This window comes from Spea bombifrons, chromosome 7 (genome assembly GCF_027358695.1).
Source record: "Spea bombifrons isolate aSpeBom1 chromosome 7, aSpeBom1.2.pri, whole genome shotgun sequence".
NCBI lineage: Eukaryota > Metazoa > Chordata > Amphibia > Anura > Pelobatidae > Spea > Spea bombifrons.
In genome coordinates, this window is record NC_071093.1 from 45,336,093 (window position 1) to 45,440,330 (window position 104,238).

A 104,238-nucleotide genomic window follows, 5' to 3' on the forward strand; every position below is an offset into this window, starting at 1 on the left:
TCTTTATAATTTTATGTATAGCTGTTTCAGATTCATATTCTAGCTTCTTTTTATGATTGTATCTGTTGTTCCGGAGTCTGGAATCCTCATAAATAAATACATTTCAGACCCGATGGGGTATCTTTCTTCAGAGGCTTCTCAGTTCTCGTAAGCATCTCATACATAATACAAGAATTAACATTTTCTCTTTTGAATTCTATAAGTGATTTGGCAAATTCTTAATATTTGCTAAAACTATCACAGCAGTTGGAAAAAAAATACCAAGTTAACGGGTTGTTTATGGGCGCTGCTATCCTTTTTAAGTTAAAGTATCATGGTGAGTAGGGAGAATTAAGAGAGAGAAATGGGAGCAGATAGAGGAGAGAGCAACGAAAAGAGGGAAGAAAACTAGGAGAAAGAAGAGAGGATGGAGAGGAAAAAAGGGAAGAAAGACACGGAGAAGAAAAAGAAAAAAAGAGAAAGAAATAAACAAAAAAGAGACAAAACAGAAAATAAAGAAATGAAACAAATGAGAAAAGTAGATAATGGAGAAAAGAGGACAAAAATGAAAAAGATAAAAAGGAAGGGGGCAAAAGGAGGAAAGGGAGATGAGAAACAGATATAGAAAGGAAGAGAGAAGAGGGAAAAGAGACAAGAGAGCTATAGAAAGGGATAGAGACAATAGGAGAGAGGAGAGAGATGAGTGCTTGCAGCAGCGTAATTACTTGACCAAAGGTTGCCCAGACAGCTGCATTACAGAAGATGGACCAACTTGGCCACCAACCCGCCATTTCCCGACACACAAAGAGTTAAATCAGAGATCTTTCTTCTGAGGCTATCCAGGTGGCCCCGATCTCGCTCCACGAAAGAAAAGCTCAAGACCGTTCTACCTGAGTTAGGATGATGACTCCATATATATATATATAATGCTTATTATATCCCCAGTACACAACCAGTGACAATTATACACCGAGGGATCGGCCACAGAGAAAAGCGGGATCTCAGAGGTCTTATAAATGAACCGGGGGGCCAAACATTAAAACATTCCAGCACTCAGGGCCTGAGCACCAGTGGACTCGGAGATCGTTCCATCCACCTTTTCATTAGAACAAATCAAAGCGTGTTTACCGGGTGTCCGCGAAGCAATCATTTCTGACGCCCTACTTTAGAAGACCTTAAATCGGGGGCCAGAGGATGGCCGTCCGACCGGCTCTCGAGTCCATAAGCGAGGGGATCGTCCTCTTGGCCCCCCGGTGTCCCGGTGTACATTGGGCCAGCTACAAAAGGGATATCGTGCGGTCTCCCCAAAAGGCCAACGTATTCCATGCCGCCTCCATAGACTGCATTAAGAAGCGCTGTGCGACACAATGTTACCGACGTAGATGGAAGCGCAAGATCAAAACCAATTAATCAACTAAATAATCGGAATAATCGAATGTCGAAGCCCCTCTATAATGTGTGTTAATTACTCTATTTATGTGTTCTTATGTTAACGCATTTGTAGTTTCCTTACGGGATTCTTGCACAAAGGATTTAACCCCCGCAATTCACGGAGCCTCCTCTGCAAACCGGTCGCTCCTTTTTTGCATATTTTGTTTTCCCCAAAAAAGTTTAATTTTTGCCTTGTTCTGGGTTGTGGGTGCAGTTAATATTTTGGCCACTGGGTGGCACCAAATTACATAGAATCCAATGATCAAAACGAGTTGTTTTGACTGGATGGTAACCAGATGGATGAGAAAGGGTTAAACAGGTTAGATGGTTCCAAAAGTTGTTGTTATTATTATTATTCTTATTATTATCAGAATATAATTATGAAAAAATGATGAATAATTCATATGGTGCCATCATATTCTGTAGTGCTGTACAATGTACACAAATTGTATTTACAAAATTAAATAACCAGAAACATCTTCTCTTCCTGCACTCAGCAATCACCTCCCCGATGGCAGCTCCTCTGGGTGCTCTTTTTTTTTTAATTTTTGGGGCCTGTCAGGTCCTGACGCTGACTAATGAAAGTCTATAGAGGAACGGACTTCATTAGCATTGCCATAAAGCATCAGCGTGTTGTGGTAATTGAGCCGGAATTGGGGTTTGTGATGCTGAACTCCTGGACTTCTTCCCAAAGAGAATGTCCTATTTTATGAATTTTTGTATAAAAATAACAAGATATCGGCACTTTTCGTGTCTGGTCGTCACACCTGCGGCCAACGCGCGGCAGATCAGACTTTCGATCCTCCCAATGAGCTCAGAGCTTATTATCCTCGTTCAATCATTCATTTTGCGTCCTCGTTGAGGAGATCATTCTCACCTTTTACTGGGTTTTCATTTCTTTTTCTCGTTGTCGGACGCGCCGAGTCTCACCTGCTCAGCTTTACTGGGTGTTATTGACCCCCCCCATGAACCAGTAACTGCCCCAAGGGGACGGGCAGCAGCTGCAACCAGCAAAAGTTACACATTTTAATTGGCCAGATTGTGGAGTGATTATTGGAGAATAAACAATTAACAGCCCAGAATATCATATATTGTTTGTCTTCTAAAACCAGGAGGTCAGAGGCTGAGATGGAACGGAAGGAAGTTTTACTTTACTGAGAGGGTGGTAGATAAGTGGAACAGCCTCCCAGCAGAGTTGGTAGAGGGTAATACAGTGAGGGGATTAAACATGCATGGGACAGACATACGGCTCCTGAATCTAAGACGAGACCAACGACTGATTAAGGTTTGAGTTTTTACAGCGGGAGGAACGGGCGACTAGACGGGGGCCGGATGAAACTTGGTCAGAAACATTGTTACCAATTAAAAAGTTTAGCGTAGTAAGAAAGATGGAGTATTGCTATACAGCCGCCAGCTGGGACCTTTAAACTAATTAAACGGTAATTAAAGTGTTTTCTGATGGAATGAATACAGTGATTAATAGCCACGCAGCTGAGGGGCCACATCTGGGACCACGCGTTGGGTCAAACCCCGCAAGAGACAATTCCCAGCTACGAGAATCAATTGTGTTAGAATGCATGTGTGTTATTATTGGGGGTTAGTGTTTGTGTTATTATTGGGGGTTAGTGTTTGTGTGTGTGTTAGTGTATGGTGTTAGTGTGTGAGTGTAGATATTTGGTGTTGGTGTGAGTGTATGCATGCTAGTGTATGGAGTTACACTTATACCCGATGCCCCTCGCTCCTCCCCCAATGCCCTCTCTTTCCTCCTCCCCCGATGCCCCCTCTCTCCCCCCTGATGCCCCTCTTTTCTAGGAGGTCAGAATGTTTGCTAGGTATGAGGGGATCGCAGGGTTCTACAGCCCTAAAAGCCCCGATAATGTGTATAGAAACAGCAGGGAACGGCTTTATAAATTAAACGGGGGAAATAAATCCCATTATTCTTCTTCTAAACGCCCCACCCAGTTATACATATTACCCCACCTTCAGCCACACCCCCTAAAAGTGCCCCCGCTTTTGGTCTTTTCACATGTCGCCAGCCGCGTTTCGCTCAGTCACGGGAATCATCACGCGCCGCTTCGTCTCCCGTCACAGGTTGCCAATGATTACACGTATGTTTGTTTAAGTGTCGGAAAGCGGTTAACTCTCTCATCGCTGCCTACACCGCCTTTCCGGCAAGCAAAGGGTTAAAACACGACACCCAACGCGACAACATTGCATTAAAAAAGAGATCAGAGAACGGACAAAAAGCGCGTAAAAAAAACGAGCCACGGCTGATCGGGGAATGTATCGCGCATGAATGTATCGGATTATAATCCGGGGGGGCGTCCCGCTCAGAATACAGAATAAAGTGAATTCAGACATCTTTAGAGCGTCAGGCGGGGCGGGGGAGGGTGGGGGGTCCTGGGTTTTAGTGTCACTTTGTCAATTTATCGGTCCCCCTGATGGACGGAGGGGAGGACGGAGCGAGACCCCCCCCCAGAAGCCATGTGTGCGAGAGGAGCGAAGTACCAGTCCGCACACAAAGAGAGGGGCCGGTGAGCGAGACACACCCACAACGGCACCGAACAAGAGACACGCGGCGAGACAGCGGGACGCACGGAAAGGACCACAAAAAAGAGACGCACAGGGCCAGGAAGAGACAGCTACACCCATCGTCAGCATCACGTCCCTCTTGTACAAATACTGACACGAGCTTCCTAGCAGCGGAGAGAGGGGAGGGCCCCGATAACCACGGCAACGGCATAAAGACAGATAGCGAAAGGAGAAGAGAAAAGACAGAGGGAAGGAGAGAGAAGGAGGGAGGACCGACGCCGCCGCCGCACATGTAGCCGAGAGGAGACGCTCCGCCAGCAGCCGCAGGTAAGGGACGCCGGGACATCCAGACTCGCCTCACCTACCAGTGGCGGTGGCAATGCTGGCAGATTGCAAGCTCTTTGGAACAGAGAACTTTAGTGAGAGAGTGGGTGAACTGAGAGAGCGAAGTAGAGAGAGAGAGAGAGAGCGTGATAAAGATATGGAAAGATAGAGACAGGCAAAGTGAGTGAGGAAGACATCGAGAGTCGTGAGAGATTGGAGAGGCGGAGGCCAGCAGAGAAAGAAAGAGAGGCAGAGACATAGAGAGAGCATCAGAGACAGAGAGAGAAAAAGAGACAGAGAGAGAGAGCGAGAAAAGGGAGTAAGACTGAGATAGAGAGATGCTGGAAGAGACAGCAAAAGACAGAGAGAGACAGCAAGAGACAAACAGAGAAGAAGGGAAAGAGATTCTGGGAGAGACAGAGAGAGAGGAACTGAGAGACAGTATGAGGCAAAGAAAGTGAGAGAGACACCAGAGGAGAGACAGTTAGAGACAGATAGAGATAAACAGCAGGAGACAGAGCGAGATCTAGCTAGAGACAGACAGAAACAGAGAGAGATGCTGTGAGAGACAAAAAGAGACATAAATAGAAAGAGAAGCTAGGAGAGCCAGCATGAGACAGAAACGAAGAGAGACACAGAGAGAGACAGCAAGAGAGAGACAGCAAGAGAGAGACAGCAAGAGAGAGACAGCAAGAGAGAGACAGCAAGAGAGAGAGACAGCAAGAGAGAGACAGCAAGAGAGAGACAGCAAGAGAGAGACAGCAAGAGAGAGAGAGCAAGAGAGAGATAGCAAGAGAGAGACAGCAAGAGAGAGAGAGACAGCAAGAGAGAGAGACAGCAAGAGAGAGAGAGCAAGAGAGAGATAGCAAGAGAGAGACAGCAAGAGAGAGAGAGCAAGAGAGAGAGAGAGAGAGACAGCAAGAGAGGGAGACAGCAAGAGAGAGAGACAGCAAGAGAGAGAGAGAGAGAGACAGCAAGAGAAAGAGACAGGAAGAGAGAGAGAGACAGCAAGAGAGAGAGACAGCAAGAGAGGGAGACAGCAAGAGAGAGAGAGAGAGAGACAGCAAGAGAGAGAGGAAAAAAGAGAGCCAACAGAAGAGCCTGACAGAAACAGATGCCAGGCGAGACGGTCACTTTCTGTGCACATGCGCGGCGCTCTCACAAGATACTGGAATTTATCATCTGCCGGCTAATTTTATAACGATTCAAGTTATTTATAAATAATCATCTGTTCAGCAACGCAGCCCGACACACAAACACGCATCACACAACATATCAACACACACAAACACGCATCACACAACATATCAACACACACGTCATACAATATACCACGCATCACACAACATATCAACACACACGTCATACAATATACCACGCATCACACAACATATCAACACACACATCACACAACATATCAACACACACAAACACGCATCACACAACATTTCAACACACACAAACACGCATCACACAACATATCAACACACACAAACACACATCACACAACATATCAACACACACATCACACAACATAACACGCATCACACAACATATCAACACACACATCACACAACCTCACACAACATATCAACACACACATCACACAACATAACACGAATCACACAACATATCAACACACACATCACACAATAAACCATGCATCACACAACATATCAACACACACATCACACAACATAACACGCATCACACAACATATCAACACACACATCACACAACATAACACGCATCACACAACATATCAACACACACGTCACACAATATAACACGCATCACACAACATATCAACACACACAACTATACAACATACAACTTCACACAACATAACACGCAGCACACAACTCTACAACACACAACCTCACACAACATAACACACATTACACAACATATGAGCGCACACAGCTAAACAACATAAACCTCACACAGCACAACACAAACTCAGATAACATAACATAAAATAAATGTGGACGTCTACACAACATATAACCCTTACTACACACACAATTACTACACACGCACAGTATAACACAGGTCCACACAGCTATACAACATGTGTAATTCACGAGTAAACACAGTAACCCACATGATACAACCCGCAGAACAAAACATTTCCACAGACGTGTTTTCACACACGCTAACACAATGAACCTCTACTGGCATTAATGTATGTGGACACGCGTGTACCCGATCAGACACGCATTAAATCCCAATCACGCACAGGACATGTATGTCATGTGTAACCACGTGTAGCCGCGTGAGGGTGGAATCTGCCCAAGCTGACGTTACTGGAACCGCAGAGAGCGACGCTCCAAAGAACCTCAACACCATCCGTCCACAGGGGAGGTTCCGGGGGCCGGTCACTGCATTCTACTCCGGAACATGCCCCCCCGCGAGACCCCCGCATTCGCCTTTCTCTGCGCAGGACTCTTAGTCCAGATTGTACACTTTTATAATGTTCTAGATCAGGGGGTTCCGACTCCGCTCCTCAAGAACCTGCGATGTGGAAGGCTTCTCAGCGCACCTTCACAGGCACCCAGGTGGGCTCTTAGGACGGGGGGGGGTCTATTTGTCCGGATAAGCACCTGCGCAGACATGACTAGATATCAAAAGCATGGGGTGCTGAGGGTCCTTGGTGGCCGCTGGGGGTCCCTGATGGACCCCAGATGTATGATGAAGCGTCGCCATACAGCGAGGGACCTTCTGGTGATCACAATGCATGTGGCGGAGACCACCAAGTCGGAGCCATGCGCGGCTTCACCATTACACAGGGGCCTTCGGACGCAACCAACAGCCGGACCCCCACTTTGCCGAAGGCTTTATAATAAATCCTAGTTATGGATAATCCCGAGGGTTAGGATTTGTGCGCCTATCGACCATTTTCACCGTATAATCCCCAGGAATGGGGGGCAAATATCATGAAAAAGCCGGACATGCTGGGAATTCTCCTAGCGCAACAATTATTTTTAAAAATAGAAGCATGTGTCATACGTGTCACGCACATGTAATATCTGCTTCAAACAAAAATTCCGGCAATTACCAATTCTCCGAGAATTCTAACAAAAAAAGAAAGAAAACGGCGATTTTTCATCTTCCAAAGCGTTATTAGAGCGCGCTGCTTAGTCGTTTCACCCCTATGTGACGCCGGATATATAAATAAATATACACAATTTGCATAGATTTATAAATTACTCTAAAAATAAATGTATAATTAAAGAAAATAATAATAATAAATTCCTGGCGCGTTGGCCATAAAATCCCTCATTGTAAAAAACCTTATTGTCAAATAATTGGAACAAAATGTATAAATAAAAACATTTTATATAAATGAATTGCCAAAAAAGGTAATTTCTTCTTAATTAACAAAAGGTGGGAGATTATAAAATGATATCATCATAAAATACATTTTTTTTTGTTCTCGGGAGCGAAACTGATTTTTTTTTTTGTCCTGAAGAAAATATTAAAATTAAATTAAAATTCATTTTATTCTTCTATAAAATAAGAAAGGACTTTGCTTCGGAATAGGAATATTCCGAAGCATTCCAAAGCATATTTTTATGTATGTTTATTGAAAAATTCTATAAAATAAGAAAAAACTTCGTTTCGGAATAGGAATTCATCTAAAAATTCGCTATAATATTTTATTTTATTATTTTTTTTTCATTTAATATATTTTTATGTATTTTTCTTGAAAAATTCTATAAAATAAGAAAATACTTTGTTTCAGAATAAGAATTCATCTAAAAATTTGCTATAATATTTTTTTAATTAGTTTTTTTTTAATTTAATATATTTTTATGTATTTTTCACATATTAATAAAAAATAAATAAAATAAAGATTAGGTAAAATTATGGTCGAGGACGCGTCTCCACGGTTCTATCGCTGTTACGTTTGCGATTACCGAGTCCGGAATGGGCAGATATGACGGAGCGCGGGGTTTGTAACGCGAGTCGTTTCTACGGACACAAGGAGTAAATATACCCCATCGAGTGATATCGCCATGGGAACAGCTCTCTAGGATCCGGCTCCCCGTCTTCACTCGTATATCGTCTTGTAAACCGGCCGAGTTACTTAGTAACTGTACCCCCTGCCGCCCCCAAGGGGACCTCGATGGACCTTTGAGGACAGCAGATCCTACAGAGTTGTCCTGCGTTGGCGGGCAATTGGAGTTTAGGAGACCAAAGTCTGGTAGGTCATTTTAACAAAGACGCCCCAGCCAAAAATATCGATCGTCTAAAAAAAGTAAAGACAATCAGTGCGAGTTATAGCGAGGAAGTTCCATTCGCTGATAATATATCCGACCGACCCCCCCCCCCTCAATTCCAGCGTGTTATAATTAGCTCCTGGTCCCAAGCTTCAAGAAACCAGAGATGAGCAGAGCAGATTTCCACGTCTCTCGTGTAAACAAGTAGGTATCCGGCGGTCCGCGGCGGCCCTCTCGCTTCCTGGAGAAGAGATCGAGCGCCTGCCCTTCTCTCGGCGAGAAAGGGTTAATAGACACGGAGCGGCGGTCAGCGTAGACAGGGTGGGATTTGCAGAAAAGGGTATCTACGTTGTTGGGTGGACGGGTAGAGCGTAAGACGTTCCCGAAGTGGGGCCAAGAGCTAGATTTTGGAGAATTCAAAATGTAAGAAAAATTAGAATTTTGAAAAAAAATGAGTTTATTTTTTTAAGGATCGGTAAATTTAAGGAGGGTAAGTGAAGGCAATTTACTTAAAGAACGATTCGATCGCCCAGACTCGGGGGATTAACCCGGTTTGGAGTTTGACCTTAATGGACCTTCATTTTTTTGCAGCCTGGATACACAATTTACTGTTTTTTGGTGTTTTAGGATATTAGCTGTTTTCGGTCTGTTCTGTGATTGTCGGTTATTGTTACATTTATACAAACGTTATCTTCTCACCATTTTTGGTGAGTCTGTGGTTTCTGGATGTCACAAGCCACATCTTTGACCCTTCGACCCTCTCCTGTTATTAAGCAGTCCTTCTATGGGATTAAGACCGAGGCATTCTCTTGTTGGCTGGAACTCATGAATATGCATTGTATCGAGCTACGCGAGACAAGGTTATGGGATTCATCTTTTGGAGATAATCAAGTGGTTTAGTAAAAACATCCTCAAAATGGACTAAAGAGAAAAAAGTACCAACATTTCCTCTCTTTTAAGATTCCGCCGCTCCTTGGTGTTGTTTTTTGGGTTACGATCCAGGTTTTTGGATACTATAAACGTTCTCATTCCTTTCTCTTCTAGACTCTACTTAGGACAAGTCTCATCATCCATCATCGAGGTCTCTTCAGAAACCAGTTCCAGGTCACGAGATCAGCATGTTGGTGAAGGAATACCGGATCTGCATGCCCCTGACCACAGAGGAGGTAAGCGTCATGCGCGGACACAGCTGCCTATGGGCGCTCTAATCAGATTATTGATTATCGAGGCGATATGGAGTCGCGTATTAATGAGGCATCTGATGAGCGTGTAGCTGGTCATACCTTGGGCTTTGGCTCGTCATTAGTGCTGATGATAGATAGAAGCCCGATCGGTTTGGCCCTTGGGGGCCGGGTTGAGTTTTGGAAACAGGCTGAGTCGGTCATTTTTTCTCCCAAAAGAGGAAAGGCTTATCCGTGTTTGGGGCAGAAACACTTCTTTACCCCATGGCTGTTGCCCAACATCTTGGGTATCAGGTCCATTGGAGTCCCCTTTGTAAAGTTGCTTCAAACTGCCCCCGGGGTATCTTTAATGTCACTCGGGATCCGGGGCAGACCCCCTGCTAGAGGGAATTTTGGACAACGGCTTCCTTTGCGGAAAAAACAGCCATTGTTGAAAAATCCATTTTCTCCCTCCAAAAAAAACCCCCAAAAAGCCCAAAATATTAAAATCCTGAAGTTTCATCCAATTTTGTTTGTTACGAAGCGCGTTTGGCATTACTACGGTTCCGCCACAAACGCCGCATTTACTGAGATCAAAGCAGAACGATCTCTCCTGGCAACCGCAGAAAACACACATTTTTTTTTCCTTTTCACACCCAGCGTATCGCTACGCACCGATCGCCGCGCTCACAGCTCCAGCTTCTCGTTAAAGAAAACGAGATATTTTTAGAAAAGCTCGGCTTCGGAGGAGATTGAGTTGTTTATGTAGTTGCAGCTCGGGGAGAAAAAAAAAACAAAGGCAATTTTGTCTTGTCGTTCGGATGAGACCGCCGTTAGGAGACATCTATAGGGGAGACGGTCTGCGGCTGCGAGGGGACAGGACACATTATTCTGGTTTGTGGCAAATTTACGCATAAATTATCCCATGAAGCCATTTTACTGTACTGAGCGGGAGGTAGATAAGGGGAACAGCCTCCCAGCAGAGGTGGTAGAGGCTACTACAGTGAGGAAATTTAAGTTTGGACCTGAAGATGTACATCTCAAACTATGAGTTATGGAGGGCTAAACGTAAAGCGGGAAGGACCGAGGTGCTAACCTTGGGCAGTTGTAACTGCGGACATTTTTAAAGACCCCCGTAAAAAGTTTCTTATTAAGTATTTGTTACCGTTCGTTATAAGGCAATGTTACTGTGCGTCCCCAGCTATGATGGGGTTAATCTTTTATGTTGGAGGGGGTATTAAGGTTGGTGACAGAATGACAAGTCTCCCTGTTTCCCTTAGTAACCCTGACACATCAGCGACGGTTAAGTGCAAATTACCATTAACAGGTAACTTGTGGGGCGGGTGGGGGGGGGTGTGTTAACCTTTCAGGTACCAGAAGTATTGCTTAAGCTACACCCAATTGAAGGGTTAATGGTAGTGAGTATGGTTTTAATGAGTAGAGTCCTTTTATCCAGAGACATTAAAGGCAGACACATCAAGCTGCTATAATGTTACAATAACTGTTACTTTCCGATAAAATCGTTCTATGGAGTCATGAACCGGGTTATGCTCGCTGCCCCTCCCCCCCGCCGGTGCATTCACCAGGTATTGGTGGTGGGGGGTATTAAGCTGGAAACCTGTCCATACTCATCAGCATCACAATGATACAACTTGGCCCGTGGGGGCATCGGAGCACGAAGATTACGAGCTCCTCTCCACCCGGCCCTTTTCTGTCTTTCCCACCTGCTGACGGAGGGTTGGGGTTTGGGGGTCTCCTTCTTACTGATTGGTTTAGGCCATCTTGACCAAATAGTTCGTTGGCCGGGTTGTCCAAGAAGGAGAAGGGATATAAAGTGTAAGAAATGAAGACAGAACGGTCTATTAGATGGCGAGGAATCTCACGGTTTTTGTTCATTTCCCGCTTGGGTTCTTGGACTTTCCCATCCAGTCGCTGACTCTCCGTTCCCCTCTTATGTTTTCCCGAGCGCCTGTGCGATGCTTAAACCCTTCCTCTCGCACGTCTCCCCGACATCGCTCCGGTGCGGTCCCCGCGGGGTCAGGCTGGGGCTTTTAAAGACGACCTGATACATTTATTAAAGGCAAGGTCAGCTGTGAAACCTCGACGTCCATTCTCATCTCAGGCGGCACCCACTTATTCCACCTCTGAAGGAAGCATTGATGCGGAGAATCCAGAATCGAGTTCCGCAGGTCACAGCGGTCCCTAAAACCAAAATCCACGTCAACCGGCCGATAGGGAGACTCTACCATCCAGAAGAACGTCATCACCATCACACTTCTAAAGAGGTCAGGCCGGGCTCTTCAGCTAGAGCTTTCATCTTTCATCGGTGAGTCTGAGGGTTCCGCGTCGCCCGGATGAACCTGGAAGCCGGTGAGACCAAAGCGGACCCCCTATGGCATGTTAGGTTTTTGGGACTAAACCCCTAGGCGACGTAGGCTACTGCCACAAAATGCCACCCGTGTCCTCCATTAGCGTGAGGGTAAGTGAGGGTTCATGGGCATTATTTGGCATCCTTTCTGGAAAGCTCATAGAAAGCTGAAAGGTCATCACCCAAAGCGACGGCGTTAGATCGCGAGTGCTTTTCACACCGCCGCGGGGGAGGGGGCCGCTGGCAGGTCCCGAGCCGCTCCGCTCAAGGTGTTAATGGGATAATGTATCGGATTCGGGAATGAATAATAACTTTATTTAAGTATTTTATTCTCCAGGGGCTGGAAAGCTCTTCGCGAGTCCAAAACACGACACTATATTTAAAGCGAGGAAAGGAGGCGCCTCGTAGAAAATAAAGAGGGCCGGCTAACGGCAAACGCGGACTCGCTCGACACCCGCGGCCGACGGGTTATTTCTGGCTTTTGATGCACCCGACACAATAAATGCTAAAATGAGGAATTAAAAATAACCGTATCTCGCAGCATCCATTCACCCTTTCAGTGCCGCTAACCCCCCCCCAATAGCTACCCCTTATCACCCTCCCAGGCTCTCGCCTTGGGTATTAAGGTTTGTTTTCTGGCCCTGTGGGCTACAATAGTGTGCTTTAAATGCAGTTTTTGGCCCCCATCCAGCTGTGATTGCTGTACAGTCCCTTGAGTCTCGGCGTTTTTATACCAGACCGTTTGCTGCCAACATCTTCTGTTCTCCATACACCGCATGTTCTGATCTGGTCTGATTTGGACCAGGGCTGGGCTGGACACCCGGCCATCGGCGTCCCCTGCACTGCTGTATCCGGCCGACATCCACGTCATCTGGCGGTCGCTGACCTTAAAGTGCCAGCGCAGTCCGGCCCATGTGACCAACGTCACTCCACAGCTCGATTCTGCAGCAGCACCGCTTAGTAAACGCTGCCCAGTCCCAGCAACGTTCTCCGAGATGGAACCCGGCTTTGTAATTATTAATGATGATCATCAAAATTAAATAAGCGCAGGCCTTCTGCCATCAGACAGCTTCCTGGGCAAGGCCACTAATAGCCAAACGCGACGTCGGATCGAAGCCTAATGTCGTGGCACAGGAAGGGAGTCATTTGCCGGCCCTCGCGTTGGAGAATCTGGACGGACAGAATCTAAAGCGGCACCAGCTGCTCCGACAAGACATTAAATCAGAGATGGAGAGCGGGGGGGGGGCAGGGTCACCATGGTGGACTTTTCCATTTCGAGAACGAATAGAGAGAATTTGGGACAAATTTAAAAAAATATATATTTTCAAGAACTTTTGGGAAAAAAACATCTTCTGAGCTGAATAAGAAACCAAATATAACGCAGGAAACATCATTTCTGCCGTGAAACAATTCTTTAATCAAGTTGTTACCTCAATTGTTGCCCGTTCTCATGTGATACAAGATGATGGGCAGGGATTGGCTGAAAGCCATTGTTGCCATAGCAGAAGGTTAATGCTGTGCCCCATCTAGTCGCCGTCTCTGTAAAGACTCAAACCTTAATCAGTCGTTGGTCTCGTCTTAGATTCAGGAGCTGTATGTCTATCCCATGCATGTTTAATCCCCTCACTGTATTACCCTCTACCACCTCTGATGGGAGGCTGTTCCACTTATCTACCACCCTCTGGGTAAAGTAAAACTTTCTTACATTCCATTGCTTAGTAAATCTCTGCACATATAAACGTATGGAGGGAGATCAAATATAGACAAAGGAGCAGGAAAAAGACAGCGAGATATCTTTTTAAAGAAACGGTAAATAAGACAGAGACGTTTATGTGGTTGCCATAGAAACATTTTGATGGCAGATAAAAAAAAAAAAATGTTCGTCCCATCTCATCGGTCCATCTGCTTCAAAAATATCATGTGCTTTATGATCGCCGCATTTATTTCCAAACGGCCCTAAGCTCTGTTATTATTATTTTTCCTGCTTGCTTTGTTTTTTGGCAATTCCACCAGAAGGCTGATCCATGCGCAAACCACCTTTTTTGTGAAAAAAGTGCAGAATTGTTATAGAAGTAAAAGACATGGGAAGGGTGGTTAGAACTTGTATGAGAGGGTGGGGGTGAATGGAGGGGATATACCCCTATCTGCAAACTCTTAACCCTTTAATAGCTCATCCTAAGGAGTCTATTGCAGAGACTCGCTAATGGCGGCAGCCGAATGGTCCTAATAACGGTCTCTATGGAAACATTGACTGGTCAGGAGGTAAAGATATTCTGAACGAAGCCACCTGTATTCAAGGAGGGATTTCAGCTGTGGTATAGCAGAGAGACAAGCACTGATCGGGATGCTCAGATATCATTAAGTCAGAGGAGAATGTCGGCTCCAGACTGTGTGACCCGAAAATCTGCCCCTTCACCCCGAGACCGGGGTAAAAACCCTGAGAATCTGCCCCTCCACCCCGAGACCAGGGTAAAAACCCTGAGAATCTGCCCCTCCACCCCGGAGACCGGGCTGAACCCCCACAGTTTATGCCTATGAGGTCCAAACTGGTTCCTGATTCATTTTATTCCATGCGTTCGGTAGAAGTTGGTCAGCCTCACATCACGAGAATTCAGAAAGACATCATAAATATAAAAAAGGGGTTTTTTTCACTTTTTTTGAGTATCCACTAGAGATTTTTTTTACACTAAAAGTCACGCATTTCCTGCGCCTTTTACTGCCCATAAACTCTAACCTGGCCGCAGAGCAGGCGATATGACGAGGGGCGCTCCGCCAGCCAGCGGGTTAACGCACCTTTATCTTCACAACCACACGAGACAGGAAGTAGACCCGCAGCTGACTTCCTGTCCCTGCCGTCGCCCTGGAAACAACCAGCGTCACGGAATCTTCCATATTGAACCATAAACCACAACCCGATCCAGGGGGGCCCATCTAACCCCCCCGAGACCCTGCGAAATATTAACCCTTAACGAGACACACGTTAGCCCATGTGAGATTAAACAGCGCCCGTACTATTTACCCCAAGACCCGGAGACTGGGGTAAAAACCCTGAGAATCTGCCCATTCGCCTTCAGACCCTGATATTGGGGTAATTTTATGGTTGACACAATTAAGTGTATCTTTAAATAATGAGAAGTCAAGGTTTCCATGACGACCGCTATTAGCGATTGGGTAACACAATTGGCGCGTCACTACATAGAATCTTCATGACGGGCTATTAAAGGGTTAATATTCCAAAGGTCTCAGGGGCCACGGATTTAGAAAGTTGCCGGGTGTGACTGTCGGCCATGTTTGATTCAGTGTAGCTATGGCAACTGGGCCCCCCCGACATTGGGTAGGGCGCGGTGCCCCCCTCTCCTCTGTGGTCTGAGGCCAGTGGGGACGAGGGGTCAACTGGGGGCGAGAACCAAACACCCTAAATCTTCATTCATAAGGGGGGGTGGCTGCCAGCGGCTCCACTAAAGTAGTGCCTGGAATTCTGTGTATCCCTGCCCAAAAATGAGACACCTGTGCTCAAGTAGGGATGTCCAAAATGTGTGGCTTGTTGTTCTGCCCCCCCCCGTGTTAGAGTATGTGTCAGAATCCACCGTCTTTAATGAAGGCGTCAGAAGACGCGGAGGCGGAACGCGTTGGTCACCCCTCATAAGGGGTTAAATGTAATTAAACGTCTCTTCTATTTCGGGCCATAATATTCCTCCGCAGGGTAAGCAGATAACGAGCGGATTCGCCGCGCTGCCGCTAATTCGCCTGTTTGCAGACCTTCTGCCTCGGCTGTAACGCGATCCCGTTAATCGCGATCACATGATCGGAATCTCATCTGATGGCGTGAAACATTTTCCTTTTTATTTTATTCTTTTGCCGCTTTAACCCTTTCAGGCGCCCCCCCCAAAGCTTTGCCACCCCTGCTCGCCGCCGGCGGTTAAGCGGTTAACCTTTTGTCATTCAGCGAGATTATTGGAAGGCGAGGTCACGATTTTCCCCGGGGTAATTAAGGAAATGTTAATGACATCGGGCTCCGCCGAGCGGTTATGATGCGATTTCGTGGTCGGCCTCAAAATGAAAAATTCCGTATTTTTTTTTAATTTATGCGTCCGATCCAGCGATCTGCGTCTCCGCGGCAGGACATGTTTTATTCCGAATTCATCCAAGTTTAAAATTCCCCATACATATGTATCATCTCATATACTCGGCCGACGGAACTTCACACAATGGAAATATTTTGAGCCGAATGGAGAGCTAGAGGGGCGTATTATCCCGAAGAGCTTACAATCTAACCAAAGTCTGCTGAGATGGGGGGGGGTCAACAACCCCTATGATGCTCAGTCCAGCCCCTCTGGCCCTTTCACATTAACCTTTACCACATTACATAGAAACATAGACTCCGCTGGCAGATCGGCCCCATCCGGCCCCCGTCTAGTCGCCCGTTTCTCCTGCTGTAAAGACTCAACCCTTAATCAGTCGTTGGTCTCGTCTTAGGTCCAGGAGCCGTATGCCTATCCCATGCGTGTTTACATCCCCATGAAATACGGGCGACTAGATGGGGGCCGAATGGGGCCGATCTGTCAGAAAAATTCTATGTAGACCCCGATCTCAGTATTCGCAGTCCGTGACCCGTGCATGCGCGGATCCCAGTAGTAGGACCTAGGTGAGGTCAATCAGAGGTCATTCCGGACTGCTGGGGTCGATTCTTCGACCTTAAGTACTTTGTTACTATGTTGAACGCGATGCTCTTTAAAGGTTCCGGTCAGTAGAACGTTAGCGTCACTTAGTTTTTTTTTACACCCTCGGACCAAAACTAAATGCCCCCGGGGGCCGCCTGACTCCCCCCCCCCCCGGAGCTCCTCTCTCCGTTCCCTTCGTGTCACTTTGTGACACTTATTGACTGGTGAAAGCCACCGCTGACGCCATCCTTCCATCCTGCGCGTGAGGGACTCATCCCACATCTCAGGGACCATCAGACGTGGAAAACGAGCAATCGACGCCGCGCCAGGCCCTTAGGGGCCGCACTCCGGGGACCCGGCCGGAAGTCACCACGCGTTTGGGGAAGGGGCCGCGGAACGATGACTAACAGAGCTTCCACTTAACTAAAGAACAGTAAGAGCTCAGAGGGACGTTTCCATCAACAATCATTCATCAGCCTTCACTTCACTTAGTAAATCACCCGCAGCGTCAGATGATATTCCGGCAGCAAGAAAAATAATTGCCCCCGGGGGCAAACGCGATGCTCTTCTCACTCCCAAAATATGGAGAATTGCTGATTATTTTTAGATTATTTATAAAATGCCGGCGTACCGAGCATGCGCGGCGTGACTAATGCCATCCGCCGCTCCGTTTCTAAGGGTTTTTGGCCTCCGATGTGCGGTTTTTTTTTTTCTGTGATTTTTGAGGATTTTCATGAGAAACGAAGCTCACTCATTAACCCCTAAGCCTTCCGACCTCATTGTACCTGTTTTCAACTCTCATCACCATCAGCATAATTAATCTAAAGGTTGTTGGAGGCATGTTTAAAATTCCTCACTGTATTAGCCTCTACCACTTCTGCTGGGAGGTTGTTCCACTTATCTACCACCCTCTCAGTTAAGAAAAGCTTCCTTCAATTCCATCTCAGCCTCTGAGCGTTTCCTGGTATGACAACTCCCATGAGGCTCAGGCAGCCAAATAAAAAGCATGGCCTGGGGGGGATCATGAGAGCTGCAGTCCTACAACATCCGAAGATGTTTACTTACTGACGCCTGCCAACTGGGCGGCCATAGAGGCAGCAATGGCTGGGGATGATGAGAGTTGTAGTCCCACAGCAGAGAGAAGAAGGAAAGTGTCGTAAGGGAGGTATATCAAGAAATAGAGCATGGAGGGTACCGCGGTGATGGTGTCGCCATGGTAACGGTAGGTGATGGACGCTTTCCCCCGCTCTGTCGCTACAAACGATCCGAGCGCTAATTGTGTGAGCTGCAGGTAACCGCGAAGCCTCCAGCTCGTTACTCCGGAGTGGGGGCCGGTGACCGGGTCACCATTCACGCAGGCACCACGTCACTGGGCGGCAAGACGGGGATCGTTAACCCTCTCCACCGCCCATCAGCAGCACAGCTCCGTGCTACCGACAACCGCCAACACCCAAGGGTTAACATCCACCTAAGAGAGGCTGGGAGTGATGGGGTTTTTATTCCAACACATGCTTGAGCTCCACAAGTCAGGGCTTACAATCAAACAGAAGCAAACTGGGGCAAATGTGGGGCAGTTACCATGGAAACCATGGGAAGGCTGGTGCTAATCGTTGCGTCGTGGCATTATTACACTAATTTTTTGTTGTGTTTTCTGTCTGCCAATCAGCGTTATCGTTCTGGAGATATTGAAAGGAAGGGACTATTTTACCCCAAGGAAGCTGAGATGGGTGGCAGCCTGTGGCAGAGTCAGCATTACCTGAATATCTGATTCATTTCCTGCCCTGAAGTTCTCTCACTTCACGCACGTTTTTATTTATTCCTCCCCATAACAGTACAGGATTGGCCAGCTGTACACCATCAGCAAGCACAGCCACCAGGAGAGCGACCGCGGGGAGGGAGTGGAGGTCATGGAGAACCGAGCGCACCACGACCCCGTCCACGGCGACGGCCAGTACACGGAGAAGCGAGTGCACCTCTCCAGGTAGGCGGAACCACGTCCTGCCAACGCGTGAAACGGCCCGAAGGGGCAATTTTATCATAGGAGCGTGGTTAGAGGCGTGAATGGGGCGGGGCCTTATCAAGGCTTTCCATGGTTTTCATGGAAACCCTGTCCAGGGTAGCTGGATCATGGGCCAGTTGGGGGGATCCTCTAATCTCCACTGACCGTCCCTGGGATCTGTAAAATCAATGGACCCATCATAACTCCCATGTGACCACCTGACAGCGCTTTCTATTTGGGGAAGGCAAGCCGATGGCTCCACCCACTTATGAGGGCCAATGAGCATCCAGACATGAAAACATGAAAAATACCTTAATCAGTCGTCGGTCTCGTCTTAGATTCAGGAGCCGTATGTCTATACCATGCGTGTTTAATACCCTCACTGTATTACCCTCTACCACTTCTGCTGGGAGGCTGTTCCCTTTATCTACCACCCTCTCAGTGATGTAAAACTAGATATTATATAACGTCTCGCATTATCTAAAAGGTTGACAAGCAATTCTGTAATTTTACGCCAATTACATTCCCAGTCAACATTCTAATCCTCTCCTCCAGCACCCGCGGGGTTAGGTTTCCATTTATATTTCCAAGTAAGAAAAAAACATAAGATCGATGAAAAATTATTTAAAGAAAACATCCCCCCATCGCTAAAAATAGAAAAAAATATTCCTCGAGCCCCCCCCGGGGTGATACATCTCGTTAATATATTGATCTATATACAGGATAGAGGTCAGACAAGCATTAACCCCCCCCCATATACCCCTGCCCCCACGGGCCGCGCGTGCCAGGGGAGATTAATATCCAGGTATCGCACACGTAGGGGGAGGCGTAGGCTGGAGGGGGAGGGGGGGTCGCTGACAACGTACAGAAGCTATTTATAGCTCCTTCCATCTCACACGACCGGCTCTCTGTCTATTAATAGTAACAGTAAGTGGGTCCCTGCTGACAGCCCATCCTGCGCATGAAACGCATCGGCCCCTCGCTCCGTGTCAGCACCCAGGGGCCCGGCGGGAGCTGAGCCGCCGCAGATTTATTAGAGGAACACGAAGAGGACGGAAGTCATCAATAAAACCGAAATCAAAAAATGACACAAATACCGGCATCTGTTCTGTATATATATCCAAAATATATATATAATATATATACAGTATATACATAAATATACACACACACACTATATATATTTATAATAATAATAATATAATATATAATATATATATATATATAATAATAATATACATACAGTATATAGATAAATATACACACACACACACACTATATATATTTATAATAATAATAATAATAATAATAATATATATATAATAATAATAATAATATATATAATATATATACAGTATATACATAAATATATACACACACACTATATATATTTATAATAATAATAATAATAATAATATAATATATATATAATAATAATAATAATAATATATATAATATAGATACAGTATATACATAAATATACACACACACTATATATATTTATAATAATAATAATATAATATATAATATATATATATATATATAACAATAATAATAATAATAATAATATATATAATAAAGATACAGTATATACATAAATATACACACACACACTATATATATTTAAAATAATAATAATAATATAATATATAACATATATATATATATAATAATAATATATATAATATACATACAGTATATACATAAATATACACACACACACTATATATATTTATATATATATATACACACACCCCAGCATCTGCTCTTTGGAGATATATATATATATATATATATATGCACTATGTATATATACTGCGCTCTCCTTTACATATCCCCGTCTCTCTATTGATCGGTAGCCAAATGGCTTATTGATTGGCGCCGAGACGCTTAACACAGCTCAGAGATTGTTGTGGTCGTGGCCTGTTTTATGCAAAATTATGCTAATATTTAAATACACAATTTAGACAAAACACATCTAACAATACAACAATAAATTTGATTCAGGAATACAGTTAAATTATGTAAAGACGAATACCAACAGATGTTATGATATATAATGATATACTTTATTAATACCTCTAACGGTAAAAACAATATATCGAAAAAGGTTACCATAACAAAGTTACAGACAGTCAACAATTATATTCTAATAACATTGTAATAACGTATGTACTTAACTTCAGAGAGTATCAGCATATCAAATGGCTCCTTTGGTGCTCAGTTTCCAAAATGGCTCTAGATACCAGGATCATATAGAAGACTTTAAAGGATTCTTTCAGTAGTAGTTTTCTAATTCTTAGTTACAATAATAGGCACTAAACTAGTCCTAGCTTCTTGGCGCTTAACTAGCCCAAGATGGAAGAGCAGCTTTCTATTTCATACTTTTCACTGGCAAACTTTCACAGCTCCCTTAGCTTCTGCCATGCTGCTTCCTTCTTGTCCTTCCAGTCTCCTCTGCTCCTCCCCCGTTTTCCTGGAGTTCCTGATATCCCATTGTTCCTGGTATAGCCCACATGGCTTTTCATGTAGGTAGCCATTATCTATGGTCTTACATAAACAATAGATGTACACATCACTCACTCTCTAGTGCTACCTGCTGGTAGAGGTAATGCACTTCTTAAACAATAGAAGTATAAACAATAGAACTAATTGATATTGTAATATATGCCACAGTTAGGGGAGTGGTTTATCCAAAGGGAGATACAGATGTTGCGTCTGTGACGTGAATCACTAATAATGGACGACGCAATCCATGTCCACAACATTCCACCTCTTGATTCACATCATATAGCAAGGATACATAAATGTATCTCTCCAGAAAATAATCCCCCCACTATGGCACTCATTTCACAGATATCTTGTACATACAAACATATAAAAACATAACAGTTATAATAACTCTAAATGTTATTCCCAAAAGATTGTCCAACTGAATCTTTCCCTCGTGTGACACTCCTCTTGATCTTGATCCTGTCAAGACAGCAATTCCAATAAAATCCCTGGAAGTAGAACTCCATGCTCCCATCTGCGTGAAGTGTCTTATCCCCAATAGAAAGCCAGGATCTCTTAAAAAGGACACCAATCTGATAAAGAGAAAATAAGACACGGTGAAGCATCACACTTATCATTGCACTACAAATCATGCACAACAGTACATTTGCTGCCTTCCTGACTAAAGCCTAGTCCTCCATTAATATCATCTTCCTAGAACAGCATTATCCCTCGGTCATCCTTATACTACCAGGGCCGATTTGGATATCCAAACGGATTTCTAATCCAACTCAGTTCCTGGGGTTCTGAAAACAATACAACCCCCTTCCACAAAGCAAACATCAATGTTTCATTTCTTTACATCAACCCCTCATGTTTCATACTCTGACATCCTCTTCAACCCAAATTCCCACACTATAATATTTTGTAGTCAGTACTTTACTACAGAATAATGGTTGCAAACCCTTTCCCACTCTCTATCACTACTTGGGACAGTACTCGAATGAGCTCTCCTAAAAACTCTTTGCACCACTCTACCATCCTAGTAGCTTTAGGTGGTAGGCAAGGGACCACTATATGCTTAGTGGTAATTGGATAATACAAAAGTCCATATATGCAAACGTTCATCTCTTTTGGTTCTTTCTTGAATTCTTTTAACAGTCTCTTCTTGCTGGATCCACAACAAGCCACAACTCTTCTGGCAATTCAATCCACCTCTAGGTCTTCAGTCTCCACAGCTGAACTGCCTAATCTGCCCATCTTTTTTTCTTTGGGGCTACTTTGTGCGGTCACCCTCTTCATGAGGAATCAACTACTCATTCTCTTTCTCTGAGTGAGTTTACATTTTCTGTGACCCATTAACAAGTGTGTAGCTGCAGGAGTATGGAATTACAATGTACTCTGTGACTGGCAATCTTGCTCGATGTTTCTTCTTTGTATCTTCATAATCCACCACTGTTAATTGTTCTTGCATTATGCTCAAATATACTCAGTCCACTGTGTCTTGATGCACTACCTGTATGTATACAATTTCTTCTTCCAGGCAGAGCCAACTTGTTTGTTCACTACTGGTGCAATGAGAATTAAAGAGAGAGCATTCGCTTATTCAATCCCAGCCTGCCACGTGTCTGCCTGTTTACATATACATTCATCTGCATTGACTTACTCTGAACCGCAGCACTCACTAATGGTGCTGCTGCATCCACATCCAGATCGTCAGCAGTCAACCCAGAGTCATCCAACTTTTAAAACAGGCAAGACAAACGTGTTAATAGAGCTGTCAGCTGGTCGAATATCTACCTCTTTTCTGTCCTCCAGGCTGTCGGTTCTGCACATGGCAAACCGGCATGGCTGAGGAAGAAACATTTACAGGTTTTACATGTTCCCTTAAGTGGTTTTTACTAGGGACGCACGAAAACAAACACTCCTCACTAATAGTTTCCTTACTGTCCCGTTTCATATGATTAACCCCTGACTTCTGACTTGCAAATTTGGAAAGAGTTAAAACACCTGCAGGGACTTCAATTGTCAAAGGGCTGTCCTGCAACACCTCTTTAGTTCCTGCCCCCCTTATCCATACCCCATTCTGTTTCCTTGCCTTATCCCTCCCCCCAGCAACCTGTTGGTACTGATCTCTAGTGGATACTGTTGCCACATGTAGCACTGGAAGCGCACCATCTTGTAATAATGGGGAGGTCATGGCCCTGTTAATCGTCCTGACATCTTTATCAATAGGTAGGGGTGGCTCTTCTAAATGTACATTGGTATGTATGTTTAAATGTGGAGAAGTCTTTGTCAGTGACCCGCTAATACTACAAGGGTTGTAAGCAACTTTGTGTGCCTGCCTAAGCCTTCTCACTACCGATTTCCACTTTTTAAACATCTCTGCGGTAGGAATACCATTTATCTCTTCTCTGGGTATACCATTCTGTAACAAGTCATGCCACATTTGCCTTCTAGTCATCCTACTCGGATTCCCATCCGACTTTTGCGCTGAAAACTTCACTCTAGACTTTTCTGCTATATAAACACTCTTAGTCTCTTTGGTTTCCATGTTTAACTCTTCTATCTCAGCAAATAGGGTGGTTACATGGTGTATTTTTCTATTGTTTCCCATTCCATAAAGCAAAGATAGCAGGGGAACTTTTAGATCTGGCGGTGCAGTCTTTAGAAGCTTTGACCGCATGCTAGCTGTAAAATCCTCCATATCAGGGCCTTCCCAATTACCCTTGTTCAATCCTGCAACACAACCCATAATCCTTACATGATTTATGGCATCTTTAATTGTTACCCATGGGGTCGATGGCTCAATATCTGAGTGTGATGGATAAACTTGTAATAAAGCATGGCGAACCATGTCTACCAATGAAAAGTTCCCCCTAATCTCTCTCACCCTCCGTAATGCCTGCATGAGCTGCAGATTCAGTGTCAGCTGCCCCATTCTTATGGCTTCTCTTGCACTCAACAGCACACTGTCAGCTCCTCCATCCCACATGCGTACTAACCACTCGCCCACATTTTCACCCACTTGCTGTTTATGTGTCTTAGCCAGCTCCATGAGCTCCATATGTGTGTAACTCTTTACCACTTCCTTCATCTCATCAGGTGCACCATTTCTCCAACCATGCTCCCTGTCTTGATCGAAGTGTATTCTCCTTTTCTGCTGCTGTATAATGATAGGACAGGCCTGTCGCCGGTCCAGTTCATTATCATCTTCAGAAAAGGACACATACGTATCATCGGATGACCGGAGAGTCTCTGCAGCATCCCATGTGGGATCTGCAACCATTGCTCGCACCTTACTTACAGGCTCTAGTTTTCTACATCTCTGCTCTTCTAGAGCAGCCACATGGCACGCATTACTACGCATACATTCTTTGGTCATAACTAAGGAATCTTTGACTTCCTGCAACTCTGTCTTCAATGCCTCATTTCTCTGCACCTCTCGGCTAAGGGCCTGCACAACTATCCAGCCAGTGGTGGCAGCGGCTTTCCGCTCTTTCTTGGAGTAAACTCCTAGGTCTAAACGTAATGCCTGCGCACCAAGTTCAGTACCAGCATCAGGATAGACTGGAGCTGCATATTTTATCAGTTCCTCAGCAATGGCTTTCCAACTACCAAATTCTGCCCATACAGGAATTGTTCCATATTTTGATCTTTCTTGCCCTGCTACAGCTGCTTTCTGTTTGAACATCTTTACACACTATTACAAGCGAGTTCTATGCACTAGACTCTGTACTGTAATATAGGGGTTATGCACTAGAGTTTAAATACAGAAACACATGGCTTTAGAGCACTAGAGCGTAAACATACAAATCTGTAACTTTATGCGATAAATGCACAGTAAATACACAGTATTCTCATTAATAATCTTGACTGTATCCTGCCGACTACGCCAATTGTTGTGGTCGTGGCCTGTTTTATGCAAAATTATGCTAATATTTAAATACACAATTTAGACAAAACACATCTAACAATACAACAATAAATTTGATTCAGGAATACAGTTAAATTATGTAAAGACGAATACCAACAGATGTTATGATATATAATGATATACTTTATTAATACCTCTAACGGTAAAAACAATATATCGAAAAAGGTTACCATAACAAAGTTACAGACAGTCAACAATTATATTCTAATAACATTGTAATAACGTATGTACTTAACTTCAGAGAGTATCAGCATATCAAATGGCTCCTTTGGTGCTCAGTTTCCAAAATGGCTCTAGATACCAGGATCATATAGAAGACTTTAAAGGATTCTTTCAGTAGTAGTTTTCTAATTCTTAGTTACAATAATAGGCACTAAACTAGTCCTAGCTTCTTGGCGCTTAACTAGCCCAAGATGGAAGAGCAGCTTTCTATTTCATACTTTTCACTGGCAAACTTTCACAGCTCCCTTAGCTTCTGCCATGCTGCTTCCTTCTTGTCCTTCCAGTCTCCTCTGCTCCTCCCCCGTTTTCCTGGAGTTCCTGATATCCCATTGTTCCTGGTATAGCCCACATGGCTTTTCATGTAGGTAGCCATTATCTATGGTCTTACATAAACAATAGATGTACACATCACTCACTCTCTAGTGCTACCTGCTGGTAGAGGTAATGCACTTCTTAAACAATAGAAGTATAAACAATAGAACTAATTGATATTGTAATATATGCCACAGTTAGGGGAGTGGTTTATCCAAAGGGAGATACAGATGTTGCGTCTGTGACGTGAATCACTAATAATGGACGACGCAATCCATGTCCACAACAGAGATCAAATCCGTTCCTTTCCTTACCAATAATATATATATTTTTTAACCACATGTGTGCTCTGCTGCAATGATGACTATTCATTATAATTAGCCAATCAGAGAACACACACATTTTCGGGGGGTATGAAGATGTAATAAGTGCTCTTTATTTTATAAAATTTTATTTTTGAGGGAGATTTTTTTTTTAAATGATTCTATAATTTATTTTTTTATTAAAAATAAATTGTTTTCTAATTGCAACTAAAATATACATATATTATTTGGTGAGCATTTTTGTGGTTTTCCGGTTACCTGCCCCGCAGACACTCTGCAGTATAATAGTGCAGGCGGAATGGCTTGAAAGGGTTAATCTGAGATCATCTAATCTGCCCCTCTCTCCTAGCAAACTACCCAGCTGGGCACGCGCTGTGGTCCCTCGTATATTCTACGTGTGCGAGAAGGCTTGGAATTACTACCCCTACACCGTCACAGGTACCCCTACCCCACCTCGGACTGAGTAACCCTATACAACCCTATACCTTACTGAGTAACCCTATACAGAGACAGACAACCCTATGCCTCACGGGTGACCCTATACTGTGCCAGGTGCCCTATATACCTTACTGAGTAACCCTATACAGAGACAAATGTATACCTCACGGGTTACCCTATTCTGTGCCAGGTACCCTATAGCTTACTCAGTAACCCTATACAGAGACAGACAACCCTATACCTCACGGGTTACCCCTATACTGTGCCAGGTGCCCGATACCTTACTGATATAACCTATACAGTGACAAACATTATGGGGTTACCCTATACTGTGCCAGGTACCCTATATATCTTACTGAGTTACCCTATACAGTGACAAATGTATACCTCACGGGTTACCCTATTCTGTTCCAGGTACCCTATAGCTTACTCAGTAACCCTATACAGAGACAGACAACCCTATACCTCACGGGTTACCCCTATACTGTGCCAGGTGCCCGATACCTTACAGATATGACCTATACAGTGACAACGTATACCTTAGTTGTTTGCTCTATACAGTGGAGAGTCTTTTACATTATTACTTTTCTCACCCCTTTTTTCTTTTTCCTCCCCATTCTCTCTCATCCTCTCTCCCCGTGTCGTCTCGCTCGCTCTGCTGGGGATTGCCCCCCGATGGCTGCAGAATACACAGTAAGTCTGCCGTTACCCGCATTGTGTTATTAGACGGGGACCCCCGGTGCGCCCCCATGTGTAATATTCACCAGCAGCCAGGCGTGTAATAAGTCAAAAACTATAATAACAACATTTGCCCCGAGCTCTATGCTGCACCCTGGTGGGCTTCCTTCTTCGGCGCCCCGGCTCATGTTCCGGGGGTATTAATAGGTTTGTGTTTTCCTCTTCAGTGTTCTTTCCTTCCAAAATTTTCCATCCACATCGAGACAAAATATTCCGACGACTGCGGGGACGACGACAGCGTAAGTGGGCTTATTATTAGTCTCGGAGAGCCAAATGTGATACATGATATAGATATATATATACACACAGTGTATATATATATATGTGGCTCTGATGACCTTTATTTCCTATTGTAACCCCCCCCTTCAGATATTTAAGACAGACTCCAAAGAAGACGATCCGCACGAGGTTTCATTTCTGGACATCGCGTTCGATGAGATCCCAGACAGATATTACAAGAGCATGGAGGTGAGAAGTCCCTTCCTCCATAGACTTTCATTAGCCGGAGAGTCCGACTGGGCGATTAAGACTGAGCCATTCTATTGTTTCCCAGTATGATGAAGAATGATGCATCACAAAACCTTCTCTTACTTTTTTTTCCTCCCCATCCTAGGACCTCCGGCACTTTGCCTCCAGTAAAACAGGACGAGGCCCCCTGCAGGAGGGCTGGAGGTGTCACACGCGGCCGGTTATGTGCTCCTATAAACTGGTCAATGTCAAGTTCGAAGTTTGGGGTCTTCAGACACGAGTGGAGCATTTTGTACACAAGGTGAGATTAATGTCCTCTCTTCAATGGGCTGAGTGTTTGTGGACATCAAGGTGTGTCCAGTGAGGAGAAATCTTAGAACAAGAGGCCAAGGTGGTAGATAAGTGGAACAGCCTCCCAGCAGAAGCGGTAGAGGCTAATGATTAAGGCTGGAGTCTTTACAGTAGGAGAAACGGGTATTCTTCTTTCTTTCCTCCTGTCCTTCTTCAGGTCATCCGCGACTTGCTTCTCGTCGGGCACCGCCAGGCCTTCGCGTGGGTGGACGAGTGGTACGGTAAGTCGCGATAACACCTTCGGTACTCTGGAGGAAGGACCCGGGGAGATGGGATTTAAAGTCCCGTGGAACCCGGGACAGCTGGTTTGTATTCCTGACTCTTTTGTTTCCCGGTCGCAGGAATGACGATGGCCGAGGTGCGGGAATACGAGAAGGAAACGCAGGCGGCCACCAACAAGAAGATCGGACCAGTAACTCCCACCATCACCATCAGCACAGACGTGCAATGCCCGGCCATCCGCAGCGCTCCCGCCACCCCTATCACCGGCGAGCCGCCAGAATTCCTCACCCTTCCCAAAGACCGACCGCGCAAGACGTCGGCCCCCGACACCCTCACCCTCCCGGAACTGAGAGAGAGAGCCAACGGCCCCTCCAATCCCCCCCCTCCATCCAACGCAGACAGCTGAAAGCGAGATACAACGCCACCGCCGCGGCTCCCACCCACACGCCAAAGGAAGCGGCGCCCCGAAAGGCAAAACCTGCAAAACTTTATCGACACTGACAAGGCCCGAAGCCTTGGAACGCCCATTCACCTCTCGACCATTGGCCTCTTTCGCATGCGTTGACGGGCAGCTGCGGACACGTCGCCGTTTGACACGAGGGGCCGCGTTCCTAATGTAGCAGACAACGGAATAAGGTCGTTAATGAATCGCTGCCCGCAAGTCATGTGATCACGCGGGACGCGGCGGGTCATTCTTACAGAAGGACATAAAACGAGCTGGCGTGAAATGTGAATAATTCTTAGAATTCCGCTTCGATCCACGATCGGAATCTTCCTGGAACTTTCACAAAAGCATTTATATTCCATGGGGGTCGTTCTCCTCAACGGTCAAACCACGTGGCATTTACATTGTATCACTGGAGGAACCGTTAATTGTTACCATATCCCCCCCTCCCCCATTAAGCCAACGTTTCCACCCTCGTCTTCATCAGATAACCGATATTCAAACACGATCACGTATACCGAGATCTTCTCGATCATCATTAATCAGTGGAATTAAAAGTTTAGGAACTTTGGGGGGGAGGGGTCATTAATAATCATACAACTATTTATGAGGCTAAAAAGCGTATATTGGAGCCTCTGCTATAGCACTTTCCTTGGAGATTTATGAATCTTTAATAAGCCATATGAGTGAATTATCTATTTTTGCCCCCGATTATCGTTTTACCGCGCGGACCAAGAAACGATGCATTCGCTGAATCCTTACTTTAGCTACTTGGAGACGCTCCTTAAAGGCGAGCAAAGACTTTCAGCCAATCAGAGTTCTCTCCTTCTGTCGCATGATAACGGATTCTGTCGAGTCCGGATATTCCGATGATGTCCCAACTGCTATGCCTGAAATTGGTGGAACCGCACCTTTAACAGAGGGACGATACTCATTACACTGATACATCGTAACACAACTACCGAAAAAGATGGCTGCCCCCGCTGAACTTATTTCTTCTGATTTTATTTGTATATATAGAAACCCAGAACCCGCCGGCAGATCGGCCCCCATCCGGCCCCTGTCTAGTCTGCCCATTTCTCCTGCTGTAAAGACTCAAACCTTAATCAGTCGTTGGTCTCGTCTTAGATTCAGGAGCCGTATGTCTATCCCATGCATGTTTAAATCCCCTCGCTGTATTATTCTCTACCACTTCCGCTGGGAGGCTGTTCCACTTATCCACCACTCTCTCAGATAATGAAAAAAAGTCTGACAGCAGCAGATGCGACGTGTTTTATAAATACAGTGGCTTTACTTGTTTGGGTTTTTTCAGGAGATTTTTTTCCCCGTTAGTATTTGTACCGAAGACGATGAAAACAGTTGTACTTTTAAGATAATATAAGGAATGAAGCTGCTTTATTACAGAATAAACCGTTATTTACTAAAATGGATTGTCGATGATTTGCGAGTATTATTGATTTGTAAGGGGTCTTGGGGGCCAGGCTATATCAGAGGATTGATTGTTAGGATACAGCCCAAAGAACAAGCCGTGGTAATAATGCACGGTATCTACTACAAAGACGCCCAGAACCCGCCAGCAGATCGGCCCCATTCGGCCCTCGTCTAGTAGCTGTAAAATACTCAAACCTTAATCAGTCGTTGGTCTCGTCTTAGATTCAGGAGCCGTATGTCTATCCCATGCATGTTTAATACCCTCACTGTATTACCCTCTACCACCTCTGCTGGGAGGCTGTTCCATTTATCTACTGCCGTCTTTCATAGAAGGTAAAATACTGGCTACAGCCTTGATCCATCATGTGCTAGATACCACGTGTAGTTTTTATGTGTAATGACAAGTAAAAAAATATAATTGATGACCAGACTTCTAAATCAGCATCTAAGGAATGTCTGTGAGGGTCAAACACGTTAAGATTTGGTCCGTACTCTTATTGCAGCCTTGCTGAAAGTAGCCAACCAATTACATAAAAAAAAATATATTTTTAAAGCTTTTTTATATATATACATATACAAGAATCTGCGGAGCGGCAGGCAGCCATTGTAGATGTCATGTGACTTTACATGCCACGCCCATTTCGATACGCCACGTTTGTTTTGCTTTATGGCAGAGACTGCTCAGTATCCTGTTGGTGATTTAGACACAAGAATTGTATAGTTTTATTTAGCACATGGGGACTGGAATAAATTATATTTTAACCCAAAGGAGTAAAACAAGAACATATTACTTACACGATTTCGTGGAATCTACTATGTTTTGAAACTACATAAATTTACTAAATTTCCAATTATAAAGAAAAAAATGATTACAGTTCCTGGAAGAAACAGTTACATCAATCGAAGACCAATAAAAAAACAGCACTTTGACAAACTCAACTCACACCTCGCTTAATCCTATCGAGAAACGAGGCTGGGGGTGAAATGGAGAAGACCTGGGGAGGAAAAATAAGCATTATCTGGCTCCATCTGCTGGCCACAAGTGAAACTGCAGCGCAACCCACGCAATGTCTCAGAATCCAAATTAATGCTAAAGCTTATAATAATAGAATTATAAATCATTAATATTATATATTATTAATAAATACTAATTATATCAGTGATACAACGTGTTATGATGGAATATTTAAAGGTGAAGTTCCATGCTGTATATATTTAATACTCCCCCAACGATATATATATTTAATAACCCCCAAGCTGTATTCAGTAATAACCCCCATGCGGTATAGAGTAATATAACCCTCCAGCGCTGTATAGAGTAATAACCCCAACACTGTATAGAGTAATAACCCCCAGCGCTGTATACAGTAATATACGATGTATACAGTAATATAACCCCCAGCGGTGTATACAGTAATATAACCCCCCAGCACTGTATACAGTAATATAACCCCCAGCGCTGTATACAGTAATATAACCCCCAGCGCTGTATACAGTAATATAACCCCCAGCGCTGTATACAGTAATATAACCCCCAGCGCTGTATAGAGTAATATAACCCCCAGCACTGTATACAGTAATATAACCCCCAGCGCTGTATACAGTAATATAACCCCCAGCGCTGTATACAGTAATATAACCCCCAGCGCTGTATACAGTAATATAACCCCCCCAGCGCTGTATACAGTAATATAACCCCCAGCGCTGTATACAGTAATATAACCCCCCAGCGCTGTATACAGTAATAACCCCCAGCGCTGTATACAGTAATATAACCCCCAGCGCTGTATACAGTAATATAACCCCCAGCGCTGTATACAGTAATATAACCCCCAGCGCTGTATACAGTAATATAACCCCCCAGCGCTGTATACAGTAATATAACCCCCCAGCGCTGTATACAAACATATTTTTAATCCTATTTTAGGGATAAAATTAATAATTTTCCATTTAAAAAGTGGACAGGCAGAGGGACATCACACAGAACCTGATAAAATAATTATTTTCTAAATAGAATGGGTGAACACAGGTTCTCCGGACTTCTTCCTGATAAGAGGTGCACTGCTGGCAGATAGACCAGGAAGAAAAAAGTGCGGCAATTAATTTAATCCCCCGCCTGTTCCCTCAGATTTGTTTTTCATGAAGTAACTGTCTTGTTTTCCACACGCACTTTATACATTATATATATATACTGTATATACACACCACCACATACACATCAAATACATTTTATAATATATTTATTATATACTATATATAATTCACATACACACTGATTCACATTTTATATTAATTATTAGGAAGCCTTGGAAACCATGTTGATTTCAGATTTAATAATATAGACATGAGCAGATTCAGAGAATTAACCCCTCTATTACCAGACATCACACAGACACATACCTGGTGCCGGCTGCAGCTTTTGAGTTCGTGTGAAGGAGAGACTCAGCCAATCAGCAGAGGCTTCTGAACTCACAGGCAAGCGGGAGAGTCGAGAAGTCTCTCCTGATTGGCTGAGATCTCTTTCAGTCAGAATTCTCATTCCCGGGCAGTGCATTGAGGCTGACTGGGACTTAGTGTCTGTGGGTGAAGAAGTGCAGGCGGAGGGGTTATTAATACCCAGACCTGGGGGACTTTCTAAATGAGCGAACCCTGAGATTCTTGAAATATTAACCCTTTAATAGCCCATCGTGAAGATTCTATGCAGTGACTCCCCGAATGTGTAGCCTAAATGAGAGGGAGATTTGGGTATGAAGGGTCGGTGGGTGTCGTGGCCTATGGGTGAGACGCGTGTAGCCAGTTCTCTGGGTTAGCTGGACTCGTCTTCCTCCAGATCTCCCAGGCTGGGCTCCGAGTCCTGCCACGTGGGACCTCTGAAGAGCAGGTAGAAGGCGTTGCTGTTAACGGGGGGCTTGTTAGGGTCTGACTGGACCTGCTCATACTTGGGGGAGCAGAAGGGGAACGGTCCGGACCCCAAGATGTTGGTGTCCAGCTCTGCCAGGATCTGCAGGGAATACTTGAGTTCGTGTTCACTGCCAGTACAGGGAGAGAGCAAACGAGGGTCAGGTTTCCTTATCGCGCCAGAATGTAACCCCACCACGTCATGTCACCCCGTGACCTCTCCCTCTTGTATCAGGTTCTAGTGGGGCATCCACCATTACTATCTATGGCCGTATTACCCATAAGCCACACTGAGCAGAAGGCAGGTGGGGTAGTCATGGCCAACCACCATCCAATGTGGCAAATGCTCTGTTTTACCCTCTCCTTACCAGCCCCCCCTTTTACATCCCACCCATCTCTGCCTGTTCTACTGGTGCCTAGGGGCTCCAGAGATGTAACTAGCACCAGGTCCTCCTTAGCAATGGGTAATAAAACCCCACGGCGCAGGGTGTTACCTGTACATGGTGAACATGGATGGGATGTTATAGTCGCGCAGGAGCAGCAGGGTGGGGAGCCAGCCCTCGGTCAGGCCCTGAGACGCGTGAAATCCTGTGGAATGGGGTAGATAAAAGATAAGAAACGGGTTTTATAAAAACAATTAAATACATAAAGGGGTTTAACAAAGTACAGGAGGGAATTTATTCCAAAGGAGGAGAAAAGTTACAACAAGAGACCGGAATCTAACACTAGAGAATCAGAGACTGAGATGGAATGGAAGGAAGTTTTACTTTACTGAGGAGGTGGTAGATAAGTGGAATAGACTCCCAGCAGAAGTGGTAGAGGGTAATACAGCATAGCATATGGCGAGACCAACGCCTGATTAAGGTGTGTATTTTAACGCAGGCCGGAAGGGGTTAACCCCACACGTATGGAGGCCGCAGGGTGTGAAATTCCAGGGGGGGTGTGGGAATATTTATATATATAGTGAGTTGGAATCACAGAAATGCTGGAGAGGATTACGGAGGGATAAAGCCACGTCATGCGGCCGGGATCCTGCTGCACTAATAGGAAGAAGGATCAGCACCTGTTTCATACATGGCACTCCAGCTGGTGTGCACTACAATTCCCAGCAGCCTTCTGGGTGACTGGGATGATGAGATATACAGTCCATGGCAACCCGAAACGTCTCAGTTTACCCCTTCCCTGATTTAACAGTTTGAATGCCGCTCGCTAAAAGCCAGGACAGCAGGCGGCAGTCTCCAGGTTTAAAGGATAGATTTAATGAGAGCCCGTACAAAGTGCTAGATATGTGGTAGAACAGCCTACCAGAAGAGGTGGCAGAGCCTCAGAAAGGGAGCACAGGAGAGGTATGAGGTTCTCCTGGGCTTTCAATGTGGACCGTGGGCCATCTACTCCCTACGTGGAAGTTCATATGTCTAATACTTTATATTTTTTACATCAGTCACAATAAAACTGATTTTTAGATTAGATGTTCAGTATCCGTGTTTTAGGGTTACTTATCGCTTGCGGCCCCCTATTTTATATTCTAAGTTTGGCCGAGATCGGGGAGCCTCTTTCTCGCCCGTGTCTCCCTTCAGCTGTCTCTGGATGTCTAGATAAAAGTCATGTTGGCCCCTGGCATGTTCTTAGTGAGTTTTTTCCTCCAGCTGGACCTTGGGATCAGACTACCGTTCCTGGCATCGCTCTGTCTCCGGCGGGGGCCGGATAAACAGGCTTCAGAGGAGATTCACAGCTAAAGAGCTACGTGGACTGTAAATACGTAGGATTTTTTCAGCTCTCTATAAAAGCTTAACTACTGACAGGAGGCTAGAGCAGTTCATCATCTCCTTCCCTCCTCACCGAGAAACCACCCGATTTGCGAGTCCACTTCAGGAGTCTAAATATACAGATACGGCAGGTGGCTGGTTGGTTCTCCTGACATTTTAACCGTCGTCACATATCTTGGTTCTATGTAAATCACGTGACATTTTGGAGTATTTCTTTTTATTGATGGTAACATACCTGGATGGAAGCCCACCACGAGGTCAGGTCTCGCTGCTTTATTGCTCTCGACCAGAGTTTCCCAGAAGACGTGGTACAGTCCCTTGTATCCGCTCAGATAGACTTTCCCGCGTGGTCCGAATGCCGTGAGAGGAGGTCTCATGACCGGACCGTCCACCACCTCGGGTCCCACCATAGCCACCTCTAGACCTTGGTTTCCCGGGAACATCTTGGCCAACTCATCGTAGTCTGTGGCTCGAATGTTCAAAGTCTCGATATGAGAAGCTCCGACGACGTGCACCGTGACCGGTCCTTGGTAGGGGTCCACGTGAAAGGTGTTCATGGCAAACCCAATGGACATTGGGCGAGAGAAAAAGTCACATGTCAGACGTCTGATTGACTCCTTGAGCTCATGGTTTTCTGGTCTTGGCTTCCCGGCGTTGGACCACAAAATCCCCATGTATCGTCCGGTCATTATGCTGTCCAGTTTCTCCTCAAGATGTTCCTGCATGGAAAACCAGTCCTCCCAATTCTTTATCTCTGTTAGCGGCTTCTTCCAGGGCTCAGTCGGAAAAGGAATATCTCCTTAATGAAAAATAATTGCCACGAGTCATATTATGGAGCTATTTAGGACTATGAAGTATCTGGAGAACAAATACAAATCTCCATGTTATAACCCCCCCAGCTCATTACCTGTAAACACCAACCATTCGACGAGTCTGTCGATAGCCGCCATCTTCAGTTTTCTGCAAAACTTTTTATGCGCCGGCCAGTTTTCCCTCTGACACTCGGAGCTGCAGTAGTAAACGTTCTGACACCTGCCCCGGAACATGAAGAGAGGGGTGAGAGGGCAATAAAAAATTACCCCAGAAACAGATCCAAAAAAATCAATGAAGATCTACGCAAAAAAAACAAAAAATAATGAATGAGCTAAAAAGAAATTGGAGCGGTGAATGAATAATTACAGAAACAGAGAAAAATAAGCATTTTGGAGGGTCAAATTAAGGTAAATAAATGAAAAGATTGAATAAGAGGAGTTTAAGGAATGTTGGGCAATGAGGACCGCCAGTGTCCCCCGCTCAGAATTAAGAGCAACCAATGGGAAATACACGACGTGGGGACATCGTCTCTCATTGGCTGCACTCAGTTCTCCAGTCTGTAGACATCACCAAGAGTTGCGGAAGATGGGTATTTCACCCTAATATATTCCCCCCCCTGTATCTCCAGCTTGATACCAGCCCCCCGAATATCTGCCCTACCTCCTGCAGCGCCTCATGTTTCGGGGGTCCGAGAGCAGCCCTGGGAGCTTCTTGCACTCTGCACAGAATTTGTAAGTGTCCTCCATCTTTTGGAACATCTCGGAATACGTCCGGATCCCGAAATTAGCGGCGAGGCCGTTACATTCTAGAGCGGACCTGGGAAAAGCCAACGAGGGTAAGAGATAAAAGATGATTAAGCATCGATAGAAGACGGTGGGAAGCAGGATGATGGACATCTTGGAGCCCAGAGCCAGGGGGGGGGAATTTCATCGGCTGTTGAAGTGCTGAAGACCCCAAGATATGGATGTAGATGAAGAGATTACCGATATTCCTCGTAGGTCTTCATGTTGAGTTTTTGGAGAATGATGTTCGAGAGACCCGGAACGTTCTTGTCCATGGCCATGAATCCGAGCGAGTCGGTATAATAGCTGCCGGCAGCAGCCGGGGACAACCGAGGTTTCTGCCGGGTACGGCTACCCCGGGACGACGACTTCTTCTGTGACATTATGATGGCAATCCCTAGAAATAGATATTTCTATATACGTTATTGTGGATTTTTGCATTTGTTCGGCATTTCGTGAGATATTTTAGATTAACCATCTTTATGTCTATTCCCCCCTCTCGTGATTTTAACACCATCTTTGCCATCAAGCTCCTGGGCTCCTGATTGGCTGAACTGTTTTGGGTAGATGTTGATATCAGATACACTCACCTACTCCTTACACACTCCTTATAGCGAGGCACTTATATATATCTGTATGCCCTTCGTGGCACTCTCCTTCACGGTGCACTCAGTGAGCGGCCTCTCACCCTATTAGCTCCCGCTCCACTGGGGTCACACAGACAAAGCAAACCCATCCATCTGCCCCCTGTCAGCAGACACTCAGTAGGTACATGGAGGCCACTTATCAGTCCAGGTCTGGCCTATAATTAGAGGCTGTCCACAGCGGCCAGGAATCTCCTGTGTGAGTAATGAGCAGCGCTCTCTCCCGAGACTGACCCGCGGGGTCACGTAAAGGCAAACATTTAATACATCTGTCTGTCAGCCATACCCATCAGCAAACATGTCACTAATCCCAAAATACACACACACATTATCCCCTCCGCTGCTAACCGTGCCACGGACCACGCAGCGCCGAGTATCCATTCAGCTACATATAGAAATACACGCGGCCGTTCAAAAGTTTGGGGTCACTCAGCTGTTTACATGGAAAACGAGGAAATTTCTGGCTGTAACATAATTACAAAAGGGTTTCTAACCATCAATTATCCTTTAAACTTGGATCAGCGAACACATTGGAACCCAGGAGTGATGGGAGTGATAAAGGGCCATTGGAACCCAGGAGTGATGGGAGTGATAAAGGGCCATTGGAACCCAGGAGTGATGGGAGTGATAAAGGGCATCTGTATGCCTATATATAATATATATATATTATTGATACACAGACACCAGTACATGCGCCCCCTCCTAATACACAGACACCAGTATATGCGCCCCCTCCTAATACACAGACACTGGGACCTGAGCCTCTCACCCCTCCTAATACACAGACACCGGGACACGGCCCCCTCCTAATACACAGACATCGGGACTCGGCCCCCTCCTAATACAAAGACACCAGGACACGCGCCCCCTCCTAATACACAGACACTGGGACCTGAGCCTCTCACCCCTCCTAATACACAGACACCGGGACACGGCCCCCTCCTAATACACAGACATCGGGACACGGCCCCCTCCTAATACACAGACATCGGGACACGGCCCCCTCCTAATACAAAGACACCGGGACATGCGCCCCCTCCTAATACACAGACACCGGGACCCTCACCCCTTCTAATACACAGACACCGGGACACGCACCTCTCACCCCTCCTAATACACAGACACTGGGACCTGAGCCTCTCACCCCTCCTAATACACGGACCCCTCCTAATACACAGACACCGGGACACGGACCCCTCCTAATACAAAGACACCGTGACACGCACCCCCCAATACACAGACACCGGGAAACGGACCTCTCACCCCTATTAATACACAGACACCGGGACGCGGCCCCCTCCTAATACACAGACACCGGGAAACGGACCTCTCACCCGTCCTAATACACAGACACCGGGACACGCGGCTCTCACCCCTCCTAATACACAGACACCGGGACATTCGCCACTCACCCCTCCTAATACGACACATTTTACATAAAAAATAGAATTATTTAGTAATTTGACTAAAAATATAGATTCTAAGAAACTGATTACCTTTTTTAAAGGGAACGACCTTTTTCTTGAAGTTATCGATCTCGGTCTCTGATCTCTAAGACTGAAGCTCTCAATGTCACCGATCGCCCCACCTCACGGGGCAGATAACAGGCGGGCGAGACCTCAGCTGTCAAAATGTTTTAGGAACCTGTCTCCCTATTAATATCTATGTTACATATCGTGGACAGGTTGGAGACAGGGGGGCTTCGGGGTCAATCTATTAACCCCAACAGTGACATCGAAACCTTTTGTAAATAAAGATTATTTATTTATTTGTTTGGGGATTTGTTTCGTACACCAAACATTATGAAAATAATAAAAAAAAATATTTATAAATAGAGATAAATGTCATTGGAGGAGCTGGAAATCCTAACGGAGAAAAAAAAATATAAAATTATAATAAATATAATCAGATATTTAATAATAAAAAAATAAAATAATAATTTAAAAAAATGCTTTGGATTAAATATTTTCGGGGAGTTACCCCCCCCCCCCAAAATATATACGTAAAGGTTTGGAAGAATTTACAGAAATTAAAATGTTTTAAATGAATTTGGAGTCTTTTGTTCAGCAGATGGGAGATTTTTTCATGCGCTCGGATCCTGTTGGGAGCATCTGGAAATTTTGACCATTCTGTGAGTCCAGGAGAGGAAAAAAAATAAGGGAAAATGAACCGTTTCCTACATGTTCTTTGTCTCTAAATGTATAATAGGAACTCGCTACATTTTACCCATATAATCACATCCGCCAACTATCCAGTTCTTTACTGGACAGTCCTGATTTTTGTGCATTGTCCCCCTGCCAAACAACCCCACAGTGGGGATCAGAGGAGGTTTGGTATATTTCAGCTGAATGCTGCAAAGTAGGGGGATGGGTAAGGTAGGTGGGTGGGCAATATACCCGGGAACTCTCAGGGTTTGCCCCAAAGTCTCAGGGTTTTTGCCCCAATCTCAGGGGCGAAGGGGCAGATTCTGAGGGTCACACAGTCTGGAGCTGACTCCCCCCCTTTTGCAATCGTATATATAAGACTCCCAATTGGTGCTTTTGCTCCCAGTATATTATGGTTGATATCCCTGCTTGAATGCAGGTGAGTCTATTAAGTGTCTTTTTAAATAATGACAAGTGAAAGTTTCCATGACAACCGGTATTAGAGCCATTTGGGTAACATATGGGGAGTTACTACATAGAATCTTCACAATAAAGGGTTAATATTTTAAGAGTTTCAGGGTCCGCTCATTCCCAGCTATGGTGGTCCCGCCTCGAAATCTGCCCCACCTCTAACCGTATCCCAGCCAATAGAATGTTTTGGGGTACGCCTAGAACACTGGAGTACATGCCCAACATTTATTGAAAGGTACACGGGGATGATACCAATTATTCAATCAATTATGTCAATAGATTCAGGAGCTGTATGTCTATCCCATGCATGTTTAAATCCCCTCACTGTATTACCCTCTACCACTTCTGCTGGGAGGCTGTTCCGCTTAACTGCCACTCTCAGTAAAGTAACTTCCTTCCATTCCATCTCAGCCCCTGAACCTATCCCTCACCGACCTTGGAAATACACTTGGAGCTCAAAGACTGGGTTTTTAGCTGATCTGCCTCCTGGGGCAAAATGCCTCGTAAAAAAGGCATCTATATTTAGTGACAAACGGCACAGGAGGGGCAGCTTTATCTCTGTGGCGTTAGTCCGTTCTTAAAATATTTCAATGAGACCCACAGGGGGTCCGCATGTGCAAAACCCTCCAGATTGTTCAATTAACACCTTATTAAAGTCGGGTTTTTATGACTATTGCTATTTTTAGTACTTTTATTTTTAATTGCGCCCCTGCGCGGATCAAGAAAAGGTAATTATGGAATAATAATTTAAATGTCAATCATCGTGACTGCGGCGAGGAGCCCGGAGTGCAATAAAAGAACGCTTCGCAGGTACGAACAAATTACATTCCGCGTAATCTGTGGCTGGTTTAGGATCTGCCCCAGAGGGGGTAATATTTCTTCAGTCTGAATCCGATTCCCTCAGTGACGCCGGTAACAGCGACCTTCATAACTCAACAGAAACGGATCGACTTCTGTGCAGAAACAGACATTCCAACCGTTTAAAGGGCCAGAGGGGTGTGGTTAGAGGGGTGGATGGGGCGGGGCTATTTGTGTAACTGGGTGGGGCATTCAGAAGAATTGGTTTTATTCACCCCGTTTAATGTATAAAGCCGTTTCCTGCTGTTTCTATATACATTATCGGGGCTTTTAGGGCTGTAGAACCCTGTGATACCCTCATACCCCACAAACATTCTGATCCCTAGGAAAGAGGGGCATCAGGGGGAAGAAAGAGGGGCACAGAAGAGGAAAGGGGGCAGCAGGGAGGACAGAGGGGCTCGGGATTTGGGGCACAATGGACACTCAGCGGGTATGTGGGTTCTGGAGCCCCAGATTAACGATTCCGTAACGCAGGAAATTTTTGACGGTTAAATTACCAGGTTTTTTTTTATTATAAATGTAGAGCCGAGGCCCCCAGACCAGACCGAACGAGAGCAGATGTAAAAAAACGGAGTGCAAAGGGGTAAAAGTGGTGTAGTCGCCATAGCAACAATCAGAATGCTTCTGCTACATTACAGTGGCTGGTTAACCTCTTCTTGCTAGATAGAATGTTTTTAACTCATGTGCTAAATATAATTTTACCCCTTTAGGGGGCATTTACCCTTCCTGCCTTCCTCATCCTATTAATTAATATGAACAGCCCTCACCCTGCGCCCTGTGCCCCATCTGTACAACATCTGCTCCCAGTCCAGTTATACAAATATCTGCCACTGTCTGCATCTAACGTCATCGCTTCCATGTTGCCTAGCAACCTCCACAGAATCTCACCGGAAGTCTCGCGAGAATTACCAGCGGTTACTAGGAGACGGAGGACGCGGCGAAGGGAAAAAGTAGGTATCGGAAAAGGGCAGAAGAGGGTATATTTCGGGGTATAAAGGCAGAAGAAGGGAATGGTACTGGAAATACAGAGTACGTATGAGGGTATGGGGCAGGATAAGGACATGGTGCTGGGGGTATGAGGCAGGATGAGGGCATGGTGCTGGGGGCAGGAAGGGGGTGTAGTACTGATTTAAGTCCCCTCTTGAGGCTGCTATTCTCCATACATATGAGCTAGTGTGGTACAAAGTGCTAAATGAGGGACAAAACGTTTTCAATCCATCCATTTGTACCTTAAATAGAAACCAAGAACCTGCCGGCAGATCGGCCCCATCCGGCCCCCGTCTAGTCGCCCGTTTCTCCTGCTGTAAAGACTCAAACCTTAATCAGTCGTTGGTCTCGTCTTAGATTCAGGAGCCGTATGTCTATCCCGCGCATGTTTAATACCCTTGCTGTATTACCCTCTACCAATTCTGCTGGGATGCTGTTCCACTTATCTACCACCCTCTCAGTAAAGTAAAACTTCCTTCCATTCCATCTCAGTCTCTGACCCTCTAGTGTTAGATTCTTGATAATACGTATCGAGACCCCCGGCCTTTCCTTATAACACGTATGGCCCCCGTGTCCTGTGTGCCGCTAGGACCCTGTATTGTGATCAGGCGGCGCCACCTGCTGGCTCACGACACTATGTCGTTGTTCGCTTCCTCTTTATTCACTTGATGCGCCGGGCGCTGTTTAGAAGGTTGGGGCCAAATGCTTGCTACGTGCTTTAGAAAGTTGCCCCTTTCCAATGTTTTATTTATATGGCGCCGGCAGATTCAGTAGCGCTGTACAATAGCAGGACAGCGAAAATGACCCATAACTAAGACTCACAGTATACAAAATTATCACACATTAAGACTAGATGACGGTGCTGTTCTTATGAGCTTACAATCTATTAGGAGGTGGGGGATGAGATGGAAGGGGCGGGACTGCTTGGCTGAGGATGATGTGATTGTGGATGGAGAAGTCAGTGGCCGGAGATCTCGAAGGTGGGGAGAGCAGAACAGCTGGTTTCTTCAGAATGCAGGTAGAGGGTATTAGGAGGATAGATTGTAAGCTTTTTGGGATAGGTGGGTTACCAGGGAGTGTTTAATGTTAGAATAAGTAGGGGAGAGTCTGGCTACGGACCCCTAGGTAAGCCCCAGAATGGGCGCTCATGTCCTGAGTAAGGACGGGCAGAATTCAGAACAATTGGGACTTCTGGTTTATGTTACTTAGCTGATGGTAGATGAGTGGAACAGCCTCCCAGCAGAAGTGGTAGAGGGTAATACAGTGAGGGTATTAAACATGCGCGGGGTAGACATACGGTTCCTGAATCTAAGACGAGACCAACGACTGATTAAGGTTTGAGTCGTTACAGCAGGAGAAACGAGCGACTAGACGTTTAATGTCACAAGATAAAAAAATAATAAAAAAAACTTTTAAAATTGATTTTTTTGTAAAATTTTCAACCTAAAAAAGCAAATTCTTGGTTTTGCTCCGGAGTGATTTTCTAGTAACGTTAATGTATCCAAACTGAGTATGAAATCAGGAAGGGGTGAGCAGGATCGCGTTAGCTCGGTTTTGGGGGGAGACTCGCGTGGTTTTGCGTTGATTCGTAAACGGTTGCGATTGCCGGCTGCGCGGTTCCAGCGGCGATTTAACAAACGTAAAGCTATCCGAGCGCCCCCGTTACCCGGGTAACGCGGAACGGTAAGAAGTCGTTAATCCTGCGCGGAAATTTCCGGTCCTGTGACAGCCGTAATGGGACCTGCACCGCTCACATCATGCTTTCTCTGTGTTATCTCCCCGTAGCCATGGAAACGGCACTCTCGGAGACGAAGGCTCACACCTCGGTGCCGGTGCAGATCACGGTTCTCCGAGCACGCGACCTGGTAATGCATACAACAAACAGCCGGCTGCGTGCCTTTTCATGTGTCGCTGCCGTATCCCCCCGAAACGCGATCGCACTCCGCGCGACTCTTTAACCTCTTCCTCGACTTGCCCTTATTGCCCCCCAATGTTCCCGACCCCCCCGCTCCTGTGCTCCTACCTGCCCCGGAAGAGGGCATGTCCTGGGAAGCAGCCATTGCTCGTCTAGTGGAAGGGAAAAGGGGGTTTCTTCCCCTGCCCCGTACTGTTGCCCCTCCGGTTCTGCCCCGGGGGGCTTCACGCTGTGGGATGTATATATCTTTACGTCTGTTCTTCTGGCGCGTTTAGAAAGGAGCAAAGAGCGACTCGCCGGTGACGTACGTGAGGTCGGAGTTTAACAATGTGCTTCTCGGGGACTCTCCGAAACTGGAAGCCGCTGCGAGCCAACCCACGGAGTACGACTTCACCGCCAGTTTTGATATCGGCCCTGACGGCCCTCACGGTCTGGACGACGTGGCACAGAAACCAGTTCTGCGTAAGTAGATAGGCAACCGCCAATGCCCAACGCCGCGGCCGGCCCTCCTTCCCACGCAGATCGCTGACCATCCCAGCAAAGAGCTTTAGTGGCCACCTCTGCCTGGCGGCCGGTGCGCTGCAGACATCACCAGTGAATCATTGTCTCGTCTCCCCCCCCCCAGTAACTGTGTTCGAGGTCTTACCCAAGGAGAAGAAGCAGAAAGAAGAGAAGATGGCGGTTCTGGGCCAGGCGGCGGTGGATCTGCTTCCATTACTGAAAGGTCAGTTAGAAGCGGATGGACAGATTAACGCACGTTAGTACTGGGTATTTAAACTGCCGTCCCACCACGTAGCCACGGATGGGTTTATGATGTCACAGGTTTAACGCTTGGCGTCTTTCAGGCTGCTGCAGTTACAAGGTTACCCTCCCTCTGCATCCTGTGACCGGCGCACCTCCGGAGACCGCTCACCCCGAACACAAGGTACCGGCAAGCGACCTGATCGCGCTCCGCTCCCCGATGGCCTCCTCATTCATGAACTTCTGGTCTGCATGTCCCCCTTTCACGAACGTCCCTCTTCACCCATCACCCCATGACCAGACATGGCCTCCAACACCATGGCCAGGAGTCCTTCAGATATAGCCAAGCCTTACACATAATTGAGTAATTCTGCCCCTGGGAGCATGGGGCAACCAGTTGGTACTCATCAATGCCATGCCCGTTGTGTTTGTTGCAGCCCAGCTTGGAGGTGGCAGTCTCCGTCCCCGAGCCTCTGCTCTCCGAGGGGCAGATCAGCGATGGGAATCAGCTGACGGTGACCGTGGAAGCGGCTTATTCCGTCCCGGAATCGTGGAACACCACAGGCCCTCAGTATAACTACGCGGTTGGTCTTCAGATCCCGGCGGCGGGAGAGGTAACGGCGCGCCGTACGGCTGGAGCTCTCATAGAGTATACTGTCCAGCTGCATCTTGGGGCGGTTTGAATTAAAGCCAAATGGCAACCAAGCCCCCCGGGCCTGGAAGGACGGATATTAGGTGGCCGCTCTCTCTTCTTCCCGCAGAAGCCTGTCCTGTTTTCCAATGGCTCCCTGAAGGCCGGGGGAGAAATGGAGCCGGTCCCCCGCCAGAAGAAATGGCCTGTGAGCGGCATAGCGGCCCCTGGAGCTCAGAATATCCCAGAATCTTTCATTGTCGGGGGGCCGTATGAGGAGGAAGGGGGGGAAATGAACCGGACAGAGGTGAGGATATAGTGATGGAAATGCCGGAATACTGAGCACCGTCTGTATCGCAGTATATATCCGCGGATCCCAGCGTTTTAGTGTTTTTTATTACTGCAATAATACGGTCCTAGAGGTTAGTTTGGTGGATTATGTGTTTTTAATGTTATTTTTGCCATCAATGCTTTACAGGATAAAGAGTTCCGCACGGAGGCCGAGACCCTCAGGAAGAGAGTGACCTGGGACATGGAGAGACGCTGCTATCTTGAGCCGTCCACCTTGACCAGGTGACAAGTTGTCCGATTAAGCTTCATCCTAGAACATGCGCCGGGGTGGTCACCCTGGGAGACGAAACCTAGAGCCTGTCGACAGATCGGCCCCATCTGGCCCCCGTCTAGTCGCCCGTTTCTCCTGCTGTAAAGACTCAAACCTTAATCAGTCGTTGGTCCCGTCTTAGATTCAGGAGCCGTATGTCTATCCCATGCATGTTTAATCCTCTCACTGTATTACCCTCTACCACCTCTGCTGGGAGGCTGCTCCCCTTACCTATTGCTGACAGACACAGGATTAAAGGAAAATGATCAGATATTCCTCAGTTACTTTGTATTTGTCTTTGTAGAGCCGTTCATTATATTCACAGAGCGCTCCTGGGGTCTTAGATATTTTATTAGCTGTAATAATCTCTAGGTTGCGATTTCTAGAAAGCGAGCGCAGGCTTGGGTTGATTTACTCCAGGTTTTACACTAAATGCTGTCTGCCCCTTTATGGATCATTTGGGGGCCGTAATACATGCTGGGGCCCTCGCCACCCGCTTACCCCTTCCAGATTCTTGCTTTGCCTTGAGTTGCCGAAAATGCCCTAAACACGTCACTATTTAATATATAAATACCGCTTTACATTGTGTTTTTTTAAATAACTTAAGGAAAACTTTGATTTTCTTTAGAATATAAACTAAGCCCCTGTATTTATTTGCGCCCCACGGACGGCGTACAGAGTGTGTCGGTATTAGCGAAATAATTGAATATATTTAACAACGATTCGCAGCCTCCAGAAGCGCATAGCCGAATGCCGCTATTGGCCGGTCGAAATAATGAGGGTCCCTGTCACCAGCACCACCAAAGCAAAGACCACCAAGACAGACAAGGTGAGTGGGGCTCTGGGCACGGTAATGATATGTGTCCTGCGTGTGTTCACGGGGCGTAGAATAAACACCGATGCGGGCGAATCATTAAACCGGTTTCTTCTTCTCTCTGGATCATCAGGGCGAGGAGGATCTCCAGATCTCCTTCCACGGCGTTGCTTACGTAAATATGGTTCCCCTGCTCTACCCTGGGGTCACGCGCCTGCGCGGGGCATTTCGCATCCATCCCTATCAGGATTCTGAGGTCCTCGAGAAGGTAAAATGGGGCGACATATCTGTCTATAGGGGTCCCTCATAGGGGTCTTCCTGCCCCTAAGCCAATGCACACAGACCATTAATACGCCTCTTTCCCCTGCGCAGACCAAGTGCCAGGTCAGTGTTCTACGGGAGGTCGCACGCCAGTCCAGCTTGGGCAGCAGGTTCGGAAACGCCCCAGCCGCTTCTCCTCATGCCAGACAAGCGCCCAGCCGTACGTCCAAAGAAGATAAGCCCGGCAGAGACACTGGAAGAAGGGTGAGCACATCCTGGAGGACACCTAGAGACCACCGCACTTGCCTGTTAGAAGTGGCTGGAGGGTCTACTCCATAGCCATAGATGGTATCAGTTCAAAGATAGATAGAAACCTCTTAGATCAGGAAAATTTCGGTTAGCCCTCCCCGTAGCGAGGGGTTACAGGGCTCCATTCTGGGGGCAGATCCCGTTGGACGGTCATACAGAGATCTGAAGCGCTTTAATTTTTTGCAGATGTCCGCTGTGTTGAAACCATCTGACTTACCGCGAGACGGTGACTCCACGCCTCCCGCCATAACGCAGAGCATCATCCAAAACGTGGAAGGACAGGTAAGAAGAGATCCTTCCATTAAAGCTGGAGTCCCCATAGGTGGATGAGGTGGCCGCCTGTCGGGCATCGCTGACCAGCCGAGTGTTCTTTTTTTGTCTCCGCGCAGCAATACTCAGAGGCCGGGACGTACATAGTGCTGGAGCTGTGTCTGGAAAAACCACTGGTGCCCAAACGCTCGGCAGAAGAACTGGATATAAAGTGAGCTCTACGTAGACGACACTTTTTCAGACACGCTCTTCCATCGAGAGCCGTCTCATCACGTAAAAAAAAGAAAGAAAAAGCGTAAAATTTGGATGTTTTGGATAAGGAGAGCTTTACGGCTTCACGTTTTTAATTTGCTTGATTTAGCTCTGTAACCACGCAAGATATCGAAGACGTTCTCTCTGATTCTGTGTTACTGTTACCGAGTCATAGCTGTATTTCTCTCATTCTTCATCTTTTTTTAATGTTTTTGTATCTTTGTAAAACGCAGAGTGAAGGAACTTCTTCCTCCGCGACCGCAGTTACCGCGCCGCTCCGCCGGAGCACAGAAGGTACGTGACCGCTGATGTAATAAATGTCTACACGCGCATCATGCACCAAGCGTGGACATCGCAAGTCATGGTCGTGAATTGGCTTTTGTTATCCCGTGTCCAGGCGGTTGCGGACTATCAGAGTCAGGTCTCCAGCATCACCAACTCCATCTTGGAGGAGTATTTCGAGCTCTTTGGGCAGCGGGTGGCCGAGGGTCAGGAGCTGGACAGACAAGCCCTGGAGGAACAGAAGTGCCAGCTCAACTACGAGCTCAACTGCTCAGGGAAATACTTTGCCTTTAAGGAGCAACTGAAGGTGACCGTTCGCGTGACAATACCCCCCCACACACACCAGGAGGGGGCCGCAGGTAACGCCATGTTTCGCTATCGTATTGTTTGCAGCACACGGTGGTCAAGATTGTGCGGGAGAAATACCTGAAGACCACGGCGTTCGAGGATCGGGAGAAGCTGCAGGCTTTCCTGGGCGAGCTCTACGTCTTCCTGGTGGATCAGATGCACCTCACCCTTAATAAGGTAAATCGGGCCACCCGGGTTGGGTCCGTCGTGTTATATAACGGTTTGAGTCGATGGGTCAGGCCGGGTCACCCTCGGTCAGTTATTCAGGTCACGTTACATTTGATAAGGTGGTCTTAACAAGAGCTGATCACGGAAGCCAAGTTTACTTCGCTTTCAGCCCCCCCCCGGAACAAGTTCACCAGGTTGGTTTGACTCCATTAAATGCTTCTTGTATTTTATAGACGATTACGGCATCCTAGATTAATGTGGACTTTCTCCTCATTTAGTAAATACGATCTTTATAAGGGGGTTTTACAAAGTGCAGGAGGAAAGTTTATTTCAATGGAGGAGAAAACTTAAAAGAAGAGGCCGTAAGCTAAAACTAGAGGTTCAGAGGCTGAGATGGAATGGAAGGAAGTTGTGAGAGGGTAGATAAGCGGAACAGCCTCCCAGCAGACATGGTAGAGTCTAATAAAGTCAAGGAAAACATACATGGATAGATATACGGCTCCTGAATCTAAGACGAGACCAACGACTGATTAAGGTTCCAGTCTTTACAGCAGGAGAAACGGGCGACTAGACGGGGGCCGGATGGGGCCGGATCTGCCAGCAGGTTCTGGGTTTCAATTTCCTGAGCTAATAAAAGGCCAAAATGAGATGATTCTTTACCGTACTATAAGCAAATCTCCTGATGTCCCTATAGTAACTATATTTCTTTAAGAACATATACGGTATATAAATATATTGTTATATTTGTTATAAATTATCGCTGAATGATACGCTGGATACATAGAAACCCCCTAATTTTTTTTCTATTCATTTTTGGTTAAGAATACAGAAAACTTTTTTTCTTTTTGAATTGATGGTAAAAATGTCTTCCTAGACTTTGTTTGATGACCGCGAAGAGCCTCCTCCTCCTCCCATGACGGACCCAGAGAAGCTCCGATGCTTTGCGAGAGAAGCAGAGCTCAACGAGGACTACCAGCTGGCTGAGATGTACTACCAGGAGGTAAAGAGTTAACGGGCCGATGGGTATCACAGGTGGCTACCAGGGCTCTGGGGGAGACGCTTTATTGTCCAGGTGGGGGTGTGGCATTTGGCCCCACCCACTCCTTGCTACCTTACAGTAACGATATATTTTTTTAAGATGGCTTAATGCTTCCGAACAATGAAATTACATATATACCTATTTTATTGTTCAATAGTATTTAACGATTAATAAAAATGTTTTGTTCGGTAGCATTTAACGATTAAACAAAAAATAACGTTATTGTTCAGTAGTATTTAACGATTAAAAAAATAATTTATTGTTTGGAAGCATTTAGTCATCTTAAAAAAATATATCGTTATTGTAACGTAGCAATTAAAAAAATATAGAATTCTGCTATTTTATTTAAAAAAACCGGAGAAGGGAACAGACCACGAAAGCGCCTTTAGTATTATGGTTTGTTTTCGTGTTGCTGTCCCTTTAATTGCCGAATTTCCCCGTATTAATCTGGCGTCCGTTTATCATCCGCAGAGGCTGGTGCGGGATCGGCAGTGTCTGGACCACTGGGTGGATTATGGGAAATTTCAAATGCTGACCGGCAACTACCTTAAAGCCCAGGAATGCTTCTTTGAGGCTTTGAACCTGAACCGGAGTCACCCGCCCAGGTGAGCAGCGGAAATCTGGAAAAAATAACCCGTTATTGATATGTTTTAAATAAATATATAATGTATGGAATATATAATCTGTGCGTCCCCTCTCTGCGTAGCTTGCTCCTCTCTGGGATAATAGCGGTGCTCCTTGGTAACTATGGCAACGCGGAGGTTTTGTTCGAAGATGCGACGTGTCTCCATCCGACCAGCGTCTTGGCTTGGACGATGTTAGGTACGCGTACCCCCTCCCCGGTCTTTTTGTTAATATAGTTGTACTGAGAACTTATATCTGATGATGCAGACGTTAAATATATGTGACCCAATGGCGACGGATGTTTATATAGGCGGTATATAGGACTTGCTCTCGTGTGTCGCGCAGGACTGTTCTACGAGCTTCAGGGTAACGACATCAGGATGGAAATGGCTTTCTCTGAAGCTCATAAGCTGCGTCAGGCCCAAGCGGGTCAGGAGAAGCCGCCAGCCACGTCAGACACCGGAGCTCCACACGGAGAAGCCGCATCGGTGGGAGAGATCGGTGACAGAGGTAACCTGCGGGTGTCAGAGGAACCAACCCAGGACTCCAGGAATATGGAGCACCGGGCTATCGGGGCCACCATTAGAAATTCTTGGGCCCAGTATAAACCTAAAGAGAGGTCCACCTGCCCCATCCCACCCCAAGCCTTAAAGCTCACAATGGGGCCACCGAGTCACAATCCCCAAAAGCCTGCAAAGGCACAGACACTGGTAGCACTCCATGAGAGCCCGGTCACTGGTAGTGGGCTGCGGGGGCCATTGAGGGGACCCCTACTTGCCCCAATGGCGGCGCTGTGGGCTATGGATGATTCCAGAAAGACTAAACGACACACAGAAGAAATAGATGGCTGTCGGAGGCCAGTATGCACATTGTCATGTGACATAAAAGCAGTCAGTGATTGGAAGCGGTTGAATCCGTCCCGTTTCAGACGTTTGGTCCCTTCTGTTTCAGGAAGAGTCGCCGACGGCCCCGCAGCAGAGCCGAGTACCGGCAGCATCTTCATGGAGGCGGCTCTGTTCCTGGCACGGGCCAACGCGACCCAGGTCAGCACCGGGCACACGGGCGATCGTCTCCGTCATAACAAAGCATATATGTACGCGGCCTACGGCCCCAAATCCGTGTGTTTCACCTGAGTTATAAACGTTATAGTATTTAGAGATGTGCATTCAGATTTGCATGAACACCGATTTTAACATTTTTTGCCCAGTTTGTGCGTTTGCACCCAAAACCAGGAAGGAACCCCAACGAAACAAACCAAAAACAACGAGAAACCTCTGAATATTCGTTACACAATCGCTGTCCAAATTATTCATCCAACAGTTAATTGCTTGTTGCGTTTTATTGGAGTCATAAAACTTATCACACCTGATCGCACCTGGGTGAAGCCATGTCCTTTGCATGTACGATGTAACATGTTACATGATCTCCTCAGTCTCACATGGTCTGTTGCTCCCTGCTTGGTTGTAGTTTGTGCAGAGATCTCTCGCCCACGAGCTGCTGTCTCCAGACGGGGGTCCCAGCTGCCGATATCACCTGCTGCGAGCTCAGACTCACCTCCTGAGGAAGGAACTCGACGAGGCCAACAAGAATCTAGAGGAAGCGTCCAAGATGGACCACCAGGTGCGTTCTCAGAACCAAGAACGTTAACATCACAAAATAAAAACACTAAGTTATCGATGATGGACAATCATTCCGGGGGGGGGGTCTCGGGCTCCTGGAGGTCACTGGGCCCCTGGGCGCTGATCACGTGATTGGATGTTAATAGAATGAATTCGATTCATTTTAAGCGGTAACAACGTTACTCTCGCGCAGAACCCTGACGTCTGGGCCTTCACGGGACACTTACGGCTTCTGAGCGGCGACAAGAGAGAAGCCCGGAACTGCTATGAGCGCACACTCAGCCTAGTGTCCGACGCGTCCGAGATGCAGCCGGTCTACCTGCGCCTGGGGTCGATCTACCTGGAGGAAGGAGAGGTAAAGCCGGGATATCAGGCCGACGCTCCAGTCCACGGATCTTCATTAGTCTTTGCGTTAATGATTATTTCCGAGCCGTTAGAAAGCCGCCTGCCGGGGCGGGATTTCTCGCTCGCCCGCTCGCCCGGTTCCGCGAGTCCCCGTTATTGGCCCCTTGGGTCTCATCCTGAATCCAAGATTTCGTTATTATTCTCACGCAGTCTTTCCTCTTTTGGGGATAATTTCTTAGGGGCTGAGATGAAAATTGATACAAAATATAAAGGAATCGTTACAGCCGGCTGACCGCGTTAGGAACGTGGGGAGAAATAAACGTAAATCCGGGTGACTCCTGATTGGCTTTTGTGATTTCTTTATTTCATAGAATGAAAAGGCTAAGAACACGTATCTGACGGCTTGTAAAAGATCCCCCACCTGTCTGACGTGGCTGGGAGCCGGGATCGCTTGCTACAGGGTAAGGATAGAAACAAAGAACCCGCCGGCAGATCGGCCCCATCCGGCCCCCGTCTAGTCTGCCCGTTTCTCCTGCTGTAAAGACTCAAACCTTAATCAGTCGTTGGTCTCGTCTTAGATTCAGGAGCCGTATGTCTATCCCATGCATGTTTAATACCCTCACTGTATTACCCTCTACCACCTCTGCTGGGCAGCTTTTCAGTAAAGAAAAAGTTAGCAATCTGGCCCGTGCTAAATTGAACTCCACAGCAAGGGGTTAATGTCGCTAAACTATCACAATTTGTACTGCAAATAGACAAGTACTAGAATTATTATTATTATTATTTAAAGAGAAACTTAATTAAATCACCTGAATGCAAGCAGGGATATCAACCATAACACACTGGGAGCAAAAGCAGTAATTAGGAATCAGATCACAGCGGCGAGAATTGGAAGGAGGCAGCTGCAAAGTGCGTGACGCTGAGAATCTGCCCCGAGACCCTAAACTGGGGCAAAAACCCTGAGACTCCAGGGTATCATGAGAAATGGAGTAATTAACTCTTTCTCTTCCATTCAGTTAGGGAACATGGAGGAGGCAGAAGATGCACTTTCGGAAGCCAACGCTCTGAATAACGCCAATGCTGAAGTCTGGGGCTACCTGGCCCTCATCTGCTTGAAGGTGGGTATCAGGGGCCAGATATGGCGAGAGCTGCACAGCTCGGTCTAATTTGGATTCTGGGAATAGCCGAGCTCAGGTCCCACAACAGAACAAGAGATCCATTCATTCCCATAGGAGTCCAGACCGACGTGACTCCTCCTGAGCTGCCTCCTCCGGGTCACCGCGCTCTGTTTCTGCGCCCCGTCTCTGCACTCTGCGCTCTGCACTCTGTCTCTGCGCTCCGACTCTGCTCACTGCGCCCCGTCTCTGCACTCTGCGCCCCGTCTCTGCACTCTGCGCCCCGTCTCTGCTCACTGCGCCCCGTCTCTGCACTCTGTGCCCCGTCTCTGCACTCTGCGCCCCGTCTCTGCTCTCTGCGCCCCGTCTCTGCTCTCTGCGCCCCGTCTCTGCTCTCTGCGCCCCGTCTCTGCTCTCTGCGCCCCGTCTCTGCACTCTGCTCCCCGTCTCTGCACTCTGCGCCCCGTCTCTGCTCTCTGCGCCCCGTCTCTGCTCTCTGCGCCCCGTCTCGGCGCCCCGTCTCTGCACTCTGCGCCCCGTCTCTGCACTCTGCTCCCCGTCTCTGCACTCTGCGCCCCGTCTCTGCTCTCTGCGCCCCGTCTCTGCTCTCTGCGCCCCGTCTCGGCGCCCCGTCTCTGCACTCTGCGTCCCGTCTCTGCACTAAAATTATAATTAACCTAAAATTATTGCTTAATTTCCTATTTTATATAAATGCTCACTTCTCTGATTCCACGAATGGAGACGTTTTCGCTGTAAATCACTGGATTTATTAACCCCCTGATGTCTGTTCTAGGCTGGGAGACAGGTGGAGGCCGAACAGTGCTACAAATACACTCGGAAGGTGAGATTTATTAATATTTATTTATAATATTTATATAGCGCTATCGTATTCATGCATCGCATGACAATATGAAAAGAGTAAGGAAGGCACTGCTCGCAGGAGCTTACAATCTAGAATCGCTTTTTTACAGTTAAATCTGCAGAACCCGGCTCTGCTCGATGAAATTCACCGGATACAGGAGGAGGTTGGATTTGGAGACCCGTCCTTCTAACAAACGAGACGGAAGTCCCTGCGCGCCATCATGAAATCATCTTTGGAGAGAGAAGCCCGGAGAGAGCGGTCGTCGCGGGGGCTCGGATTAGGGCTGGATCTACTAAGCTGTGCAGCGCCTTAGCACATGGCCAGGGCAGAAAACGTCTTATTGCGTACAAACTGGTTTCATTAGACTTTCTGATGGAGGGTTACACGGCGCGGGCAATGTCTGCACAGGAACAATAAATCCTTTTATTACCCATTCATTTCTCGTTTTTCAAATCCTTTTATGGGCCCCTGGGAGCCGGATCTGGTGGGGCCACAATATCCATCAATGAATGAATACAAGCAAATCCCCCTTTCTGCTGGAAGGGGCACACACAGCTTTCTAGCTCCATTTAGACTACAGGTCGCATCATTCTGGCAACAGCTTCTCGGATGATGGGAATTGTAGTCTCTCGGAGGCACTCAGAGAGTCAGGTTTCCATGGCTGCCAATTATCCATTCATTCAGCCAGCGCCAGGCTCCCTGCAGCCTATTACCCCAGGGTACCCCGCTATACCCCATTAAAGGGACAGCGCTGCATTCTGGATAATGTCAGTCTTATTGTATTAATTGTTTTACTAAACAGCATGAAGTTTTGGCAAATTTTGTGCAAAAACAATTACTATGGAATAAAAAAAAAACAGAGCTGCATACGGTATCGTCGGTGACAGAAAGCGGGTTTTATCTCATTTTGTTCCAATAAACTCCCTTTTTCTGCAGACCTGGAGCCGCCGTTGCTGTCAGTCATGTGATATTTTGGGTGAATTTCCCGGCTCAAACCCCACACTGAGCTGATGCTTTATGGCGATGCTAATGAAGCCCGTTCCTCCATAGACTTCCATTAGTCACAGTGTCTGCTGGGTGATTAAGACTGAGCCATTCTATTGTTTCCCACAGGCAGTATGATAAGGAGTCGGGGTGTTTAATAGATCGGGGGTCAGATAACAGAGCGAGAATCATACAAACGGCTGATATGCAGCTGCCTGAAAAGATTATATTTGGGGGCAAAAACTACACGGTTCTGAAGATTTTAATAAAAATGATAGTTCCTTTTTAAACTGTTTGAGGAACTGAACACATCGATGCGCAGCGCTGTAGGGGCGTGTCAGCTGCATCCCGTTACTAAGCAACGAGCTATGGGCGGATCCCATAACGGCACATGAGTTCTAAACCCCTGAGTTTGCTGGAATAATCGCCAAAGCTTCTTTGGAATATTTATTTCGAATCATAAGGCTAATGCCGGTTATATTGAGGATAAAGGTCGTTATAGTTTAAGTAACGAGCCCCACTAGAATGAAGATCCTGTCCATTTTCGCTCTTGTGTTTGGAACTTCATGCTAGGAAGTTTACATCATAATTCTGCGCCTCTGTCTCCAGGGGGCGGACCTGACGCTTATTTGGTTGCTATGTGTCGTCACGGGGAGAGGGAAGCAGTTGGTAGCGGCGGGAGGATTGAGCTGCGGACGGGGAGACATGGCTGGAGGTACCTGGGGCAGGGGTGATGATATGATAATACTGAGGGGGCATTACTGCGATATAAGCGGGCAGCATGTAGGGTGTTATTACTGGGGAGCGGCTGAGGAATATTACCTAGAAAAGGGGGCATTAACTGGGAAAGAGCAGGTAGGTAGTATTACCTGGGGGCAGCTGGGAGAGGGCTATTCCTTGGGGCCAGCCGGTATACGGGTATTCCTTGGGGGCAGCTGGGAGAGGGCTATTATTACTTGGGGGCAGCTGGGAGAGGGCTATTATTACTTGGGGGCAGCTGGGAGAGGGGTATTGTGGATAACACGTAAGGGGTATTGGGGAGCTGCTGAGGTTATTAGTTAAAGGCAGCAGGTAGGGGTATTGATTGGGGGTAACAGGTGGAGGGGGGCAGTGCTGGGGCACAAAAGCTGGGGGGGGTAGTACCTGGGGCAACAGCAACTGCATTTTTACCAGCAGTCCAGTTCATGATTCTAGGGCATGGAGTGTGAGATGTCATGTAGTGTGGACACATATATGACATCATGGCGGGCTCACTGTGTTAACATGGGTTGCAATGTGCGTAGCCCCTGCGGAGTTGCCTTTTTCACTGTCCTTGGCAGTCCTGGCAAATCCGGGGCCGTTGGTAGTTATGTAATGGCTTATCTCTGTGTCCCCCAGTGTGGCAGCACCCGTTTGTGAACGTCTTTAAACACGTGCGTCTGGAGGAATGGAAGAAATCGAGCAAGGAGGGAGATGTCACCAGCGTCATGGTAACCGCGTGATGGCATGCAGCGGCATCTAGAGCGCAAACGGCACGCGGGTGTAACCCGGGGCAGATAATGATCGGAAAAGGCTCTATTCATTCTCTTTATTATATACCCCCGTATATATATATATATATATATATATATATATCTATATATATATATATATATATATATATATCGCCTCCGGTGACCATACTGCAGGAGTGTATCAGGCTCTGTCCTGCTTTAGTCTTAGATGTTCTCTCTCTTGCCTCCAGGACAAGACCTTGAAGTGCACCGTATACAGGGTCCGGGGCTCCATTCCAGCCGGAAACTACATCCAGCTGCCCAAAACCAGCTCGCAGTCTCTGGGGCTGACGGGCCGGTACCTGTACGTGCTGTTCAGGCCGCTGCCGGGGAAGCACTTTGTGGTGCACGCTGATGTCGGTGCGGAGGTAAGACAGAGCGGCCCCTGATACTGAGCAGTAATGGCGGCCCCACAGGCTGTCGCGTTGCCCAGAGTTCTCCCGTTCTGGCTTCTGGTAAATAAATAACTTTTCCACATTTTTTTTTTCTTTTTAGAACGGCCAGAGTATCCGCATCTCCTTCTCCAATCTCTTCAAGGAGTTCAAGTCCACGGCCACTTGGCTGCAGTTCCCCTTTGTCTGCGGCGCAGTAAAGGGGTCTGTGTACGACAGCACGGCGCAGTCCGCACGGCAGGGTGAGATACGCTGGACCGCGTTCCTTACCCGGGAAATGCTGTTCTATTATTTAACATAATAAGAAAAAGTAGACTTCCATTAAATAGAGCTCTTTCCTTAAAAGTGGAAAACTCATGTTGGTTAAAGACCCAGCAGAAGTGGTAGAGGGTAATACAGTGAGGGGATTAAACAGGCATGAGATAGACATACGGCTCCTGAATCTAAGACAAGACCAACAATTTTGGTTTGAGTCCCTACGGCAGGAGAAAAGGGGCGACTATGTGGGCAGAATAGGCCTGATGTGCCAGCAAATTCTTAATTTAATCCAAATGGTGCGGTTAGTAAATAAGATACTTGATGCAGATGTGTAACAAAGTATTAAATTTCTTTCTGTTTACAGATCTGGTGGGTCCGGCCCCCTCGGGCTCTCGGTGGACCTGTCTTCTCTTGGACTTAAAGTTCATCCTGTCTACGTATCTAAGTCGGAACTACAGCCACCTGAGGAGCATCAAACTCTGCTCTAACCTTCTGGTGAAGAACCTGGTGACCAGCGATCTGCTCTTCAACCCCGGTGAGATCCTGTATGCTCTCCTGTGTGCGGAGCACAGGGCTTATCCTGACCCCCCACACTACTCAACAGTATAGCTGGACAGCCTGTGGCTCATAGGGGATCTTTAAAGTCATAGAGTCCACCATTCGAGGCAGACCTAATCGCCTGTTCACTTGTCTGATTTCAGAGGTGTCCTTCAACGAGGCTCGTCAGGCCAAGAGCCTGTCTCACGGGGTGTCCCCCATGCCTCGAGAGATGGCTTTCCCAGTACCCAAAGGAGAGAAGTGGCACGATCTGTATGACTTCATAAGGTGGGTAACCAGATTATTATATTATCTCTTAAGCAGCATGTTCTGTTTGCCGTCTGGAAGTCGTTCATAGTCTAGAAACGGTGTTGTCTTGTAACTTTTTGGACTACGTTCTCGGTTTAAGATCAGATTTGGTGAATAGATGAGACCGGGTAATATGGATAAATGATGCTGAGGTCTATCGTCGAGTCCCTTACCTTATTGTATTTCCTTCAGCTTTCCGTCAGACGGCTCCAAACTCCCGTATGACTCCATCCAAAAAGGACAGTCCAGCCGAACAGAACCCGGTGAGACCTGAATCTGTCATCTTCTGCTGTCCTTCCATGTGCACCCACCATGCGCTGCCGTGCTCCGCGCGTCTCCTCGTCTCTTCGTTCTTTCATAGGCTGCCGTTAGCACCTCCAGGGATTGTCCTCTCTTCTCTTTGCTTTCTCTGTCCGAGGAGGGTTACTAACTGGTTGTTTTTCTTTCCTCGCATGATCCTCAGGAGCCTCTCGTAGCCCTTCCCGGGAACACTCGCAACCGGTTACCGTCAGCAAACCGGTAAAGGACAGAGTGTCTCTCATCCAGCAGATAACGTCGCCCCGTCCGGTGAGATGACCTCGCTGTTTATTGCTTTTGTTTGATATATAGGACATATTTCCCAGTGAATCGTTGTAACGAAGGAAGAAAAAACTGGGGGAGGGGACGCAATATCCAAAAATATAAAAACATTTTTTTTTATTGAAATATCTTTACTATTTCATGCGCGTCTTTTGTAACTATTTCCACATCGGTTCTCAGTATCTTTTTATTTTTTTATTTTTTGGCAAATGGTCCATTTTTTATATATTTTTGTTTCAGATGCCCCGACACGTTCCTCTGCGGACAGACTCGATCCCCGAGCGTTTTCTGTCTTTGCGTTCGAGGACGGAAGAGGAAGAAGAGTCTCTGAGTGAGAGCAACGTGGAGGATGACGGCGGAGTCCATGTGTACGCACACAAGGGCCGGAAAGTCACCGTCCACCGGAGCGGCAAACAGTCTGAGCGAGTGAGTGGGTCAGCAGGGAGCGAAGCGGGAGGATGTGATGTCATAGATACAAACAAACTTATAGAGGTAACATATAATAAATTATATATCCGCCATGACTTCCCGCTTACGTGGAGCATTTCTGTTGTGTCTCTCCCAGGTTTGCACTGATTCTAACAGACCGCAGGCTTTATCAGCCATTCACGGCAACCAGGTGAGTCTGTTGTGGAGAGACGCTTCCAGGCAGAGACTTCAGGAAATGGTTCTAACGCTCGCTCTTATATTCCAGACGCTGCATCCGGATCCTATCCTGACCCTTCGTAAAATTATTGGTTTTGGAGGCTGCACTGAACGTTGTGTGAGTACCATGCGATACATACTACATACATACTACATAGTCCCTGCATGCACGCACACTCTAATCTCGCTGCCGTCTCTGCATGCACGCACACTCTAATCTCACTGCCGTCTCTGCATGCACGCACACTCTAATCTCGCTGCAGTCTGTTTATCCACCGCTCTCGTCTTCTCTCCTGTAGGCCCTCTGGACTCACACCGGCTGCTCCGTGGTGTATCCGTGCCACGCCGTCATTGTGGTTCTTACGGTGAAGAGTGGCGAGCAGAGGTTTCTCCTGGGTCACACTGATAAGGTAATTGGGGGCTTTACTGATGTCTCCTTGATATAAAACCCCACGAGGCAGGACATGTCAGCCCATGGAACTGACCAACAAAAACAACTTCATCAATACACACAGCAGACATGCGCGTACGTCGTACTAACACTAAGCCTGTTCCTTTATCAGATCCCTTCCTTCTGTATTAATTGAGTGCTTTCAATAAACAGCCGATCGGGATTTAGGCGCATGCTCGTAGGGGACTGATTGGGTAGAACAGGTTGGGTGTCGGAGTGAGGAGCCGCTTGTAAGCCGACGTAATTTCCGTGACTTTCCTCTGTTAGTGTTGTTAGTCTGGGTTGGGGCAGGAGGTTCCTCACACCTGTGTTAATGCAGATTAATTCTCCTTCATCCAGGTTTCTTCTCTGGCTTTTAACGGCTCCTGTACCCTGCTGGCCTCGGCCCAAACCGGCCCTCTCAGTATGGTCCGGCTCTGGAACTTTCAGAAGGGGAGCTGTTTGGCGATGTTCAGAACTCACGCTCACTCCGTCTCCTGCCTCAGGTCAGTGCTGGGCGATGGGAGAGCAAAACGTCCAGCTCTCCATGCGCGTCCCGCCGTCTCCTTTTATCCGTTTTGTTCAGTTTGCGTTACGGCTCTAGAAGCGCTAAATCAGAGTCTCTTTCAGTCTCTCGCACAGCGGATCCGTTTTATGTGGCGTCGGCAAAGACGGACATGGGAAAAACGTAAGTACGGGCGCAGCGGATGAACCCAGAAGGTTCTTTTCTGCCATGAAATTCTCTGTGTTTGTCGGTGAATGTTTTTTGATGACGTTTATGTTCAAAAAGCTCGCGTAATAAAATGTGATGTCATTATGTGCTTTAATGTTTAATCCGCGGACAGCTGGTGGTCGTGTGGAACACCTCGCAGGCCAGCCGCGGTGGGGAGGTTGTCGCCTTGGCCAAAGCTCATACCGAAGTGGACATCCACACGATGAAGATCACCTTCTTTGACGACACGAGGTATCCTGATCGTGGATTAACCGTTAATAGGTTTTCTTTTTAAGCATCTCGGGGGGCTGATAACTCTCCCCGTTTTCCACAGGATGGTCTCGTGCGGCCGGAGCAATGTGCGTCTCTGGCGGCTGCGCGGAGGGTCTCTGCGCTCCTGCCCTGTGAACCTCGGGGAGTATAACCACTTGGAGTTCTCCGATCTGGCTTTCGAGGTCGGACACAGTCCTGAGAGAGAGATCGAGGACCGCACGCTGTGAGTTTAATGTGGGGGCTCACAGACCTGGTATAGATGGCATAGGACCGAGGTTCTAGCAGCAGCTACATGTGGTCTATGCCCGGTCCATGGTGTGTTAGAGACCCGGGGGGGGGGGAATACCATCAGGTCATCATCCGACCCGCTCATGCAATGTCCTCCTCCTCCGCAGCTACGTGTGCAGCCTCAGCGGTCACATCTTGGAAATCGACTATAAGAACATGTCTCTCAGCAACGTGCGGCGCGTTCAGCCGAGTCAGCAGCGGCACAGCGAGCGCAGGGAGAAGCAGACGCTCCGTTCAGGTGAGGGGGGCTCCATCCGCTATCCTGTTTAATGCTGCCTGCCGGCCCTGTAGACGCTTTGTCGGAAGCCTAGACATAGCGGGTGATGTTTCTTTGGTCTATTAAGACCCGGCATCCTCGCAAGTGCTTCTTCTGAATAAAGAGCGTTCTTCTTTTTCTCTCCTTTTTTCTCGTCCAGGTCCCGGCATCGCTGTCAGCAGCCTTAGTATCTCTGCCACGTTTTATGCCACTGGCTCTGAGGATGGCCACCTAAGGCTGTGGCCGTTGGACTTTTCGGGGGTCTTCCTTGAGGCGGGTGAGACATTAGCTTGACGCGTGCGCTGTGAAGGGGGCCTGTGAGCTGTGTGATATAAAACGGGGTGTCCCGTGTAACCTTTGATGTATTTGCAGAACATGAAGGTCCGGTGAGCTGCGTTTCCATCAGCCCCGACGGTCTGCAGGTCCTGTCCTGCACCTCAAGTGGTGAATTGGGGGTCCTGGATGTCCCTTCTCGGGGGTACCTCACATTGATGCGCTCACACACAGACTCCCTGCTGGCCTTCTCTTACCACCCTATCCATGCGCAGCTGGCCACGGTGTCCTCTGACAATACCATACGGATCTGGGACATGCATTCCCTGCAGCAGGTGCGTGTCCGTGCGTGCGTGTGGTCAGTCACGTGTCTCTCCATCTAGCCAATTGGGGGATCTTATACGGGTTACATGGGCTCATTCACCAATACCAAGCAGCAATGGGTAAATTCGGACACTGGAATTATGGGAAAGATCCCAGCGGGTTTTAATCACTAATGTGCCTTTCTTTGTTTTTTTCTCTGCAGCTTTATGACTTCACCGCCAGCGGGGAGACTCCTTGTGCCGTGTCTTTCCACCCCGTATGGCGGGCCCTGGCGTGTGGCTTTAGCACTGGGGTGGTGAGGTTTTTTGACCTGGAGTCCACAGCTCTGCAGGCAGAACACAAGTAGGTATAAGAGCGGCCGTGCGTTGCGCATGCATGTGGAGCTGCGCTAATATTTTCTCTGCTTTGGATAGGGTGTGAGGGTCGTGTCTTGGCTCGTTCCTTTGCCCCGTATAATCTGACTCCTCTCGCTACTCATACAGGCAACACCGAGGGGCAATCGTCGGCCTTCTCTTCTCTCCCGACGGGACCCTGATGTACAGCTCGTGCTCTCTGGGCTCCCTGGCGCTGTACAGCATCTCGCGTACGGAGCAGCATGTGGTGCGGGTGCTGGGTGAGTATAAAGGGACCCGTGGGCCCTTACCCGTGAGATAACGGTCCCTTTAAGAACCCTCCGTCGCCGATAGAGACCGACTTCATTGCCCTGTTTTGTGTGATGCAGGCAATGTCGTTTGCAAGGACGCAGACAGGGGCCCCCAGGCCTTGGCCCTCAGCACAGATGGGCGTCTCCTGGCCTTCGTTGGACCCTCGGAGTACACCGTGACCATCATGGACGCCCGTTCGCTGGATGAGGTATCCAGTTTGCCATCGTTGTCCAGAATGTGTGGCTTCTTGTAACATTGTGGCCGTCTAGGCTAATAAAATATGGTGGTCGTTTCAATGTTTTCCACCTAATCTCACAGCGTTTAGTACTTCCTCCCCTCGTTTTCTTTCCCTTTTAACCCTCGGCGTTTGTTTCAGCTTCTGCGCGTAGACGTGAGTATCCTGGATCTGGACAGCACTAAGCTGGACTCCGCCGCGGGGCTCGTGTTCAGCCCGCGTCCCCCAAACCACCTGCTGGTGGCAACCACCGGGAACAAGATCCTTTGGCTGGACTCCAGGACCGGGCGACTCGTGAAAGAAGTGAGTTCATTAGCGCTTCAGTTACTGTCCAACCGAACGGGACAAATGCAGGGTATCCATGGTAACGCTCTTGTCTGATTTCAGGATTTAGATAATTTTTTTCCTTCCCAATTTTATAATGTCGTATAAATACATACTGTATGCAGCCTGCGGATAGTAACCGGCATTAAAGAACCCGGGGGGGGGGGTTATCCACAGGGTCCAATACGTCTGATCTGTTCTTGTACCCCCCAGGTAGCCCAGGTCCAGAAGCAGCACTGCTCCTCGCTGGCAGTGAGTCGGGACCTCCGTTACCTGCTCACGGCTGGAGAGAGGGTCATTAAGGTGTGGGACCACCAGCAGGCCGGATCCACTCGCCCCCAGGTGATATGATAAGGAAAAGCATCTGCTTCGTGTGATTCCCGGAGTGGTTTTAGTTTTCACCCCCTTTTTTTTTTTTTTTTTTGTTTTTTTTTTTTGTGCTGGCCCCCCCCCCCAAACTGGCCATTGCTTCTTCCATATTTGTTCCAACTCTCAGCTCTTCTCTCTTGTTTCAAAAGAGGAGAAACTAGAGGGTCAGCGGCTTAGATGGGTGGACAAAAGTTTTACTTCATTGAGTGGGTGGTAGATAAGTGGAGCAGCCATCCAGCGGAAGTGGTAGAGGGTAATACAGCGAGGGTATTAAACATGCATGGGATAGACATACGGCTCCTGAATCTAAGACGAGACCAACGACTGATTAAGGTTTGAGTCTTTACAGCGGGAGAAACGGGCGACTCCACGGGGGCCGGATGTGTTTTAACCTGAATGTTGTGTCCTCAGGCGTTCATCGGTCACTCCGAGGCTGTGCGGCGGGTGGATTTCTCCCCGGACCAGCAGTGCGTGATCAGCGCCGGAGATGCCGTTTTTATTTGGGATTTTGAAGCTGCTCCTGACCCGGAGGATCTGGTCACAGAGTAAGAGTTTGGAGCGACGTTCTGCAGGGAACCCCAGCAAACTTTGGGGTCCGTTCATTAAGTTTGCAGGAGAGTCGAACATTTCACCTTATGAAGTGCTGACCCCGGGGAGCCCCTCTTGCATGGAGGGGTGAGCTGGCCCTGTATAATGTATTATCTAATGAGTGCCTTATTTATACATTATGAAGGGCTTGTGTAGCCTTATTTAAGGGGAAGTTCACCGAGGTTTGCCCCCTAACAACTGAGTAATTGGGGGTGCAGTTCTCCTAGACCCCCAAGTCTTTTAAGTTAAGACACTGGTAGTAAATAACTGTTTGTGTTATTTTTCTCCCCCAGCCCCGCTGCGGCTCTTCCTCGCGCCCTCCACTCCAGCGCCGGTAAGTGAACGGTAATGAAATAGTCCGTAACGGAGCCGCCCGCACGTAATCTGTTATCACCCAAAACTCGGCTTCCGTCCTGCAGCAGAGAACGGCGCCGAGCAGGGGAGAGACTCCACGTTTATCGCTAGCGGGATGCCTCGCCGCGCAGCCCCGCGGCCCTGCGTCTTGTCGCCTCCCCGCCTGGATATCAGCCCCGTGAGGAGCGAGGATCGCGCAGGTGAGGAGAGGAGTTATTTTGTGTGGGTCGTGGGTTATGAGGGGGATCGTGGAAGGGAACGGGACTCTGTGTGAGACGGAGGGGAAGGAGGGCGATCCGGTGCGCATCACACGGCCGTTTAATTTATGTTCCGTCTGCTTCTTTTTCCCAGAGGATGTCGCGTCGGAGTCTGATGTGGACAGCTTGGAGGCTCGAGCCGCGCAGGAAGAATCCCGAGTATGCGAGCCGAGCGAAGCTGCCTCGGTAAAGAGCGACGGACACTCATCTTTGGTTATCATAGAGTGTCAGCCCAACAGGACCAAACTTCCCTGGGTGACAAAGAGCAAGGAAGGTAAATAAAAGCAGGCTGAAAGAACTTGGCCAGACCCCTCGGCGCTGCCAGACCCCTGGGAAGCTCCATCCTAGCACCGGCTTCCATCTTCCCTTAGCTACTTAGAACAGAGACGTCGCTCAGCGTGTTGGATGCCCCCCGGTTCAGTTCACTCTCTTTTTCAGGAAAAGCAGGACCCCCTCTCCTGAGCCCACCGCGTCCCGATGCCTACATTCACTTCAACGCTCGATTCAAAGCCTCCGGTCCAGCCAAGGTAAGACAAGCCGTCTGTCCGTCTGTCCTCTGACTGCCACAGCAGATAAAGATCCCTAAATAATAATAATCACCTGGTGCTTCAAAGTCTTTGAAATCCTCGGGGTAAATATATCGTGTGATCTGTCTTTGTCCAGGGGCTTTGCCAGCCGCCCGTGGGCCAGGAGATCCTGACGCTGAAAGCTGTGATTGGTTATAACGGGAACGGCCGGGGGAACATGGTGTGGAATCCGGACACAGGTATTGTTGTTGGTGGTCTTTTCCCTTAAATAATGAAGTGCCACCCTCTGCGCAGTCTGGGGTAACCGCTGGGAGATTGCCCCCGCAGACGGGGGGGGTCACGCGGATCTGTTACCCGTGTCGGTTGCCTGACCCGTGTGTTTCCGGAGCAGGTTTTTTCGCGTACACGTGCGGCTGCGTCATCGTAGTGGAAGATCTGCACTCCGGATCACAGCAGCACTGGCTCGGTCACCCCGAGGAGATCTCCACCCTGGCGCTTGCCAATGATGCCCTGGTAAGTACTCCACGTTCTAGTCATCTGGGCATGGAGATGCCGTGAGATCATAAAGCTTCAGCGTACACTCATTCGCTATAACCCTGGAATATATATGTATATATGTGTGCGTGTGTATATATATATGTGTGTGTGTGTGTGTGTATATATATATATATATATATATATATATATATATATATATATATATATATATATATATATATATATATATATATATATATATATATATATATATATATATATATATATATATATAGCACCTCTAGTTGCTGTAATGGCAGCTGCGCCTCCAGATTTAACCCCCTTTTTCAGGAGAAGGATGCAGATAAGAGGATATGCCCCCTAACCTTCATATTCCGTTTTCCCCATGTTTTTTCTCCCCAGGTCCTGGCTTCTGCCTCTGGCGCAGGCGACGGTTCTTCCCTGTGTCAGATCCGAATATGGGACACTCAGGATGGTTCGTGCGTAAAGATCCTGCAGCATCACGTGGCGGAGGTCCAGGCCATGAGATTCTCCCGCGACGACCGCCTGCTCGTTACTGTCGGTCGGTATTCACTATCGTGCACAATGAGAGAGCCATTTCAGCACAGTGTATAAATATCCAAAGCAGTGTTCCTTCATTTTGACTCTTTTTTTTTTGTTTCCCCGCAGGAGACTACCGCGATGGCGGGCTCGCTCTGTGGAGCACCGCGTCATACGAGCTGCTGGCAAACAGCCGCCTGAGCGAGCCGGTCCACGCCACGGCCTTTAATCCTGCGCATGCTGGTAGCTTTGCATGCGTTGGCTCGAGGGGCGTGAGTTTCTGGAGGATAGACGAGCTGGGATCTGGTACTCAGTTGAAGGTGAGTGCTGTGGAATAATCTTACTCATTGAAAATCACTTTGATAGTAATATCTGGGTGCCAAAGAACTCTGGGACCTGTTATGCTTTTGTTATTCCCCCCCCCATCCTGCGTTTTCTTTGATCTGCCTGTTTTTCCTCCCCCTTCCAGGTGTTTAGAGCCACGGTCCCGGATGACGTTGGCGCCGCAGAACTGACGTCCATCGCCTATAATGCCACCTCGGTGCTGTACGCCGGCTGCAGCACGGGACAAGTGTGCGTGTGGGACGCCCAGACCCACCGGTGCTTCATGACCTGGGAGGCAGACCAGGGGGAGATCGGTGAGCGGCGGCTCTGAAGTAGATGTTAAAAAAAAAAAAAATAATAATAATAAAAAAAAGTGAATTTCCTGAACTCTTTATCTTTTCTCTGAAAAGGTGTTTTGCGGTGTAAAGGAAACAAGCTGCTGACCGGTAGCAACACGCGGAAAATACGGCTGTGGTCGGTGGCCGCCGTGCAGGAACTGAGAGACCGAGGATCTGCGGCCAGGTCTGAGCCCCCATCAGGATGATAATTCCACCCGTTCATACGTGAAGCGTGACCGCAGACCGCGGCGCCGTATGATCAGGCCATTTAAACATGCCTGCCTCTCTTCTCTTGCGTTTAGCTCCAGCTCAGTCCTCATGGAGCACGAGATGACCCTGGACGGCGCCGTCATCAGCGCGACATTCGACGATGCCCTGGACATGGGAATCGTGGGCACCACGGCTGGCACTTTGTGGTACATAAACTGGGTGGAGAACACCAGTATTCGGCTAATCAGCGGCCACAGAAACAAGGTAAAAAACAAGAAAACCGATATAGTGGATATCAGCCCAAGAGAAAATTGAAGCTTTACATGATGCCTGATAAAAAAAAAAGATGAAATCTGAAGAAGAGACCTCTGAGGTCCCGAAAGCTTGAAACTAATGAACAGAACCCTGAAACTAACAAATCTCTTATTTTCTTTGTCTCGTGAAGGTGACGGACGTGGCGGTGGGTCCCGGGGAGAATCATTGTGCTACGTGCGGGGAGGACGGCAGCGTGCGAGTCTGGTCGCTCCACAGCTTTGAGCTCCTTCTTCAGTTCCAAGTCCTCAACCAGGTAATGCGGGGGGCTGCTGCGTATCGTTCCTCAACCAGGTAATGCGGGGGGCTGCTGCGTATCGTTCCTCCTGCAGGTAATGCGGGGGGGGCTGCGTATCGTTCCTCCTGCAGGTAATGCGGGGGGGGGCTGCGTATCGTTCCTCCTGCAGGTAATGCGGGGGGCTGCTGCGTATCGTTCCTCCTGCAGGTAATGCGGGGGGCTGCTGCGTATCGTTCCTCCTGCAGGTAATGCGGGGGGCTGCTGCGTATCGTTCCTCCTGCAGGTAATGCGGGGGGCTGCTGCGTATCGTTCCTCCTGCAGGTAATGCGGGGGGCTGCTGCGTATCGTTCCTCCTGCAGGTAATGCGGGGGGCTGCTGCGTATCGTTCCTCCTGCAGGTAATGCGGGGGGCTGCTGCGTATCGTTCCTCCTGCAGGTAATGCGGGGGGCTGCTGCGTATCGTTCCTCCTGCAGGTAATGCGGGGGGGGGCTGCTGCGTATCGTTCCTCCTGCAGGTAATGCAGTAATGATTCCGTGATCTCCGTGTCTCCCGCAGAGCTGCTTGTGTGTGACCTGGAGTCCAGCACCAGTATCCAGCTTCCTGAAGGACAAGCAACATATTGCTGCCGGGTACAGCGACGGGACGATCCGCATCTTCAGCGTGTCCAGTACCGAGATGGAGATGAAAATACACCCGCACCCCTGTGCCGTGACCTCCATCGCCTACTCGGGTACAGGTGAGGAGCGTGTCTGACCTTGGAGGGGTGGGGGGGGAATGGGGTATCGCGTGTCCTGGAGATTATATCGTTTGCTGTCTGCGCAGGCGAGGTGCTGCTCTCCGGTGGGAAGGACGGTCTGATCGCCATCAACAGCCCGCGGACAGGAATGACCATACGAGTGCTGAGCGATCACAAAGGATCTCCCATCACGTCCGTGGAATGCAGCCGCAGGAAGGTGAGAGACGGCTCCGGTGCGTCTTCTACATCCAAGAAGGAGACCGACGTTCCCCCAGGGACCTGAGCCTGTGATTTGGGCGGCACTAGCTTTATAAATCGGGGTGCAGCCAGCTGATTGGACACTGCTTTGCGACCCCCCCCATATCATGTAACATACAGGCTTCCTCTGTTATAGGCGGACGAGCTGGGCCTGGGTGCAGGGGAGCTGTGGCTGGCGGCCAGCGCGGACAGACGCGTTTCCGTGTGGGCGTCCGACTGGGCTAAGGATAAATGTGAGCTTCTGGATTGGCTGACCTTCCCAGCGCCCGACGGCGATGATGTAAGTAACGGCTGCCCTTTAACCGGTAACAGCTGCGACAAGCTTTGTGTGAGGGGTATAGGGCTGACATCGGTGGGGCACAGGGGCAAATTGTCACAGCAGGGCATGGTCAAAATCGTGTGGGTATCCAATGCATGTGGGTAGGACCAGATTAAACCCCTCCTGTTTTTCAGTCATGTTGGTAATAGTCTGATGCCAATTGGCTAATGAAAGTTTTACGCAGTGACCAATTGCATCTGCTAACAAAGTCCCCCCCCCACAGGAGCAGGACTCGGCCGTGCCCAGCCTGGCAGCTTTTTGCCCGTGGCTGCCTGGCACAGTAGTCTATACCGGATTCGGCATCGACAAGGAAGTCCTCTTCTACGGTCTGGTCCAGAAACAGGTATTCAGCGTCAAGAAACGGTTTGTGATACGGAGCGAGCCTCTCGCTGGGGGTGGCGAGGCAGCCCCGGCACTTTAAGACCGGCGGCCGCTGGCTGGATCCACGTGGGGCTGCAGAACCCGGGAGCTGTGATGTCATGCGCAGAACCCGAGAGCTATGATGTCATACGATGTTTTCTCTGATGCCTAATAATAATAATATGTCTCAGGTGGTGTTGAAGATTCCGCTCTCCCATTTTGCGACGTCTCTCGCCCTCTCTCCTGCCTCGTCACACTTGGCCCTCGGCAGCAATGGTAAGTCTGATATGCCGCCTTTAGTATGATTGCCCCTCCCTCTTCATAGACCCCACCCACTCTGGAGGAAGCTGATAAGTCGCGGCTAAAAAGGAGGATCTGCCACTCCAGGCGCTGTAAAAATAATAATAATAAAAAAAGCAATAATTCTGGGTGAAAATGTGTGGGTTTTTTTTAATGAGCCAGAAGTCCTGAAAGATTCAAAAGCTACCGTAACACAAAGCCCTCGGGTAATAAAGATCGTTCCGAAAACCGGAGGAGACGCGTCAAAAACAGCCAAATCGTTACAGATCTTAAATGATAAAAAAACAGCACTTTCTTAAACATAAGAGTTTCTTAAGATTTGTAAAAAAATCTGTATTTTCTGTATTTCTTCGTGGACCTCAAAACAGAATCGTTTTGTTTTTGTATTCGTTGCTAAAAAGCATTCCAGCATCATTATAAGGGGGGGGGGGATATATTTTTTTTTTACACATTTGGCATTTTTTTTGCCTGTTTATCTCCATCTTTACAGAGCGTGTCCTGCGCGTCGTGGACTCCTCCGCGGGGACCCAGCAGGACTTCGCGAGCCACGATGACCGCGTACATCTCTGCCGAGTATCTCCTTCAGGGAAGCTCCTCTTCTCAGCCTCCTATAACCAAGTCCTGGTTTGGGACATTCAGAACTCCTGAAGCTGCGCATGCTCGGGGCACCCAGATGATTGGAGTGTCCGTGGCTCGCGGGGTACAGCTCCGCACCTCCCGAACCCTCAACATGCCGACAGCTGCTGGGGACTCTTGGCCGGCTGTGCTTCTTGGGAGTAGTAGTCCCCAGCCACTCTGTGTCCCCCTGCCTTTGTGTAAATATATTATTTATGTGTTCGGCTCGATGTATTTATCTTTTTAATGATTGTGATCACCAGTTACAGTTTCCATAAATCCAAATATATTTTAATGGTTTCTTTTGTAATATGTTGTTTTTAATAAAGTTTTAACTTGTTTAAATCCGCTTTATTGGTTTAATAAAACAATTTAAATTCTTTATATATATATATAAATATACGTGATCTGCTTTAGAGAAAGACACCGCAGTCTCCCTTTACGTGATCCCGCGTAAAGAATACAGACAGCGCACGTTACCTATGGATACGATAAGGTGCATATACACCAGGGTACATTATCTATACGTTACAGATCTATAGGATGTACGAGAGGCGGATAGCTGGCGGGATCTCCTTTTTGGCAGTTGGGGGCTTTAATGTAAATGTATGTATAAGTGTGTGTATATGTATATGTATGTGTGTGTATGTAGATTGTGTATATACATAGATGTACTTGTCCAGCACTGCAGCTCCCAGCAGCCTCAGCCATAAACAGTATCCTAATAGACTGGCTCCCTTAGGCCTGGACACCCCGGAGCCTCCTGGAAAGCCCGAACACCCTCTATGCTCGGGGCCACTCGGGGGAGTGCCCGCTCCTCGCTCAGGAAGGTGAGGGGGCTCCGCGCTATCGCTGCAGCTGGCAGGCTTACGTGCTATCAGGCAGGTACAGCGAGGGCCGCGCCCCCAACGTTACCATGGCAGCCTTGCCGCGCGCTGACTCTCGCGTGCAGGAAGTGACGACACTGTCTATGTCAGGGAAACCGGAAGCGGAGGCAGCCAGTCGCTTGCTGGTCCTCCGCTTACCCGGAAGTTGGAGGTGACACCGGAGCCATGAAGCGGGACGTGAGGATCCTCCTGCTGGGGGAGGGTGAGAGGGAAATTCGTTATACCCCGGGGGTGGAGAAGGGCCCCTCAGAAAAGGGAATGTGAGGGTGGGAAAGCGTGTCAATGTCACCTCTGCAGAGTGGGAGTGTACACTCCATACTGAGTGTGGCTTGGAGGAGTGCGCACACATTACACGGGGGTGTATTCACTAAACGGAGAGCTGTCTCCCTCACTATGAAGAGTTTAGCTGGCCCCGTATAATGTATGATTCAATGGCTGGTAAAAGTTGTACCGTGTTAGCCATAGAAAGGCAAAGAGTACATTTGGTAAAGATAATAACCAAATAGATTGTAAGCTCCGAGGACCAGCGACATTTTCTCCTTCTGTGTGTCTGTCTGTTAATTTCTTATTTATTTTCCACCGTATCCTTATTGTAACTCCGCTACAGAATCTGCAGGCGCTATATAAATAAATGTATTGAATAACTCAAGTACAGTAGATTGCAAGCTTTTGAGGCCGTCTAGGAGAGACCTACGTGGAATGCGATCTTCGTTTAACCCTTTAAAGGTGTCGTCTTCACCGGATTTGCCCTTTTTTTTTATTCAGTGGGTGAGGAGACTGAAAAAAATCTCACTGATTCAACTATACATTATACAGGGCCGGCCCGGCGCTTCCCGCAGCAGAACCTTCATAATGTATCGGAAAACTGCGACCCTCCTGCAGACGCTCTGTTTAGTGAATAGACTCCAGTGCACGGTTACAGAATGATAATACCAATTCTCCTATGCAGATCGGCCCCCGTCTAGTCGCCCGTCTCTCCTGCTTTCTCGTCTTAGATTCAGGAGCCGTATGTCTATCCCATGCATGTTTCCATCCCCTCACTGTATTACCCTCTACCACTTCTGCTGGGAGGCTGTACCACTTATCTACCACTGTCCCAGTAAAGGGAAACCTGCATATTGTAGATTCTGATATCGTATGGTTGGAGTCACCCGCTCAAACTAGATCAACAGCACTTTACTTCATACGATTAATCCCGACCTTTGCAACTTGAATCCTATTCCCCGTGGGTCGGTGTAAGTGGGGGGCAAATGTATATAGGGGGGATTCTTCAGAATCCTGGATGCTTTTGCATCAGTTAAAGGGACCACGCAGTTATCACATGCGTTAAAGAGCACATGACGCCCGGCGTGCCCCTTTAATAACAGATAATAACGGATAAATGTTCAGACTCGGACGCGGCGCGCGATTCTCTGGAGTTTCATTTTCTATCCTCGGTTTTTCTTGCTGAAGATGTTAATTTCTCCTCGTTTTCTGTCTTTATAGCCCAGGTGGGGAAGACGTCCCTGGTTATGGCTCTGGTGGGCGAGGAATTCCCTGATGAGGTGAGTGGGCTCCTTCAGCAAGTCTGGCTGCGTAAACCTTTAAAGCTGCTGTTCCACCTACACTGCCGAACGTAACACAAAAGGCTGCGTCAGAAAAAGTGTTCTCAGCGCCCCGCTGAACGCGCAAACCCTTCCCGGGGGTAATTCTTTACTCAGGAGCCCCTGATTGTCACGTGACACGAAAGCGGGCGCCGATAGCCTGCTGCGATCAGACCTTCAGAGAAAAGAAATGGCAGGTCTAAGGTTTTATTTGCTTAACCAACCAGAGAGTATAATCGATATCTCGTGTAAGTGGGACAGCAGCTTTAGATTAAGGTTCGGAACGCGGGGTTCGTTCTCAGCGCGCTTCGTTGTGTCGCTCGGTGACGGTAAAAAGCTCACAAAATCTCCATGCTTTATGTGAAAGGTCCCGGCGCGCGCCGAAGAAATCACCATACCGGCCGACGTCACCCCGGAGCGAGTCCCGACGCACATCGTGGATTTCTCAGGTATGTAGTTAATCCGGCCCCTTCGGGGGGGGGCTGTGTGAGGGTCCTGTCTCTCGCTGCCGTGTCCCGGCGGCCTTTAACGGCGACCTAACAAAGCGCTGAGTGTTTGACCCGAAACTGGATGCCGCAAACAAGAAGAGGGTTCTGTCCGATCCTCGTACTGAGAAGAGAAGAAATGGACCCGGTGTTTGTATAACTGCGCGTCTGGGGCAGATAATGCCCTTCGTTGGGGCATTAATGATACGCTGATACTCGGTCGCCGTTCACCATGTGCCGCCCAAAAAGAAAAAAAACACGGCGCTCAGAGGCAATTTGGGAACACACGGTTTCCATGGCTACTGTATTTTATCACACGGCTCGCATCTTGGCAAAAGAGGAAACTTAGAAAAACACAAACTGTTTCATCAGCTGCTTCCCGGCGCGCTTCGCGTCTCCAAACTGTGAACGGATGGCGTAAGCAGCGTAGGAAGAAAAGCCCATCTGCTAAACGCATCCACGCGTCTAAAAATATTCCGCTGCGTGTTTTGTTACTAATGGAGCGTGTGTGTGTGTATATATATATATATATACTGTATATTCATTCTAATCATAGTACCCGCCGGCAGATCGGCCCCATCAGGCCCCCGTCTAGTTGCCCGTCTCTCCTGCTGTAAAGACTCAAACCTTAATCAGTCGTTGGTCTCGTCTTAGACCAAGTTCCACTTATCTACCACCCTCTCAGTAAAGTAAAACTTTCTTTCCGTCCGTCTAGTTTCACATTCTGACCTGTTGTGATGGGGTTTATGTGTTTTGTGGGATGAGGTTAAACACACAGAAATCACATTAAACAGAAGCATGCGCTGCAACGGCCGTAAATCCATAAAACACAAAGCGAAAAGAGATTTAAACGCAAATGTTATGATTTTTTTTACTTTATTGCCCCAATAATTTTTAAGCGCAGCTTAAAGGGAAAATAAAACCCTTACCCGACACAGAAGCTGTTGCCCTGCTGCAACAGCTGCCCTTCTCCGTGGTCCGACATGCACTGCCACTGATTGGCTGCTTGAAGGAACGCACTGCCATTCAAATCATATCTAGAACGGGAAATAGCTGGGGTTTAGAGGGTTAAACGAATATGGGGGGGATTCTGCAAAAAAAAAAAAATACATGTTTGCAAACTGGACGCCGCGGAAACGTAAAGGGTCCGCTTTGCTGTCATGGAAGTCCCGATAACGGTTTCCAGCTCGGCTGATAATTCCTACGAATCCTTCATATTGAGTACATTTTTTTTACCTCTATTTTTTCTTATTTTTTAATGTTAATTTGACGGCAAACGCTGTGTTTTTGTTAAACAGAAGCGGAGCAAACGGAGGAGGAACTCCTGGAGGAAGTAACAAAGGTGAGGCGGGGGGCGTCCGCTCGGAACCGTTACACCGTTCAACCCGACGCTCCTACAACTAACGCTGCGTCCTCTTTCTCCAGGCGAACGTCGTGTGCGTGGTGTACGACGTCACGGACTTAAACACCATCGAGAAGGTGAGACGGGCCGGCCCGGGACCTGCTGGGCTCTTCTGCCGGGACCTGCTGGGCTCTTCTGCCTGAATGGTTGAGTGGTTATTGCCGTTGTTTGTAGACAGAGGAGACGGGAATATGTATAATGTATAACATCGGCGGTTTCTGTCCTGCATCTGATCTCGTCCGGTAATCGCCGGCTCAGCCGTGCAGATCAGCACACATGTAGCTCACCCGCACGTCATGCCTCGCCCTCCTCGCTTTACAACTTTTGCGTGAAGCTGGTGTACATGCGCTGCTCCGGCGGTGTCACTCGGCTAAGCCGCCGCTTCTCTTTTTCAGATCTCATCCAAATGGATCCCCCTGGTGAACGGCAACGCAGAACGGAATTACAGGTAAAGCGGCCGGGAGGAAAGGGTCCGGCGGGGGCTCCTAAAGCAACCCCCCCCGAGCGATGTCAGGATGGCCGACTAACGTAACTCGTGTCTCCTGCAGGCTTCCCATCATCCTAGTGGGCAATAAATCCGACCTGCAGTGCGGCAGCTCCATGGAGGCCATCTTACCCATTATGAACCAGTTCTCTGAGATAGAGACCTGTGTGGAGGTAAGGCCCCCGGGGGCCGGATTCCTGCGGCTCCTGCATGTATTATTCTTATCTCTAATTGGTTATTATTCTTCTCCGCACGCCCCGCGGCCTCCCGTGTTCTCTTTTTGGAGATAATGCTTATAAATACGTCGTTTGGTAGAATTGACCCCAGAAATACTTTTTCCCTCCTCTAGTGTTCAGCAAAAAACTTGAAGAATATCTCTGAGGTCTTCTATTACGCCCAAAAGGCGGTTCTGCACCCCACGGCACCGCTGTACGACCCCGAGGAGAAGCAGGTGAGTCCGTGCTCGGTCTGAGCTTTAACCCCGCGGTAATGGGATCCCGGCTTATGCCACGCTATCCTGTCTCAAAATATGTTCGTTCGCTTGGTAGATCAGACCCAGACCTAGTACTGGAAGGAAAGGCCGTGATCTGAACCTAGAGAGTCAGAGGTGTAGATGGAATGGAAGGAAGTTTTACTTTACTGAGAGGGTGGTAGATAAGTGGAACAGCCTCCCAGCAGAAGTGGTAGAGGGTAATACAGTGAGGGGATTAAACATGCGCAGGATAGACATACGGCTCCTGAATCTAAGACGAGACCAACGACTGATTAAGGTTTGAGTCGTTACAGCAGGAGAGACGGGCGACTAGACGGGGCGGAGGAGTCTGAGCTGCGGTAATAGCGCGATGCGCTTCATGGCTGGGGGCGCGGGATGAAACATGTCAGAGTGCGTCCTGTGTCTGGTCTTCCGCCTCTCGTGTTCTAGATACTCCAGGCGTGTAGCTGCAGGGAAATGCTCTCCACGCTGTGACGGGGAGGGTGATGTAGACGAGGCGTTAGGAGTGTTTTTCCGGTTCTCTTCTAGCTGCGGCCGCAGTGCATTAAAGCTCTGACCCGAATCTTCAGCATCTCCGATCAAGACAACAACCAGATCCTGAGCGACGCAGAACTCAACTATTTCCAGGTAAGCGGGGAACCCGCCGCGTGTGCTGTCCCCGTGTCCCGTCCGCACTACATGATCTAGAACGTTCTCCTCTCGCTTTCCCCTCCCTGCCTGACCGGAACTGTCTCTTTTTGGGAGGCAGCAGTCCTGCTTCGGGAACCCGCTGGCGCCCCAAGCCTTGGAAGACGTGAAGATGGTGGTGAGGAAGAACACGGCAGACGGCGTGCGGGAGAACGGACTTACACTGACCGGTACGAACGGGGAGGAAAACCCCAATGTGTGTGTATCAGTGCCGGTACCGCTATATACCCCCCAACTCCAGCCTTACTGGCCTGGCAATAAATCAAACGATCAATCTAGGATCCTCGATGAATGTATTTATTTGTCTTTAGTTCGGCAGGTTAGATGACAGATGAGATTCTCCCGTTAGCCTCACGAGTCTCCTTTAAAAGAACCTTTGGCGGTTGGGCCGGAGCGCCATAAAGTTGTTATTTCTTGTTATTAGTAGAGTCTATGAAATGTTTTAATTGGGTATAAAGGTCATGCGCCGGGAGGTGCTGATCTAAACTGACCTTTAAATGATCTCGCGTCTGGAACACGCAGGCTTCCTCTTCCTGAACACCCTGTTCATCCAGCGCGGCCGCCACGAGACCACCTGGACCATTCTCAGACGCTTCGGCTACGACGACGCGCTGGAGCTGACGGATGACTACCTCTACCCCCCGTAAGTCAAACCGGCTGCCGTGGCTTCTTCTTACTGCCCCAAATCACTTTAAGCGTAGAGACTCCCGAATATACGGTCGCCGGCGTCCCCGAGACCGCCGTGTCCTCGTTCCTTTTCCCTCTCCCTCCTTACCGACTGCCGTTCCCTCTTCCTCCCGGCGCAGGATCCGCGTCCCTCACGATTCCTCCACCGAGCTCAATCACTTCGGGTACCAATTCCTGCAGAAGGTGTTCGAGAAGCACGACCTGGTGAGTGCCGCCTCCCGCGCTGCACACTCACTCACATACACTCACACACTCACTCGCACACTCACTCACACACACTCTCACACTCACTCGCACGCACTCACTCACATACACTCACACACGTGATAGTGATGCGGATTAACGCTGTCCCCTTTGTGTCCCGGCAGGACGGCGACGGGGCTCTGAGTCCGGGCGAGCTGCAGAGTTATTTCAGTGTCTTCCCCTACACCCCGTGGGGGCCGGAGCTTCACAGCACGGTGTGCACGGGCGAGCGGGGCTACCTGCCTCTGCACGGCTACCTGTGCCAGTGGATGTAAGACATCGGACTCGTGTGTTAACCCTTTCTGTGGGCTAAAGCTTGAGGATCCGTCCTTCCGGGGGGGGGCAGCCTGGACCCAGGGATATCTGGACTCCAGCGTCGCTGTCTGCCTTTCTCCTTCCTTTATGTTCTGACTTTTTCCGTCTCTCTCTCCCCGTCTGGCAGGATGGTGGCGTACCTGGACGTCCATCGATGCCTCGAGCACCTCGGTTACTTGGGATACCCCATCCTCTGCGAGCAGGAAAGCCAGACTCAAGCCATCACGGGTGGGCACTGATCGCCTAAATGTCATTCGTTTGGCAAATGTCATATTTTCCCCTTTATGTATTTTTTTTTTTACTTAGTATAAAATTATACAGATTTTTCAGACAAAAAAATGAAAGGACATCAGATCTGGTAAATGCGTCGCAGTGAACGGTGCAATTACATGTAAAATAAGAACACTCCATGTTATCTCTTTGCACCTGTGTGTCCGATTAATACCCGTCAGGGTAATTCATTGGCTCCCCGATTGCAGAGGGGAAAGAGTTAAAAACACCCCAGTTATGAGACCCCATAAGTTATCTGAGACCCTCAAGCGGTACCGAACCTCGCCATGAAATGTCCAAGGTGTGAAAACCTTCACCCAATATCTGCAACCCATCCGCTGCCCCTTACATTCCACGGCTGCTGTCCATGGTGGCCGGATTTTGTCATATTGGATTTTGTGGCCCCTGGGTCGGTGAATCGCCGGGTTGTTTGTGGGTCTGTCTGTCCGTCCGTCTCCCGCCCCTCTAATGTCCGTCTGTCCCTTCAGTCACTCGGGAGAAGAGAATAGACCTGGAAAAAGGACAGACGCAGAGGAACGTTTTCCTGTGTAAAGTCATCGGCCCCCGGGGGACGGGGAAATCTGCCTTCCTGCGGACGTTCCTGGGGCAGAGCCTGGAGGTGAGCGGCGTGTAGATGGGGTCTGCGTGCCTCCCCCTTCTCAGCCGGGACCCCCAAAGCTTCCGCTGGGTGCCAACTCAATAGAACTACAACTCCCATTGCTCTAAACCGACCCGTCTCCCCATCCTCGCTTTACGTCCTTTTCTTTTTGTGTCTTTCTGCGGCTTTTTCCCAATCTCACTCTGTTTTATCGGATTTTTGGGCTCTTTCTGTCTCTTTCGCTCATTCACTAGATTTATCGATTTCTGTTTTATTTGAACCTTTTTTATTCTGTTTTTTGGGGGGTTTTTTCCCAGGAGCAGCTGCAGAGGCGTCACGAGTCTTCTCTGTACTCTGTGAACACGGTGCTGGTTGGAGGTCAAGAGAAATATCTCATTGTGAGTCACCTGAAATAAAGCAGGGGCCGGGCGGCTCTGTCCTGCTTTAACCCTTTAACCTCGGTGTAAAAAGCAGTGTCACTGAATCACATTTATGTTTTCCCTTAGCTCTTCGAGGTGGACGTGGACACGGAGTTTTTGAAGGCATCAGACGCTGCCTGTGATGTCGCTTGTCTCATGTATGATGTCAGCGATCCAAAGTCCTTCAATTACTGTGCCAGCATCTATAAGGTGGGCTTATTTTCCTCGCGCGTCCCCCCCCCGTTTGTGTTTCTTCCACAAGAATCGTCCCTCTGAAGGGCCGTGACCAATATTTAAATTCACGGACATTAGGCGTGTTATGTGTTCCTGCACACGGTATTCACACGCCTTCGTGCCTGTTCCCTTACAGCAGCACTACATGGAGAGCCAGACGCCATGCCTGTTCGTGGGCTGTAAGTCCGACCTCGGGGAAGTGAAGCAGCAGCACGGGATCTCGCCCTCCGAGTTCTGCCACAAGCACCGGCTGCCCCCGCCGTATCACTTCACCTGCCAGGGGGTCCCGGACAAGGTCGTCTACAACAAGCTCGCCACGGCTGCTGCCTTCCCGTCAGTACCGGGCAGGGGGGGTAGGGGGGATGGGTGTTACAGATAAAGGTGGGGTAATAAGAGTCATAGATAAGGAGGGTATGTACGGGGGTGACGTTACCGCTATTCCGTCTCCCACAATCCTTTGCAGTGACGCTTCCTTGTCTTCTTTTTCTTCCTGTAGCCACCTGCATGACACGGAGCTCAGTACCGCGTCATTCTGGCTGAGAGTGGCCCTGGGGGCCACAGTCGCCGCCGTTGTTGGATTCACACTCTTCAAAGCGCTGCAACGGAGCAAATGACCCGCAGCGTCCCCTCTAACCCGATGACTCTGCCTACAGACGTTAAAGCCTGGGCGCTGACCGCGGTCACTGTGCCGTCTCGCGGGGACCCCCGGGGCGGTTTACATACGTGGCTCTATACACTTTTGAGGGACTGCACCCGTCCCATATATGCTTTCTTCCTAAACCCACGGGTCCGGTAACGCTTTTATAGCCCCTGTACCGGCCCACAGAGACACTACGGCCGGCACCGGTCCTTTTACTCTGCGTTTTAACCCTTTCTTTTTGCGTCCGTGGAACGCTTTCGGTGGCGGCGCGCCACGTGAGACCAAAGCGATTGATTCCCAGCGGGTTTCATGTTACTAATTTCCGCGCCTCCTGCCTGCCTCTCACCCTTTTAGCTTCTCGGGGGTCGGTGTCATCCGGGTCCCGCTCTCCCTCAAGGATTTAACCCTTTTGCCGCGGTACTGGAAGCTGCGTGTTATGGCCACGGTCCGATACTGGGAGAACTGGTTTCATCCAAGCCGCGCTGCTGAGTATCCCCCAAGCGTACAGAAGCCACCTTTGCTGGGTCACCGACACCTGCGTCTCTCACTCCGAGATCTCCTTCCTATTAAAACATCCGCCCGTGGCGTCTGCGTTATCTCAACGTTTATTTTTTTTGACACGCGATCTTTCATCTTAAAAGAGTATTTTGTGGGAGAAGTTCTGGTGCTAAAAGCCGTGCGATCTCCGGGAACATTCCATTTGTTACTATGGCAACTGCGTCACTTTTAGGACCAGAATCCCTGCTTCCCTGTACCTTCCGGCGGGGTTTTTAGAGGAACGTCGGGCGAAGGATTATTTCGGACCCCCGTGGCTTCGGCAGACACGGTGTTAATTCAGTGTTAAGAAAGTATTTAACACTTTATATCATTATATTTATAGCGATAACTACTTTTTTGAGCGTTTTTTGGGGCCGTCTGGATCGGGGGGGGCTGCGAGTCTCCTGCGATCACAGAAGAAATCCAGAAAAATGTATAAAGCGAGCACCAATCACAAGAAAGAGCCCACCAGCAAACGTATAGAGCGGGAGGGATTCCATTCAGGGTGGGTGGCACTTTTGTGATGTCATAGTTACTGGAATTTGCAAAATTCTAGAGCCTTTCTTACTTTTCGGTGGTTCTAGAGCAGGGAAAACACTTTTTTATGTGCCTCATCGCTGTAAATATTACCCCCCCCCGGATAATTATGATAGAACCGGATAATTACCCAAACACGGAACTGGAATTTAAACGCCGCGTGTCGGAGGAATCACGTGACGTGCGCCCGCTGTGAAGAATTTTGTATTGATTTCTCACCAAAAATAAAGGATTTTTTTAAAACTAATTGTAAGAGGCGCGTTTCATTTTTTTTTTTAGTGGATTTATAAATAAAAAACTTTTTCGTGGGATTTAATTACATTTTTGGGGGGAGAAAGAATAAGCAGCGGCCCCAAAGCTGAGGTTTACTTAGGGCCCGTTAAAGCCGGCGCGGCTCGTTGCTGATTTAATGTTTGTCTGGATTCTCCCCGATTCTGCCCAATTTTCAAACAGTGCAGAAATTTCACTTTTTATTTTAAATTCACTTGATTTATTTGAGTAATAATTACGCATGAAACGTATTTTCCCAAATCTTCTGAAATACCAAATTTACATTATACACGAAAAGGGGGCGTCAATAAACCAAATAAAACAAAAATACGCCCCCATAAAAGATACTTTGTAACCTCGTACCTCGTATGTTCTAGAACCCTCTCAGAGCCAACAATGTTTCAAGTTATTTGAATAGTAGATTTCTTTCAATCAGCATAAATGATCCGGCTAGACACGTGTTTCTAATTGAGTCGGCAGAAAACGAAGAAGCCAAAAATGAAAAAGAGAAAAATTTGTCTGAATCTCTTTCGCTTGCAGTGTCTACAGAATCGATTTCATTGGCTCGCCGCAGACCACAAAAACCTTATTCACAGAAACCGTAAAGTGATCATGTGAGGTTATTTTAGGCAAAACAAGGGGATTTGTTGGCATTCTAGCTGGTAATTGATAACATTTACTAATCTTTTATTATTTAAAGTTCATCTTTAAGAGGATTTGGATTCCAAGATCTTGACTCGTGTCTTTTTGCCGCTGGCCGGCAGACCACAAGTCATTTCTTGTTTCTGAGGAGCCACGTGTCGGAACGTCCTTCACACGTTCCTCGTGACTTATTTTGATTCAAAACAGAGAGGTTTAAATGTAACACAAGAGGGTGGTAGATACGTGGAACAGCCTCCCAGCAGAAGTGGTAGAGGGTAATACAGCGGGGGTATTAAACATGCATGGGGTAGACATACGGCTCCTGAATCTAAGACGAGACCAACGACTGATTAAGGTTTGAGTCTTTACAGACGGGGGCCGGATGGGGGCCGATCCGCTGGCAGATTCTGGGTTTCCTTCACAGATAATGGGAATTTCCACGTGAACTTTGAACCCGTAACTGCCATAAAAAGAAAAACAAGAGTCCAGGAACTGGTATTTATGAGGAGTTGACTTCCTGGAGCTCGGAGATATTCTGCAGAAGAAGTGTGAGGAGTCTCTGTGCCGAGCAGCGCCCACCAGCCGCTGAGGCTCCCGGATTAACCGATGGCCGCCAATAAAGACCTGCCGGTCGAGCTATCGGGGATTCTGGACAAAAGACGGCAAAACCTGGTGAGATTTTACTTTAACGAAAGAGTGGTGGGTGAATGGAACAGTCTCCCAGCAGCAGCGGTAGAGGCTATTATAATGTACCTTTCCTCGAAAGCTCTCATCATTTTTTTTCTTTTGCAGAAGTTCCAGTGGAGGACGTACAGCTTCATTCTGCGGGGGATGGAACTTTCCTATTACAAAATTGGGGGATGCAACAATAAAGAGGTGCCCCCCCGTCCCATAACATTTAACATTAGAAGCAGGGTACTTGTGGCGAGCGTGGAGTCCTGCGTCAGTCATTAAATGTGATGCGTTCTATAGGTAAAGGGTTAATGTTGTTCATGTGTCCAGCGATGGAATGCAGGGCCAGACTGGGGCTGACTCCGCGGCGCCGGCACTTTAAGGCCAGCAGCCACCCAATGATGGAAGTGCTGCTGCTGGCTGGGCCTGCGCGGCCACACGTAGTGTGCTGGTGGCTGAAAGGGCAGGTTGGGCGGGGATGTGGGGGGCTGTTGGCCAGCGGCCCACCCGGCATTTGCCCCGTTATAACTCACATGGTTCTCTTCTTTCTTCAGGGAGAGCTATGGGGAACGATCGACCTGCAGGAGGTGAGGATTTAGTGGGACCCCCGCGTTAATCCCCCATATTCTATATCATGTGATACGGATGCATATTATATAAGAACCTTCGCTTCCTAATCCTCAACTGGAGCCTTGAGCGGGGTTCACGCGACCCTCAGGCTGATACCCACCACCCCTCGAGACCACCAGCCCTGGAGACCTCTAAAGGTGGATTGGAGACGCTCACCTCTTAGTTATATTTATCTCAGTCCTGTGATTACAGAGACTTAGATGAGATTCAAGGAAGTTTTACTTTACTGAAAGAGTGGTGGATAAGTGGAACAGCCTCCCAGCAGAAGTGGTAGAGGGTAATACAGTGAGGGTATTAAACATGCGTGGGGTAGGCATACGGCTCCTGAATCTAAGACGAGACCAACGACTGATTAAGGTTTGAGTCTTTACAGCAGGAGAAACGGGCGACTAGACGGGGGCCGGATGGGGCCGATCTGCCGGCGGGTTCTGTGTTTCTATTTAGTGAACCGAACCCACGGAAATTTCTGGAATATTTCCCGATATTATTCTTCCTCCCCATACAGGTGGCGTCCTTGTCCCCGGTCGATCCTGCTGGCGTTCGTTACCCTTTTGCGGTGACATTAAAGAACGGGAAAGCCATCCTGCTTGTATGTATAGAAAAAACACGAGGAAAGAGAGTCTGAGTTTAATGAGCTTCTCTGGTGGCAGCCGTAACGCGCCGCTCTCCCGTTCTCTCATCAGGCCTCAGACAGCCATTTTGAAAGAGAGCGTTGGCTGCGAGCTCTTCAGGAGAAGATGGTGGTTTGGGAGAAGAGGTAACTACGATTCCCCCTCTCGGCGATCCTTTGGTGGATTTCACCCCAAAACTGTCTTGCTGCTTACCCAACCCGGCCCCCGACGGCTGTGAGAATGCCCCCGACGGCTGTGAGAATGCCCCCGACGGCTGTCAGAATGCCCCCGACGGGCTGTGAGAATGCCCCCGGTCCACGGGGACCGGGAAGACCAAGCAGTTGGTCAACTGGAAGACCAAGCCCACTCCGTCAGAGACACCCTGGACGTCTCTTTTCGTTTGGCGTCGGCTGTCACGAATCCCCGGTCTCTTCGGCTCTTGCTGTCTTTTATCGCGTTTTAACCCTTTCTATAACCTCTGTTGTCTCTCACAGACGTTCTTCAGCTCTTACCAACGTCCGCGAGACGTCAACAAAATTACGGCAGGTAATCGGCGAATAAATGACTTATTATTATTATCATCATTATTATTATTTGTCATTATTATTATTTGTCATTATTTTTGTTATTATTTATCATTATTATTTATTTTTGTTATTATTTATCATTATTATTATTAATATTTGTCACTAGTTGCTATTTTTCATAATAATAAGAAGAATAATGACAAATAATAACAAAACTAATAACATATATTATTATGTCATTATTTTGTTATCTTATTATTATTATAATTTTTTGTCATTATTAATCATTATTATTATTAGACAGCATTTTTATTATTTATCATTATTAATATTTGTCATTAGTTTTGCTATTATTAATAATAATAAGAAGAATAATGACAAATAATATCAAAAATAATGACATACATTAATAATAATAATAATAATATTTGTCATTATTTTTGTTATTATTTGTCATTATTTTATTATTATTGATATTTTAATTAATATTGTGTTTATTTTTCTAGCCCCAATCGACTACTGAAGCTGAAATCACCGACAGCCCTGCAGGTAGGCGCTCGTTACCAGTCTATGGCGGCACTTTGATGGTTCCGGCGTTTAACCCCGCGAGTGCCGGGAGCATATATTCCAGCGGGTACATCCAGAGGGGTAACTGAACCTTCCCTGGGTAATTTGCCCCCATCGAGCCGCCCCTCACCCCCACTGCTAAGCCGGGCTCAGAGGCTGACGCTTGTTTTGCAGACCTTGATGAGTTTCCCGATCTGGACGATTTCATCGATCAGACGTTTAACGGGATCACGTTTAATCGCAAGTCACAGATGGTGAGGAGCGAGGAGATCCGACACCAGGGTGAGAATGTAGCGGATGGCGGCTGGAACGGCCTCCCAGCAGAAGTGGCAGAGGGTAATACAGTGAGGGGACTCCAACGACACGATGGGGAGGGGAGAGGAGACGGACGGGATGGGGAGGGGAGAGGCGGCAGGTGTGATGAGGAGGGTGGAGACGGCGGGTGTGATGGGGAGGGAAGAGGAGGTGGGTGTGATGGGGAGGGTGGGGGCGGTAGGTGTGATGAGGAGGGTGGAGGCGGCGGGTGTGATGGGGAGAGGCGGCAGGTGTGATGGGGAGAGGTGGCGGGTGTGATGGGGAGAGGCGGCGGGTGTGATGGGGAGGTTGGAGGCGGCGGGTGTGATGGGGAGAGGTGGCGGGTGTGATGGGGAGAGGCGGCGGGTGTGATGGGGAGAGGCGGCGGGTGTGATGGGGAGGTTGGAGGCGGCGGGTGTGATGGGGAGAGGCGGCGGGTGTGATGGTTGGAGGCGGCGGGTGTGATGGGGAGGAGAGACTCAGTAAATATTCTTGTTTTGTTCTCCTGATTTTCAGGCTGGGGAGGAAATAAAACCTGACATCACAGAAATCTTTTTGTCTCCGTGGCGATCCTCAGAAGACGTCCTGGTGCTTTCATCACAAATTCACATCTTACCCCCGAGGGGGCAGGAGGGCAAAAAACCCACCCCAACTGACTCAACAACACCTAGAAACCCAGAACCCGCCGGCAGATCGGCCCCATTCGGCCCCCGTCTAGTCTGACCTGCAGGATTAATGTTTCTCTAATTTGGGGGGAAATTCAGTGTCCTGTACGGCGCGGCTGGATATGTGTTGTGTCTACCGCGTCCCAGTGCCCCGCTACTACTACTACTGCCGCCGCCGCCATATCACGTCCTTACTCCGGGGGATGACTCCGTGGAAGCGGTGCAGTAGTTGGAGAGGTTGAGGTTGCCGTGGGGTGCCGCGGGGTGCCGTGGGGTGCGTGTGTCCGTGGGGTGCGTGTGTCGGCGGGGGCTGCTGCAGGTGTTCGCGCGGGGTGTGGGGGGGTGAATCGCGTGGACTGTGAGTTGAGGAGCTGTCAGGGACCCCCAAATCGAATTATTCCCCCGAATGTCGTCTCCACGGAACGCCCCCCCCACGCGGGGATTTATCCGGATCGGTGTTTTTGTCGTCTTTATTCATGAAATAAAATCTTCTGATAGAAAATGGCTTTTTGTGGATAAATGGGGGTCTCTGCGTGTAGGTTGCGTGTGACATGTTTAGGTCGTGTTTGGGGGTCTCTGCGTGTAGTTTACGTGTTACATGTTTATGTCATGTTTGGGGGTCTGTGTCTAGGTTACATGTTACATGTTTATGTCATGTTTGGGGGGTCTCTGAGTGTAGTTTACGTGTTACATGTTTATGTCATGTTTGGGGGTCTCTGCGTGTAGTTTACGTGTTACATGTTTATGTCATGTTTGGGGGGGTCTCTGCGTGTAGTTTACGTGTTACATGTTTATGTCATGTTTGGGGGTCTGTGTCTAGGTTACATGTTACATGTTTATGTCATGTTTGGGGGGTCTCTGCGTGTAGTTTACATGTTACATGTTTATGTCATGTTTGGGGGGTCTCTGCGTGTAGTTTACGTGTCACATGTTTATGTCATGTTTGGGGGTCTGTGTCTAGGTTACATGTTACATGTTTATGTCATGTTTGGGGGGTATCTGCGTGTAGTTTACGTGTTACATGTTTATGTCATGTTTGGGGGGACTCTGCGTGTAGTTTACGTGTTACATGTTTATGTCGTGTTTGGGGGTCTCTGTCAGACTCTGTAAAGCTTCCTCTCCCCTCACTGTCACTGCAGCCACGCCCCCCATTCCCCGGCCTCCGATTGGTCAGCCCCTTCCACACCCCCGATCGGGCTCCTTGGCATTGGCGGAGCTCCCGAGGCTGGAGCGCGAGCCGGGGAGGTGACAGACCCACGGAGCGTGGGCCGCGTGGACCGCTCGCCGCTGCCTGCCGCCCGCAGCATCAAACCTGCCCCTCCCGTGTGGCAGCATCCTCAGCACCCCTGTGTGTGTCTGCCCCCCCCCCCGGTCTCTATCTGCCCCCCCGGTCTCTATCTGCCCCACATACCCCGGTCCTCCGCATCCTCGCCTCTCATACCCCTAATATTTACTCCCCATTCCGACAATCTGCCCCCCGGAACAGCTTTCGCACCCAGTCCTCTCCTCCTGGATTATTTATCACCGCCCCCCATCTCTCCATCCTTCTATCTGTCCGTCAGCTGTGACTCCCCCCTCCCCACTATCTCCCATCACAACCCTCCTCTCCCCACTATCTCCCATCCTTGACATCTCTCTCGTGTTTGTGGACCATGATTCTCGCTTCTACCTGAACCCCATTATCCCCTCTCCTCCCTGCTGCCCCCGCTATCCCCCCATTAAGGGGCTGGGGTGCTGCATGGGAGTGCGGGAGGCAGGGGGTGAGTGCGCTTCACACTGATCCAGCACTCCCGTGAGTATATGGACAGGAGCTCCCTGCTGCGGCTCATCCAGGGGCAGGTGAGAGGCTGGGACTGGGGGGTGAGTGACAAGGGCAGGGAGTGTGAGTGACTGTGAGAAGGACAGGGAGTGTGAGTGACTGTGAGAAGGGCAGGGAGTGTGAGTGACAGTGGGAAGGGCTGAGACTGAGTGACAGTGAGAAGGGCAGGGAGTGTGAGTGACTGTGAGAAGGGCAGGGAGTGTGAGTGACTGTGGGAAGGGCAGAGGGCTGCACCAGTATACTAGCTTTTTTGGGCCCCTGATTCTGGGGGTAACTGGCAGGGCACATTCTTCCTACGGACAGCCTTTACTGGGGCAGATTACCTTTTGGGACCCCCTGATGCCCCTCTTTTCTCCTCCATACCCCTGATGCCCCTCTCTCCTCCCCTGATGCCCCTCTTTTCTCCTCCATGCCCCTCTCTCCTCCCCCTCACTTTTCTGAATTTTTGCTTAAAAATCACAATAATGTTTAATTAAAACAGCAAAACGTCCCCCAAATGTGTTTATAAATAATAATAATAATAACAATAAAAACAATAAATAATAATAATTGTGCAGAAACCTCCCGGTAACTGGAATGGCCGGAGACGCCGAGGGGTATTAGTGTCTGGGGGGGGGGGCATTTAATCTATCAGGGTCCTGTGCCCCGGCTTTGTTGTTGCAAAGTTGCATTTGTTTGGCATTAGTAAGTACCTTGATTTGGCAAACGGAAAGTAGGGGCAATTGCGACGTGGAGGTTAGAGAGTACGGGCGTTGTGCCTTTTGGCCCAGTGTTTGTGTCCTATTAGGAGATGGTTTGGAATTGGTGATTAGAGTGCACGTGGTAGTATTAGAGAGTACAGTTGTTTGATTGACAGTTAGACTGAGCTGGTTGCTGTGTGTTAAAGTGTCACGGGGTTTGTGTCTCGGTCATTAGTGAGTGCTGTGTGTTAGAGTGTCCCGGGGTTGGTGTCTTGGTCATTAGTGAGTGCTGAATGCTTGTGGGTCAGTAACTCTGGAGCGCATGCAGTTGTGTTCTATTAATTAAAGAATGCTTGTGGACTGTCAATTAGAGTGCACGTGTCTTGTGGGAATGACAACCAGACGGCGCTGGTGGATGTGTGCAGTGTCTTCACAATTAGAGTGTTCTGGTAGTTGTGGTGGTTCTGGGGTTTGGCTGCATGAGAGTATTTGGGACATTAGACAGCAGAGAGAGTTGGGGTAATTGTGTTTTATAGTGCCCCCTGGCGTGTTCCCTGTGGCGGGTCTCGCGCTGCGTGGTCGGTAAGGGGCTGTCTCTGCGTGTGAGAAGGTGTCTCTGGTGCATCCGCCATAACCGGTCCCTCTCCGTTCCTTTACAGCTTGACCCAGAGAACACGGGCTTTGTTTGCGCAGAAACCTTTGCCACCCTGGTGAACAATCATGAGCTGCCCCTGGACCCTGCCAAGCTGGAGATGTTATTTGCCCTTTCCCAGGGCAACGAAGAGGGGCAGATCTGTTACCCTCAGCTGGTGGACCTAGTGAGTAAAACACAGAAGAGTCTTTGAGCAAACAGGCTTTGCCCGCTACGTAGGGGTAGAAGGGGTATATTGAGGATATATCCGTCACCAATGTACAGATTTACCCCGTCGGGGCTATTATGATGATTTAGTGGTCATTTCTGGTGCTGTTTTCCATGGCAGATCAGCAGTAAGAGGTCCAGCAGTTTCCGACGGGCCATCAACAATGGCCAACGCGCACTTCCAAGGGATGTCCTCCTCGACCAGGCCGGGCTGGGCGTCTACAAGAGATTTGTCCGCTATGTGGCCTATGAGATCCTGCCCGGGGAGATGGAGAGGCGGTGGTACTTCTACCAGCACCGACCGTTCCCACCACCCTTCTTCATGGCAGCTGTGACGCTGACCCAGGCAAGATGTCTTCTCTACCTTCTCACTGGGGAACGGACGTTATGGTCAAGGTCGGCCTTCATGCCCATTAACAGCGCGCTGCCTTTCATAGATTCATGGCGACCTATAGGAGCGGGTGCATGCCCATCTCCCCTGAGGAGATCATGGAACCCCAGAGCATCTTCCCAATGGAGTAAACCATTTTTCATGGGCAGCTCAAGTTTTTCAGGGGCCAATAATGGCATGGTGTGGGAGGGGGGTCCTAATTTGTACTAAAGCTAAGCAGCCCAATACAAGTTCATTGTTTGGGCCCCTAAGAAGCAGGTGGAGTTAATTTCATGGTAATGCCAGATATGACTTCTGTAGAGGTGAAAAGTCTCATTGTTCTAGAAAGCTCCGTCTTGGTACCCCCTCCTTGACCGCAGTGTTAGGGATCGGTGTGAGGAGAAGGAACCTCCTGGGCGGGCCTTTTCTGCTGTTCTTATACTTGCCTCATCCTTTCTAGATCATCATTTTCCTGTGTTACGGGGTCAAACTGAACAAATGGGTTTTACAGACGTACCACCCTGAATATATGAAGAGCCCCCTGGTCTACCATCCGGGGCACCGGGCACGCGCCTGGCGGTTCCTCACCTACATGTTCATGCATGTCGGGTAAGCCGGGGCTACTAAGAACGGGAGAGTCAAAATTTCCTCTAAAATAATGAAATCTTATTGTTTGCTTAAAGTTACGGATTCAGCACCCAGATTTTTTTTTCTCTTATGTGGTTGCCAGGTAACCGTTGTTAACGAGTCAAGCCTGATAATTAGCTCGAAGCATGCTTTATTATGTTAATGGAGCAAACAATTGCTCGTTTCCACTTTGAGATCCCCACTGACACTGACAGCCCACAGCGGGTAGGTAGTGTCCCTGTAATAACTTTATTGCTAAGGAGTTTTGCTCCTCAGGGGCGGGGCTACAGCTTATTGGTTAGCAAGACCCCGCTCCCGCACCCCGGAGGATTTGGGTGTTGAGTTCCCAGGTATGTTTCTGAATTCAAAATCGATGGAATTATATGAAAGGTTCTTTTAGTTCCGCTAAAGTTAAAGGATCTTGAAATTCCGGAATCTTCTCTGTAATTCAGGAGCACAAATTAGCTTTTTTCCTCCCCTGTGAATAATTTAATTACGAAAAAAAATCACTTTCTCCACTTCCTGACCCACTAAACCCCCCCCCGTGACATTTTATATACCCGCCAAATCTGCGCTTTTTTATAATGAGCCTAAAATAAGACCGTTCCGATTTTGTGCCGGATCCGTTCCCTGCGGCCCTCCACCCGCGGCTCTATTTATTACCACGTCCCACGCGTCCCCCCCCTCTGTATTATTTAACCTCGGAGGGGCTTATTGCCGGTATTGAATCCCCAAGGCCACGCAGAGTGTTGCTATGGTAACCCGAGCGCTTAGCTACGTGGCACGCTATTTAAGGCCCTTTACGAATGTTTCTCCCGCTCGCTCGTGGAATTAACACCGAGGCGCCCTTAAAGGGACCTAAAAAATGTCAAGAAATGTCAAACCAACGATAATGTCTTTTATTGTCGTTTTTAGACATATTTTGTTTAATTTAGCAACAATCAGGAAGGGGTCCCCAACTGGACCCAATAAAAAGCCTGAGAAGCCTATCAGACTCGTTCTTATACAGGTTGGACTCCCGCCATTTTCTCATGAAATCCTCTGGGAATCCATTTTTTTTCCTGATACCGCCTCCGCCCAGCACAGCTGCACTGTCCAGACTCCAGGATTTGCTGTAAATAATTGTAACTGGAAGGTTTAAGTATTAAGGAAATTGGATTATTACGGCGATGTTATCTTGCGCCAAAATAGATAAAATATATTTTAAAACTGAAAGAATTAGCGGCGCCGGGCGTCCAGCCAGTAGAACGCTCCTCGTGTCCCTTCTTCACGGCCGCGCCAACAGCCACTTAACACGGAGGCGCTAATGGACCCCGCGGCCTCAAAAGGATTTAATCAGCAGATTCTACGATCATCCAAGATCATCCGAGACGTCCCAACAACTTTTATTATAAAAACATGAAAAAACATCAAACGCTGACGCCGTTTAACGATTAATGCCCATTTATTCCCATTATATACAGCGCTGGGGGGTTATATTACTGTATACAGCACTGGGGGTTATATTACTGTATACAGCGCTGGGGGTTATATTACTGTATACAGCGCTGGGGGGTTATATTACTGTATACAGCGCTGGGGGTTATATTACTATATACAGCACTGGGGGTTATATTACTGTATACAGCACTGGGGGTTATATTACTGTATACAGCGCTGGGGGTTATATTACTGTATACAGCGCTGGGGGGTTATTACTGTATACAGCACTGGGGGTTATATTACTGTATACAGCGCTGGGGGGGTATTACTGTATACAGCGCTGGGGGGTTATATTACTGTATACAGCGCTGGGGGGTTATATTACTGTATACAGCGCTGGGGGGTTATATTACTGTATACAGCGCTGGGGGTTATATTACTGTATACAGCGCTGGGGGGTTATATTACTGTATACAGCGCTGGGGGGTTATATTACTGTATACAGCACTGGGGGTTATTACTGTATACAGCACTGGGGGTTATATTACTGTATACAGCGCTGGGGGTTATATTACTGTATACAGTGCTGGGGGTTATATTACTGTATACAGCGCTGGGGGGTTATATTACTGTATACAGCGCGGGGGGTTATATTACTGTATACAGCGCTGGGGGTTATATTACTGTATACAGCGCTGGGGGTTATATTACTGTATACAGCGCTGGGGGTTATATTACTGTATACAACGCTGGGGGGTTATATTACTGTATACAGTGCTGGGGGTTATATTACTGTATACAGCGCTGGGGGTTATATTACTGTATACAGCGCTGGGGGTTATATTACTGTATACAGCGCTGGGGGTTATATTACTGTATACAGCGCTGGGGGTTATATTACTGTATACAGCGCTGGGGGTTATATTACTGTATACAGCGCTGGGGGGTTATATTACTGTATACAGCGTGGGGGTTATATTACTGTATACAGCGCTGGGGGGTTATATTACTGTATACAGCGCTGGGGGGTTATATTACTGTATACAGCGCTGGGGGTTATATTACTGTATACAGCGCTGGGGGGGTTATATTACTGTATACAGCGCTGGGGGTTATATTACTGTATACAGCACTGGGGGTTATATTACTGTATACAGCGCTGGGGGTTATATTACTGTATACAGCGCTGGGGGTTATATTACTGTATACAGCGTGGGGGTTATATTACTGTATACAGCGCTGGGGGGTTATATTACTGTATACAGCGCTGGGGGTTATATTACTGTATACAGCGCTGGGGGTTATATTACTGTATACAGCGTGGGGGTTATATTACTGTATACAGCGCTGGAGGGTTATATTACTGTGTACAGCGCTGGGGGGTTATATTACTGTATACAGCGCTGGGGTTATATTACTGTATACAGCGCTGGGGTTATATTACTGTATACAGCGCTGGGGGGTTATATTACTGTATACAGCGCTGGGGGTTATATTACTGTATACAGCGCTGGGGGGTTATATTACTGTATACAGTGCTGGGGGTTATATTACTGTATACAGCGCTGGGGTTATATTACTGTATACAGCGCTGGGGGGTTATATTACTGTATACAGCGCTGGGGGTTATATTACTGTATACAGCGCTGGGGGTTATATTACTGTATACAGCGCTGGGGGTTATATTACTGTATACAGCGCTGGGGGTTATATTACTGTATACAGCGCTGGGGGTTATATTACTGTATACAGCGCTGGGGGTTATATTACTGTATACAGCGCTGGGGGTTATATTACTGTATACAGCGCTGGGGGTTATATTACTGTATACAGCGCTGGGGGGTTATATTACTGTATACAGCGCTGGGGGTTATATTACTGTATACAGCGCTGGGGGTTATATTACTGTATACAGCGCTGGGGGTTATATTACTGTATACAGCGCTGGGGGGTTATATTACTGTATACAGCGCTGGGGGTTATATTACTGTATACAGCGCTGGGGGTTATATTACTGTATACAGCGCTGGGGGTTATATTACTGTATACAGCGCTGGGGGTTATATTACTGTATACAGCGCTGGGGGTTATATTACTGTATACAGCGCTGGGGGTTATATTACTGTATACAGCGCTGGGGGTTATATTACTGTATACAGCGCTGGGGGTTATATTACTGTATACAGCGCTGGGGGGGTTATATTACTGTATACAGCGCGGGGCGGTTATATTACTGTATACAGCGCCGGGGGTTGTCGTGTTTAGTTGTTTTTGGTAAATGGGATTATACGTTTGGTGTTTCCGGCAGGCTGGAGCAGCTGGGATTTAACACTCTGTTGCAGCTGATGATCGGAGTGCCCCTGGAGATGGTCCACGGAGTCCTGAGAATTAGTTCCTTGTATCTCGCCGGAGTGCTGGCCGGTGAGTCTCCTCTCTACTCAGAAACCCAGAGCCTGCCGGACAGGGCTATTTCAAAAAGTTACAGAAAAAAATGTTCCTCTTAGAACGCACAACATACTTTTACTCAATCGGGGAGGAAGAAACAAAATTGTTAACCTCTTATGCACACGGGTAGTAGTTATAAACTAATTCTCCCTCCATCCACCTTTCTCGCAGGGTCCTTGGCAGTTTCGGTGACGGATATGAGAGCGCCGTTGGTCGGTGGTTCGGGCGGCGTGTACGCCCTGTGCTCTGCGCATCTCGCCAACGTCGTCATGGTATCTTCACTTTACGCTATCATGTATAGTGAATTAGATGAATGAGAGTAACAGGGAGTGTTTATACCCCTTCTGTACATCTGGGGTGGCAAGTGAAGCAATGGTCCCTCCATGTTCTTGTGGTAGCAGGGGAAGTGGTGGTCTCTCTTTGTGTCGGTGGTGGCAGGGGAAGGGGTAGTCCCGCTATGTGTCGGTGTTGGCAGGGGAAGGGGTGGTCCCGCTATGTGTCGGTGGTGGCAGGGGAAGGGGTGGTCCCACTATGTGTCGGTGGTGGCAGGGGAAGGGGTGGTTCCTCTGCGGAACCCATTTGATAACCTGTCCTTCCTCTTCCTCCCACAGAACTGGGCCGGCATGCGCTGTCCGTACAAGGTGCTCCGAATGGTTCTTGCATTGGTCTGCAGTAAGTACACATTTGGAGAAAGGGATTCTGGGTAAACCCGCATTATTGTTTAATACCCCATCTGCCCCTGAGCCTTCCACCTGGTGGGCAATTCCACCAGATGACCAAACACTGAGTCTGACGCTCCCTCTGAGGTGAGTCCAGCCGTAGCTCCAGCCGTCATCCTTTCCTTCTTCTTCTCGCAGTGAGCTCCGAGGTGGGCCGCGCCGTCTGGCTCCGCTTCTCTCCTCCGTTACCCGCCGCCGGCCCTCAGCCCAGTTTCATGGCCCACCTCGCTGGCGCGGCGGTCGGGGTCAGCATGGGGTTGACCATCTTGCGAAGCTACGAAGAGAACCTCCAGGACCAGTGCGGCTGGTGGGTGATCCTCCTGTGCTACGCCACCTTCCTCGCCTTCGCCATCTTCTGGAATGTTTTTGCTTACGACCTTCTCGGTGTGCAGATCCCGCATCCCCCGTGACCTTTGAACCCTCTACGCGTCACGTCCTCGAGGTTATCCCCCCCCCCGGTGCTGGACTGCCTGCCGTTTTCTTTTCCCGCCGCCGGGCTCTTCTTCATATTTGTCCGACTCCGGCCCAAAAAAAAAAGGTAGTCGCTTGGGTTGGGTTTGGGGGGTGGCCGCTGTCCACGGTCTCCCCACTTCAACCCCACTCAGTAAGGTAGGAAAGGTATCGCTGCTCGCTGTGTATATAGGCGGCCGGGTGGTTTTATGAGCGGCTCACCAGCTGAGATGTTCAGGAGCCGCAAATTTCACCAGGAGAACCTCTGCTGATTTTTGATGGCTTCATCCAAAGAGGAACATCGATGGACACAACGAGTCCCCCCCCCATTCGATCTGTGGCCCCTGGGTGCCTTTTTAGGTTCAGTTTCTCAGAAATGCCTTACTTTTCCTGTATCACGGTAGGGTTTGGGCTGTGGGCATTAAGTGCCCCCCCAACTTAAACTCACAGGGGCCGGGTAAAACGGTGGTGGCCCCCGGAGCCCTCCTTGGATCAAACATCTTGGAAAAGAATGTTCTAAATCATTGAGATGTCTCCAGAGAATGTCGATTCTTTTCAGGATAGAAACAATGTATCCAGTAAGATCATTTACCCAAACAGGGGGAGTGGTTACCTGCTAGCCCCACCCACAATAACGCCAGCATAACCTTTATTCATTCATTTTTTTTGATGAAGGTATAAGATCTATAATATTTTGGGGGGAGAGTCGGCCTTTTTTTTTTTTGCCCATAAAATCACTGGGAACAGCCAATTTCTATTTTTTTTTAACCCTTTAAAAGGAGACCCAGTCACTTTTATCTGAAACATAAAGTTATTAAGCAAATCATTAAATAATTTTAAAAAAAGAGGCGGAAAAGAGGGAGGGTCTGGAATCTTCTGGCGCTATTAACGAGAACGATTAGGTTTTTTTTATCAGCGTCCAACAGACATCACTGCATTATATATATACATACAGCGTGCGTGCGTGCGTGTGTGTATATATATATATACAGTATATGTGTTAATATAATGAAAAAGAAACAATACAGAATTACCGCCTCTCTGTAATAACGTCACCCGGATCCACATCTGCCTCGTGTGCCAAAATGTCTTTTTATACAAAGAATGGGAACGGGGGTCCGCTCGTTAATACAGAACGGGGGGCAGTTAATTTAGAGGGACGGGGGGGTCCGTTCATTTATAGGGAATGGGGGGGCAGCTCATTTACAGGGAACTCCTAAAAACGCTGTTTTCTAAGGTTTACATTGTAATGTACGTTATAAGGTGAGACATTTGTATGTAAGAGTTAAATGTAACAGAGTCTATATTTATTTCTAAACCCTTTCAGTGCCGAAAGCGGCGTGATACATTTCATTACGGGTCCCCTTTGGCTCTGAACGGGTTAAAAAAACCCAGCTTTGTTCATCCTCCCGCGGCCCCCGAGACGCCTCAAAAGTGCCAAAAAAAATTAAAAAATAAGACAGCCAGAGCATCCGCGAGACCTTAAACAGGAACGTCGAATCTCACGGAGATAAACGCGTAAGCCACGCCGGGCCATTCCGGTTCTTTCTTCTGATTGGTCGGCGCGGCGACTATTTAAATAAAGAATAATGAAATGAAATCCTACGAGCGGCACGCGGCTCGCGTCTGTCACTTTATTTCCGTTCAATAATAAAATATAGATTTGGTAAACGTTACACAGAGGGTTCCAGCCGTGAAAGGGTTTATTGGGTGTCCCGGTTTAACCCGTTGGCTGCCGAGCTTCGTCGATTGTTCGGATCCTCGTTGTGGCCCCCGCGGTGCCTCGAGTGTTCAGTAACGGGTCCGTACTATCAGCAGTGGGCCGGCCGGCGAGACGTCGGCTCACAGCGGCTATTTTTATTTCGTTTTCTGTTTTTTCGGTGGTCTTTCCTCGTTTTCAGCTTTTTCCGGGGGCTCCAAAAGATCAGGCCGAAGCTTCTGGGCTACTTTCCATGTCCAGAGACAGAGCTCCACGCGGTGGGGGGTCCACGTCTCGCCAGACGCTGGAAGAGAAAGGGGACCCGTGAAGCCCGACCGTAATCTCTGCCCCGTTTATCGCGCCGGGCAGGTCCAGCACTTCAAACGCCAAAGCTGCCGGGGGCTCCGCAGAACAAATCTTATGACGCTCAGCCGGATAAAAGGGGAACTCCCGCTATTTTGTCAGCAGGGTGTCTGTCTAGAAAACCCTCTGCATGTCACTTTTTCCTCCCCACCGTGCCCTGCGGTCTCTTCACGCATCTCCGTCTGTCACCCGGGTCTCTCCAGATGTCTCACCTTTGCTCAGCGCCTCGGCTTTCTGCCGTAAAAGCTCCAAGAAGCGGAGGTAATGCTTCAGCGTGTACTGCACGGGGCTCAGACCCGGGATACTCTCCACGGCCTCATCCGCCATAAACGCCGTCAGCTCGGGGGCGCCGGCAGCCAGAACCGCTGGTAACAAAAAAAGACACAGTGTCCGCGTGGAGGCGGGGGATCCTCGGCCACGAGAACGTGTTTCACAAAGCCCCGCCCCCGAGTGGCCCTCCCCTGCGAGTGCCAGTGGTCTCGCACACTCGGCTTCGTGGCTGAGCTGCTGTTACCCGGGGCAGATCTAGCGGGGCAGAACTGCCTTGTGGCAAAAGGTGGCATCCTACGAGTCCCTCATTCTACCGCCGCCTGTGTATAGAGACGGCCGCCTCTTGGCTCGATTTTAGGAAAGGGGGGGTGGCTGAAACACCTAAAGGGGGTCCGCATACTTTTGCCCCTATAGTGTAAGTACCAACCCAGCCGGGGCTCTGAGCTCACCTGAAGCAGTAGCCGGGCCGATGCCCTTCAGCTGGCTCAGCTCGTTGATGGCGGCCGACACGTCGGGTAGGAGCCGGAAGGCTTTGCCGGTGCAGCTTTCCACGATCTCTTTGGGGTTGCCGGACACCAGCTGCTGCAGCCGGGGGCGGAACTTCCCTCTCTGGCCAATCAGAATAAAGCTCCATTTACCATGGCTACAGCCAGATCTGCCCCAGAAGCTCTCCACCCCCCCCCTGTTAAAATAACCCAGGTTTCACCCCAACCACCTGGCCCCAGGGGCCCGACTCCATATCTTACCAGCAGCTTCCACTCCATTAGCCTCACCAGGTCTTCATGAGATAAGAACTTCTGGGGCCGCTCTGCGAGGCGGGAGGGCAATTCCTCTTGGTACCTGTAGGTAGGGGCAGAATGTGGCGACCTGGTGGCAATTTTTCTAGCAGAAGATGGCAGAATCAGAAGCGAATGGAGCGTCAGGTGAAGAAGGTGCCCCTCATGGGGTATTAGGAGGGAGAGGGAGGTCATATTGAGGGGTAAAAGTGACAACACAGGAATAAGGAGGATTTGACATGCGCGGAACGGCCCCGTATAACACCCACCATCTGTCCAGCTGCAGAAGCCGCTTCTGTTTTGCCCCCTTCGCGGCCACCACATCCCAGTAAATGGCGGCCACCCTCAGCCACGTCTCAGGATCCTCAGCCGGGAAAAGGCTGGAAGCCGTCGCCATCTTCACAAAGCTCTAAGGGAGAGAAGACGAGAAGGAGTCAGCCATTTAAACCGTCGCCCTATCGCCTACAATTACCCCGGCGGGGTAACAGTACGGGGTAGACGGAGGCTTTAATATGAGCTGCTTTATAAGAGGGATTGTGGTAGCCCCGATGTACAGCGCTGTGTATACCGACCCTGATCGCAGAGGAGACGGAACGAGAATTCTTTTTGTGGAACTACAATTAGCCTCTACATTTAATTGAGCCAGGGATACCCCTGATATCACCCATATCCGGCCACGCGCTGGGGGGGGGGGTAGAATCCAAAGACAAAAGTAATAAATAAAACTTCTAACCCCCCCCCGGTCCTTCTACAAACCCGCACACGCGGAGGCACAAGTATCACGTCATGTTTGTGTTGTTGCACTTTTTATTACCTACCCCCGCGGCTGGGGTATTATTAATACATTATTCCCGCTCACAGCAAGAATCACCCCAGCACCGAAAACTAGACCCCGGACCTCTGCGAACCAACCACCGGGTGGGCGGAGCCGCGCGTTCCAAGCCTCGCTTTCAGAGTTGAAGCCTATGACTTTGGGGGAAGATTCGCTTACTCGCTGACTGACGGGCGCAGTTTGCGTTCCAAGCTTCAGTCTGGCGGAAACCCCGCCTATTTGGGTAATGCGGGAATCTGATAGGTCCTTGTTGGGCATATGCGAAAAGCTGTGCGTCACTGGCTTGGCTGCGGGCTCACCGGAATTTCCGGCTTGGGGTGCGCTGTTGCTGTGAGGCACTGAGGGGCTGCCTACACGGATTGGGGGACGGTTTAGTGTGGGGGGTTGGAGGCCTGGGACCCCGGAGTAGCGACATTTGGGGTGGGTGGGTTTCAGGGCTTTAGTACTTTTTGCGGGTGCTCAGGGAGGGGTAGAAGTTAGGGCCCCTTCAGTAAGTCTGTCAGTGGGTGCTCTGGGGTTTGGGCCCCTGTGGCAGTTGGGTTAGTGGGAGCTCCGGGGATTGGAGGTTTGGGCCCCTGTGGCAGTTGGGTTAGAGGGAGCTCTTTTGGTGTTTATTTGCTGAATCATAGGATGTGCAGGGTTTAGTAGATTTGGGGCTCCATATATTGGGCCCCTGTATCTGTATCTGTTTATGATGAGAGTTAAACCCCCCATGTTTTCTTCTCGTAAGGCTGGCGGATACCAGATCAGACCCCGCGGTGTCCGCTCAATCTGAGTTCACTCAGGGATCTCCTACGGTTGCGAGGTTACCGGTCCCCGGGAGACGGCGGGTTCAGATTAGAGGCGGCTCTGTGGTCCGGTTGCATGTAACGGTTCAAGTGCCGGTTTACGGTATTACGGAATCTACCTGTATGAATTATACCTCTGGAACTTTAATATAAGAGATCGTATTAATCTGTCAGAGCGGCACCAGTGAAAACCAGCGGCGGTAGAATTATGTACTGGGATTACTAGGTTTGTATGTAGAATACTTTTACCCCACGTTAGTAGAAAACAGTTATTTTGGGTTGATTCCGCGGCATATTGGGGAACATAAACCATACGTGGGTTTAAACACGAAGCCCGCTGGGATCCGTATGAGATATTTTATCTGCTGGGTGTCTCAGTTCCCGTAAACCATAAGGACGTTTTGGGGGGCGATTGGATTATTGAGTGGATCTCGTGCCTAAGTGCAAAACTTCAATTTTATTCAAGAAAAAAAGGGAACCCCTTCAGTTATAGGGGGTCCCTCATTAACTGTAAAATTGGGGGTGACACCAAGCATCCCGAGGTTTGGAGGGGTTACTCCTGGAGGCCCCGGAATGAAAGGGAAGGAAGAAGGTGGAAGCGGAGGAGGGCGCCCCTCGGGGGTGGGTGGGGGTCCCGGAGAGATCGGCGGGAGTCCGGAGAAAAGCGTCAGTGCCCAGGAGTTGAAGGAACAAGGCAACCGGCTGTTCGTGGCTCGCAAATACCAAGAAGCCGTGTCCTGTTACAGCAAGGCTATCGTAAGTCACGAGCCAACGAGTCCTGTATTGCTGTGAAGCCAGGGTGATGTATATGACCTGGGTATGTACTTTCCTCTCTCTCCCCCTATAGATGCGGAACCCGTCCATCGCCGTGTATTACACCAATCGCGCGCTGTGCTATCTGAAAATGCAGCAGCTGGATAAGGCTTTGGCCGACTGCAAACACGCTCTGGAGCTGGACTGCCAGTCGGTGAAGGCCCACTTCTTCCTGGGGCAATGCCAGATAGAACTGGAGAACTACGACGAGGCGATCGCCAACCTGCAGAGAGGTGAGCTTGGCTCCCGGGGGTCCGGATACTGCCGGGGAAAGCACAGATCTTACAGGACAGGAGCTGTTGGAGAGGACGATGTCGGTCACAGCAGTTTGGATAGCGCCACAAAACGAGCAAAAAATCCACTGGGGGGGGCTGTGTGCTTTGGGGGGATGTCTCTGGATTGTCCTCCGGTCAGTGAGGCACCAAGTCTTTAACCCCTTGGAATAGTAGAGAAAAGGGCAGATTCTTCTTATTCTATAAAGAACTATTTCCTGTGAAGTGTTGCAGAAGAAGCAATTAGGTGTAGCTACTGGTCTTCCCATTATGTGATGGCGCCATATCTAATAATAATTCCTAATAACGCACAGACAGAAGCCAGACACTGGGCTTTGTGCTGGTCGGCACTACTCCATCTTCCCTGGAACGTGTATGAGATGATCCCTATCGTATTAACCCCTTGCGTAAGATCTCTGAGCAGTCACTTTATTTATGGGACCCGGGCTGCTTCTGGCAATAACAGGATACTAAATATAACCGAGCGTGGTTGGGCTGCCAGGCTCATTCCACCCCGTGACTGTTCCAGCTGCTTTGGGGCGATTGTTACTGTAAAGCAAGCGAGTAGCCGAGCTGTGTTTGGGGTTAAATGTACCCAAAGTGGCCTATTTGTCCCACCAGAGTCATGTAAGAGGACAATCTCATTGGTGCCCAGTTTTACTTCTTAACGCCCAAGTCCTTACCCTAAGTGTCCGAATCTATATATGTAACCGCTTTGGAATAAAACCTTTTTCCAACAGCCTATAATTTGGCCAAGGAGCAGAGGCTGAATTTTGGAGATGATATTCCCAGTGCCCTGAGGATTGCCAAAAAGAAACGCTGGAACAACATAGAGGAAAGGAGGATCAACCAGGAGAACGAGTTGCACTCCTATCTCACCAAACTCATCCTGGCTGAAAAGGAGAGGTAGGTTTCAGGCCGGTCGTTGCATGCTGATGCCCACCATCTCTGGCACAACGGGTGGGTTTTTCCTCCTGTGCTCTGGGGTCCGTTTACTGCTTGGGTGGCCAGGCTGGAGAGAAGTGCCTGGACAGCTGACTTAATGAACGGATCTTCCGGATTCATACAGAAGCGGACGGGGTTTGCTGAAAAGCCTGGTAGTCCATTGCAGCTTCCTCCGGCGGTGCCACGCGACGCAGGGGATTTAGCGTGTTCTTCCCGTGTGGTTGATGGTACCTTTTATTGAAAGAGCGGATTTGTATTTGCACCTAAAGAGAATGGATGCCAATCCAGGAGGCAACTAATCTTCAAACCCTTGCAATTCCTTCAGGGAACTTGAAGAAGCCAAGAGAAGGCAGGAGGAGGAGAATGTGGAGGAGAGCCGGGTGAGAGCCCAGCTGAGCAGCGTGGCTTCCAAACACGTGAGTGACTTGGGGACGGGAGATTCGGGTGATCTGTAAAAAGGAAAGCAGAGCCCTTGGAATCAACCCATATGAAAACGCGGGGAGTGATTAGAGTGCGCGCGTCTCCGTGTTTGTCGCCTGTGAAAGCAGAGAGGGTCTGTGAAGTCTGAGACATAAAGGTTTTCCTTCCATTCCTACAGGACAAGTATCTCGCCGAGATGGATGAACTCTTCTCCCAGGTGGATGAGAAGCGAAAGGTTAGTGTTGGCCGTCGATCCTGCCTCTAATCGTGTTATCCTTGGTTAATTTTTCATTTTAATAATTTTAGGGACATTAAGGTCGATGAATCCTCTGTTTAGAGACGCGCATCACTGGTTTTTTTTTTCTCCATTTTAGAAGAGAGACATCCCTGACTATCTGTGCGGTAAGATCAGCTTCGAGTTGATGCGAGAGCCGTGCATCACGCCAAGCGGTATCACCTACGATCGGAAGGACATAGAAGAGCATCTCCAGGTATTCTGCGCATGGGGATCGGCGAGGCCCTCTGTACATCAACGTGCACCCTCTGCTTCATTTAAATTTATTCTATGCGGGTAGTTATGGGGATGTTCAAAGCCTTAGTAACATTTAAATCTGCAGTCTCTCTATAAATGTATTGAGTCTGTGCAGTCATTTTAGCCAAGCAAACTTTCTATATGCTGGTATGACGAGAAACCGGTACCTTTCACCCCATCAATCCAAAGGAAGTATTAGACTTCATCCTTAATCTGTGTGACCCAAGGCCAGTTTAGGAAGGAGATAAGTCATTTATTTTCCCTTTTTTCTTCCTCTCCAGAGAGTTGGTCATTTCGACCCGGTAACCCGCAGCCCTCTAACACAAGATCAGCTGATCCCAAATCTGGCCATGAAGGAGGTGATCGATGCGTTCATATTAGAGAATGGCTGGGTTGAGGACTACTGAGCCACTGGATACACCGGTGCGAGCCTGCGCTGGACTGAGCCCCCTGGATTACGGGCAGTGCAGCCCCCCAAGCGTCGCTCATCAGTCCTTTCCAGACAATGTTCTACGAGCAGGGAGCGATGAGACCCTTCAACTCGTTCTTTTTACTGATTCGGCTGGGGTCTGTGAAGTTCAGAGCCGCTTTTATCCACCTCCAGCCTTCTGCTCCACGGTTGATTTATGATTTTGAGTTCTGTGGCTTTTGTTGGCGAAGACTCGACGTCTGCTGCCGGTTGTAGCGCGAGTGACCGCGGGTTGGGTTCTTTGAGTTTGGAGTAGGAAAATAACTGTTCATTAGCATTGATTTTTTTGTTTCTGAAGATTTTTATCCTGATTCTAATACAACTACCCCGCCGGGGGCTCATAAAGCCTGCCCTGATCCGGGCAACCTGAAGGGATGGCTACTGGCTGATGCTTTGTTAGGGTTTTGGCTCCAGGGCTAATAAATTATTTTAATTAATGCCGCGCTGCATCCGAACCCAGTATCCTTTATCATCAAAACGTGACTTTTCAGTGTTAAGAACTAAAACTTGCGACCTCGATCAATGTGTCAAGACTAAGGTCTTCTTCCCATCTTCAACACTCTACTGCTTCACCACAGGTGGGACGTCATAACTTAAAGAGACAGAACGCCGGAGCGTCCGATGAATTCAAAGTAACAACACTATGGGAAATAAGGGGTGCGAGCGCATGGGGGGGGGGGTGACTCCCAACCGCGGCCACAACCCTGCTTTATCTCACTCAGACCCCACGCGATAAACCAGAAGTGTGTTCCGTTGTCGACCTTGGACCAGCCGGCCCACAGGAGTCGGCTACAGGTGCTGGGGGTGAGGGACTCTACCGGTGAACATTGGAAGGTGTTTTTGGTCCTTGTTCCCAGACGAGCTTTACGGCCGTTTCCTTGCTGTCCCCTGCTAGTATAGAGCTCTCCCGCGTCTCCGTCTCGTGGGCCGCTGCGTGTTAGGGGGGCCGAGCTGCCGACGATCTGCTTTGCCTTGTTTGTATAGTTTGATGTAAATACCTGTGGCCGGTGACAGCGTTCCGTACGTCTCGTGCATCACAGCCGCGGGGGTCCTGCGCGCACCTCTGTAAACACAAATTGCGTATATTAAAGGTGTTCGGCTATCGCTCCGTGTCTGACTTACTCTCCAGAGCGGCGGAAGCACCGGAGCTCCCGCTGGAAGCGTAACCGGTAAGGTGATGACATCATATAAGAAGTACGGGCTCCCCAGCGCCTGAACGACCGGCGGATCTGCAGAGCCGCCCTCCCCGCCGCTGCCGTCAATACCCAGAACTAATAATTAAATACAGGAGCTGGACCTGGTTATAGCGGCAACAGAAAAGGGATTAATACAACTCAAAAGTGAATTCCCTGTATCTGTACTTATATGGCCCCATTCGGCCCGTCTCTGCTGCTCTGAAGACTCAAACCTTAAATCAGTCGCTGGTCTCGTCTTAGATTCAGGAGCCGTATGTCTATCCCATGCATGTTTAATACCCTCACTGTATTACCCTCTACCACTTCTGCTGGGAGGCTGTTCCACTTATCCACCCCCTC

The 104,238-nt window shown here is 48.4% G+C and overlaps 8 protein-coding genes across 9 annotated transcripts; 6 read left to right on the forward strand and 2 right to left on the reverse strand.

The window, feature by feature from the left end:
• The first annotated feature begins 9,534 nt into the window (after positions 1–9,534).
• Positions 9,535–28,658, forward strand: LOC128501482 (cytoplasmic phosphatidylinositol transfer protein 1-like). Its single transcript, XM_053470956.1, has 9 exons — positions 9,535–9,655; positions 18,511–18,659; positions 26,314–26,402; positions 27,088–27,095; positions 27,308–27,379; positions 27,510–27,608; positions 27,754–27,909; positions 28,117–28,180; positions 28,301–28,658. The coding sequence occupies exons 1-9, from the start codon at positions 9,608–9,610 to the stop codon at positions 28,585–28,587; spliced, it is 972 nt and encodes a 323-aa protein (XP_053326931.1). The 5' UTR covers positions 9,535–9,607; the 3' UTR covers positions 28,588–28,658.
• Positions 28,659–32,637: 3,979 nt separating this feature from the next.
• MSS51 (MSS51 mitochondrial translational activator) lies at positions 32,638–38,573 on the reverse strand. The gene is made up of 7 exons (XM_053471563.1): positions 38,457–38,573; positions 36,518–36,713; positions 36,195–36,350; positions 35,629–35,753; positions 34,957–35,520; positions 33,450–33,543; positions 32,638–33,086 (listed from the first exon to the last, which is right to left on the reverse strand). The coding sequence occupies exons 2-7, from the start codon at positions 36,697–36,699 to the stop codon at positions 32,864–32,866; spliced, it is 1,344 nt and encodes a 447-aa protein (XP_053327538.1). The 5' UTR covers positions 36,700–36,713; positions 38,457–38,573; the 3' UTR covers positions 32,638–32,863.
• Positions 38,574–41,345: 2,772 nt separating this feature from the next.
• Positions 41,346–54,049, forward strand: CFAP70 (cilia and flagella associated protein 70). Of its 2 annotated transcripts, XM_053471887.1 has the most exons (28): positions 41,346–41,383; positions 43,206–43,285; positions 43,611–43,797; positions 43,961–44,059; positions 44,181–44,260; positions 44,514–44,690; positions 44,838–45,014; positions 45,186–45,280; positions 46,038–46,137; positions 46,256–46,390; positions 46,495–46,647; positions 46,879–46,974; positions 47,082–47,173; positions 47,448–47,508; positions 47,612–47,803; positions 47,890–48,021; positions 48,887–49,012; positions 49,523–49,656; positions 49,758–49,873; positions 50,021–50,185; positions 50,627–50,718; positions 51,143–51,295; positions 51,488–51,649; positions 52,011–52,100; positions 52,656–52,757; positions 53,548–53,595; positions 53,726–53,820; positions 53,855–54,049. In XM_053471887.1, exons 2-27 carry the CDS (start codon positions 43,208–43,210, stop codon positions 53,804–53,806), a joined length of 3,123 nt encoding a protein of 1,040 aa, XP_053327862.1. In that variant the 5' UTR covers positions 41,346–41,383; positions 43,206–43,207; the 3' UTR covers positions 53,807–53,820; positions 53,855–54,049. The 2 variants fall into 2 exon arrangements, with proteins under 2 accessions (XP_053327862.1, XP_053327861.1); XM_053471886.1 differs by having other exon boundaries at positions 53,726–54,049.
• Positions 54,050–55,250: 1,201 nt separating this feature from the next.
• On the forward strand, positions 55,251–70,103 carry WDR90 (WD repeat domain 90). The gene is made up of 43 exons (XM_053471895.1): positions 55,251–55,315; positions 55,978–56,069; positions 56,324–56,500; positions 56,628–56,766; positions 57,147–57,317; positions 57,484–57,607; positions 57,821–57,891; positions 58,092–58,195; positions 58,448–58,633; positions 58,773–58,826; positions 58,902–58,970; positions 59,152–59,262; positions 59,643–59,788; positions 59,913–59,970; positions 60,128–60,246; positions 60,329–60,490; positions 60,663–60,793; positions 60,972–61,088; positions 61,184–61,419; positions 61,611–61,750; positions 61,891–62,021; positions 62,130–62,260; positions 62,429–62,590; positions 62,825–62,953; positions 63,392–63,525; positions 63,862–63,902; positions 63,988–64,122; positions 64,274–64,453; positions 64,618–64,706; positions 64,843–64,945; positions 65,098–65,219; positions 65,607–65,766; positions 65,874–66,064; positions 66,214–66,382; positions 66,479–66,590; positions 66,709–66,880; positions 67,062–67,184; positions 67,722–67,902; positions 67,989–68,119; positions 68,297–68,440; positions 68,703–68,822; positions 69,031–69,115; positions 69,630–70,103. Exons 1-43 carry the CDS (start codon positions 55,306–55,308, stop codon positions 69,785–69,787), a joined length of 5,520 nt encoding a protein of 1,839 aa, XP_053327870.1. The 5' UTR covers positions 55,251–55,305; the 3' UTR covers positions 69,788–70,103.
• A 634-nt stretch (positions 70,104–70,737) lies between these two features.
• Positions 70,738–79,199, forward strand: RHOT2 (ras homolog family member T2). Its single transcript, XM_053471891.1, has 19 exons — positions 70,738–70,843; positions 72,127–72,185; positions 72,592–72,673; positions 74,008–74,051; positions 74,135–74,188; positions 74,507–74,559; positions 74,660–74,768; positions 74,945–75,046; positions 75,617–75,715; positions 75,837–75,945; positions 76,298–76,418; positions 76,582–76,666; positions 76,831–76,976; positions 77,148–77,248; positions 77,779–77,909; positions 78,206–78,286; positions 78,395–78,517; positions 78,678–78,874; positions 79,038–79,199. The coding sequence occupies exons 1-19, from the start codon at positions 70,807–70,809 to the stop codon at positions 79,153–79,155; spliced, it is 1,851 nt and encodes a 616-aa protein (XP_053327866.1). The 5' UTR covers positions 70,738–70,806; the 3' UTR covers positions 79,156–79,199.
• Positions 79,200–86,907: 7,708 nt separating this feature from the next.
• On the forward strand, positions 86,908–94,540 carry RHBDL1 (rhomboid like 1). The gene is made up of 8 exons (XM_053471896.1): positions 86,908–86,972; positions 88,292–88,450; positions 88,613–88,837; positions 89,322–89,470; positions 93,219–93,331; positions 93,527–93,627; positions 93,967–94,027; positions 94,213–94,540. The coding sequence occupies exons 1-8, from the start codon at positions 86,934–86,936 to the stop codon at positions 94,482–94,484; spliced, it is 1,119 nt and encodes a 372-aa protein (XP_053327871.1). The 5' UTR covers positions 86,908–86,933; the 3' UTR covers positions 94,485–94,540.
• Positions 94,541–96,121: 1,581 nt separating this feature from the next.
• On the reverse strand, positions 96,122–98,651 carry LOC128502159 (uncharacterized). Its single transcript, XM_053471894.1, has 7 exons — positions 98,583–98,651; positions 98,447–98,487; positions 97,902–98,041; positions 97,603–97,696; positions 97,306–97,465; positions 96,799–96,951; positions 96,122–96,527 (listed from the first exon to the last, which is right to left on the reverse strand). The coding sequence occupies exons 3-7, from the start codon at positions 98,027–98,029 to the stop codon at positions 96,382–96,384; spliced, it is 681 nt and encodes a 226-aa protein (XP_053327869.1). The 5' UTR covers positions 98,030–98,041; positions 98,447–98,487; positions 98,583–98,651; the 3' UTR covers positions 96,122–96,381.
• A 920-nt stretch (positions 98,652–99,571) lies between these two features.
• Positions 99,572–102,984, forward strand: STUB1 (STIP1 homology and U-box containing protein 1). Its single transcript, XM_053471892.1, has 7 exons — positions 99,572–100,008; positions 100,100–100,298; positions 101,078–101,243; positions 101,608–101,698; positions 101,881–101,937; positions 102,077–102,193; positions 102,516–102,984. The coding sequence occupies exons 1-7, from the start codon at positions 99,826–99,828 to the stop codon at positions 102,639–102,641; spliced, it is 939 nt and encodes a 312-aa protein (XP_053327867.1). The 5' UTR covers positions 99,572–99,825; the 3' UTR covers positions 102,642–102,984.
• Positions 102,985–104,238: the final 1,254 nt, after the last annotated feature.

Coding starts and splice junctions, on each gene's coding strand:
- WDR90 (XM_053471895.1), top strand. Junction 58,196..58,447: donor AGATAACGTCGCCCCGTCCG/GTGAGATGACCT, acceptor TTTTTGTTTCAG/ATGCCCCGACACGTTCCTCT. Junction 67,903..67,988: donor CATCGCCTACTCGGGTACAG/GTGAGGAGCGTG, acceptor CTGTCTGCGCAG/GCGAGGTGCTGCTCTCCGGT.
- LOC128502159 (XM_053471894.1), bottom strand. CDS start 98,029: ATGGCGACGGCTTCCAGCCTTTTCCCGGCTGAGGATCCTGAGACGTGG. Junction 97,697..97,901: donor CTTCTGCAGCTGGACAGATG/GTGGGTGTTATA, acceptor CCCTACCTACAG/GTACCAAGAGGAATTGCCCT. Junction 96,528..96,798: donor AGCCGAGGCGCTGAGCAAAG/GTGAGACATCTG, acceptor TTTCTCTTCCAG/CGTCTGGCGAGACGTGGACC.
- RHBDL1 (XM_053471896.1), top strand. CDS start 86,934: ATGGACAGGAGCTCCCTGCTGCGGCTCATCCAGGGGCAG. Junction 86,973..88,291: donor TGCGGCTCATCCAGGGGCAG/GTGAGAGGCTGG, acceptor GTTCCTTTACAG/CTTGACCCAGAGAACACGGG. Junction 88,451..88,612: donor ACCCTCAGCTGGTGGACCTA/GTGAGTAAAACA, acceptor TTTCCATGGCAG/ATCAGCAGTAAGAGGTCCAG.
- LOC128501482 (XM_053470956.1), top strand. CDS start 9,608: ATGTTGGTGAAGGAATACCGGATCTGCATGCCCCTGACCACAGAGGAG. Junction 18,660..26,313: donor AAGCGAGTGCACCTCTCCAG/GTAGGCGGAACC, acceptor CCTCTCTCCTAG/CAAACTACCCAGCTGGGCAC. Junction 28,181..28,300: donor GTGGGTGGACGAGTGGTACG/GTAAGTCGCGAT, acceptor TCCCGGTCGCAG/GAATGACGATGGCCGAGGTG.
- MSS51 (XM_053471563.1), bottom strand. CDS start 36,699: ATGTCACAGAAGAAGTCGTCGTCCCGGGGTAGCCGTACCCGGCAGAAA. Junction 36,351..36,517: donor AAGACCTACGAGGAATATCG/GTAATCTCTTCA, acceptor GGCTTTTCCCAG/GTCCGCTCTAGAATGTAACG. Junction 33,544..34,956: donor CGTGGTGGGCTTCCATCCAG/GTATGTTACCAT, acceptor CCCATTCCACAG/GATTTCACGCGTCTCAGGGC.
- RHOT2 (XM_053471891.1), top strand. CDS start 70,807: ATGAAGCGGGACGTGAGGATCCTCCTGCTGGGGGAGG. Junction 72,674..74,007: donor GCACATCGTGGATTTCTCAG/GTATGTAGTTAA, acceptor TTTGTTAAACAG/AAGCGGAGCAAACGGAGGAG. Junction 75,946..76,297: donor GAACGGACTTACACTGACCG/GTACGAACGGGG, acceptor TGGAACACGCAG/GCTTCCTCTTCCTGAACACC.
- STUB1 (XM_053471892.1), top strand. CDS start 99,826: ATGAAAGGGAAGGAAGAAGGTGGAAGCGGAGGAGGGCGCCCCTCGGGG. Junction 100,009..100,099: donor CCTGTTACAGCAAGGCTATC/GTAAGTCACGAG, acceptor CTCCCCCTATAG/ATGCGGAACCCGTCCATCGC. Junction 101,938..102,076: donor AGGTGGATGAGAAGCGAAAG/GTTAGTGTTGGC, acceptor TCTCCATTTTAG/AAGAGAGACATCCCTGACTA.
- CFAP70 (XM_053471886.1), top strand. CDS start 43,208: ATGGAAACGGCACTCTCGGAGACGAAGGCTCACACCTCGGTGCCGGTG. Junction 44,060..44,180: donor TCTGCTTCCATTACTGAAAG/GTCAGTTAGAAG, acceptor GGCGTCTTTCAG/GCTGCTGCAGTTACAAGGTT. Junction 47,804..47,889: donor CCTTTAAGGAGCAACTGAAG/GTGACCGTTCGC, acceptor TATTGTTTGCAG/CACACGGTGGTCAAGATTGT.